Source organism: Myiozetetes cayanensis, unplaced genomic scaffold (genome assembly GCF_022539395.1).
Source record: "Myiozetetes cayanensis isolate MyiCay16 unplaced genomic scaffold, myiCay2020 scf2-11, whole genome shotgun sequence".
Lineage (NCBI taxonomy): Eukaryota > Metazoa > Chordata > Aves > Passeriformes > Tyrannidae > Myiozetetes > Myiozetetes cayanensis.
In genome coordinates, this window is record NW_026087411.1 from 41,299,083 (window position 1) to 41,442,353 (window position 143,271).

Genomic DNA, 143,271 nt, shown 5'->3' on the forward strand with positions numbered 1-143,271 from the left:
GGATGGACTGGCTTCAGTGGGCTAAAAGAAATTAAGGAAACAGGAAATAAATCTCAGAGCAGAAGATCTAAAATTAATTGCCATATTTCTCCTAAAACATGTATCCCAAGACAGATTTCTTATATTCTCCCTCAGCTGACTCATTAGAACATTGTAGTTCTCCTAAATTTGCCACTTTTATTAGGTTTGTAGAACGCTCTTACCCCATAGGGCTCTTGCAGGCCAAATATGGAGGCATAATACCTAGAGCAAGAACAGAAACTGCTGATGTTTTGGGTTGCTGGTGGGACCAGCCTGGGAGGAAGTGGGAGGTCTGGTCTCTCAACAAGGCAAAGGACTCGCTGGAGCCACAGCCGTAGATCCCTGGCACAGCCAGTGGCTACTGCAGCCTCCAGCTTGTGGCCACAATTGGAAAACATTCAGATTTCAAGACTTTCTCTGTTATTTGTGCCAGGAAACTGTGCTGCATGACTTTCAGAGCTAAATTTAGGTTCACAAGTATTTCACATTCCCCAAACACCTTCTATGACAACATCCCAAAACCCTCCAAGAGCATTAGCTATTCCTCTTTATCTTCCTTTGAGATGGAAAATAGAAAAGCCACTTTACTGGCAACAAACAGAGCCGTGAATGTTGACTTGCTCAGGGTCACAGAGGAAAACCATGATGGACTTGGTATAGGAAAGAAGAAAAGAGAAACAAAACCAACCTCCGAGTGTGAAGTGTTCAGATCCTGCAGTCACAGAAACATGGCCTGTCACCTACAGCGGTGCTGCTGGGATTAGATAGGAATAACATCATCACTACTTCAAAACTGTTTGGGTTAGGGAGTTCTGGTTGCTCTCTGATGATCTATTTTTGAGGAGTGGGGTGGGTTAGAGTTTCCAGAACAAGAAATCCTTATGGAGGAAAGACCCTATTCTACAACCTCTTGAACAGTGCCTCTATCCCCACACACCACTCCGCAATAACTTGTGGCAAGAAAGTGGATGGCCTTAGCACCTGGACCTCACTTATTTTTCAGTATGGAATGTAGTGCAAAGCAGGTAGAGCTCCCCACCGTGCCCTTTGGCTGTGGCAAATAGCCCAGTGACAGCACTGTTCAATGCTAGCAAACTCAAGCCAGTTTAGACTTTATGCCTCTATTATTTTAACCATTTTTTGTGTGTGTGTGATTATTGTTGCTAAAGGGAATTAAAAAGCCTTACAGAAACAGATACAGTTACCTGAGGAACCTTGTTGTGTTCTTTTTGGTTGATCTTCTTCCGACCTCCTTCCACTTCCATGGTCCTCCAATCTTCCCCTCTGCAGGTAGTCTTCTCCCTGCAGCCACAGGAAGGTTTGGGAAGGGCAGAACTGTTCTATCATTGTCTGCTCTCTCAGCATGGCTGGCAGAGCTGTAGTTCTCGCACCACTCCCACAACCAGCCCTTCCTCCACTCTCTGAGTGTTCCCTTCCCAGCGCTGACCCACCCAGTGCAACACCAGCAACCCGAGCTCTGCACTGGCCACCGTTAATGGCAATGCAAACTCACTTAGGTGATGTCTGCGTCTATGGGATTTGAGGAACCAGTGGGTATGAGATGAAGGGTCACTCTCCTGTAACCACTGTAGAGCTGCCTGTGGGAGCACCCTTGTCCATGGCTGCACGGATCAGACACCAGGACAGCTCTTCTTCTGAGAAAGGACAGAGCTGCAGACATACAGAGGTCTCCTTATGCACCTGTACCAGAAGACCCACTCACAGCACTTCTGCTTGCTTAGGTCCTCATACCGTCATGAGGCAGGGTCAAGGGCTGATGCCTGGTTACACTGACTTTGGGCTGCTCATCTCTGAGTACGTGAGAGCCCTTTTATAAGGCGGTCCTCCCCCTTTTCTCTACAGCCATGAGGTTTCTCAGCTTTAAAGCCTTGTTTTCCCTTGAAGAGAGAGAAGCTGCTGGAAGCCAAGCAGTGAGGGCACAGGGGGGCAGGGAGTGTTTGTTTGGAAGGTGTTATGGGTGGGAGTGATGTGCCAAAGAAGAAAACTGCTTCCAAGGATCTATATATACGCAGCTCCCTGAGGTGGGGTTACACAGAGGCTCATTCCCGGGCTGCCTGTGGCACTCCCTGAACATCAACAACCAGAACTGCTTCCAAGCTACACGCTTTAGTTTCAGAGAGTGGCCTTGAGCAGCTGAGGAAAGACAGAGTTTGGCTGTGGTCCCTGCAAGCACAGAGCATAAGCTGCACAGGGTCATCACAGCACTGGAGATTTACATGCTGCTGACCTCAGTTCTGCACAGGTCCATGTAGTTTCAAGGTTGACAGGAGGGGGGAAAAGAGAGACACTCTTGGCAATAAAAGGTTTCTTCAACGTCTGCTCATCTCCATCATGCACAGCACACATCCTTAGTGGAAGCCAGCAATGCTCCAACTTTCCCTGCTGCATAGAAATCAGAAACTCCTTTATTTTTCATATCCTGAACAAACGAAAAAAGAGAGCCTTTGCCAGCTGCAAATACAACCAATTTGCAAAGCCTGAAGCTGGTAGCTTTGGTCCCTTCAAAATCTGTTCCAGCCAAGAGGGTCTGAAGAGGATCCCCAAATCTGCCAGCAGTTCCTGGGAAAGAATACAGGACTGCAGGATACTCTGAATGGTCCTGTTGCTAAATCTGCCCACCCTGACTAGCATCTGTTCCATGTGGGAGCCCTGCACACCAGCACTGCCTGCAGTTATCCCTAGGCTGATCAATAGGTGACAGTCACCCTCATGTGCTCCATTTTCTAGCCCCAGGAGATGTGCCATAGAAATTATGCAAGTCAATAACTCTCTTTTATTTTATTTTTAATAGAAAAATGCCCATTTGGTTCAAAAATAAATAAATAAACATATGACCTCAACTGATGATGTTCCATTCAAGTACTTTTTTTTTCCCTGTAGATTAATGAAATAAAGCTAGCACAAAATATTTCTATAAAATAAGTGTTTGAAGACATGAAGGGTTTTAATACTTCACTTTCAGAAATAAAGATTGCCACAGAATTTGTTGCTTAGGAGTTTACTGTGAAAAGTGATAATAATTTTCAAGTGGCCTCTATTTTGTCCTTTTAATAAATCTCATTGAATAAATATTACCAGCCAAATGCCAGCAGGAGATTCACAATCAACTGAGTGCACAGTGGGGCTGCACTGATGTCCTCTCTGAGGGGGTGTTCAGGTCTTCTCAGCAAAGCCAAGCCTAATAAATTCTGTAGGTCAAAGTGCTTTTTGTTTTTGCAGTTTTGGAACCCAAGAGGAGAAGCATATTGGGGTGCCAGTTCCCTTTCCCAAATGGGGGACAGAGCTGTGACTTCTGTGGGAGGCAGCCCATCCTGGGCCACATTTTTCTCTCTGTGCAATGCAGATTTTTACATTAAAAAAATTTCTATCAATATGAAATTAGGAAGCCCCTCCAGTGCCCTCATCTTCTCCAGGATTCCCCTTGTTCTTTTGCTCAGGGGCTCCCTTAAGACTTTTCCTTAGAACACAGGTTTTCCCTGTTCCTTAGCTTCTTAAATAATTGTGTTAATGCCCCAGGCATCTGTAGATCCTGGGGAAGCTTACATCAAAACCCGGTCATGACTGTGCCTCCAAAGCTCATCTAAACACCTCCACGTATTTTTTGTCTTCCCAAGGACTCTTGTTCTCCAGATTTTTCCATTCCTTGGTGATGTTTGGTATTTCCAGGGCAGTTTCTTGTGGTGTCCGCTGGGTGCAACTGTGGAGCTAAGCTACAGAGACTTGTCCTGTACTGGTCCAGGCTCAGATCCAGCCAGCTGTGGAGCAAGTAGTGAGCTGCAGTCCCAGAGAATGCTGTTGGTGCAGGTAAGAGCCATTCCACCATTACCCTCCCTCCCACAGCAAGTGGGCGTCCTGCATCCTTCCTGCTATCCCCTTTTACTCCTCTGAGGTCCCATTTATTCCTTTGCCTCCTTCAAAACAGAGGGTGCTGGTCCTGGTGATCCTTTGCCTGCTGCCAACAGCACTGTTACAGATGCAGGGAGGGGAGTGAAATTATTGAGAACTGCACAATGAAGACCAAACCTGGCCCATTGTGTGCAAGCAAAATTTTCCCAAACACCTTCACAATAATGGGGCTTGTGAGCCATGTGAAAATCCAGCTCACCTGTTTCCTAACAATCTGTGTCTTCAGTTGGTGAAAATCACAAGGAAAATCCTGAGCCCAAATAAAAGGCTGATTTCAGAATAAAGAACATGTTTTAGTTTGGAATTAAAACCTGAAACAGGTTTTGTTTGTTATTCATTGCCTCTAAGTTCATTGATTAAGCAGCAAAACCAACAAACCAGTCATTTTTTTCAGCTGTAATAATGTATTGTTGGGCATTTAACTTCAACAGGATGAAATTGGCACTGAGGCTATCATGAATACCCAATGCTGTGGGTTAGTACACGACAAAATGCTGCTGTTAGAGACAGCAGACAGTGAGATGCCAGAGGCAGCATCAGCCTCCCTGAACAAGGCAGTGCCCTGTGCAGTGCTGTGGCTGCTGGAGGACTGCCCTCTGCCCTCAACTGTTCTTAGGAGTGTTCCTAAACCCAAGTTTGGCACTGCAAAATATAGGTCTTAGTCAGAAGGGGCAAGGATCTCCTGATCCCATTGATTTTGATCAGGCTGGAGGAGAGTGACATCACTCTGCCCCACCCCAAAAAGTCAGGCCCTTCTGTCATGGGTTTAGGACCCCAAATTAATTATGCAGGTGGAAAAAGTGGAGTCTGAAAGTGCTGTCTAATCCATGAGGTTGGTCTTCTAAGTTAAGTCTTACTGTGTTTGTGAAACAGTCTTTTAATCAAATAACAGAAGCAGGTCCTAAAATCCATCTCATAATACCACTTAAGTGACAACTCAACCTGAGATCAGGATTCAGGTACTGAGGACATAATGTTAGTTAAGCACCTCCCAGAATCCCAACATGGAGCTGTCAGGCGAAGTAGGTGCCACTACCCAACAAGCTGCACAAATGTCAAGTAAAAGCTTGTGTGTGTTTTATGAGAAGCAACTGTTTTTTTGAGAAGCAGCTACTTTCCAGTCCAATCCTAGTCACTCAGAGAGAAATTTCAACTGAGGAGCTCTTAAGGTTGCCCTGGGGCCCTCTCTGTCCCCACATACCAGGGAAATACCAGGACAGCTCCTCCCACAGGCTTTTACTTTGGAATGGGACTAAAAGAAAGTATACTCATGTTCGTGTCTCACTTCAATGCAGGTAAACAAGTGCACCCTTAGCATAGCCACAGCATAGCAAAAAACATTCCTGGGCTGGAAACTTATCTGAAAATAATCTTTTTTATCCCAGCACTGCTGTCTCCCACAGGAAAGGAACACCCCAAAACTCAGGGACTGCTTTCATACCAAGGCCCTCTGCTCCATGAGTCCTCCTCTTCCAAAGGCTGAAGGCTCCTGCACATGTGCACTGGCCCAGGGAGAAAGGCCAAGTCTGGCAGTGCTTTAGGGTAGCTCCCTGAGGGAGCAGAGCACTTGGGGTGTGTATGTGTGTGTGTGAACACTGGTAGCAAAGGGGGGCCCCAGAGTCCCAGAGAAATGAGACAGGCAGGGGTAGTTTTCCCTCCTCCCATCCTGCTCTGCTTCATCAGCAAACAGGGCAGGTAAACACCTTCAGCAAGAGGAAGCCCCTGGGATTTTCCTTTGGGCTCCCAGGGAGTTCCTGAGTAAAGAATCTGATCTCTGGAAGGGGTGGTTTAGGGGGGGCAGAGGAGAGGGTGGTCCTTTTGCAGGCAGCCCCTCATGCATGACCACTGGCAAGGGCAGGCGTGTCAGGCAGGGTGAGGAAGTGGCCCTGGCTGCCCTCATCCCCCCAGGGACAACATGACGGCAGGTGGGTTTCCCATAAGTGGAGTGGAAAGCTCTTTATTTAACCTGCACCCGCCACCTGCCCTCAGCCCCAGCCTTGCCTTCCTCCGGAGCCTGCCAGGGCTACTTTTTTGGCAGGCTGAGCCAAATGAAATCTCTTTCAAGCCAAGGCTCCAGGTAACCCTTTCCCGCCTGGGTTGGGGAGGAGCACTTTTCAGAGTGTCAGGGAACCCACCTTGCAGCAGAATGATGGAGCCACCCCTAGACTACCCCCAGTGCCACTGAGGAGTCTGCACCCCAAGCAAGTCCTAGGGAGCTGGCTCCTCTGGCTGGGGTCCTGCCCCCTCCCCAGTCCTGCTCCTGTCTGGGGATGTCCAGCCCCGCCACCCACCGCCCTCACGCTGCGTCAGCAAGTGATGGAAGAACCCAAGCAAATGACGACAGACAACTGCATTAGGGGTGTGACAGAATGACTGATGATTTAATGCTTCTTGAAGTTTTTTGTTTCCTTCCACAGGGCGTTGGTTTTAAAAACAAACAAAACGAGATAAAATAAATTAATTTATGTACACTTTACATACACTGTGTCACGTGGAGCTTTGCAGCAACAGTAACCAGAAATCGTTACAAAATAGAAAGTTACATGGCTGTTGCGGGCCCTCTGCAGCCTGCAACCTAGAAGGTTGTCATCCTGAGCGTGGTTGGCAAAGTGATCATGTAAACATGTTTAGAAGCATTTACGGTGGACAATGGATGGGCCAGCTTCATCGTATTCCTGCTTTGTGATCCACATCTGCTGGAAGGTGGACAGGGAGGCCAGGATAGAGCCACCGATCCAGACAGAGTACTTACGCTCAGGTGGGGCAATGATCTGGAAAAAGCCAAGAGAGCTGAGGTCAGCAAACAAGCCACTGCTGCAGGCGGCAGGCACAGGGGTGTGCACAGCCCTGAATGCTGTGTGCAGGGGGGCAAAAGAAGGCTGGTCCTACGCCTGGGTCCTTTGTCCTCCAGCCTTACCTTGATCTTCATTGTGCTGGGGGCCAGGGCTGTGATCTCCTTTTGCATGCGGTCAGCAATACCTGGGTACATGGTGGTACCCCCAGACATGACGTTGTTGGCATACAGGTCCTTCCTGATGTCAATGTCGCACTTCATGATGCTGTTGTAGGTGGTCTCATGGATACCTGCAGACTCCATACCTGGGGGCAGAGAGGGGGGAAACAAGCAGGCACAAGTTAATTGCAAAGAGACTCGGGAGAGACGAGAGAGCTGTCAGGGAAGGAGAGAGGGAGGGGGTCCCACACACCAATAAAGGAAGGCTGGAAGAGGGTTTCTGGGCAGCGGAAACGCTCATTGCCAATGGTGATGACCTGCCCATCAGGCAGCTCATAGCTCTTTTCCAGGGAGGAGGAAGAGGCAGCGGTGGCCATCTCATTCTCAAAGTCCAGAGCCACATAGCACAGCTTCTCCTTGATGTCACGGACAATCTCGCGTTCAGCTGTCAGGGGGGAGCAAAGGCATCAGTGATTGCAGAGGAGGCACCTGGAACGCTTGCACCACTTCCATAGGTCTGCTGGGACTCCAGAACCCCAGCCACACGTGAACTCCCGAAAAGGAGGGCTCACGGGGCTTGCAAGGGGGCAACAGGCTGCAGCATCCCTGAAGGTGCAAGCGTTGGAAGTGAGGGGGGACTTTTTGGAGGAGGGAATAGTGCTTACCTGTGGTGACAAAGGAATAGCCACGCTCAGTCAGGATCTTCATCAGGTAGTCAGTGAGGTCGCGGCCGGCCAGATCCAAGCGCATGATGGCATGGGGCAGGGCATACCCTTCATAGATGGGGACATTGTGTGTCACACCATCACCGGAGTCCAGCACAATACCTGGGGAAACAAGAAGCAGCCACCTGAGAGATGCAGCCCACAAAGGGTCCTACCCTGGAGGGCAGAGCACTCTTCAGCTGTAGGGGACCAGTCCTGGGTGTCCTTGCTGAGGGAAGAGGGGATAGTGGGACTTTGCACTCACCAGTGGTACGGCCAGAGGCATACAGGGACAGCACAGCCTGGATGGCCACATACATGGCGGGGACGTTGAAGGTCTCAAACATGATTTGGGTCATCTTTTCACGGTTGGCTTTGGGGTTAAGGGGGGCCTCAGTGAGCAGGGTGGGGTGCTCCTCTGGGGCGACACGCAGCTCATTGTAGAAGGTGTGGTGCCAGATCTTCTCCATGTCGTCCCAGTTTGTGATGATGCCATGTTCAATGGGGTATTTCAGGGTCAGGATACCTCTCTTGCTCTGGGCTTCATCTCCTACATAGGAGTCCTTCTGACCCATACCCACCATGACGCCCTGCAAGGGAGGAAAGCGGGGGCTCAGCAACCTCTCCACGGGCAGTAGCACTGGGCTTCCTGGCAGGACAGGAGGATGGGAAGCACTGGGAGGCAGCAGGGATCCACCACCACAGCTGTGGCAGGGCCTGAGGGGAAGCTCGGAAGGGCACTGCGCCGTACCTGGTGGCGGGGGCGGCCCACGATGGAGGGGAACACGGCCCTGGGGGCATCATCCCCGGCGAAGCCAGCCTTCACCAGGCCGGAGCCGTTGTCGCACACGAGCGCGGTGGTCTCGTCCTCGTCGCACATGGTGTCGGCTGTGTCTGCGGGAGCACAGGGCGCAGGGGCTGAGCCTCACGGCCGGGTGGCAGCCGCGGGCAGGGGCGGCGGGGCCGGGCTTACCTGTGCTGGCTGCGGGCTCCGCGTCGGGCAGAGAGAGAGGCTCCCGCTCCTCGCCGGGTCACTCGTGGCCGCCGCGGCCGCCGCCGAGCCTTTTATCACGGCGGGCAGCGGCTCGACCGGCCCCCAGGAATGCGGCCCCGGCCGTCCCCATATTTGGGCGTCGGGCCCGGCGCGGCCCCGGACCGGCGGTGCCCAAAGAAGGCGCTCCTGGCCCCGGCCCAGGTGAGCCGGGCCCGGCCGTATAAGGCGCGTCTGCTGCGCCCCCCCTGCCACCGCCCGCGGCCGGGGCCGAAATAATCCCCCGGCACCACCGGGCCCGTTAAGGGCAAAGCAGGTGGGGGCGGCCCGGTAGCCCCGGCGGGGCTCGGCGGGGCGGGAGGCGAGGGGTCATCGGCTGTGCGGCCACCACGTGCCGGGGCTTGGGGCTGCCAAGGGAAGGGCTCCCTCACGGGTCTTGCCTGCAGCTACAGGTGAGCCCCACGGGGAGAAAGGGAGTTGGGAGAGAAGGCAAAGTGTCAAGGCAGGTCCGTGGTTTGCAGGTAATACTGCTGTACATGGCAACAGCCCATGCAAAAGCCACGGCTTTACACGCCAAGTTAAGCCGTGCATCGTTTCTTCGCTGTGGTTTAAAAATGGAAAATAAATGCACAGGATAACATCTGTCAGACAAATGCCTGACGAGAAGTCCGGTAAAGCATTAATCCTGGTCTGATCCCAGCAGCCTGACGTAGCTCTGAATGCTGGTGCCATTACGAGTGTCCATTGCTGGCTTCTGAGCTAGGCCGGGCAATGCGGGAATCCTTCAGCTATCCCTGTGGCTCACTATTTCCAAAAGGAGTGTGGTCTCACCCGCAAGTCATCTCTGACGAGGTGAAGGTATAGCTACAGGTATTTAAGCAGAGATTCCATACAGGATACTTGAGAGACTTTATAGAGACATTTCGGTTACCAATGGAAAGAAGAGGCAGCAGTGCAAGCGGGTTTGCAGCCCTGACACTGTGTTGATATAAACCAACCTTCAAGATCTTCTCTGACAGCACAACTGGGCAAGGGTAAATCCTTAACATTTAGGGAGTCAGAAGAGAAGGAAGAACGAACAGCAGGCCAGAGGCACTCATGCTATGAGGAGTCTTCTGCAAGTGAGGGTATTTCCACAGGTGATTTCCTCCACTGCAAGGCACAGCAGACAGCTCAACAGAGAAGCAGACAATTTTCTTCTCCTCTGTTTAACTTCTCCATCTTGCAGCTTAGCAGCATCCCTCTTTACGTCTGGCATCTCTCTACTTCCTTCTGCTATAGATTTTTAATTCCTGAGAAGTTATTTTATTAAAGTACACTGAGGATAAAGAGTGCTCTTCTCTCATCCTGTTCCTCAACTTATATTACACTTCAGTTCCAGCAGTAAAAAAATCGGAAGCTTGAAAGCACTTAAAGGCATCGCAGCCACCAAATCTATTTACAGAACTGTAGAGCTTCATTGTGGTTTCCAAAATAAAGTCAGTTTTGTTGAATCAGAAATCAAGTAACAGAAACCCTAGTGTAGCTGAAAGAGAAACATTCTTCATTCTTCAGTGAAACATGATGCAAGCATAAACCCTTTCTATCCCTTCTGTTCCCTTTTATTTTCTCTCTACCCCAATCTAGTTTACAGCAAAATGCCCAAATGGCAATGTTAAATTCTTCCAGTTCTGAGTAAAATATCATTTTCTGCAGGTAGATCTGATGTTTATCTGGACTCACTAAATGAATGTGGGTTTTGTCCCAAGTCAGAAAACAATTGGAGTTAGTTTCCAGTACAGAGCTGGGCACAAAGATCCTTATTCCCTATGAGTAGCTTCTGAAATTGACCACAAATGACAACTGATAAACTTCTCTACTACTCTGGTAACAACAAAGCATAGAAGCATGTACGTCCTGTACTGTGTATGCTTTTCATCACTGAGAAAATAACTATTTAAGAAACAACATATACTTCCTTATCCAAGAGGAGCTATCCATGCTCCTTAGGCCGTTCTCCCAAGTTTATTTGTTTTTGTTACGCTTAGAAACAAGCAAGAGCTCTGGCATGACCTTCCATAAGCAGTGGTAAATGAAGGCATCCTCCCTCTGCAGTAATCTGAGACAGAAGTTCTGCACCAGCACAGTTTATTACATAATGAAGCGGAGGACAGAGAAATGGAATAATCCCGAATCCCAGCCTCTTCAAACTTCCCAACCGAATAGAGAACCAGCTCAACATTGCTAGTACAAGAACATTAAACATCAGTTTAGACATGGAAGTTATTTTAATGAGGCTTTATTTAAGTAAACTCATTGCAAGTAGCCTTCTGTTTTGGCAATGGTCAGATGGAAAGCCATTGTACTAATGCCAAGTGCCTCCTAACCGAGCAGTGGAGTAAAGCAGTTGAAAAGCCTACATTTCCCAAAAACCTGGAGAATGCTTTTGCACCAACCACAATAAATTCACCCCAGCAGAGAAGCCAGGCACTTTGAAACAGACAGGTAGCCAAGAATGAAGAGAAATGCCTGCTTCTGGAGCAAGCTTTCCAGGGCTTGCCCAGAATACAAATATCGGGTGAACAGTCTGGGAAGGGATGATATATCCCCAGAGTGTTTTATGGTGGATGGTCAATTAAAAGGATTCCTCTTCAAGCAAAATATACGAGTCTAGTAGAAGTTCAGGTAGAATATATTTCAGTAAGGGGTGGCAATCATTTATAATTCTCTTTCTCCCAAAACTCTGCGAAGTTTATCAACATGAAACCACCCTCAAAGTGACATTTAAGAAAACAAGGGGAAGGCTTTAAACGACCCACTCCTTTGAAGCCATAGCCGGGAGTTCCGCTCACACTTCTCAGCCGTGCAAGACTGCAGGAGTGCAAAGTTCGCTGCCTAGAACAATCTTAGAAGATGACTGCTAGTGCATTTCTTTCCCATATTAGTTAGAACCTCTAGATAAATCTATTCTTCCAAACATGTTCAGACTCTCAGCCCAGCTTACTGTATTAGTACAGGGAGGAGGGGAAGCCACAGAAGGGGAGCTGTGCTTTTAAAACTAGAAACTGGATTCTCTTCAACCAATTTAACTTCTGACCTTCTCAGCTGTTGGATCAAGTTGTTGCAGCAGGCATGGAGCCAGACAAGTAAAGCATAAGGGCATGCAAAATTTGCTCTGCAGTCACTCTGACTCTTGCGCTACATGCAAAAGAAAGGTGCAACTCATCAGATTGCACTAACTTTTATGTAAAGATTCAAATCTGCTGTCCATCACAGTAATTCAAATAGAGAAGTTAACCAGATTTTTATTTCTTTTATTCCCCTGTCAGAGATAACTAACTGGGGCAGTGGGTTAAAAGAAAAGAAAAAAGAAAATTAGTAGCATCTATCAGTAGAGAACAAGGCGTGGAGTAAGGAAGATCCTGTTGGACTCCCACACCATGGTAACTGCTTTCTAGGTTTCATCTGAGCCTAGGCGCGAGCAGTTGCTGTGAATGACTGCATGGTGAGCTGCTAATCTCATTTTTACATGTATTCTAGAAATAGCTTAAATGGAAGTCAAATAGATACAATACTAAAATGTTTTGAAAAAGTTTAACCTTACAGAAATAAACTGAAAAAATGGTCTATTTACTGGACCAGAGAACTTTAAATGAGAACTGTGCTTTATTCCTTTCTGTCACAGACAAACTGAGTGATCAGTGACAAGCCAGTCATCCTTTTTGTGCCAGTAACCTTTAATGCAACATTGCAATCAGCTAGTTTCTACAGCAAAAAGTGTTGTACAAAGAAAGAGTGAAGTTATCCAACAGAATAACCAGTTATTTCTTAAGCAAGCTATGCAGTCATTCAGCATTAATGTTATCAGTATTTTCTCTGAACTGAAATCACAGCCCCAGTGGTGACAGCAGAAGTTTCCCCACCTCCTGCACTGGGTCCCATATTTCACCCTGTTTGTTTGTTTATCTTTTGAGTCTCAGGCAGGACTCATACTAATGAAGATAAAGAACAAAACAGAGAGTTTATGAAAGGCACAGAAAAAGAAAGCTTTATTTTTATTTTGCCTGAAAACACAACTCTGGCTCCCCTGACTAAAGCACCAATGTCTATACATTTAAGACCAAGTATATTACTATTACTCATATAGATTTCAGCACAGTGTTAGCAAAAAATCAAACAAAACATAAAAAAGTATAAAAGCATTCAACAGTTCTTTAGAAAAAACATTTAAAACACCAGTGAGGATCATGCTTGTCCCTGAACGTAGAGTTCATAGTTTGCCTTTAACACAAATTCGAAGTAAGCATTGTATTTCAAGTTGCCAAGTTCGTTTGCTTGCAGCAAGTCCTTCACCTCTGGTAAATATTCACTTAACTGGACTCCTATAACACAAAACCATTTATTACAACACCAATAAAAGTACTTTTCATTAGTAGTTAAGATAAGTTTTAAGTAAACACCTCTGCCTGCCTCACAGTTAAATTATTCTTCTGGAATTGGGAAGCTCTAATTCTATTATACACATCAAGAAATACAATAAAGCTTAAGCAGTCTGTAAAACAGTTTAAAAAACCAATAATTTTTACTTAAACAGAGCTCAGTAATTTAATGATTAAACCACAAATCCAAGCTTTGCATAACACTTCAACAAAAGAAAAATAAATAATAACAGAAATAAAACGAAAGGGAAAAGAAAGCTCAGTCAAATAGTAAACATCTATCAGTTGCAACAGTTCATTTTAGGGCGTGAGACTCTTAGAAGAGAAAGGAAATTGACAGGATCGGACACACAAACCCAGAATTTTTCTGAAAAACTTCATTTTTCTATTTTCCACATGGAACTCTGTTTTGGAAAAAGTTCATATGCAGTAATGTTTAAAACAGATTTTGACTCTCAATTTCTTTCATGCTCTTACTCCCTCCTCCAGCTGTAGTAACTTCCATGGCCACAATTTCCTATGGTCAGCTTTAACTGGAGAATGGGAAGTATTTTTTTTTTTTTTGCTTTTGGAGAGCGAACACAAAAGCAAAAAACATCTTATCTTAAACAGATTAATCTCTTCTGAGTGACAGTCAATTAGTTATTAATCTTGTATCCTACAGAAGATATGTATTTAACTCCAGAAGACCTACTTTACTGTACTATAAGAAACTGCTAAAAATCTGGTAGGTGCCCTGTTGAGCAAATAGTTTGAGGGTACTAAGATTATAACCAGATTATAACCCAGAAATCTGATCATGTTTTACCTGCCTGAACATTGTACAGAGATAGAACTAGCTTCATATGATTTTAATTGTCTAGTAGAATGCATTTTTATTACTCTGAGAATTTATTATCACTACTTCTTACATATTAGTGTTCCTCTTAAGCAGCTTTTGAAACAAGTAAACAATTTCAGACCCTTCCATTATATTTAAATCCACTTTACCTTCTTTCAATAGCTTTTGTAGTATTTTCACAAATATACTATCCTTAGATGCTTCAATTGGATCATCTCTACCATCTGAACAGGACCATCTGCAAGTCAAAGAATAATCAGGGAAAGAATTGCATAGATGAAATAAAATTAAAACTAATAAGAACAAAAAACACAGGAAAATTTGATATATTATCAAAGGTGATTAACACATGTCCTCACGGAAGGCACTTGGCTATAGCTCAAAGCAAGAGGCTTTTCTATCTTTCTTAATAACTCTTTATTCCAAGAGTAAAACTGCATATGAAATTACATTACTATAATGTAGTCTAGTTAGAAGGAAAACAGAAATGTTTCCCTTCCTCTAAACCATAAAAAACCCCCACAAACAACATTATTTCTTTGATAAAACAAAACTATTGTCCATCAAGATAAGAATTACCTATTCTCAGTAATTATATTTTATGTTTGAGATTATGAATGTATAGATTCTTTTTTTCTTTTTTTTTGTAGAATAAAGGAAAAGAAGCAATTTACCCAAACCAAAACAAAAAGCAAACACTGAGAAAAAGAAAAAACCATTTTAAAATCTAAGTTGCAGGCCTGTAACAGCATACACAGACACAAAACCAAGTTTGTCTCCTTTGTGTTAAATGTGAAAACTCATGAATGACAGTCTCATCTGTGATACAAAAAAAAATCCCAAACAGATTTTTCTAAGAGAAAGATTATTTTAAATGACAATTTTTCATCCTTACAGAGCTTTATATGTAGCAGTTTTAAGTCAACAACAACCTAACTTGTTTTGCTGTGGTTCTAACCTGTCAGCTGTTCAAATTTCCTGTCCCCAGTGTCAAGCTGCCAGACAAAACCAGTTCTCATATCACTCCCGAAACTACCATGGGGCAGTGGGAATGTGCTTGCACCAGATCTGGACCTGGCGCCCAGAAGCTGTTACTGACAAATCCTCTGTACTTCACTGAAACCATGTTTGTATCCTGGATGTCACTTCAACTCTTAAATGTCTAGGATTTCATCTTTAATCTACTGGGAAAAATGTGAAGAAGAGGGAGGGAAGGTGGTAGGGGGATTTTCTCCTCTCAGGCACAGAGGAGGATAGTGAGGACTCTATAAGAACATCAGGAGCACACCCAGCAAAGCTCTCCATCCTACCTGAAAACCTCACCACCACCTGTAGCCCTTAACCTAGAAAATAGATGCTATCCTTAAAAATAGGTACTGTAACGTGTCAGATACTTACTTCTGTACACAGATGAAAGTTAACACTACCTCTTTTGAAACAGCAATCAACCTCTTTGTAAAGCCTTTGTGAGCCTTGCTAGAACGGAAACTTAACTGAGACATCAAGTTTTCCAAACACTCTTCAGCCATCTCAAATTGCCTCTGGTTAGCTAGCAGAGTGGCCAAAATCTTGTCAGCATTATGTATGTTTGAACAGTAAAAATATTACATTTGAAATCCTGTTCTTGACTCAGGGAAGATAGGTCATAAACCAATAATTGGACTGGTGCCATGTAGGAGTTCTGGATTCTTCTGTCTCTAAAATAATAGGAAGGGAACACTTGGAATATTGTGAACCTGTTTCTGCATATTATTTGTGTCATATGTGGTAATAACTTAGTTACACGACTAGGAATTATAAACTACCATCCTTTGGAATCTATCCTATGCATGAGTGTGAATCCAAATGCTGCTTATTTCAGTTTTAATCACAAATGGCACAGTGCATTTGGAATGTATTCTCTCCTCATCTTTTCTTTCTTAGGTCCCTCTTGGAACACAGATAGGAGTTAGAAAAGTTGAAGGCTTCTGAAACTTAGAAAGAAGAGGAAGGAAATGCCATCTGAGTTATTTAACCTGAGAGAAAACAGTACCACTGTTTGAGGAGAAGATTCTCGGGACCAATTGGTTTCAGCCTGTATTTGGTTTTGAATATCCTTAAGTGTGGCTCTTCTAAGCAGTATTTAGGCTCTGATCTCTTCCAGTCATGAATGCAGCTTTGGCTGTAAAAGATCGTGATCTTTTCAATTGACCATGAACTTAGTCACTTGACTGAAACCAAGTGAAATAAAGGCTTGCAGGGAGTGAACTCTGCACGTGTTGCTCTTATTAGAGAGCTTTTATTTGAGAAGCTTCAAATGAAAAAATAACTTCAGCATGGATCACTTCTTTTACTGTAGGAAAGGGTTCAAGAATAAAAGCTGCACACTACATTTTTGTGTCAGGTGTCAAGAATGCATTGTAGGTTGCCAGTGAGAGAATCAAACAAAGTACTACAGATATTTTTTACTAGGGTTTCACTTTACAAATAAGAAGATATATTATACTTTACTAACCTTATACTACAAAATTAAATCTTTTTGGTGAGTTAGAAAATAGTACACTAAAATGTAATTCTGGAGAACCTGTCACAAATACTCCCAGTACCTTATATTCATACTTACCCATCTCTTTGGAGAGCCTTACAGAGAATTTTAAGTTTAAGATCATTTACATCCACTTCCTCTTCCTTCAATTCAAGGAGAAAAAAACAGGCAAATTAAAATGTTAATATTTTTTACAAAAGAAATAATCACTCTGTCACACAGATTAAACCAATGACTTAGATCCCTCAATCACCGAACACAGTTTTTAACACATGCTAAAAACAATGATCTGATCAGACTGTTGAAACACCAAACACTGTCTGTTTCTACCTGAAATCATGGTTCAGACTTTCCACATCACCACTTGAGTGCTGAAGACCAATTAACTCAATTTTAAAATGGGCATATTTTAAAATACCAGTTCGTAAAACATTGTATTCCTGACAAGTTTTATTTTACCATGTGCTAAATGGTGACTGTTTTCCAGCATGGCAAAGCTAACTAGCATTCATCAGTGTCCACATTAGGATATTTGTTTTATGAATATATCAGTAAATTACTTCAAAGATATACATTTGATCTGGAAAGGCATCCCCTTCACTGCACAGAGACTTCGAGGTAATTGGTGTCAAGTCACTTTTCAAATATATTGTCAGAAAAAGACCATACGGTTTTTTCCAGCTCTTGATGTCCTGAAGCATCACATCTACTTTAAATTCCCACCATAAGAGAGAAGGGAAACCACAAACACTTGCATTTTAAAGCCTGGAAGCCAGAGGATGGGTCTCAACTTTATGCTACACTTTTGTAAGAGAAAAGCAGGGAAAACAGGAAAACGGTTAGTTTTGATACTCTGAACCACCACCTCCAATTTGTGCTGAATGCTTCTACACAAATTGTCACAAACTTAAGTATCTGTGAAAAAAACAATTTTGAAATCTCATGGGTTTAGAGTGACATTTATCTTGTTTAGATGTAAAAAAAATAGTTGGAAAAAAACCCAGAGAGTAAATCTGTGGTTCAATGTTATTTACGTGTTAAAAAGCTGGTGACTATCCCACAACACCTCATGACAATCAGCAAAATTGCCAAAAGGGAAGACGCAAGAACTAAACTACTAAAAACAGACAATCTTTGTCCCGTTTGGATACAGCTGGTAGGGAAGCAAGGCCCTAAAAAAGAAACTATAGACTATAAATGGGAAGTGAAGAAGAAGAGTGCCATTTTTCTTAAATTATCTAAACCACATTTGGCAGTAAGTCTCCAGTGACTTAAAAACAAACTGCAAAAACACGAGGGGTTGTTTTAATTACCGTGCACTTAGCTAGTCTATTATTTAACTACAGATGCACCATTCTAGCTTAAATAATAATAAATAAGTCTCTAGGTTAGAGATCCCTCAAAAAGGTTTCTTACCTCATCAATATATTCCAGCAGATCAAGTGCCTTCTTGAAGTCATACTCATTGGCTCTTCTGTTCTCATCACATATGTACATCTATGATACGAGAGATTAACACGGAGAACTATTTTTAGCCTACAAACTAATGTAACCGGTATCACAGACAACTCACTGTGGGAAAAGACCACCATGTATTTTCCATTTACAGGAACCTCTCATGAAAATACGTCTTGATTCAACTGCAAGTATTTTTATACCAAGGAATATACTTAAGGTTTTAGAGCAGCATTCCACCTACATGACAATGGTCTGTGGAAAAATGATATTGGATATAAGGCTGCTAGGTTTCAAATTTAAACGCCATTTAAGGCTGTAACATTCCTGGACTATTGTAGCCAGAGCTCAGCTCCACAAATAAGCTCTCAGAATTATTTTGGTAATTAAGCTCAAAGCAGTACTTCCACACATTTGCTGCCTTTCTCCTTTTAAAAACAACAGGTTTGCTATTGGTATTTCACAAACCCTGATTCTAAATTAGTACTTCAAAGGAAAATTAACATTAACACTCTTTTAATTTACACTTCGCAAGTTTCACTCTCGCGTTGCAAGCAGCAAGTATGAACACTGGTTTGACAACAGAGAGAATTCAGAAAGAAAACTGTCGTGGTGTCAGTGCTTGCTGAGTCATGAGTGACACTACCTACTCTTCCCCAGTTCCAGGGATAGCCTCATTTAAAGACAGAGGTAATGACTTCACAATCTGCTATTAGCACTGTTCTAAGAAAATGAGGAGAATGTAAACAAGCATGCTTTGGATTTTCCACAGGATTACAGAAAAGTAAAGGAGTTGTAAAACTGACACCCAGACATGACCTGATTTTCTTTTAATGTATCGCTTTTATTCATGGAGTACTTTCTGTGTGCATCACTGGATGCTAAAAGTATGTGGCCAACAAGGCAGAAACAGTAAGGCTACTGGTTCCAGGCTATCACCACAAAGGGATGTGGAAAAGAAGTCAGCACTAGAGCAGTTCATATTGTTGTTTCATTATGGGATGGGTTTTTGTAAAAGAAAACAGAAGTAGAAAGACTTCAGGTGCCTCTTTGAAACAGGTGACCAAAAGCCTCTTCCTGCATCTAGTCCTTCCTTTTTCTATTTTGCAGCATCCTTCTCCACTAAGGTAGAATTCTTTGTTCATTCTGCCTTCCAAGTTCTTCTCTATCAAAAACGTAACTGAAAGTAGAAACTGTCTCACCTCCAAAACCTGGCTTAGACCAATAAATCAACTTCTGGCATTGATTTGACTTGCTTTTTCTTGTAGCAGCACTCTAAAGTACACATTCAACAAGAAGAAATTTGAACTGAAAACCAGAATTCTGAAGTCTGGTGCTGGCAGAAACTAAGCAAAGTTAAAACAATTCATACATTGGATCTTTAGGTTCTTAGCAAGTCATATGAGGGATAAAGGCAGTTGTGATCTTCTCATTTACTTTATCAACAGAGGCAGAAAACATACTGGAATTTTACCTGTGTAATGAAGGAAACTTACATCAATGAGCTGAGATGCAGACAACACTGGCATATCATTGAGGTTCAGCTGTTTCTCTGCCAGTAATTGTTCGGGAAGCGTCTCCTGATGTAACAAAAAGCGCTCCTGCTCTGCTATTTCTTGTCATTTAAGGAAATGAATGTTTCATGTTATTAAGATGTAATAATAAATTCTGTGGCACAACAGTAACTGTCAACTCACAATATTATTCAAGTCTACAAGTGCTTGTTATGAAGCATTCTGTTTGGACACTCAGCTACATTCCTGAAGCAGAGAAACACTTCCACTTCGATACTGCCATTCTGGTGAAACCAGTTTTTACTTTCCACTCATGTTCCCAGTGTAACAAAGATGGATAACTACTTTTTTCCCAAAACTATGAAAGGAATACATAGTATTGGATGGAAGCTGTTGCGCTATTCAGGAAAGTAAATTGGTTACAATTTTTAAGAACTACCTTTTGGCTGAAGATATGTGACATGGACTTGTTCCCTCTCATGAATTATTCAATTTTGGATTGTTTTGCATTTGCCAGCATGGTCTGCTTCAGGGCCAGAAACTTATTAGGCTGAGACAATCAGAATGGAATAGCATCAGCCACACTATATGAACCTTGCCCTTCCCACTCAGTTCTGCTGCATAGCAGAATGCGGAAAATAACTTCAAGGAGCATTTTATCTGTTTAAAGGAATAAGCAAAACATGGCAGGAATAATTAATTATTCTCACATTATCAATCAGAAACTGATACACAAAGAGCTTAAGTTTTAAAAACTGTATCATGTACCATGCAGAAATGTGCAGCAGGGTAAAGTCCAGAACAAATCTTGAGTCCACTAGCCTATTGAAATAAAGCTTTGATTTTTGTCATTTTTCTACAGTTTTCCTATTTAAAGATAAGATTCTTCACATCTGCAGAGGTGTTTTCAAAGTGATGAAAAATAAATTTAAACTTCAAGATTTCAGCTAATGTTAAAACTCACAGGAGCAGATAATACATTATTATTTCTCTTATGAGCTGAACATAATTTGTAGAGCCTACTTAGTTAACCTAATTATTACAAGGCTTTTTCAACAGGATTTAAGAACTGTACATAACACAGATGGATAAATACACAGATAAATAGAAGTAAGCTTGAGCAGTAACCTCAAGTCATATTCCAAAGCTCCCCCCTGGTGGCCAGAATCCATTAACTAATAGTGCAGAGCTGCTTTTTTCACAAATTCACAGCATGTATGCTGCACAAACTATTTTCCAAAGGGATAGGAATAATAGAGCAGTGAAACTGTTGTATTTTGAAGCACAATAGGTATTCCTAATTTTCCCATTAACCACTGTTCAGTTAGAGCACCATGAAGCACTGTCACGGTAACCTTTCTAGATACAGAAATCAAGATGCTGAGAAAGCACTTCTTGATCACAACTGCATGTACTTGCAGGTAACATTATTGCAATAAAACACAGTTACTGTATTTCCTTGTACAGCCTAAGAGCCTCAGGACTTAAAAAGAATTCAAAGTTGAGAGCCTTTCAATAAACAAAAATTAAACAATTTTTACCTTGCATCTAAAATATAAAATGCAGATTCAGGAAAACATATTCAGTGTGAATGGTTTACAAGTTTCAGTCACTTCAGAACTGTCTAATTTCTCAAAGTACCATGTAGGTTGCTATTTATGCCAATATTTTACATGTTAACAGAAAAAGTGAAGTCCTTGTAGTCCCAACTCGCAGGTGAAAGTGAATATTGACGTTACTGCCTCATGCTGTCTTCCTTGTGCTTCCTATTAATTAATTAATTAAAATGAGCAAAATCATCAGGCCATTTATCCTTGCCACATTAAGTTAGAGCCCTCAAAGTAACAGATTAACAATCTGAAAAATTAACGTAATTCTAATTCAATAACCTAGTCTGTTTTTTACTTCGTCCTTTTCATTTCTCACCTTCTATTTTCTCTTGCAGTATGTCTTCCGAAAAGTCAGACGCTAGTGCAGCTAATTTGCTCAAGCCAAGAAGTGTTTTCTTCTTTGCAAAATATCTTGTCTCCATATTTGCTAAAGTCTGCAACGTTCTGTGAGCCTAAAATTAATAAAATTGTTGGAAATCAGTTTTATAAATTAAGATCAGAAGGTTAACAGACAAGGACTTTATCTGAGCAGCACTCTCACAGCTATTTATTATTTATAATACTATAACTGTTATTTTTAAAAGTTGTACAATTTGCATAATAAATCTGCATTACACTCTTTGGGTAGAGACATAGATCTCTCCCCTCCAACAGTACTGAAAAAAAAATCTTTTCAGTACTGATCAAGGAAAACTACTTTAGGATCAAAGGATAAATTGCAACTTCATCTATTGTATCCCTGGAATTTAATTTAAGGCTTTGCAACAAAAGCCAGGCAAATATGCTTTGACAAAACATTTTTGCATGCAGATTGATTTACCTGTTAATTTGGGAATCTGAAAAAACAGAATTATGTGTATAACTGTCGCAGCAATCAAATAGATAGGCAAGAATTTATTTGTCTATCAGACAAAAAGGAACAAAGTTTCTGACCACTTACTCTGAAATAAAATATCTAGACTGAACTAGTTGTGTATTTTAGAATCTTTGCCCCTTCTTCATAGCACTTTGCTGTAACTCAGAAAACCTCAATCGACACAAATGGAGTATTACAATATTCTCAGTAGGGTTTTGTTTGTTTTGGTTTGGCTTTGTGGGTGACTTTTTTGTTTGTTAAGGGACATATTGCATCATCAACCTACAATTTGCAATAGAATAAACATTTCCCTGCTTTGCATGCTTAAATGTGCAGGTGGATTGAAAGAAACCATTTTTGTTTTGAAATAGTTTAACTGCTGAAGTGAAATACATTTATAAGTCTAGCAGAAGGAAAGAAAGACTGACCAGCAAGAAGATGAAAAGAAGTAACTGGACAGCTTAGAAGGCAACAAAGGATCACATTTAAAACAATGTCACATTAATCTATTCACATGCACATTTGTTATTAAAAAGTACTTTTAAACTATGCACGTAAGTGATTAATCAATAGCTTTTTTACTTTTGTGACACCTTCAAGTTCGCTGGCTTAATGAAATAGAAGTTCCAGTTTTCCCCCTCAAGGGATAATCTTATAATGCTTTTGATATTCACTGCAAACCCCCAATTCCACTGAAGTAGTGATCATGTAGCCAAACCAAACCTCCTTGGTAAAAAATACTAGCCACCAACAAGGGATGAGCACGCTTATCTTGCATTACATGGTGCAGTGGCTTAGATGATATACCAGATGGTGCCTGAAGGAAGGCTTTTGGTACTCCACTAATTACTTGTGTCATCTCTCCCCAAACTCATATAGATAAGCTGTCTTTTGATGATGAAGAGTCATAACTAGGTAACTTGCCACTTGAATATGTGATATTTCAGTTTGCTTGTATTTAAGAAACCCCACCTTTTGCAAATCCTGACTGTTGATTTCATGTAACCAGCTCAGATGTTCATGAGCTTGCAAGAAACTGGCCAGCTGTCCATGCTGAGCAATAGGCTGAGATAACAGCTTCCCTCGTTTTCCTTTTTCTAAATACCAGCGAAACAGGAAATCTGAAAAATTCTGAAGGTAACAGGAATATGAACACATTTTAAGTTACATTTCAATATCTTGCTTGTCTACTAAGACAAAATGCTTTCTAAAATACAACTGGAAAGAAAGTAGTAACAACCTGCTTGATAAAACCAGACACACACAACATAAAACAGAGTGGTGATGAAAAAATATAAGAGCCCTGACAGAACTAGTGTTTAAAGAATTCATGAGCTACTCTGCAACAGATGTTGATAAACATGGAATCCTTCAACAGAAGCAAAGGAAATATCAAACGTAAATTCTTCACATTAACACAAAAGAACGGAAACAGGTATCACACCAATCACAATTCTTGTTTTATTTTTATACTTGCTCCTTCGCCCTCCTCAAGACTCCATGCTTAATACTTCCTTTCATAAATAAATTTACTTCCACTGTCACTGTTTTTGAAACATTCCCTCCAATCTCCAAGTAAACCTACAATCTTAATCCCTCGGGCATTGTTAAAAAAACCTTTTTTTTTAAAAAAACACCCTGTTTTATCTTCAAAAACATCAATGTGAAATAACTAATCAGGATTTATGTTTGAGATTTAATGTAGTCTTTTCAGGATAATTTTAGAATAATGTTACATTTAAAAAATTAAGTTTGAGGAGGCCATCAGTCTGATAGTCTATCCATTAGCCACACTAATTTCTTTTCAGAAAGTCTTACATCTCCCCTTTAAAATAAAGCAAGTGAAAAGAAAAAGAAGATAATTTATCTCCTTTGGCAGTCACTCTGAATCTTTAAGCCTCACTATTGAAAAACTTTGCTATAATTTCTGTCCATTATTGCTACTTTTGTATTTTCTTATTAAAAGAACCTTTCTGTATGTACTGTCTTTATTAGAAAACATGTAGACCACAGGTGTTGTGGAAATCTAAAAAAATCGATCTCACCAACTCCCAAATTAAGAACCTTTTGTCCCAGTTCCACTCACTTTAAGTAATCCCTACTGTCTTTTCCTTAAGTTTTCCCATATTTTAGCACAATTGCAAGATTTTGCACTAGATTTTAACAGACAATGGAAAAGCTGTCCAACAAGTACATAGCAGGACAACAAAAGAAACCTTAAAACAACACTCTACCTTCCTACTCTCAACTACTTTTTGTACATTATACATTAACTACTTCTCTATTTATACGTTCAACAATCTTCTTTTTTGGAAATTATCCTTAAATTTATATTACATTAGTTCAATAATACAACAGTACAACGACAGCAGTATCTCAGAGAAGAAGTAAAAAATGCTGAAAAATGTTAAGAGATAATGTGTTTGAGGTATTAAAAAGGTCCCACAAAAAGCCATTACCCAATGCAGCTAGCATCTGTATTTCTGCTGACTCACTTTGCAGTCTCAGGGTAAAATACCCTATTGAATATTTTACAGTGAACGTTGACTTCAATTTTCCACATTACTCCTATATGTATATGTAAATACATATGCATTAAAAAAAAACCACCCACAAAAAACCCCCCACAAAACCAAACAATAAATTTTGCAACATTTCAGGTGCAAACTTACTACAAAACACTATCTAAGGGACAAAGTAAAAAAGACTAACCTGATCTGCAAACTGAGTCATGTAACGCTGTAGTCTGGCCTGGTTGTCTGTCTGCTCGCACATCTGCACCAGGATATCAAAGTCGCAGTACTTCTCTGCTAAAGCAGCTGCCATCTGGTACTGTCCCAGCGAAACTAAGTAACCAAGAAAAAGAAGTTACGTCAGACACTCTCATCTTTGTCTGTAAGAGAATGACCCAGGGCAGAAACCAGAGAAATGAAAAGAGGTTTCAAGTGTTCACATCGAGGAGATACTTACACATTCCCAAAGAAACATTCCCCTACTGCAACCGTCTCCTGTGCAAGCTCAAAACCTAACACCTCTGTCCCACAACACAAGAGGAACAAAAGGAATACTAAATGGCCAGTATATGTACTCTGTTTTCTCTGTAAGTTAGCATCATCTATTTCCACTGGGAGAGGAGGTCCCACCTGTGACTTAATATCTGTAATAGCAGCCACTTAATTACACAAAGTGAAAAAACAGCAGGTAAAGGCTTTTGATAAAGAACAGAACAAATAAAGACTACTGGGTTTGTATTAAAAAGATATTAGTTAGAATCCTTCTTTTTGGTTCAGTTACATATGTAAGAGTTAGCAGAATACTCAATTTTATTAGTAAGGAAATATGAGCCTTAGACTTAACGTGATGACACAAAATATATTTATAAGCTAACAGAGCCCACGAATGTCAGTAAAATGGAGAATGAGAACTTAAACTTTTCTTAAGAATGCTCAAGAATGATTATTAGATTCTTCTACTTATATAATGTTTTGGTCTGAAAAAATGAAAATGTATTTATTTACTCCAAGTTAATTCCACTTAAAAAAGGAGCTTTTCTGTCACTTATTCAATAAAGACTTCATCATATCCAACATACTAAACAATGGGTATGATTATTATTAAATAATCAAGATTCCAAAAGTAACTTTCCCCTGAAGAACACTAAACAAGCTTTCAGGTATATGAGTTTACCTCAGTTTGCAACAACATAAACATTTCAAAATCCATTTATAGACTATTTTCATCCAAGTGACACATAATAAAATGCTACGAGAAAAATATAACAAGTCAGCAAAAGAAAAAAATTCAAGCAGCAACACGTCTAACAAGAGGTGTATACCTCTTATGCTGCAGTGGATGCAATCCTGGATGCAATCCTGTAATCTGTTTTTATTTTGTAAACATCTCATTAAATCATAAAAACAGTCATTTATACTCCGAAAACAAATGTGTAGAACAAACAGAATTCATACAGAGAGGCCATTTACTCTATATCAGACTTGTTATATCATTTCCTCACTGAATGGACCATTTAATCCTTGCATTAAAGAAAGCAGCCAGCACTTACGGAGAGGAGACAAGAGTTCTGATCTTTTCTGGACATATTCCATTTCCAGATTGCTATACCGCTCCTGATCGGCCAGGCGATCCACAGACTTGAGCTGGGAAACGTAGCCATCCAGGAAACAATCCAGCAGTGCCACCAGCTGCTCAGCCACCACGCTGCGGAGGTTGCTGTCCACCTGGGGATACACCACTTTCAGGATGATTCCGTGCTGCCGTGTGACTGCTGCACGAACGCCACTGGACGCTTGGGAAAACAACACAGTGAACGCTAAAAGAGTAACCCTACCACCACACCGACCTGTGCTGAAGTGTAAGAAAAACATTAGTACATACAATTAAAAAAAAAAATAGAAGGAGAAAAACCCAATAAATGTTAAAATTTAAAAAAATCAAAGTAATACCTCAAAAAACACCTACTCCCATCTACCTTTATGTATTAAATTTGGCCAAGATGTGGCAAACAAAAATATGGCCCCTGAACTACACAGATCTACGCTGTCAAGTACCAATACCAGCAAAGTAGAAGAATATATAGAAGGAAAAGGTAACTTTTTTCAACCTGATTTAAATACTTCAATGTGGTAATCAGAACATAAGACCAGAGTAGTTGCATGGGTCCTGCTCTTCAAAAGATTTTTATCTTGGAAGCACTAAACAAGTGTGTTTTACATGTAGAGGCCACAAGGAAGCTTAAGCATCAACTGGAAAGTGCTTGCTTCTGCAAACACTTGTTCTGATAGTTTTCCTGTTATTAAACTATCAAAACAAAGCACTCTTAGGGAAATGGAGAACCATCAGTCTTTTTAAAGCAGTTGTAGATCATATCTTATGATTTATTTTAATGTTATGTATCCCACAGATCTGCAAACCAGAACCAATGCATAAAAAAATAATTATAAAAATTATAAAATCAGTTTTGTTTCCCAAACATGTAGTTTTGTAGTCAAATTTCCGATGCAAGTTTTAAAAAGTTATCATCAATACAGGACAAAATAAGTGTTCATTGATTCATTCCACTTCATTCCCTGAATTAAAACCTCAGCTTCTCTTATCCTTACTAACAACCCTGTAGCAACTATTAACAGGAAGTTTAAAATTCAGATTGAAATTCATGTGCTCTGAAACTTATGAAAACAGCTTTTTGGTTAGCTTTTTTGATAATTAAAAAACTTGTAATAATAATTTCTCACCTGTCCATGGAATATATTCAGGTTCTCTTTCTGGAAGCTCTCCTGTCTTATATAAAGAGGCTCTAGACTGACGATACTGACAGGCAGCTTGTAGCATGTCCTATTTAAAGGCAAGCATGTAAGTATTTTAAAGTCTACCTCCATATACACAGACCATAATAGTTGTTGTTTTTTATAATTCTGAAATGTTCTTTTAATATCCCCATTCTTCCCACAGAATATCCCGAGTTGGAAGGGACCCATAAGGATCACTCGAGTCCAACTTCTAGCTCTGGTCAGGACTATCCCCAAGAGTCACACCACATGCCTAAGAGTATCATCGAGATGCTTCCTGAACTCAGTCAGTCTTGGTGTTGTGACCACTTCCCTGAGGAGCCTGTTCCAGTGCCCAACCACCCTCTGGGTGAAGAACCTTTTTCTAATATCCAACTTAAACCTCCCCTGACACAACCTCAGGCCGCTCCCTTGGGTCCTGTCACTGGTCACCACAGAGAAGAGATCAGTGCTTGCCCCTCCTCTTCCCCTCAGGTGAAGTTGTTAAACTGCAATGAGGTCTCCTCTTCTCCAGGTTGAACAGATCAATTGACCTCAGCTGCTCCTCATGTGGCTTCCCCTCAAGGCCTTTCAGCATCTTTGTTGCCCTCCTTTGGACACTCTCTAATGGCTTAATATCTTTCTTATATTGTGGTGCCCAAAACTGCACACAATATTCAAGGTGAGTACTTTCTGTACTTCCTCAGCTGTACAGAAGAACACATACTGACTGAGTAAGAAACCTCAGTGCTCAAGCACAAGATCTTCACTTTTTGCTACATATTCATGATTTCACAACTTCCAATAAAGATGCAACTTCTCAAATTCTCTTTACCCGTGGCTCAGGAGGAAAAAGAACGCTGCTAATTCTGCACAAGGCTATCTTTTCCTTCCTAATGTATTTGGACATGTGAAAAGTGCATTCACTTTTGTTCTCATGTCAGTAACTTAGACAGGCTGCATTCAGCTTGTTCTGTGTTATTCAGTGTTTATCTTCCCCTCCCACAAGCATATCAGTTAATGCAGTTCTATACCTTAATGATGTTGTTCACATTTACAACTATCTGGGCCCACTCTATTGATTCCATAGGCATGTCTTTCAGGATTTGTTCCTCCTCTTCTAACAAGCATTCAAAGATGGAATCTATCTGGGACACCTTAAAGACAGAAAGAAAAATCGCACTGAACACAAACATGTCCATTATCAGCGGATATCTGAAAGCCAAGCTAAGAGCTGTATTGAAAAACAAACATGTTAGTAGAAACCACATAAATAGCCAAAAATATTAAAAGGTATCAACTACTCTAATGGACAATGAAATCACCAGCTTATGTTTCATACAATACTTAAGATTACAAAAAATGCCTTCCTTCTGGACTTAAATCTGGAAAGAAAAAAGAACCTCATTTTTCGAAGGCAAGTCCATACACTTTCATTAAACATATCCCTCCATCATATTCTGAAATATCTGGCAGCAGAATCTCTGTTAGATAAAGTATACTTGATAGCATTAAACTATTATTTCTATTTTCTTTCATATTTATTTTTCTCCATTAGCAACTACTGTCCTCAACAAGGAAAAAACTTCCTAAGAATAAATGTTTTGTGCATAGTTCTTCTCAAGAAGGAAGAAAGAAATAAAGACAGAGCGTTTGACTGGAACGCAGCATAAACTGAGAACCAGCTTAGCTTGACTAATGTTAGAGAGGACAAAAATTATGAGAGACTATATTGATAAAATTCCATCAAAGGACAGCTCATCAAAGCAGCTCTGTGTGGAAAGCTTCATACTCTTCAGTCCACTCCTTAAAAATTGTAACTCAGCATACATCTCCTTATGTGTCAGAGAATATCACTTGTCTTTTTCCTTGTTTATCCATGTTGGGCAGTCAGAAATTAAAACAACTTTACTTCTACTATATGAAATTTGTCAGAATTTGATGTTTCAGCTGCAGACACAATAAAGTAGACGGACTAAACTGAAGGAAGTACTACCACACCATTCCAATTTAAAGGGTAATTGTGTAAAACTGAATTAATTTTTACAGGGAAAAGCTTCAAAGTATACATTAAAGCACTGCAGTGTTTACTACATGCAATGCTACACAATAATTCAGAAACGACAGGTTTCTTACCTCTCTAAAGAACACATCAGCAGGGGTAAGACTTGGTGGAACGTCACACTCTCTCTTGTTTAATGCGATCAGTATAGCAGCATTCACTAGATCAGGCAGCCTGGAGTGGTGATTCTTGAGAACAATAGCTGCTGCCAGTTTCTCTGCGTGCTCACAGAGCAGAAGTCGAGTTGCCATCGGCATCCCTCGCACCGGAAAACTGCCCAGACGTTCAAATACACCAACCTTTCGTTAAAAAAAAACACAACAAAACACCACATGCACTTCAAACAGTGTTCTAGATGAACTACTTTAAGACAAAATAATAATCTCTCTGTGCTGATACAAAAAGAACAGTAGAAACTACCTGATGAAGAAACTCAATGAAAAAGGAATGTGCTTTTGTCTTATCCTCTAGCTGATGAAGGAGAATGAGAGATGTGTTGCTGAAACCAGCTGCTTCTGGAAAGAGAAGAATCTTAGATTAGAGTACTTGGTATCTTCATTTCTGGGTAACTATGTTTTTTGCCTCTGAGGTAAAGTTATTTCTATAAATTTTTACAGTGTTACCACACTGGTACTTTTTAAAGTATAAGCACACACATTTATAGACTGCTTACCATGCTATTTGTAATGTGTTTTTTTCAACTCTGTTTATATGTACATCTATATGTATCAATATATAGCTGAAGTAAAGCTTTTAGAAGAAATAAAGTATCTTTAGATCAGTACTGTTCTTAAGTACTCAATTAATTATGCTGCTAAAATAGAACCTCATCAGCTTACTCTAGTTCTAGTAAGATTCAGATTCAAAGTTTTATCTTCACTGTGGATTAGTTATAGCTAAATTTATTATGCCCTAGACCACAGCTACTAGAACCTAAAGCGTTAACAGGCATTCAGATCTAACTGAGTTTGCATCCAGAATTTTTGTATATTCTAAGTGTGCTTAGATTATCAAGATAAAAAACTTGGAAGAACTATCACTGTGAGCAAAATTAGCAAGACTGTTTCCAAGAAGCCATCAATTTTCACTTCTGGCTTTAGCCAGGAATAAACACAGATAGGCTGCCAAATTTGAAATAAAGTTGATTCAGAAAATACCAAGGATATGATGCCTGACAAATTCTAACTGGCTGCAATGCAGAAACAACAGCAGGAAGCATCATCCAACTGTAACTATTTACATGAACTTTCAAACTAAGCCTCTGCTCTGTAACTAGCAACTACTGCCCAGAGGTGCTGGGGCCACTTTCAGATGAACACTGTCTGTAAAAGACAGGGAAGTATGAACAAACAAGATTCTTGATGAAACCATGTCTGCTTTAATCCTTTATGCACCACAAATACTCCTAAATTAATTTCTCTAGTCCTCTTTCAGGCAGACATAAATACCACTGTCCCAGAGGGATACGAGCTCACTCTACCCAGGATCCATGCCGACCAGAAGCTGTGCAGTCACACTGACAAAAGGCTAAGAATGAACAAATAAGCTCTTCCTCTTAACATATATATTTTTTTGAAAATAATTTAAAACCATACAAGGAACCACAGAAACACTTAAGTGACACCACCTGTTCTCTGCACAGAGTACCCTTCTCAGAAATATGTTTTCCTTGCTGTTTGTGTTTACTATATGAGGTCAAGAACTAACCACATTAGACTGTAAGCTTATCTGGCAGTCTCATAAGATGCATCTTTAAGCCTTTCTGGAAATGTATCTAGTGGTGGCAGAGGGCAAGGGACACCTATGTCTTTTTTGCAAAGCTTAAATCATAATTTTATCTGGAATATTGGAGATATTATTTCAGAAAAAAAAAAAAAAAAAAAGAAAAAGGAAAACCTCCAGAACAACACACTGCAGTTACCTTCAGGTACAGATTCAGCCCATCTGGGATCAGAGGCAGGGTAGTCATCCATTAAGTCCACACTGATCTGAGTCACTGCCCTATCCAGCTCAGTGTCAGAATCCAGATCCGCATTACTTGGAAAGACCTCAACTACCATGCTTTGTGCATTGACTATATCTTTTCTGAAAAAAATGAAACACAAAGTACATGAAATAAAATTAGATTAGACAGGATTATAGTAGAAAGAGCCTCTCAGTTAGGATTTTCTAACAGGCTTTTAGTGAAGCGCTTTAGATTCAAGCATTTTCGTACTCATTCTGATTCTACAGATAAAAGGTATTTCGATTCTTTTACAGCAAGTAGACTACATGACCTATAAAACAAAAAAGCACAAGCCAGGAAGTGTTTTCAAGTCACATTTTATTCCACTATTCCTATTATTACTATTTAAGAGAAAAAACTCACCATACAGAGCTAAGCCTGGATGTCTGTGGTAGCTAAGTCATGAAATTTCTATTGCTTGCTTTAAAATTCTCTCAAGAGGACATAATCCCTCCCACTAATGGCAATAAAGTAAAGCTTATAAAAAATGCTTCAGCAAATATAATGTATTATTTTTATTTTCTATAATTTCAAATAATCTTGTTTTATTCACGTCAGGAAGTAGAAGAGCAAGAAGCATCCAAATCTTAAACCTCCAAGATTTGAATCTGTACTGAAGAATTCAGTGTAAGAAGTGTGCAATATACACAGAAAACCCACAGATTTGATTTTGCAACTAACAAGTAGAAGTGTTCTGACGGAGAAGGGATTCCAATATTGGCAATACTTATATTTTTCATGAAACTTTCAGTTTAAACACTTACATGACCAAGGTGTCTTGAAATAAAAAAGAAAAAACAGCAGTGCATCCAGAAATCACACAAAGGTAAAATAAAGCAAAGAATACAATTAAAAACTGGAATATACTCAATCTTCTACTAAAGAAGAAAGTCTCATCTTTACTACCCTGCAGGACTTGTTTCTAAGGAAATTATAATGGTACTTTATTACCTCCTTCAAACCATGATGTGCCATCAAAAGGGGTCAGCTCGCTCTTTCCACAGAACTTCCCATCCCCTATAAAGATCACTAGGTCTGTGAAGCTGCCTGTGCTTGCTGCACAGCTAGTGGACTTTACACTTCCACTGGCTGCACAACCTCCCATTATTTGCTCTGCATCAATGCACTGCCTACCTGGACAGGGCATTGCTACGTCTGTTCTGTGGGAGGCTGCTCTACTCATTTTACCATACTGGGTTTCTTTGGAAAAAAAATCAGAATAAATACTAAACACATACAATTCTTATTTTCTTCTAGTTTTATAATTCTAACCCAGACTTTAATCAAAATAACATTGAACTTTCATACTGTATCACATTGTTTTCCTCACTACTTCCCAATTTCTTCTGTTTCCAACCCCCTTGTTCACATCCTCACTGACATCAACCTTTGTGTTTGAAAGGCTCTCAGGCCTTAGCTACTCCAGGCCCCTATAGCCATCTTCAGCAGCTGTTTATTCACACTTATGAATACATGCAGATTTTGTCTAAATTCTGTGCCTGCTTACAGATCTTGCATTGGTATCCTTTGTTCTATGCATCTAAACCCCTTCATTATCTTTTACCTCACATTACCTCTATTTCAAAAGCACTCCCTCCTCCTGTTATCTTAAATCTGTTCTTTCCAAGTTTTAAGACTCTTTAAGGAGATTAGTCCTAAGAGGGTTTGCGGGTTGTGTGTTTTGTTGGTTTTTTTAATAAATATATATTGAAAAAATTCCCTCTAAATATAATTAATCCAAGTTTACAGACCTCTTTATCTTCTTCTCTCTCCTTTTCCTCCTCTGTTCACATGACTCACCGCAACCTCAAACCTTTCAGAGGCATTGCATGCCTCCCCAAAGTCCAATTCTTTAATCAGGATGGTTGACAGTATATTTCCATCCATTCCTCATATCATTCAATCTAAAGAAGGTATCATCCTGCCCAAAGTCTGCCATGCTAGTTAATCTTCAAGGTCACATAAATAAGTAAACAAGCAACTTCAAAAGTGTTACTGAAAACAGCTACACAAATAAAAAACGAGGATGAAAACGAAAGGTTTTTTAACAAGAAAACACCACTTACTAAAGAATAAAGAACGCAAAATGCAAAGTTGAAAGTTGTTTCACTGGCACTAATGTACCCATAGAATTTACACAGAATAAGTGAAAAGTCATTGCAATTAGAAAAGTCTGCTCCTTTGTAACATGTATCACTTCTTCACAAGTGCACAAGATGTATTTAACAGTTTCCTAATGAAGACGTGTGTCATTAAAACATCTATAATTAAAAGAGCACAAGATTTTCTTTACAATCTACTGAAGTATCAGAGTGCTTTCAAAAATAACAAAAAAAAAATCTCAAAAACCAAGTGCAATTTCTACCTGCAGTACTGTAGAAAAGCAGCTTTCAGTAATTTAGTCTTATCTTCTTGAGCTATAACTTCTAGCCTACTGGTGCTGTCAAATGCAGGACTCTGAAAATGCAAAGTAAAACTTCAGCTGAAAGACAAATATTAATCTTCATTATGAAATGAAAACAATTTTTCTAAGTAGTAACAACACGGATTCAAATAAATAAATAAATGAAACTGTTTCCACCTGGAAGCAATAGTGTTTAAGTCAAACACAGGCCTCCAAGACATATTACAAGGAAAGCCACACAGAGGTTTGACCAACATTCTCACCAATTGCAAAGAAACTTTCACCAATCTATTCCACCAGTCAGATTTTTTTATGATAATTATTTTAACATTCAAACCCACCATTTCTGACAGAATTTAAAAGGTACTGTCATCCACAATAACAGTCTAAGTGCAGACAAACCTAACTAGAGATTAGTTCATTAAAAGAAATACAGTTCTATCTGAGCAATCACACAAAAGTCTTCCACTAAAATGCTAGTTAATAATAACTAGTATGATTTTAAATGTGGTTTAATTGGAATAAGGATTGAAACTCACTATTACCCCATGCAAATATTCTCTAACTTATACTGTAACAACTTCTCTGTTCTTCCCTCCCATTCCAGGGACAACTTGGCAACAAATTCCACATACATTTTAAACATAACACATTTGATGTAAGCAAGAGCTTAATAAATGCATATTGCACAAAACACCAATAAAAACACTGTCATGATTTTTTATTAAGATTATGTTAACATATATATAAAACAGGGAATAAACAATATTCGGCCACTATGTAGCCCTTCTCAGCTTAGCCTCCCACGTTTTCCACAGCATGATTAGAAAAAGGTGTCTCTCATACACACAAAGGAATAGACACAAAAGCCTGAAGAAACCATCCTGATCAAAAAGTGAGAACATCATCTGAGTCTCTGCATTAGTGTTCTATCAGGCCTAGTGACAGACAGCAATATAGCTATGTGAAAAAAATATAAATTTCATAGAAATTTCAACTTCAAAACAAAGGAAAACAAAAAAGTTACCCAAGCTGGCAGATGATGTAAAAATTCTTGGGTTTCGAAACTGCCTTTGTTACAGATGTTTGAGTTTCTATTTTGAAAAAACCTTTGAAACTCAAACATTGAATTTTCATAGTGAAAATTCAAAAGTGACAGAAAAACATTTCATTTCTAGGCTGTTTTCAACCAGTCAAGCAAATACCATTACCTCACTTCTTGGTCCAGCAATAGAAGAGGACAGGGCATCTTCAAGGTCTTCAGGAAGCACAGAAATGTTTTCTCTGGATAAGATAGTGAGAAGTCCACTTTTTTTGGCAAAGAAGATGGGTAGGCTATTACAGGAACCTGCTCCTAAAATGCTATCTCCTAAGATGAGAGGAGGGGAAAAAAAAGACACAAGCATATAAACAACACTTGAATTAAGAAAAAAAATGTAACAGTTTCATACACAATTATTAACTTTTGTCATCAGCCAACCAACAGTAACTGACAATTGCACCTGACATGTAGAAACTGTGGAACTATTTGCTACTGAAGATGACTTCCAGATACTGCTAATGTTAAAAAAGAAGACAACTGAAAAAAAATTCAAATTCTACATAGGGACTGATGTGCCTGTCCTACTTGAAAGCACCTTTGAAGGTCAAGGATGACACACTTAGAGACATCTGATACAGACACCTACTGTGAATTTTAGGCTGAGCCTCTCCACAAAGTTACCTTCAAGGAAAAAAACCCAAACCCTCACAGTGAATAATGGGGGCTGGGGGTGGGGAGATGGGGGAAGTAAAAGTCCCATAAACAACTCCCCCATCCTTTAGTATACTAAGAATGGGGATCTACTTTATTTTCATTTGAAACATGGTAGAGTAACAATATTGGATGTCGCATCAGCACTTTCTCCTCACATACAAGGGAAATTCCCAACTTGAAACATTTAATAAAGGACCATAAATGTGATCTTGCTCTCTGAGAAATATAAATACTGTAAAAAACATTCAATTAGAAGGTATCAACAAAATGTGATCCCCCTCCCTAGCAAGTTACCTTGTATGCCAAATATGATTTTCTCCTGTGGTAAAGAAATTCTTCCAGTTCCAGTGGAACAAGCAAACACTTCGTCTTCCTTATAAAGGTAAGCAGCATGGCTGAAGTAATCTGGGACTACCAGACAGCACAACACCTCATCTTCTGACTGAAAGTGTTAAATACGAACAGTATCACATATATAATCAATACCTTAAAACAATCACCTAAAATTTTAAATGCTGATCCAAGCTGCCTGAATTTGTTCTAATTTTTAACAATGAGATATGGATGTACCTTACAATCTAAAGCCCCAAACAAAATCACCTTTTTTTTTTCCCTAAAACTTTAGATTCTGAGGGTTTTTTTCCTTCCATATAGTATATTCTTGTTAATTTCACACGGAGAGATAAGTAAACAGATCAATTATTCTACAGTTTCCACATTCTCCTTCCACCTTAGAGTTTTAAGATGCCATTACAAGCAGCTGGGAGAGGTGGGGAGGAGTGGAAGATGTTTACCAAAGAAAGTAATGCCCAAGTCTATGCTTGCAGAAGACACAGAACAACCAATGTACTCCACAGATAACCAACATGCCCTCCTGACTCCCAGCACGGACCAAAACACAGGTGTCTTAATTCCTTGTCCTGCAACAAGAGTCTCAACAGAGTCTCAGATCTGTTCTAAATGGATTGCAAGAGCATACCACAAAATTAGTCTTTAGAAACTTCCACAGACAGGACAAAAATTAGGATAAACCAGCAGGAGTCAGATATTCAGACTTTTATTTTTGGTGCCTTTTTAATCTTATACCTTAAAATGCAAGGCTTGACCTTGACATACAGTTAGCATCAAACTCAACAGATGCTGGTACACATTTTCCTCAGAGCATTACGAATACATACTTCCAAGAGGAATTTATTTTCCTTTAGGCTATCAGAGCCTTCTTTAGCTTACCTGAAAAGATGGGTTATACTGTGTGACCTCCACGAGGACATCATCGGACATCTGGTAGCCTTTATCTTCTACTGTTATCAGAGTGTAGTAGACAAGACACGGATGATCTCCAGGATGCCATGCTGCAGCAAGTATGACCAGCCCATCACTATTCAACAACAGAGAGATTATTACTACATATTTCACTTGCTGAAACTCTACCACTCAAAAAAAAAAAAAAAGATATCTAAGTACAATCTTAAGTAAATATTTTCCAATCTTGTAGGTTTTTTAGAAAGAAAAACTGCACTATTTGTTCTTCCAAGCTATTAATTAACAGTGTTCATATTGCAGTACAAAACTGAAGCAAGAGAGGTGTAATTTTATGTGAATAAATTAAGTACAAGAGATACTGAATCCTCTGCATTTGCTGGAACAGGTTATAGTTGCTTATTTGTTAACTTTGTGATATCAAGACAAAACAAATACCCAAACCTGATAAAATGACACTAAAAAAAGTGAAAGGAATTACTATCAGGTAAAGAATCTATAATGTTAAAAAGATAATGATGGCATGAAATACAGGATAATAATCTAGTTTGCTTATTTTATGAACAGTGACACTCCGGTAAAATTAAACTGTAACTACTAACATGAAGTTTTTGCAAGAAAACAGATTCATCTCATTAATGTAGGTCTTACCAGATGCAAGTGTGCTTCCTTACCGATTCTGTTGCAAATCCATGTACTGTATATTTACTCCTCCTTTGATATCTTCATAGTTACTTTCAGAACCCTAAAAATCCAATACATCTGTCTTTTAACTATATATAAACAGGCTATTAGGTAAAAAAACCACACAAACCCCTTCCAGGTGAGCTGACTCTTACCCAAATTGCATCTGTAATATGTTCTTTCAGGATCCTGCTGATATCCCAGCTGAGAATATAACGTTCTGATGAATCATCAATCTCCCATTTGTTTAGATTTGAACTTGTTAGCATATAAAAGCTTGATCTCTCTCTATCCCAAAGAACGCTAGAAATCTGTATTTAAAAAAAAAAAAAAAAAAAAAGCTAAAAAGGTTAAAGCAAAGCCTTAATATTTGGACACAATAATCTAAACCACTCTCAGTCCACAAAAAAAAAAAATCATCACTTCCTTGGGCAATGCACACAAGTTACAATCAAGATGAGTATTATGATAACTTCCAAGAGAAGTCTTATTTTATAGATATAACAACATCTATACTAAGTACATTTCTCCTACTTTCTGCCAACTTCTGAGGAGTTCACTGACAAAACTCAATGCAACAATCAACTCTTGGCAACTCTAAATCAGAAAAGGTTGCTGTTAATTTCTTCAAGTCGTAATGAAGCTACCCCTAAAAAAACAGGACTTGGAATCATTGCATATCCCCCAAGAAGTATTATTATTTCTTTATTCTGATTTAAAGAGCAAGTCAGCAATCACCTTTACAAAGTATATAGATTTATTTGGCTTCTGTCTTTCAAATTCCAAGGAAATACAAGTAACATAACTTAGCTTAGTCTTACTTTTTTTGATCATCATACACCCTTCCAAAATCTTTTCTTTTTCCTTTCTTAAACACTGAGGCTTAAACACAGAGAGAAATTAAAACAGATGAATGTTTTTCAAGCTTACCAGAGCATCACTTCCAGGAGACAATATACCCAGCAGAGAAGAAACCTTTCTACCAATTCCAGAAAACATGCCCTGACCCTGTGGCAGGGCATGCTGATGAATCTTGCCAGAACTATCAGGTATCAACCGGACTAGCTGACCTCTGGAAGATGACAAAATAAAGCTTCCTCCCTAACAAAAAGAAAAAGCATCTACATTAAAAAAATAAAAATCACATTCCTGAAAAAATTCTATTGTCAGTTAACAGTCTTTACATCAGCTCCTAAGGGTAAACACTAAACAAGACACAAGGCATTCTTAGTACTTAAGAGCTACCAAAGAAAAAGAAGCATTTATCACATAAAAGGCTGTTTAAACGAATTTTCCTCGTTATTCTCTATGTTTGAATCAGTGCAGCATACAGTTTACAGTATACTTTTTAAATTTTAAAATGTAATTTTTGAAAAAAAATTAAAATAAAATATACCTAATAACTTCCTCACAGGCACTGATACATTTAATATTCCCATGATTAATTATTAATTAAATAACACTGAACTTCCATATGTGCATTTAAAACTCAGAGGATTACTAAGCACACTGTAACCTTTTCTTTTTTATTCAGCAGCTTCTTATCCTAGAGGACACTAATATAAGTGAACTGTACAGCAAGACTTCCATCCACTTATGTCAAGAAAAAAGACAAACATCTGACTGGTACTTAGCAGTGGCAGAGACTCATTTTCTTAGTTTTGTATGACATTTTTATCCATGAAACTCAAATTCGGCTAAAAACCAGAATTAATATCTCACATAATCCTTGGAATCTAGTGATGAAAACCAGTGTTACCTTCGCAACATTTATTGCAGACTTAGGACTGGTAATGTGGAGCATGCTGTTCCATTTTTAGATTAGGAATAAACCCAGTGTTTTAACATAAATCATACCATTTATTATTACCTTTACTGCTGTCAGGAAACTGCACAAAGAGCCTCCAAAGTCTGTAAAAGTGTCTGTATAGGAACCTTCATGTGCAAGATTGGGCCAGTAGCGCACAGAACCTTCGCTGGTAGCAACCATTATGGCCAGAGACTTGAAGTGAAAAAAAAATTAACAGAGCATGTAAGACAATAATAATCAGACTGCAGCTTTAAGTAAAATACGTTATCTTACACATCAAGATTGGGGGTGACAAACAAAAAAAGTACTAAATACATATAAGGGCACACTGACAAACCTGGAACTGAATCACAAAAAGATTATGCAGCATAACTTAATTCATGCAGGGAATGTTATACTCGCTTATTTTACTAACAAGAGTATTTTCTCCTGGTTCTTTTTCCTGATTCAGGGTCTGCTACTGAAATGCGAGCAAAACTTACTGTTGCAAGACAGAAGACAGCCTGTGGAGAATTTCAGACGGAGAGTTACAAGCTACTATGGAAGACTTAAAATGAAGACTGTAACTTAACAAAGAAACTGCTATAGTGTCATGAAGTGAAATATCAAATCATACGGTGGCTTTTCTTTTCATAATGACCCAGGTATGAAATTCAAAGCATGAAGCCAGAGACTGTTCAGATAGAGATTTTGACAAAAAGCATTGTACCTAATCTACTGTTGTTAAAAAAAAAAAAAAAAAAAAATCACAGAACAATAGAAGAACTGTAGCTGAGAGTTGTTATTGAGCTCCTCAAGAGTTTTCTAACTGATTTTTGACCTGACACTGGCCTTCATAAAAGAAAACCACCTGGCTAATAAACATAACAATTTAAAAAACACCATAGGGTGCCCTGTCTTTTGTGATTCCTGCCCATTATTTAACATTTTTCATTTTAGTGAAATATTTTCTACACTAACATTTCTACTTCACTCTCTAAAATCATAGTATCCAGGCCTAGCTCACAAGCTGTAGAATTAAATTAAAAAAAAAAAAAAATCTTGGTTTAGGTGTATTACTTCCTTTAAAATTTCTTTTGGTGGTTGTCTCTCATCTGTGTGTAGTCAGAATTAATCCACTGCTGAACAACATTTTCAGCCAGCATGCATTTAAACTGCACTTGCTCAGACATCATACTTGATTGCCCCAGTGTTTCTTCCCACAATACCTCTTAGTTTACAGCAATTTTGGTTGTTGTGAAATCATGTCAAGTAATCCTTAGGAAAACTACTACTTAATCTGATCCTATAAAATGTACATGGTGTAATTTGAAAGGACTAGCAGAATTTTCTTTAATTCAAAAATATTTATGGCCAACTATAAAACCTGACCTTTTGAATAGACAGCATACCACCAAATGTTTTCAAAGAAGTATTTGATAGAAAAGTATATATTCAAAGTTATTCTAAAGGTGCTTTTAAACAACTAAAATTTAAAATTTGATCACCTGCAGGGAAGGTGCTTCACCCGAGGAATTGAGACAAGATATAGCTGCTAAACTAGAACTCCACGGGAAGTCACTGGGTGGCAGCTGCAGTTCCTTGCACAGAGATAACTGGAAGAAAGGAAGAAAGATATGCCATAATAAATATGAGAATGGAAGAACTTGTTCCTCTGTCACCAAGTCATTAGACTTTTTTTACCCTGCTAAAAATTAAATTTCAACTAGCCCATATACTGTGTAAGGGAACCAGAAGAACACATGACATTTTCAGCAAGGCTGTCACAAACAGCTAAAACCCACCTACTTGTATTTCTATATTTTCAAATATAACTGTTTTCTTTAGTTGAGTTCCTTATTATTTTATTCCTTATATATATAGTATTCCTTGTTACTGTATTACTTAATACAATAGTCTAACAAAGCAGCAAGACATTAAAATTAAAAATTAAACTAGAAACACTTGAGAAAGCTTACTAAGTACTAAGTACTAACAGAATAGAAAGGGGAAACACTCCTCCCTCCCCTACACCCTCTCGAAGTTAAATGACCAGAAAAGTTTTAATCCCTTGAAAAATCTCCGCAAGTACCAGAATGCATATACTTGACAGTCCACTGTAAGCGGAGGACCTGTATAATTAAATTACATTACACTAATTGAAAGATACTAATTTTGTAGCTGCAGGTTTCTCTGACTATAACTGCTATACACTGAAATGACACTGAAAGAAACATTGTCGAGAGGGGGGAAAAAATTCTTGACGTTAGAAATATAGATGAAACATATGTTCAGCATCTCTGAAACAAACCTTTTTTGGTTTTTTTTGACAAGTTGAAAATCAATCCCAGAATAATCTAAACCAACTGTAACATATAACTTTTAACTATCAAAATAAGATTTATCAAGACTATCTGACATAAGAGCTATAGTATTAAAATACAAAGAATTAACCTTAGTGTCATTCATTACAACTGAAGAACTTGAACTTCAGTTACTGCTGGCATGACTTCATACCAACCCCGCTGCTTCTGGGGAAACCAGACAACCTCCAATTTATAAAGAAAAAAAAACCCACAAAACCCCACAGCTGCATAACTTGTTCAATTAGAACAAAATACAGACTTCCAGTTTCACCTTTTAGTTACCTTAGCTACTGCAGACTGACCGATCTTCCAAATAATCAGCCTCTCTTTATGGACTAGCCAGGCCCATCCACTTTCATCCACCTGAACACTCAGCTGGTCATCAGCTACGCAAAAAAGTAATTATTTTTAAAAAACATTCAGATTTTTAAAACACTGTAGAGCAATCTTTAAACCAGTAAAATTTCCTTCTCATTGGAAAATAAGAAATATATTATATTAAATTAGTTTCCATATTAGAATTTCCATCTATTTGATTAAGATATCAAATTACTACGTATCACTTAAAAATCCATTTGACAAACACTCAACTTTTGAGACTGAAAAGCAAGACAACCCTAGAAGCTATTTCCATCAATTTAGAGCAGATTATAACAGCTTTGTGAATCACTCAGCAATTTTTAAGATGATTTTTAAGATACATATTTGGTTCCTCTTATTTCTACTATAAGCAAAAGTTACTAAAAAACTACTGTTGGCTTTCTTCACAACCTTGCATTTTACAATACATTGGTAAAGACATCACATGAAGAATATTTCCATGCATTCACACCCACATGGGCGTTATTTCAATTATTGTTACTTAACCAACATGAGAGGCACAGACATTTCAGTTTCCAGTGTAAAGTCAGGACTTAAATGGCATCAATAGCATGTTAACACATCTCTCACCTATTAATATTCCTAAGGAAAATAACAGATAAAATAAATTCTTACCATCAGCCTTCTTCAAGGCTTCCATAACCTTAACAGGCAGCGAGGATCCAAAAGCCTTAACATCGTAATTAATAGTCTCAGTTGCTGTAGGAAGCTGGATAACTCTGGTAGGAGTTGCTCTACAACAAAACAAAAAGTTATAGTTAGCTTTTTATTGTTTCTTCATTGGCTTCAGCAGATATTTACTTCATTAGTATCTGTTTAGAAATAGATTTATGTAAAATAAAGACCTAAAGCAGTAATTTGGTGGCCTCCTTACACATTGCTAGCTGTCATCAAGTTCTTTATTTTTAAAGAACTGACACTGAATATGCAAGCAAACCAGCAACAAAAGCACTGCTCAACTACTCTGCCTTCTGGTTATCTGTAGAATAAAGCTATTCACAATGTCAGGAGAAGCTTAATAGAAGTTCTTCCCTGACTGCACAGCCTTCTTTCATCCCTAATTCTGACACTGCTGGGCAACAGTTGTTGCACTATGCAACACTTTTAACACTTATGGCAGATTGGATCAGACTGCCTTTATTTTTCTAAGGAGAATGCAATTCTTATCTGTTTCATAACATAATTTATAAAAGCTGCTTTGCATCTTTCCCCACCTTCTCTCTCTGGAACAGCATAGCTCTGTCTTGTCCTTTGAACATGATTAAGTGGGAAAATTTCCTCTGCTTTTAGAAAAATGCCCCCATTTTATTTCTCCTCACAAATGAAATGATGCCAGAGGCCTCCCAGTGTGAAATGGCAAAAGACGATGATATACAGCTAAAGACAAGCCTGACACCCAGTTTGCGAAAATTATTGAACAGACCTGAAGTAAAAGCTCCCAAAAACTGAAAACAGACCATTTTGTTTATCTCAACAACAAACAGATACTCCTGAGAAAAGAGTTTCTGAACCCTCCTGAAACTGATCTGAGGCTCCTGTTGTTCCTCAGTTTTGATTCATATGGAAGGGGAGTACAGGGGAAAGGAAGAGAAGGGTTGGGTGGGTGACTGTGAAATGCTTAAACTTTGACTATTTTATATTCTTTTAAATGCAGAGGTTCCTATTATTTTCATATATCATACATGTATCATACAGTTTTATTGAAATTTTCTGGAAAAAATGTAATTTAATACAAAACAGACAATACTAAGCACTTAAGTTGCCAAAAATGTTTCAAAAATATCCCCGATCAAAGATTTCTAAACAAATCAAGCTGGGAGATACTAAGAAAAAAGTTTTATTGTAGAACAAACTCTGCATAAAAGAAAGCAATAAGCGAATATGATACGGAAAGGGTAATTTATACACTACAGGAAAGGTTCCATTCTGTAAATCCATACTGACGCCTAAAGTCTTCAGAACTGTCTTCAAAGAAACCAACTTCCAGAGGACAGTGTCTTGACAGCACAGCGTTATTTGGGATAAAGAGCAAAACAGAACTTCTGAGTTACTAATATGGAACAAAACGCAAAACACAAAAACGACTCCACAGAAAGCTTCTTGAGTATTCCAATGACCTAGCACGCACTTTTCAAAAGGACACCGCGGAAAAAAACAAAAACAAAAAACAAAAAAACAAAACAAAAAAACCCACACACAACAAAAAACCAAACAACCCACTACTGGAAAGAGATTTATGGTTGATCAGAGATACCAGATTATCTTAGAGTACACCGCCTCCCCCCCATAAAAAACCCAACAAACCCAAAACCACAACCCCAAACCCCACAAATGGAACACCCGCGTTTGTGAAGCAGCAGCGCCGCAGGCTCCAGTGCCCCGAGCTCGCAGCGCCGGGGCAGGGTGTGCCGGGTGTGCCCGGCCCGGGGCGGCACTCACCGCGCCGACAGGGAGCCGCTCCTCCGCGCCGACGGCGAGAACAGCGCCGGGGAGGCGGCGGCCGCCACCACGGGCACGCCTTTCCTGCCGCCCGGCCGGGACAGGGGGCTGGGGGCGGCGCTGCCCAGCGTCCTGCGGGCCGACCCGGGGGTCCGCGGCGAGGCGGGAGCCGAGAACATGGCTATGCGCGCTGGAGCGGCGCCGGGCCCGCGATCCCGCCTGGCGCCGGCTGAGCGCGTCACCGCGGGGCGGGCACCAGAGGGAAGGAGGAGCCGAGCGGAGCGGGAAGCGCCGGGAGGAGCGGAGCGCGGCCCCTGCCGGGCAGCGGCGTAAATCCCCCGGGGCTGCTCCCACGGGATACCTGTCCCGGATTCCTAAGGCTGCGTTTTAGGCGCCGTGTCTCACCGAACCCGCACGGTTGGCTGGCACTAACCCGCTGGAGCGCGGAAAGGTGGTGTGTTTCACATCTGTGCTAAATAACAGTCACGCACTACAAGTATTCAGTGGTATAGGAATAAGATTTTAGCCTTCAAGGGGAACTAAATTTTCCTCACTGAAACAAAATACTCAGTGGCATTGGCTTGTAGGAAAAAGAGCTTTCATAAGGTAAGTAGGTACCATCCACTTAGGGACGAAGTTGAGTTGTATGTATAGTATCTAAAAAGCTAATTAGTTAACGATAAAATTAACTAAAAATAGAATATTCAAGAATTTCCTATAGTTTTCAAAAAAAATGTTCTTTGATTAAAGACTCGAGGCTGTTAGGTTTTCTGTGTGGGTCGTGGTCCAATATGACAGAACCCAAAATGCAGAGCAGATAAAAACTTGAGATGGGTAATGTGGCACAACTGAAGTATGAGGCACCTGTCAGCTTCAGTGCTTTGCCTTTTTAATTAAAGCCGTCCCCTTTAGCTTTGATTTTATGGGAGAAGCAAACTACGAAGATCTAGTGGAGCTTCTCTATACTGTTCCACTCCCGGGCAGATGGAGCTTGTTAGCCCTTAAAAGGCAACCCATCTACGTCCTAAGGACCTCGCTGCCACCGTCCAAGCTCGCTTGGCCCCGGCAGATGAACCTTAGGATTAAAGGGTGGGCTCAGTTCCGCGCACACTGTGTCTCACCTGAAAAATCCAATGCGCAGGCTGGAAGGTGTAAAGACCTTCCCGGATCTTTGCTCGCGAAGAATGGCCATTATTTGTTATTACATGAATGTAGGATCCTTCTGTATAGCCTTCTCTACACATATGATGCTAAATCATCACGTTTCTGTCACTTCATCGAGAAAAACAAGCCAAATCAGGAACTGCACACATAAACAAGCATATAGGGGAAAACCTGAATAAAATTCATCAAGCTGACATCCACACTTGCCAATATCAATGAATGGTGACATTAAAATTATTTTTAAAACCCTTCACATGTTGTTACTAAAATATTTAAGGCAATGCAGCTTGAATAGTCATTTTTTGCTGATTGACTACTGTCTACACACAGCTAATCGGGGAATTATCTGGCTTCTTTCTGTTGTCCCAGCCCTGTGTTAATATCTCCATCTTCAGGAGGGAGGATACAACTCAACTTTTAAATCTCATTTTCGACACAAATAGTTTTTGCTGATAATGGTTACAGACTTAACTGGTGGGTTTTAAAATCACCTTGTGGGGTTTTGCATCTTCAGAGATTATATGGAAAGATTAAATTAAATTAGAAACATGAAGCCAACTCTTCAGTGCCAAATGTATCCTCCTGCAGTTATTTAAATTAATGTAATCCTCCTATTTTACCAGTTGTCCTTGAGAAGGTAGTTTACTAGAAAGTAGTTAAGCAAAACTCATGATTTCTATGACTGAAATTTGAATTAACTATACAAAACTGACATATGCCTTGAAAAAGGACAAAACCATACATTTTTAAGGGTGTGTTCTTTTGGAGGTCTTCTTAGAAAGGAAGTAAAACTAATGAAATGGGAAAATAAAAAGGGGAAGAACACGCATACCAATTTTAGTTTTATCTATGCTGACTTCATATACTAATACACTTCCTTTATCTTTATGTAAAGTCAAGTTTTTTGTTTGGTTGCCTTTTTTTTTGTTTGGTTTGGGTTTTTAAAGAATTTTCCTCCAATTCATGCTTTCATACTCTCTAAAATGTGTTTTTGTATGTAATTCTCTACAGTAACTGTAGAGGGGGATAATAATCAAGTTCAGAACACATAAGCACATTTCAGAACAAATGGTAACTGGAAGGACAGTGCAGTGGAAGTCAGACAGAACTTTCAGAGTCCATTAGTGTCATGCATTTTTGAATTCCAGCATTTTAAGACTACTGACAGGAACAAAATGCAAAAGTTCCTTGAAAAGAGAGAGACAATGATATGAAAATTATAGTATTGTCATTTAATTACATTTAAAATACTGATCTTATTTGAGAATGGAGCACATAATCACAAAGTGCATTGCAGCAAATAAGATTCTAAATGTTCTCAGTGTAACACAAGGCAGAAATATCACTGAAATACACTGAAATTATCTCAATGTGATAGATACTTTTAAAAGTTGCAATAATTATTAAAAAGCCTTCAATAAAAAGTTTAAACACATTTAAGTTTCAAAAGAATATTTTGTACATTTTGGAAAAATATAACATTTACTTTACATAACTGAAACATAACTTATAGTCTTTGTAGTTTGTAAGATTCCATTATTCATACATCTTCTCATACATTTTCTTTTAATATATTCTTTTCTCTGGATTGTAAATCCAACGCAAAAGTATCACTGTTCTGAAGAAAAGCTTGTTTCTGCATTAGTTTCCTGAAAAGTCCATTTGGATTTGCAAGTAGTTCCTCATGTTTTCCACATTCAAGAATTTTCCCCTGGCCAAGGACCGCAACAAAATCAGCATTTTGAATAGTAGACAGACGATGAGCAATAATTAGGACTGTCCTCCCTTCCATCAGGCGGTCCAGAGCTTCTTGCACTAGATATTCATTTTCAGCATCCAAAGCACTAGTAAGAAATGGGGTGGGGACACGACAAGAGGAGGATATTTGTTATTTTAAGACAGGTTAGTTTTGTATGCATTAGGCTTATTTTATTACCTTTTTTTTTTTTTTTATTACTTATTTTAGCTATCCCTTACACTTTGCATAAACAGCTTTCATCATAGGTCTCCTAATCAAGTCACACATTCTAGAAGGCACATTCTTTTTTTTTGGGTAGAGAACAATAAGGGGGCTAGAGAGTTTGTGCAAGGGCATGCAGAGGAAGAAAGAAGAGATCCCAAATCTGACTTTTACAGGTACATAATTTCTAAGTTTCTATTTCTTTTCTTTCTTACCTTGTTGCTTCATCTAACAGAAGTATTTTAGGATTCTGAAGAAGAAAGGAAAATTGGTTATAATAATTAATCAAGATATGAATATTTTCTAGAAAATTTTTCTACGTCTCCCATTGAAAGGCCTCCTCCTTTTTAATGCTTCCTGCCACTGCCCAGAAAGTAGTTAAATAGCTGTTTGGGTGCTGGCTTACCTTGAGGAGAGCTCGAGCAATTGCAATTCGTTGCTTCTGTCCACCTAGGGGAAAAGATCCATACATTGAAATAGGAAAACATACATAAGTAATTTTAACTGAATGCCTGGGCTGAGCAGAATTAGACCCATGTACTTTAGGGGAGGAAATGGAAATGAAGGGGGGATTCTTTTAACACTTATGGCAGGCTATGACTTAGAGAAAAAAGTGGTAACAAAAAATAATAGAATTTTTACTTCATGTTACAGCATCAAGATTTTTAAAATAAGCAATATAAAGACATACCTGAAAGCAAAATGCCTTTTTCTCCAACTACAGTGTCAAACCCTTTTGGAAAACCTCTGATAAAACTAGCAGCATTAGCTATTTCAGCAACTCTCTGAATCTCCTCTGCAGTCACAGTGGAAGGATCCTCTGCACCATAGGCAATATTTTCAGCAATAGAACAGGAGAAGAGAATTGGTTCCTGAAAAATTCAAACACATAACTAATATGGTAGATCTGCATTGTCTGTATCTCAAATAACATAAATCCCATTTACAAGAACTCACAATATTCATACAAAGAATATGTAAGCTAGAGTTAATTGAATTAAAAACAAATAAAAAAAGGCCTTTCATAACACCAACATGAGCAGTGAAAACCAATTAAAAATTAAGTTGCTTTTTTAACTGACAAAACAACTCTCAATTCCTAATATTTTAGGAAGAGTTTAGAAAGAGTCAGACATTCAAACATCAGAAAACCTTCCTTTTGTACTGTGCTACATATAATCATCATGGGATGGAGCACCTCTTCTGTGAGGAAAGGCTGAGAGAGGTGGGGTTGTTCAGTCTGGAGAAGAGAAGGCTCCAGGGAGACCAGATTGTGGCGTTTCAGTACTTAAAGGAGTGGGCTATGGCAAAGATCGGGACAGACTTTTTAGGAGGGCCTGTTGTGATAGGACAAGGGGTGATGGTTTTAAGCTAAAGGAGGATTGGTTTCGATTAGATATAAGGAATATATTTTTCCACAGTGGGGATGGTAAAACACTGGAACAGGTTGCCCAGAGAGGTGGTCAGTGCCCCATCCCTGGAAACATTCAAGGTCAGGCTGGATAGGGCTATGAGCAACCTGTTGATCCAGTTGAAGATGCCCCTGCTCAATGTAGGGGGCTTGGATTAAGTGACATTTAAAGGTCCATTCCAACACAAACTGTTCTATGATTTGCACCAATGATGATTCTTCTCTTAATTTCTATGCAGATTTTATGGCATTTTGTGCATTTAATTCATATTGAAGCTTGCAGCAAAGAACTGTGAGATAGGACAAGTCATGTACAATGGGAAAATGTCTGAAACAAGGTAAGTCTGAAGGGAGACAGACATAGTATGAATACTGGTATGAATCTCCTACTTGTTCAAATGGAATATATTAATTCAGAAAGAAATGTGCTAATGTGCGAACGGGAAAATAGTATTTGCACAAAAGCTTTTGGTAGCATTATTACATAAAGAAGTTGTTTTGAAATGCAGTAAATATCCAGATACCCATTTGCTTTTAAATAGAACATCAGTCTAACAGTTAATTGCACTGTGAATCATCTGGGGATACAAGGGAATGAACATTTCAATTGTTCAAATAGTTTATTTTAAGACACTATTGAACATCTCTCTGTACTTCCAGGGTTTGGAGGTTGTTTGGGAGGTGGCATTGTAAGACTACGTGCCAACCGTGCTGCATTTTCATGCTTTCCTAATGGAATTGTGTTTTCTTGGAAATAACACAAAACATAGAAGGTCAGTTTTTGAAATGCTTGGGTGAAATATGGTTGTGTGACTTCTGTTCATATGAATGGCAATTAAGTGTTAAGCTTTGTGTTACTTTCTTCAACAAATTTTAGCAAACATCACGATGGTCATACCCATACAATTTACAGCAACATACTTTCCAGTCTCCACGTGTGCTTTGCTCCTGAGCTAACATTTTGAATCTCTATGACTATGTAAAAACAGATTACAGAATAATGGGATTAGCTCTAAATACTATTTTTGGAACGAAACATGTGCAACAGCAGTTATGGTGAGATGGAAGGAATTCACTAGGAAGGAATATTATATAGTTTTAGAAAAAGCGAGGAAAAGCTAGCTGATCACACAAAATTATTCCATCCATTTGGAATTTTTTATTTCTTCCTTACCTGACTTACTGTTCCAATCTTTTTCCTGAACCACAGTGGATTTAACTGACGGATATCAAAACCATCAACAGTGATAGTACCTTAAATTAAGAAACAGTAAAGTCAGGTGTGTTTGACTCATTTTGAAAATAGTCAAAGAACAGTTTAGAATGATGACCTATGAGGAATCACACGCTGTACTGGTGGATCAGAAATGCACAGCTATGTAGGCACCACCACAGGGACACAATACACCCCAGGGGTGTCCTCAGGCCCAGGAACCCCGACTGTTCAAGGTGTATTTGACATGCAAGGCATTAATTGTCACAAATGAGAGCAACACACAAAACGTACCTGAGATAGGATCATACAGCCGTAGCAGAAGGGATACAATAGTTGATTTCCCTGTACCACTTGGGCCAACCAGAGCCATAACAGAGCCAGCTGGAATGGAAAGGCTAAAATCTTTGAAAATGGATGTTTCTGGACGTGTTGGATATGCAAACTCAACATCTTTGAATTCCAAAGCACCTCTGAATGTATCTTTGCCTAATGTGATTCCCTCTATATGACAAAGAATAAAATAGAGAAACGTGAACAGAAAAACAATTAGCTCAGCCCTCCTAGATATTTCTATTAAGCATCTGTAAAGCAAGTTCTGTCTCCTCATTCAATCTATGAGTAGGTGCAAGCCACAGTTTAGGACTACAGGGGTTATATTTCAGCCGTGAGTGAATCAGTGTGGTACACCATTCGTACCTGAATGCAACTTCAGGTTGCTCACCAGCACTGAAGCTGTAGACTACCTACAGCAAGAGGGAGAATTTGCATCCTGCAATACCTAACAACTAGCAATGATAACGTCTCCTAGAATTATCTGAATTTTAAACATATTATAAACAATTTAAGCTTTATCAATTAGGAGCAATTAAATAAAATGGCATTGGTGAAGGCCAAAGTCCTGTTACCATAGAACACAAAAAGATAAACATTGCGAATCACTTATTGCCCTTTCACCAAGCCACAAAACTCACCTGAAACACTCTTCTCTTTGAACAAGAGCAGTTCCTTCTCCACTACCTGTTAACTGGGTAGCTTTTAAGCAGAGGCTGCCACTGGAATAAAGTTCTGCTAGGTTTGTTGCACTAATGGCATTTTTGAAATTTTATTTTATCTCTTAAGTGGAACGTACATTTAATAAATTCAGGACAACAGTGCCTTTGAATGCCTGAGGCCTGACTCTTAGGCTACAGTTCACTGAAATGAAAATTTCAGTTTGTGAAATACTGTAACAAACCACCATGAATAAACAAGACTGCCAAAGTGAAATAAAACCAGCTTCTTTCTGGAGCACACCATTTGATTGAAACAATTATCTTCAAAGAATATAATTACTAAAAGAAGCTTATAAATAGGTAAGACAAAGACACAGTTTCTTCAAGCTCTGTTAAATCCCAGTGATACATATCCATACAGAGCAAACTTATTGAACAGTGGTGCTGCATTCCCAAAGGACTGAGTCACACTGACGAAGTTCCTACCAGTTTTGTGAAAACTGGCAGCACTGGATCAACAACACCTGAATCGTGTTTGCTCGTGCTAGAGACTCAAACCCCTTAATTCTTTTCAGATGCAGCACACAAGTAACCCCCAACTAGGCAGGGCACATGGTAGCACACGCCCACGTTTGGTTAAACAGTAACTGTGGATAGGAACACAGATACCCATCAGCACCAATCAAGCAGCAATCAAGATTTCACTAGACCTGCTGTTTCTAGAGCAGATACTTTATTTTGCCTTTTTTTTCCCCCCAGATTCCCATTTCTTCTCCAAACTTTCAGTTTGATGGTAGTATCATCGAAATGGCAAGGGCAAGAGCATACAGTTCCCGATTCCTTCCTTGACTTTAACCTATGGACATACACACTGTAACTTTATGGTTTACACAATGATCAGTAAACCTCCTTATGGGGAAAGAAATGTATTTGCTAAATCCTGTGCTAGCAGCATAATCCTTATTATTAACACAGTAACAAGTAGTTGCTTATCTTAACTCTCATTTCCAGTTATTGCACAGTCTATTCCGTGACCTGAAACACCGAAATCTACTGCAATACAGGAAGTCTGCTACCACAAGTCCTTCCTCTCTACATATTACTGTAGAGATATCTAAAAGCTATATACTTACTTCTTGTTTGGATTCTAGATGCAGGAAAAAGAGACATTATAATTTGTTGCTGAGATATTTGTTGTCACCAGCAACAGCCAGTGTTCCGTGAAAACAAAACCTTGCCCCTCAAAGTAAGGGAGAGATGTGGGTAGCACTACTGTGAGGAAAGAGGTGCACAACATTCCAAAAGCAACAGCTGCTGTAGCTGCACACCCACACTCTCCCAAGAAGCAGGATTCCCATATCAGCCTTCCTCCTTTCCTTCCTTTTATTCCCCAGTCATGCCTTCATTACTATGGCAGAAGAACTTGAAAATTCAGTTTGGCAGGTGTTGCTGAAAGGCCTCAAACTGTCTGTGTTTGCCATTTAGGTTTCAAATCAACATGTCTTATCAAGGACCTGTTTTCACCAGATCAGTATGAAACATTTATGCTTTAAATACTCTTAATGAAAACCACCTGGTTTTGAAAGCTTCTCTTTTCAGACTGGTAATTTCTTAGCCATTAAACACAGTAAGCCTTTGAGTGGAAATATGAGACACTGCCATCTGAGAGCTCCTCCCTCCTCTCCTTTTGCTTCATTCCAGTCTTTTCACTCTAAAGCTGATCCAAGAGGAAGTGGTGATGACATCAAAAAATATTCCAAAAAGCTAGAAATGAGCATGTCCCCAGTCACATAACTTTCAAAGTAATACATATAAAATCATATTCTGAAATAATTAAAGAAAAATTAATTAAGTCAAAAGTAATTAAGCTAAATTTTTTGCTTCTAAAATTTCTGATTAAAGGAATCTTTCATCATCTGTTTCATACTTAGGAAAAGTCAGAAGAGTTACCATTGTATCTAGTTTCTTTCAAAAGAATGTACGTCAGTACTAACTTTTAAGTATTGTGCACACGCTTATGAAGTACTGCTGACCCATAAGAGGAAAATCAACCTATGAACAGTAACAAGCCAAGAACCCACCATCAAATGGAAGCTGGGGCTTCCTTTCAATAAGTTCCCAAAGACGTCCACCAGCACCTAGTCCTTTCATTAGCTCAGAATAAAAGGAACTTAGACCTAAACAAAAAACAGAACAGTATTATGCATCCATATGGAATGGAAGACATAGGAGAGATAAAATTATCATTATACTTTTCAGCAACAGCATTGATGGGTCAGACGCATAGGGGATCTTTTATTCCAACACACTGTCGAACATGTTGATTTAAATCTAGCCTCATTTGAGAGCTACCAATAACCCTTATTCGACATTCTTATTTATATGTGTAAAACAAATAATTCTGAAGAAATTGTTAATACACTTCAGCATGTGTATGCTCTTTTTCAGCCATCTGTCAGGATGAAGAGCATTCAGCTTTAGGAAATAGCTTTGCATCCAACCAGCCATATGTTCCAAATCATTCAGCAGAATGGAGCATTCTGAATGCCCTTCTTTGTCAGACAGGTTTATGCTACTACAGGGGAGCCTGGCTGAGTCAGCCACAGTGGAGAGAGGGCATGAAACCGAAGGCTGAACTGACACCTGAGAAGCTATGTGGAGTATGGACAATGGAAAAAAATATGCCTGCCATGTCAGTATGCTTCAAACATTACTGGAGAAAGCAAAAGCTAAGGACAAGGCCTGCATATAGTAGTGGGTCCCAGCTCTTAGCAGCTGTGTGAATCATCTTGGAGGGAGCTTGGCTGAAGGGCTTTCCAGCTGAAACAAACACAGAAAACTGATGTAGAACTGAAAATGGAGTAAGGCGTTAGCACTTGGAAGATTTATATGCCTTGTAGGCATCAAGAAAGGCAGGCCTCTTGTAGTAAGGCACCTGTGCTTCAGAGTCCCCATGAGAATGAGCTCTGTGCAGAACTACATTCTCCATAATCTTCAGTAGAATTTAAAAAGATGTTTTTACAGGAAATAAAAGTTAATTCCATGACATTTTTAGCAGTGCTTCTAACCTTCATTTATATAACATTAATTTCTTCCATGTTTTTAAAGTGCTGGGTATCTCTCCGTTTACCAAGCTTGGATGACCTAAGCAGAGAAGAAAGGGTTTGTCTAGTTGGAATGGATGCCACTGGAATTTTTTTATACAAGGAAGCAGGTTTTGTAAATTTTGCCATCAGGTGCATCTATGATATCAGGCTTAGTCTGAGAAAAGAAGAATACAGGCAAGTTCCATTGCCCTCCCTGTCTATCAGAAGTAACAGGCTCATTTTAAAGAAGAACATTCCAATAAGTTGCCAAACTTCAAAGCACTTTATCTTCATTTTTGCCTGTATGCAGTCATGAAGACAGCTTTGTCAAAAAGATGAACAGCTTGTTTCTGGGCCAGTAGATTACAGAGTGTGAGCTTCAAGGAGGAGTCAGTCAGTAAGGAAAACCAGAAGATTAGCATCAGAGTGCAGTGTTCTGCTGGCAGTTTGTTTACTCTCCCAGTTCAGGACACTGTATACTGAATTACAGCTAAATTTTACATGCCTATCTAAATAAAGTATGTTTAATACAGACCCACATATTTTGTAAAAAATACAATAGAAGTATTATTTCTTTACGCAATATGTCAGGTATCTTAATTTGGTCCTAAACAAAATTAAAGTAATATATATCTGCCACATGCATACATTGAAAAAAATAATTCCTGTATTCTTGTTTGAAAACAGAAAGTTTATATTAAGTTAAAAATTATTATTTTCATTAACTCTTCAGAAAAAAACAAAGCATGATTTCCTGGGAAGATCATGTGGAAGAGACTTCTTAAGAAAGCTAGGTATTTTAAGAGCTTCTTCCCTCCTGCCCCCATACTGACTGTAATGCTTTGAAGTGAAGAAAATCTAATTTCCCATTCCATACCTCCAATGCTTATTCCAACCCAGAAAGCATACATTAGGAAAGATGAGAGTTCACCAACTGTCATGTAGGCATTGCCCATTAGTAATCCTCCTTTGTATAAGACTGACAGGACAATTAAATTTCCAGAAAGACCAGTCTAAGGAAGAAGAAAAAAAGGCATGTTTTGTCACATACATCTTAAATTTCATTCACTAAAACATTGTTTCAGAATTTTCCTTCTAATAAAAAGAACGCTCATACTATAGGTATCTAGGCTTTTGGAGGACTGAGTTAAATTCAACATTTCTGAAGCAAACCCAGCCAACAGTCAGCCAGCCAGCCAGTGGCACTGTGCTATCCAAAAAGTGTTTAAAAAGCAAGAAACCCTTTTTTTTTTTTTTTTTTCCTTCTCAAGATGGAAAGGAACATCAGACATTATTCTCAACCATCACTAAAGAAGAAGAGTTGATAGTCTGCAGTTATGTTGCAGTTTTGGAATGCAATTAAGCAATTAAGTTATGGAAAAAAGCAGTCCAACCCTCCCTACCCTCCCTCCCACACCTGCACACTCCCGAGCTTCCTATGCATTGATGCTCATCTCATCAGGGAGCCAAACCTGTAAAATGAGTGGGGGAAGGTTTCCACTGGTTTAGTTCCTTGAACAGGTATAGCCTCAGACAAGTAGTTCCCACTAAGGTGTGTGGGGAAGAAATAGATAGACACTTAAAGTGACTTTATCATACCACTGTATCTTGAGATGCAGTTTCACAGCAATTTAGACTGATTTAAGTCCAGTCTTATGTAGGTTCGAATTATTTTCAATCATTTATTGGCAGATTTTGAAGTATCCTCATGAATTTTAAAATCATTGACCTTTGGAATAACATGGTTTGCTTACTTTAATTAAAATATACTTACTGCTCCAAAGAAGCCTGCCCGAACTAGTGCCTCTTTTTTAGCCAGCTGTAGCACATAATCAACTTTATTTGTATACTTCTCCATTTCAGCCACTTCTTGCCCAAAAGCTCGAACTGTTCTTATGTTTCCGATACGCTCTTCAGCTAACTACATTAAAGCAAAGAACAGAACAAATACACAGAGACACACAGTTTGAAATGTTCATATTACAGAACATGTGAAAGTTAAAACCAATATCACCACACTAATCTCTGTATCTTTGGATACCAGAGAAAAATTTCTCATGCCTTCTTCTCCACACCACAGTCCCCTTTTTTTTTACAATTCTACGATTAGAAGTAAACTGCATGCCCAGGCAGTTTAAAAAGAAATTCAGGATTGTGTTAAATGCCAGTAGAGGCAGAAAAATATAAAAGGAGGGTTAAAAAATTTCCCTGTGGGTGAAATTACTGTTGATAATTATTTGTGGTAACACATGGGGAGGGGGAAAATAAAGAATATTAACATTCTGTTCTATATTAAAGCATTCAAAACAGCCTGCAGTTATTTCTTAAAACAATTCCACTCATTTGATCAAAGCAACACTGGGAATTAATTTAGCCCAACTACTAATGTCTCATTTCAACTCAGTATTTTATTTTAACGTCTAAACAGCAAAGTATTAATTCTAAAATACTTCTATTATAATCAAATAGACTACGCTGTGCCACTGCGATGGTCCTACAAAAAACAAGGCCCCTTTTTGTGTTTAAAACTATGATATAAAAAAAAAATAATTCTCCTTCTTCCATCCCTCATTCAACCTCAAACTTTGAATTGCTCCTTGCTCGTTCATGTGACGTCCCACACGTGCTTTACAAAGGCATGACCTTCCTTTCAACACAGTGTGAGGAAGACAAACAGAAGACAAACAATTTGACTTCTGCACAGTCAAACTGCAGAAGTCCTACAAAGGACATCCCACTTTTATAACAGCTGACAAGTGTGGCTATTTTAACTAGATCTTTCCTAATTATATGTCTATGCTTTTTAATGATGTATCCTCACCCTCAGCCTTTGAGGAAAAGATCACTGTTCTCTGACAGTGCTTTGGAATATTTCAGTGTTGTAAGCAAACACAATGAAGGGCCCTCTACAGCAGCCTCTTCAGAAACAACAGATTCCTCCACTTTCCTCCCAGATCTGGGTATGTGCTGAGATGCCCAGAAAAGTTTAAGAAATGTCAAGCCCTGTAAACATTAAAGAGATGATAATAAGGTCTTATGTCAGGGATGCACTCCAGAGAAGGATCTGCTAGCAAAGCAAGAACGCACCTAGGATGCTTCTGATGGCTTCAAACTCATAACCCTAATCCAACCAAAGCGTTTCTCAAACCCAGATACCAAATTACACAGAACTTGATAGGCTTAATAGAGCAATTTTTTATGGTCTTACAAAGCTAAAGCCTACCCTCCTCATCCCTTCCTACATTTCCAATTACCAAGGCCTAATACCTCCCCATTATATTGTTATGGACAATGGAAGGGTGGTTGTTTTTAAGATCTATGACTAAGTATTACTGATGTTTATCTTTCATATTATTCAGGTGCAAAACTACAGGCTCAGCATGGCTTAGGGCAATGAACAGTACCATTATCTTCAAAAGATCCATAACTTCAGAGATATTAACCTAAATATACTAGAGCAACTTTGAAGTTAACTAGAAAGCATCTGTTACAAGATCACCTGCGTTGCTTCTGCAAGAGAGTCTTGGGTCACTTTAGTAAGTTTTCGCAAGTATCTTCCATAAATCACAGCCAGGACAGCCAAGGGTGGCACAACACTCAGAACAAATGCAGCAAGGCTAGGAGACACAAAAAACTAGAAGAAAAAGGTATGTGTCAGGGGTTAGCATTCAAATTAAAAATAATCACTGGAGTACTGAAGTGCAACTTCCCTTGCTAGAGTTTTCTAAAACTAGTAGGATTGTAATTTAGTGCTGCCATGCTTTCATTTGTTTTATTTTTTCCAGGCCAAACATCCATCCCTCCACAGCATTTGGGAAGTGTCCCACAGTTAGAACAAAGGATTATAAGCAAAGTGGTCTGGATTTAATTTCTAGCTTTTTCACTGGTTCACTGTGGGGTCTTAGTCAAGTACCTTAACTTGCCAGTAAACAGGCCTACCAGGAAATCTCTTGCATATGCTGAAGGACATAAGCTAATATATAGTTTATAAAGTGCTTTCACAACTTTTAAATAGATTGTGCAATACAGAAAGTTTGAGTAGAGAAATATCATACACTATTTCTGGGTAGCTGAGGAACAGATGGAGTCAGCAGTACTCCCTAGCACCCACGAATGGGTGGAACAATGTATTTCATTTACTGCTGCAAACCTTATCACTTGTAACAATCATCATCAAAGCTCCTAAAGAGTTTCTCTTCATAAGATCTACTGAAATTAGATCTAATGTGTTTTAATTTCATCTTGCTTTCTGTATTGAAAACAAAAGTCTGCAGAAAAATTCAAAATTGACATAATTGACAGGTTTATAATTATTTCATAATAATGTCTTCTTTCTGGGCAAACTTTTATAGTCTACCTCTTAGCACTGTATCATTGCAGTATTTCGGAGCAGAATGCTTTATATAAAGTTATTTCATTTAACCTTAGACTCTCTTTGCTTGTAAATACAGAAAGCCATAATTCTTGTCAGTGACAAAATATTAAAGCTTTAAAGTTTCATAGTGGAAAGTCTTAACAGTTTCTAATAATGTAAATATTGGAAGCTTATTTTTACAAGAAGACTTTTTGCTATGTTTTTAAATCCAGGTAGACAGCAGAAATTATTCGACTTTCATTTAAGATAATTGCAACCAATGCATCTTTTCTCAGACAAGCACAAAAATATTAATGCCACAAAAGAACATCAAGAGAAGTCAGATTTTTACATAAACCAACTGCCCACTGAGGAATATTAACTAATGCACTTCACTGAAGCCTTCATTAACACACTTCCTTCATAAATATGTTCTTTACCGACAGGCTAAGGCAGAAAGTCTAAGACTTGTAAAAATCCTCAGCACTGATTTGATATGCAGTGCTTCCCTTGCTCACCTAGGCTTTAACTAGAATCAACCAACTTTAATGACTTTTTCATCAGGCCCTTCACACCTTATTTTACTTACAACCATGGGAATGTCATCACTGATTTTAGTATCTTCAGTAAGAATGCAGTTAAGCTATTTGCCTACTGCACTTTGCTTGATGACTTTGGGTAGTTGGTTAATTTCAAAAAAATTGGTTAATTTCAATCCTTCATCCTCCAAATTTTGCTTGTGAGTAAACATCAAGTGGCTGCCGGCATATCATCTACTGCAATAATCTATGCATCTATTCTAGATAACCAGTTCAATACACCCATATCCAAGAACACACAACTGTTCCAGGACTGACTCATACTTATATGTTACCTAACAGCACTGAAACAAATGTGAAACCACAAGAAGTGTCAAGCAGGGAACAGACCACCATACCATCATAGCAACCCCAACAGATGCTTGTGCTCCTGCTCTGAGCCCATCTGAAAGGTTTTCGGTCACGGAACGGCCCAAGAGGGCTGTATCTGAAGATAAGCGGTTTATCAGCTCTCCTGTTCTGGTCTTGTCAAAGAAAGCTGTTTCTTGCTTCAGAATAGAGGAGAACATGGTTGCTCTCAAACGTTTCACAATTCTTTGTCCTGTCAGAAACAGAAGTCAGTCAAGCATGTCATACAAGAATTTACACAGACAATATAAACAACATAAACAACAATATAAACAATAACAATATAAAAAACACAGGATTACACAGAAATTAACAAGTCACATGATAGGGTTTTAATATACCAGAAAAGACTAATCCTTAAGATGTCACGTAACAGTAAATAAAAATGAAAAATTATTCCAGCATACTTTTCCTTCCACTATTAGTTTACTTTTCACCTGGTAAAAAAACATTACTGATTCCAACAGGACCTCTCCGACAGTGCCAAGTATTTATTTAAGATCATTAGCTATCATGACTCTGCAAAAGACATGATGACTCTCAGTACCACTTTTTGCTTCTGTTTTTACCTGCAGTCTGCATGAGGTAGACACGTGTAGCATTAGCAGCACCACCACATAAAAAGATTCCACTCAGCAAGGCACACAGGCTGGTCAGGCTGTCAGTGAAATCCTCACTGGGATTTGTATAAATAATGTCAATAACTTTGCCCATGAAGAAAGGGGCTGACATGGTTATGACACTGGAAACTGCCAGAAAGCCAACAGCAGCTGCAAATCAACAAGGAGAAGGAAAGTTATTCTGAACTTGCAAGATCATATAATAGTACAAATAAAATAATTCTTCTCTTCAAATTTCTATTAAGCTAGTGAGTGCCAGTTGAAATAATCACTAATCTTGTAGGCCTAGTTCTGAATGAGGTGTTTTAAGTCACTGTATAAATTAATTTAGGCAAGGTATATTTTAGGATTCTGAAAACCTCTGTGTACAATCACAGTCCTGGAATCGCTTCTTTTGTCTAACCTTCCACATCACCATCCAACAAGGTTAACCTTTCATAGATGTCATCCTTAAAGAGCATTAACAGTTGCCAAATTCTCACAAACAAGCCTTCAAATCCTGTTTGGGATTTATTATTTGTGCTTGTTACTGTATGAAAGCTTCCAGTTGTCTATTTCTGAGATAACAATGGACTGAAGTAAAGATCTGATCTGAGCACCATCTAAACCATGCAATTTTATTGAGGGAAAAAAATGACAAAAACCCACTTAATTTCTCTTGACTGACAGCATTCATTTTGTTTTACTCTTTACTACTGTTGGTCTATAAGAAAAATAGTATAAACTTTCATTAGAAGTACATTTGCTGATGGGCAGAGCTCTTGAATTCTAGTTGCAGCATCATCCATGGAACAACCTGTGTAACTGTTTGAAGGTGTATCACAGAGAATGAAAATCACACTGCACCAAGACTTGCCCTTTTGAACTTTAATCTGCAATGAAGTTTATTGAGCCAAGAACATAGTTTAATTCTAAAAAGGCAAGCCCAGCTTGGAAGGCTGAGAGCTAGGAAAAAGCCACATCTTAATTGAAAACTGAACAAACTTGATATGAAAACCACTGAACCACAACAAACAATGACATTTATACAGCATAATTTTCCAACAGCCAACCCCACACTTAAAGCAACCATTCATAGGATTTCTACAAAACTACTAGCAGATAATGCCTTTGAAGGCATTTCAGACACTGTGCTGAAAGTCCTGAAGCTGCCTGAATTTTAGTTCTATTCTACTAAGCTTCTCGTATCACCTTCTATGATGAAGACAGCAGCCAGCCTCTCAGCAGCACACTGGTGTAAGCAATATCTCTAACATCTGACACAGATGGTTTGATGCCTCTTACCACCTCCACACCACAAGTGGAAAGCTTTGTTTCAGTTTTTACTTCTAGTGTAAATACAGCTGTGCATTTATTAGGAAGAATTTAGGGTACAAAAAATGCATACCTTTCATCACCTGAAGCAAACACTTCTCTGCACTTTCACTGCAGTGCCCCAGAGCTCCACACACTGCCCAAACAAGCTTTATCCCTGCCACTGCATCTGACCTGCAGCCTGTGGTTCTTATTCAAGATTTATTAGCTACATTTCCCTTGTGTCACACTCAGGCCAGCAAGCAGATGAAAGATACCGGTCTAGGATCTTTAACTTGAAGCTATAGAAAGTGTAAGAAGTCACAGTAGGAAGGGAAAAGTTTCCTGCTGCAAACTTATGTGATCCATGCCATAGGCACATCTCATAAGCATATTATTCGCTAGCTAAAACTTCACGAGTGACCTTATTAACAGGCTGGCTGGTGTATTCAAGCTGTGAAACAGCAGGGAAAAATCCAACAAAAGCCAGGTCATTTCCTGTCAGGAAAAGCTGGTCGCTCTGCAAGGCAGCTGGAGATGAACAAAAGCATTGATTATAAACACAGTGCTGCATGGCAGCTCAGTCTCCGTTAACCCAGACAGTTTCTCAGTTATGGATGGAACAGGACATACGAACTGCAGATATAAATATTCACAGAGGGAAGAGGACTGTGTGGCTAAAAGCCCCACATGCTTCTGTGTAGTGGTACAGCCTTCCTGGCTCGGATTTGCCTTCAGCTCTTCTTCATTCAAACTAGTATGGGTTTCACTGTAATTACTTCCAACAGCCTTAACTGAATGAAAAGCAAATGCTAGTACCTAAAACAAACTGAAGACTACTGAAAAACTTAAGCAATACACTTGTCTGTATTAATTTAATCACAAATCACATGCAAAATAAGATTCCCTAATTGAAACTGCTGCATTGATTATACTAGCAGAACAACTAGAAAATTGCATAGATGCCAAGTGGTTGCTTTTGTTTGTTTGTTTTAAAATGTTGCCTAATTCAAGAAACAGGAACGAGCAAACACATGTTTTATCTCCTCATTCAAAGGAGAGCTGTCATTGTGATAACTGGCTAAAGGGAGGAGTACAAGGTGTTCAGCCATGAGATATGGAGACACTTCAGTGACGCTGAAGTTTGTTACTGGCAGAAAGAAAGGCCAGACTAAACTTTATAGTATTAGTTTCCCATAGCTTATTCTGTTACCCAGAAAATTGCATCAAACAAAATAGTGTATTTTGGAAGTTTTATTTTTTAGAGTAAATTTCTTTTTGTAGGCTATGAGATGGCAATAAAGAAAACGTGAGGCAGATCAGTGGAACTTATGAAACCAGGACATTGAAGTGGCAACAGAAGCAACGACAAGGCAAGCTGGCTGCAGCAGCTGAGCAGCCCTCTTAGAAATGTTAGGCAAACACTTTGCTTGTCTACTTTCACAGAAATCCAGATTGCAGCAAAAACCTGATAACTTTACCACTATTAAGATCAACACGCTCTCTGTTAAGGCTAACGTGGACTTGCTTCTTGACAGCAGATCTGCAACTTCGTTCAAGGACAAGGAACTGGTCACTAACTGATAAACCAGGATGTTTAGAAGCAATAACTAGGCAGAGCTATCAGAAACTTCTCTTCAGAATATGCACTAAGTGACATAAACCAATTTTCTACATGCAATAACACCGCCAGGAGAGTGAACGTTTCTAATTTTGCTTCTTACCAGAGCATCCTTCTCACAAAGTCAAAAAAATTGCTTGCAAGCCTGTTGGGGGATGGGCTGTTTTAAAGACAAATACATAAAGATTTGACCTCAGATGAATTAAGGTCATTCAAGCCAACTGGGGATGAAAGACAGAAAAATGAGTTAATGATACTTGGCAGTGCACAGTAACCCAGCAACAGGGCATAGTAGCTAGTTTTTACTATTGAGTAAGCTATGAATGTTACCTCCTGAAATCTTTTAATTATTGTACTAGTTTTATTTAAAGAGCAGTGCTGGCAGGTCAGAAACAAGCTTTGGATCTGTGAGAAGTGTCCTGCTACCAGGAACCATGAATATCTGTCCTTTACCAGTTATCTGTGCAGTTTTATTTAATACACGGGGACCTTTTAGCTTAACACTGACTGGCTTTCCACAAGGGCATTTGGAGTGATGAATAAAATCTACCGTATTATCAGGCACATGCACAAAGATCAGGCTCTTCAGTTCTTCTTTTATGGGAGAAAGATGCACTGCTAAATTTTGTATTTATTGGTTAAGTGAAGTCCATTTTCTTTTAGTGAATCCTGATCCACAACGAATTTGTATAGCTTTTTTTACTGTGCACTTAACACTAAAGCATTTAGCTTGTTCATTTTTATCTTGTGTAGAAGATAGCCTTTATGTCAGACCAATCTACTTATTATTCCTTCTATCTTCACAATTCACACAAATAATGCAGCAAAAACATTCCCCAAATAAATTCATCTCTAAACACCTAACTGATTACATGGATCAGGAGCTACTGTTTCTGCAATGTCTTACCTAAGTAGCTTTATTAATGGTTCACCACCAGTTTAAAATAAGAAACTATTAACAAATAGCCACAGAAAAGCAAACTTTCTGTGATGAAGCTACAAAGCTGCTTGGACATTTTGTGAGTTTCATACCGAACATGGACAAAACACAATGAAAAACAAGGGTGGGAAACAACAACAAAAAAACCCCATTTAGCCTACTTTTTTTGGCACACTGCACATGAGAAGACAATTAGTAAGTTACCCCCACATAAACATAAATAGGAATTTTAAACCCACAAGAATTGGCCTCAGAAAAATCAAGTGATGGTTGAGTTACTTTAAGAAAAGCAGAACCGCTTTACACTAAATAAATACTGTAACAAAAAACACTGGCCAGGTAAATCTTGGCCAGGAATTTCCCAGCTACTGGGTGACAGCACAGAAATAGCAAGATTTACAAGGCTAGAGTTCAACTGAAGTCCCAAAGAGATGGGCATTCTAGTGCCTGTAAGCCTCCCTTCTGCTCCCACTAGCTTCCTTGCCATTACGCACATTACAGAATTCATTTGGCTCACTGTAAAGGATGGACCAGGTTTTTCAGAAAGATGCCACTTGCCTGACTTCTAATTAATTTTAAATGGTGTTGGAAGGGGGTAAACCATACCCTTAACAATGTGTGAGTAGCCTCCTGATGTTCAAACTCATGCTACAATGCTTGGAAGAGCAACAGTTTCAAAATGAAACCATTTAAGCGTTACTACAAAATAAACACATATTATCTCTCCAATTTAATTTCCTAAAATAACCGAAGTTTTCCAAGATACTCCTACTCAAGTATTGATCTAAGAAACGCCAGCTTGTACAAAAAACCATTAGCAGTAGCAGTAGCACGGCTCACAGATGATGTGTTCTACATTTCACTCTGCATCCTGTACAAAAACATTTGAGTTGCTCACTACCCCAATCATCCCCAATCAAATGAATTACTAAAATAGTTTCTGAACTACATTACAAGGAATACACCTAAAAAAATCATGTAGTCTTAGGTAAAACTTTTTTTTTGATTGACTTTTCCAAGAACTGGTTTTAAGGACACATTCCTTGAATCTACAACGATCCAGTACTTCTCAATGAAGGACAAGAAAATGCATCACCTGGCATAATTTTAAAGTACAGAAGAATCCAATTCATGAATAAAGTAGTGTTCTTCTGATTTAATGGCAAATTTTAATCCATAGGAAAGCAGCTATTACAAATTTGTCCAAAATGTAACAAATAAAACTTATGAAATACCATTTCTTGAACATCTCTAGAGAATACCTGTGTACAAAATAAACCTTCTTGCTCAGTGCACAAGAATTTTTATACAGGGAAAGGGCACACTTTGCTACGGGATTAAAAATTTTAGAGTCTCTTATGCTTTCTTAAAATTCAATACAGCTATTGTTTCCTTTGAGTGTGGTTTGGATAAAATGCAACTGACAGATTCTCACAGGGAGAAACAAGGAGGCAGGAGGAAATAAAGGGGATCATTTTGAAAAGGCATTTTTGTGGTCTCACACACACAGCAGGATTTAATAATTTCAACAATGGCCCTGTCTTCTCCCCCAGGAACTGAATTTAACTGAAGATGCAGGTTTACCTGATTGCACCAGATCAGCCAAAGAATTCCTACAATTACTTCTCTCCTTTGATAAACTTGGGAGGTATTACAGGATTTACAAACTCCTAATTCCACTACACAAACTGTGGTCAATGACAGGGTGAATTTCCCACCATAGTGTTTAGTCCTCTTTTTACCATTTTTAACTAGGAACAACAAAATTTAAAACACATGTCCCATTTAAAACATATTCGCAGCTCTACCCTGCTCTAGAAGTAGTTGGATATGGAACATATTACACTGATAGTTTTTTTCCTCTTTTTTTTTTTTTTTTTTTTTTATGGACAGTATGACATTTGATACATTCATTTTCATTTTCATTCCTAAGAGCCTCCAGAGGGTCAGAAGCTCCTTCTGCGAGGAGAGCATGGCAAGAGGTGCTGTGTGCCAGCGCCCTGGAACTCCAGGCCAGAGCACACCGCTTCTTCCTGAGCCAGGAGATGGTGAAGGGGCCCTGCACAGAGCAAGATGCAACTATCTCCTCTGGTGCCAGTCACAACAGGAGCAGGTCACCTTTGTCTTTGTACCAGCACCTCATCAGCTGACACCATTTCCCCAGCGCACCATGATGGGTAAAACCAGTCTTGCTCAACTTCCTCATAAATCTCCCTCTGCTTCCACTGTCTTTCACTGTCCTCACTGCCACTTCTTCACCTTCTGTGACCGTGAATTTCAATGCACAACTGAAACGAGCAGACTGTGTCCTGCCATGCAGAATTACAGAAAAGGCACACAGCACTCCAAGGTGGTAATGCTACACCCCTGTGTTACCAACCACTGGTTCTATAAACTGCAAAAAATCTGGAAGAGCTCAACCTTCCTGTAGAACAAAACAGCACCTGTAAGCCTTTGAAGAGATCACACAGCATTTGCTTACTGGTTATGGGGACTTGAAGAGGAAATTAAATGTTTTATCCTTGGTTCGTTGTTTCATAGAGGGAAATCATTAACCTTCCTCTTTCTTTGAATGCAGGAAAAACAGAGGTACTGAGTTTTTAAGGACTACTTTCTCAGTACAAAGGTACCACAGGAAAAAAATGCAGCATATTTTAAATAAAACAGGTAGATGCAATTTTCCTACAACCACCTACAATGCATTTTGTCCATATTTGTTATTCCTGCACTCTATAATGACCCAAAGTATTTTCCTTGTTTGCGTTTCCATCCTCCCACTTAATTACAACTTAACAACAAAAGTTCTCTCTAAAGTAGGGCATCAATAAATGAGAATTTTACATAAATTCCCTCCTCTCCCAGAACCAAGACCAACAGAACACTGAAAAGCAGTTGTCACATTTGCATATTTTTTCCATCCGCATGACTTGATAGCACCAAGTTGTTGTGTTGGTTTTGTTTAAACTTTAATTAATGCCATTTTCTTATCTCAAAAGACAAAACTGCATGTAGCTGATTTTTAGGAACTGTGATAGTTGATTTACTTTGATAAAACCATCAGCAGATGCACAGATTAGGGACTCTGCTCTATTTCAAATATAATTACAAACAAGTATTCCACACACTGCCTGTGATAAACAAGCCAACAGCAAGTGCCCAGTAAAGGGAACTAAATTAAATTTTCAGTTAGGAGCCTTGGGTCCTAAAAGTCACCCTTCAAATAACTGATTTATTTACTTGATTAAATCTAAATGAGAAACCACAGAACTTCATTGCAAAATCAGCAGGTAATCTAAAATTTATAAAAATTCATTTGGATCCAAATTATTTTGGCTGTGTAATACCAACATGTAATGAAACTCTGTAAATATCCACTGTGAATAAATCTTGTGCAAAGTATTTTGCATCTCACAAACCACCTCTTTATATAAGTCTATCTCACCTCTCTTCTCTCAAACACCACTTACCCATTCCATGGGAACTACCCAAGTTTCTGCAAAGGACTACAGGCCTCACACAGTCATGATAGTGCACATGCTGTCCACCAATAAAGATGGCTTAAAAAAACCAAACTGCATAATAATTTAATATTGTTTCCTTACTATCAGCTATCAACCCCATGAGAAGCAATGTTAAGAAAAGTTTGTTTCTACTCTTTGTTGATAGTATCAGTGTTAAGGGTGCAATTTATACAACCACGGTGCTTTGGCTTCACCATATAGACACTAAAAACAAATAGCTTTCAAAACACCTTACAAAAGTTTTGGGCAAAAAAATTATTGGGAAACAGAATTTTAATTATATTTTTTTTAAAAAAAGCTTCGGATTCCCATTTTTACTTCATACCAGAGAGTCTCTGGCCCGAATTTATTGCAGGCTGATTGTGAAGCCAGTGCTGAACACGAACAGAGTCATTAAACAAATGGAACCGAGTTCTGTAACTTCCAAAAGTTTTCACCTTCCCTTCAAAAACCAGCAGATTAAGAAGTGGCAAGGGGAGGAAGGGCGGGGAGAAGGCATGTCTTTAGCTTTTCACAGGTACGGAACGCTCGCTTGGAGGTTCCACGCTGCGCTCGGATGCTGCCGGCGGCGCCGGTTCGCGAGGGAAACACGACCTTCCTTCCCTTCGCCCCGGCGGCGGCCGCGCTCCCCGGCCCCGGCAGCCCCTCCGGGCGGGGCGCCCGCCGCCCCCTCCCGCTCGGACCGAGCCCCGGGGCGGCCCCCGGTACCTGTCAGTCTCCAGCGCTCGGGGTGCGCCAGGGCCAGCAGCCTCCGAGCCTCGAAGCGCGGCGGGGGCCCGGAACCCTCGCCGGCGGCTCCGCGCCCGCCGCGGTGCTCAGCGAGCGTGCCGGGACGGGCAGGAGGCGGTGGCGGCAGGACGGGGAGCCCAGTGGCGGCGGCAGCAGCGGCGGCGGGAGGGCCCCGCACCTGCCGGGCGGGCGCGACGGGACGCGGAGCGCGGCGGCCCCGGTGGCCGCCCGAGCCCAGGGGGGCGGTGCCGCCCGCCGCAGCAGCGGCAGCAGCCAGGGCAGGCGCGGCGCGTAGCCCGCCATGCGGCCGGCGCGGCACCGGAGATGCTGCTGCTGCTGCCGCCGCCGGTCCCCGCAGCCCGGGTCTGCGGCGGGAGGAGGAGGAGGAGGCGCCTCCGAGCCGCCGCCGCCGCCCATGGGCCGGCGGCCGGGCACCCGCGGCCGCCCGGGCCCGGCCCGGCCTGCGGCGCGCTGATAAGGCTGCGGCTGCCGGCCTCCTGCCGGCCGCCCCGGCCAGCGCCCTCTGCTGCCGCCCGACCTGGGGAAGGGAACGGGGCTGCCGAAATGGCGCCCCAGGAGACTGAGAGGGATCTCATTAATGCATATAAATATCCCAAAGGCGGTTGCCAAGAGGAAGAGTGCCAGGCTCTTTTCGGTGGTGCCCAGCGACAGGGCGAGGAGCAATGGCCATAAACCAAACACGAGAAGTTCCACCTCACGAGGAAGAACTTTACGTTGAGGGTGGCGGAGCACTGGAACACACTGCCCAGGGAGGTCGTGGAGTCTCCCTGTCTGGAGACATTCAAAGCCCACCTGGACCCGTTCCTGTGTCAACTGCTCTGGTCACCCTGCCTTGACAGGGGAGTTGGACTAAGATGATCTCTAGAGGTCCCATTCAACCCTAACAAGTCTGTGATTCTGTGAGCCTACTGTGCCCCGTGACGGCAAACTCCCGCCTGGGAGGGGGCTGGGGCCTGAGACAGCCGGGATAAGGAGGGAAGGACTCCGCCCCTTCCCCGGTTCCTCTGTCCCAGGCCCACGTGGGTCACGCCAGGGAAACCATCTCAGACTCGCCATCCGTGTCCACAGCGCATCCTGCCTGTCCATGGTCCGAACAAGGGAAAACCTCCAGCCAGTGCAGAGCTGGCTTTCAGGGACACCAGATGCCCGACCCCATGCTCATGGTGGCTGTGGGATCTGTCCCCATGCTCGGGATAGAGCCTACAGGATTACAATAAGTAATGGGTTAAAACTGAAAGAGGGGAAATTTAGGTTAGGTATTAGTAAGAAATTCTTTACTGTAGGGAGGTGAGACACTGCAACAGGTTGCCCAGAGAAGTTCTGCCTGTCCCCATTTGGGGGGAGGAGTGTTGATCACCTGTAAGGCAGGAGGGCTCTGCAGAAGGACCTGGACAGTTGGGCTGATTCCAGTGGGATGAGGTTTAACAAGGCCAAGTGCCGGGTCCTGCACTTTGGCCACAACAACCCTCTCCAGCACTACAGGCTGGGGACAGAGTGGCTGGAGAGCAGCCAGGCAGAAACGGACCTTGGAGTTTGGGAAGCTGAACATGAGCCAGCAATGTGCCCAGGTGGCCAAGAAGGCCAATGGCATCCTGGCCTGTATCAGAACGGTGTGGCCAGTAGGCCACACCTGGAGTACTGTGTCCAGTTCTGGTCCCCTCAGTTCTGGAAGGATATTGAGGTGCTGGAGCAGGTCCAGAGAAGAGCAACCAGGCTGGTGAAAGGACTCAAGCACAAGTCCTATGAGGAGAGGCTGAGGGAGCTGAGGTTGTTTAGCCTGGAGAAGAGGAGGCTCAGGGAGACCTCATCACACTCTACAACTACCTGAGAGGAGGTTGTAGCCAGGTGGAGGTTGGTCTCTTTTCTCAGGCAGCTATCAGTAAGACAAGAAGGCACGGTCTCAAGCTCTGCCAGGGGAGGTTTAGGTTAGATGTTGGGAAGAAATTCTTTACAGAGAGGGTTATCAGGCATTGGAATGGGCTGCCCAGGGATGTGGTAGATTCTCTGTCCCTGGAGGTGTTTAAGAAGAGACTGGATGTGGCACTTACTGCCATAGTCTAGTAACTGTGGTGGTAGTGGATTAAGGGTTGGACTTGATGATCTCAGAGGTCCTTTCCAACCCATCTGATTCTATGATTCTATGATCCCTGGAAGTGTTTAAGGCTAGTTTGGATGGAGCACTGAGCAACCTGATCTGGTGGAAGGTGTCCTTGCTCATGGCAGGGGGAGTTTGGAAAGAGATGATCTTTAAGGTTCCTTCCAACCCTTAACAATTTATGATTCTATGATCCATACAAACAGCTTTTCATTGTTACTATCTTCTTCACATATTACTGCTTGGGGTATGAGCCATTTTCCAAACAATCTGCTGCCTCTAACCCTGATTTAAGAAAAGGAAATGGAGTCATAGCTTTTTTGAGGCCACACAGTACTGGGAGCCAGAGCATGGAACTGACCCCACTGTCCTGTTTGCCCCACTGGCATGCCCAGTATAGGGATACCTACACCTCAATTTTAAATTTTTGGGTCAAGCTTCTATGTGAATTAGTTAACATCAGTTTGTAAGATTTAGTTTGCCAGAATGGTTTGAACAACCATGCTTTAAAGACTGCAAATTAATAAAATGGTATTAAAAGTGCACGAGAAAACATGAACAGCCTTTTGCTACTGCAAATCATATAGCCAAATTCCCAGCATTTAGGGAAATGGAGGGGTTAGCACACCCAGTGAGCATGCTGCGGGGATGGATCCTCATCCTGGGAAAACCACCAGAGCCGTTTCCCTTGATATTTGAGTGAATTAGCATAAATCTTTCTCGAAGCCCTCAGGTGATGCGGGAACGTTTTGAGACCTGCAGTGTGAGCGCAGCAGCACAGCAACATCTCCCTGGTGCCTGAGTTTCCTCTTTTTCCACACCAAGTCTGCCTGCACTCTCCAATGCCACCCTTTGGCACTGCAGAAGGTTATGATATATATATCGTATACTTAACCACAGAATCAGTCAGGTTGGAAGGGACCACAGTGGGTTATCTGGTCCAACCTCCCTGCAGGATTATCCTACTAGAGCACGTGGCACAGGATTACATCCAGATGGTTCTTGAATATCTTCAAGTGAGGGAGACTCCAAAACCTCTCTGGACAACCTGTTCCAGTGCATGGTCACCTGAACAGTAAAGCAGTTCTTCCTCATATCCAGGTGGAACATCCTGTGCATCAGTTGCTGCCCACTGCCTCTTGTCCTATTGCTTGGTACCACCGAGAAGAACCTGGCTCCATCCTCCGGGCACCTTCCCCTTTAGATATTTATACACATTGATGAGGTTCCCCCTCTCAGCCGTCTCTTCAGTGGAAATCCCGTGACCTTTTCCCAGCGTTTGAGGTGCCCCACGGCACCACAACCGCTGGGATTGCGGAGCAGCGGGGCCGGGGCGCCGCCAGGGGGCCGAGCCAGGGGCGGGTTTTCGCGCCGCTTCCCCGCGCAGAGCGCCGGGGGAACCTTTGTGGCGCTCGCCTCTTCCCGGGCTGCCTTCGAAACAGCGGCGCGACCAATCGATCCCTCGGGCAAGGAGCGGGGCGGGGCGTGTATGGAGGTTGACCCGCACTCGCCCCGTGCCCAGTGTTAAGGTCGTTTTTTGGGTAATCCTCTCCCGTTGGAAAAGGCAGCGCCCGTCGGCGGGATCGCAACGACCGGTCCCGCCTTTCCTGGACACGGGAGGCATTTTCACAGAATCGTAAAGGTTTGAAAAAACCACTGGGATCATTGAGTCCAACCTTTGACCGAACACCACCACATCAACTAGACCATGGCGGTCAATGTCACATACGGTCTTTCCTTAAACACCTCCAGGGATGGTGACGTCCATCTCCTTGGGCAGCCCATTCCAATGTCTAATCATCCCCTCTGTGAAGAAATTCTTCCTAATATCCTATGTAAACATTTCCTGCAGCTTTAGACTATGTCCTCTCATCCTGTTGCTGGTTGCCTGAGAGAAGAGACACATCCACTAGTACTAGGTCAGGTATGAGTGGAGAGTGGTAAGATCACCTCTGGATCTCCTTTTCTCCAGCCTAAACAACCTAGTTTTAGAAAACACCAGTGTGCAAACTACTAGTCTAGTTTTTGGAGCAACATGACACAAGATAGCCTATGAGAGGGGGGGGAAACCCTCAATTAAATAGTACTTTTATTTTTAATAAGAGGGGTAGTTAGTTTAGGCTGTTGTGGCCCGAGGAGCCTTGTGCCCTGGCTGGCCACCCCCTGTCTCCAGGGTCTGGGGATTAATTAGTGTTTGGGACAGAGGACAAAGAGCAAACTTCCAGCCTGGGTGCAGTACTGAGGGCCAGGGTCTTGCCAAACCTGCCACAGTGCTAGATCCCTGCTGCTGCAGTGAATACAGGGGAAAGCACCACAAGAGTGGGACACTCAGGAATGATGTGAGTTTATGTCTTCTAGGGAAGCTTCAGGTGCTGCAGGTTGTCCTAGCCAAGCTATGCTGTCCCCATGTTATCTCTCTGGGCGCATGAAAGCTGATGGTGTTACGTGTTGTAGATTAAACAGCAAATGCTAAATTTCTATTTAGTTATTGTGTGATACTGAAATAGTTTTGTAGCCTGTCTTCATCTTCCAGGAAAAAAAAAAACAGGCGCTGGATGACAAAAGTCCTTGTGTGGAGCAAAGCAAGCAGTATAAAAGCAACACCGAGCATTGAAATCCCACAATACATATTCTTCCGCAGTGCCATTTTGGAGGAAAATGAAACATTGCAAAATTAAACCTGACTGAAGCATACAGTTCCCACTGCCAGGTGCACCTGAGCACTGAGGTATGCAGGGTGGGGCTCTGGCATCTCTGCATGTAGATGTTGCTGAGATCTGTGAAGTAACTTCTGGATGCAATAAAACAATCTATGGAGACACAAACAGTGTACAGTCTTTCAGGAAGGCAGATTCTCAGTGCTTGTGTCTTTCCTGTGCTGGCTGCAGGATGAGGGCTGAGAACACAGGATGTTTTCTCCTGAAAACCTTTGGAGAAGTAAGAATTATGGATAAATAATTTTGAAAAGAACAGAGAAAGCCAAGCACCCCCCTATCTTCACCAGGACAAGGAGAGCTGACTGGCAAAGGCACCAGAAAGTTTAGATGCAGCAGAACTTAATGCTTCAGTTTTGTTTAGGCTTTGCTTCTGGGGAAAAATAACGTATAAAAACACAACCACCGCCAAACTCACAGATGGTTATACAGTCATCCTAAGTGGTCATGAAATATTTGAACTAGTGGAGTGGAGTTGCCAGGAGGGAAGAGAGTGCCTAAAATTCTGGCTATTCTTTTCAAGTCTGTGTATCACATGCAGATTACTCTGCTATTGCCTTAAGCAAAAATGGCAAAAAACAACAGCAGTCCTGCACGTCTACAGCTAAGCTGTGCACCAAAAAAAAAAAAAAAAAAAAAAAAAGCAGCAAAATCTGTGCCTTGCTTCAACTCCAGTAATGGGCTGAAGTTGTCATGTGTTAACCTAAAATTCTACAAAGTCACATGGGCACTCACAACTCTAGTGCTAAGGAGCAAATGTTTAGGGCTTGGCTGATTCCTGGTGTTGAAGTACATGCAGCTCCGGAAGGACCTGTGCTAGTTCTAAAGGGCAAATTGTCAGTACACAAGGTTTGCTGTGCTTTTCTGGATGCCAGACAAATGGCCATTCTCCACATGCAGTTGGCACTTGTTTGTCTGGGTTTGTCTTACAGCATGACCTCAGTTTATCACTGCAATGAGCACACAGGAGTTTCTGCCCTTATTTGCCCTGTCCCTCTCCATGAACTGCAAAGCTTCAGTAGCTACTGCACAGCCAGGCCCAGGGCTGGCCTAAGGAAGACATCAGAGGACAGGTACTATCACTGCTGTCCAGAGAACAAGAAACTCCTTCTGGCAGGAGTGGTTAGTTATCTAGCAGCCTTGCTCCACTTAGTGTCCACCTACTTCTCCTCTATCCATTACTTTTAGAAACTTCCTGAGACTCACGTGCAACCCAGCCTTTGGATGCCTCAAGCAGGAGTATTGCTGCACCTCCAAACAGACCCACAGCACTCAATGCTAAGTAGCCCACTTACTTAAGTGTAAAAGTGGAGTCTAATCTGCCATCTTCCAAGGTAAGGGCAGGGGTTCAAGATATCCCTATATATAACATAACACTTCTGTACACATGCTGCTTGATGCTGCTGTATAGCCTTGTCCATGAAACAAGTCAGATATGCTTGAAATTGTTAAAAAAGATTAGTAGTCCAAAGACAAATTTTATCAGTATTTTGTACTTGAAATACCTTAAGCACGGAGAGCATTGTTGAGTTATTTAAGTCAGTTTTGGCTCCTATCCAGTACCTTAAAAAAACCCCATAACTAAAGTGCAGCATGACAGGATAGTCTTTGGCAAGGGACATCCAGGCAGTTAATTTAACTGTCACATTGGCATCTTGTAACAGTACAGTTTTAGAGCCTGGCTCATCACAAGCGACTAGACACCACTCAGAAGAAAGGCCATTTCGGGACTTTCTTGAAGAACAAACTGAGCCCATAGGTCTAACAAAAGCCAGCAAGTGTTGAAACGAGGTTAACAAAATGGCCTGAAATCCTTTTTATTTTTCTTGGCAAACCCAAAGGATCCGTTAATGGAAATACCATTTCTGTAAAATGTTTTCAGACTTCAAAGACACTTGTAAGAGACAGTCTTGTACGAGATAGTCTTTTCACAAAGGAACCAGAATGAGGAGGAATAGGATGAACTTTACCATTCGGGAAATTAAGATATCTGACTGAGCAGTATGGCAGGATACTGCACTGGAGATGCCAGTGTTGAAAGTGAGAAGGGGAAACTTTAGTATAGACCTGTGAATGCGTGTAGCGATTTATTAGAGCAAATAGCCTTTCCTTTCATCAGTATTCAGTGACTAAGCATGGACTTTTACCTCAGCTTTGTCTGTATTTACTGTGGCCTGGACTACCTAACACCCTTTGAAAGGGTGTTTTACTCTTCATCGTCTTTATCAATTCAAGAGGTTAGGGAACAGAACAAAATTATCAGATAATGAACGTCAAGAACAAGGAAATATTTTTTCCCCCTCCTAAAAACAAGGTGCAGAACTTCTTGCTGCAAACTGTGGAAACTACAAGTATATAGCTGATTAATAAAAGAGATGAGACTAATTTAGATGAAACTAAATCCATCAGCAGTTATTAAAGACATAAGCTGCAGTTCTGTTGGTCTACTATAACAAATCCCAAAACCCAACAAACCATAACTGTCAGAACCCAGGAATGTGTAAACCAAGGAAGGACTGCTGTCCACTGTCCTCTTATTCTCAGCATCTACTGACAGCCACTGGCTGATACCGTGCAGTGCCCGGTGCACTGTGGATCATCCAGGAGGCACATGAAGTGAACAGAGCTTTGCAGGGGAAGGAGGAGCCAGTTATGCGACAGAGAAAGCATTAAGTGCAGACACACAAGCTGCGAGGTCCCTGATATGATGCTTATTTATATTTGAATGCTTAACTATGTCAGCTTTTGTGGTTTTTGATATATATTTAAAATATAATAAGGAAGTGTTCCACACAACTGCACTTACTAGATAGTTAATAGAGGCTACAGTCCAAATTTTGCTAGACTTAATGGTATTCCTCCTATTCATACTTTCCTCCCAGTTCTGCCTTAAAATTTAGCTTGTCAATCAATTGCAAACATTTTTTAATAGTCTAGCTTATTTCCTGGCTTCCTTCCTTCAAATATTTACATTCAATGAGCACAAAAAACCCCCATCCACACTGTACATAGAAATTTACAGGTTTGAAGCTCATAATTATTTTTTCCAACACCTCAGAAATCACTTTTACACACCTTTTAGCCTATGTACATATAATAGGATTCGCTTCCCAAGAACCTTTACTCTTGTCACTTCTGTATGCAAAATACTTCACAGTAACCCAAGTAATAAAAAGCCCAATTCTGCTGTAGAAGTAAGATGTTAAAGGGAAACTTTGTTTTCTGCCCATCTCATTCTTATTTCCATCCCTTCCCACCCCCTTCTCCCCTCCCTTTTTGGTTGCTGTTTGCTCTACTTCAAGACCGAATGTCTAGCTGCTCTAAATCTAAACACTGCTCAGGACATATGGCAACAAACAGCAAAATGACTTCCAGAGAGCACTTGTGAGCCATATCCTTCCTAGGCATTCACACGGACATTCAGCCAAGAGTAATTTCACCTTTTGGCTACAATCTACAGAGTCGAGTAAAAACACTCAAAACAACTGGAGAGATTACTGCAGGTTGAAGAATACCATGTGTTTGGTCTGGAGAGCAGTATTGGCTCAACAGAGCTGACAGAAAATGAAGGTCTCTATAGAGAACTGCATAGCACAAAGAACCAGAAATACAACCATGACCCTTTTTTTTTTTTTTACCTCAAAATGCCTGGTCCTGGACTGGGATTGTTAAGCTGCTTGACACTTTTGATGTGCAGCTGTCAGAAGACTTACAGTGACATTTATCTCCAAGTGTACCAAGGGGTTTCTGGTATTCCCAGAGTTGAGACACAGCACACACTGTTATTAATCTCAGAAAGGTCAAACACTTTTCTGATATTTTGGTTTACAAATGCGTAAATACACAATAAAATAAAAAGGCAACTGTGAGTTGTAGTCTGAACTCTTAGATTGTTTAGGTGTTCTCAAGAGAATTTTCACAGGAAAATCCAGAACATCTGAGGGAAGCTGAAGGGAATTATCATTTAATACCAACAGCCTGTCTAGAAGACATTTGCTCAAAAGAGGCACTTTAAAACATCAAACCACAAAGTAAAGGTCATACAGCACTACAGAATGAGGCCTTCTGGTGCACAGTGTCAACCTCAGAGGGTACCTAAATCCTCCATGGACATTTCAGCCAACCTGCAAAGCTGTATCTGTGCATTTCAGCCAACCTAACCTACACAACACCCTACTCCATGATCTGCCATGTCAGCTCTGTGGAAAGCCAGTAGGGAGACATCAAAACAGCATGCACCGAGCAAGACCACCAGATGCAGCCTCTAAGCGCCAAGTGGGTTCTGGCTCAAGCAGTGTAGAAACGTGCTGCTGTCTTCTTCCCATGCAAGTCAGAGCAAACTTCCCAGAAAGGGACCAAACCATTTTTATTTTTCTTTTTAAACTAAATGCTTTTAATAGAAAACAAAATACAAAATAACTCTTTCCAGAAAGCAGAAATATTTAATCTCTCCAAATGACAAACTAGAACGTGCTTTTTCCGCAGACCCTTGTTGTAAATGCTGATGATTTATCTCACAAAGTGTTCATGAAACCGGTATTGCAACATTTGAGAAAAATCCAACACTGGCAGAGCTGCCTCTGTGTACACACAATAATTTAGTAATACTATTTTTTCCCATGTCACTTTGTGTGTCTCTCTTCATCCCCCTCTCCCTAGACTGCCAACTTCCATTTATGGAAATATTTCTGTGAGGTGCAGTGGTGGATTGACATGCCCTGTTTCCATTAGGAGTCCAAACTTAGCTACTTAATTTCTATTGTGCCCTCCTTCCAGACAAGGCAAGTTGTTTATTACCCTTAAAGCCACCGCTCTCCCCCACTGTCCTCCAATCCTCAAAACACAGTGCAACCAGAGTCAGAAAATTTCCTAATTAATGGAACATAAATACAAGTATCACAGCTAAAATCAGGAACCAAACCCAAATGACAATGCAGAGATGGGCCCCAACTGAGGTCAGATTTCCATCCCCTTACAAAAAAGAACAATGGTATTTTCTACTTACTTAGTCCAAAATATTCCAGAAGTGCTATAAGGAGCTGTAATATTTAGGACCACTATCACTGTAGAAAATACACCATGTTCTTTTAATAGAAGAGTCTTAAAAATGCTGGTCCTCTGCAATACCAGGAAAACAAAAGCAAAACAAAACAAAAAACACTGGGCCAGTAGTTCTCCACACACTCGAGCCTCACTTAACAGTAGGTAACGTGCCCATCAATCAATGCAGGATATTTAAGTGCAGGTCAGCAGCTTATCTGGTTGGCAGTTTCATTTGTCTGGACCAAGTTTTTGGTTTCCCCAAGCTACTGGATTTTCCCATTCCTACAAGTACAAGATTAGAATGTATATGTATTTTCATCACTTCTCCTTTTTTCCTTATTCTGTTCAACAGCACAGGCTTTTTGTGACATCTTAAAGCATTTGCATTACTCTGAACATGCCTTTCAAGGGGCAAAGGAAGAAAAGTGTTTCACAGTCAGTAATCTCAGCTTGCAATGGACTCTGACATTCAATACACCCACCCACTTCCCTAAAAAAAAAGAAAAATTAATGTTCCTGATTTTCTTGTGCAATTCCAGTCACTAGAAGAAGATTACAGGCCATAAACTGTACGCTCAGTACATTATTCATTTGTCCGGTATATACACCAACCAGTTCACTGGAAGACCCATCCGCAGGGGCGTTGCAGTAAGTGTTCCGAATGTCCCAGACCCGAACTGAATTGTCCATCGACGCTGAAGCAATTAAACTGCTGTCAGGGCTAAAAGTAAGGCTGGTTATGTTGTCCGTGTGCCCCCTCAGTTCTTTGTAAAGAGTTCCTGATGCCAAGTCCCACAGCTTTAGCCGCTGGTCTTCGCCCGCTGATGCCAGGTACTTACCGTTGGGAGAGAACGCAAGCGCCAGCACAGGGCCACGGTGCCCGGTGAAAAGACGCACTGAGTTGCCCTGCTGAGTGCTCCACAAGCGCACAGTTTTGTCCGTGGAGCCCGTCGCCAAGTAGTTGGAATTGGGGTGGAACTTGACGCAGTCTACGTCTGCCAAATGGCCTGCGTATATTCGCAGCGGGTACGTCCGATCAAACGACCAGAGCCTTGCGGTGCGATCGTGGGAACCACTGGCAAAGTACAGGCTGCAGGGGCTAATATCCAAATCCCAGACAGGATAGGCGTGCCCTTGGTACAACACAGTGTTTGTAAAACTCCCGAGGTCCCAGTATCTGATGGACATGTCCTCAGAACAAGATAAGAGTCCTGAACTGTCTGAAAGGAACCTTGTGCTATACACAGGTCCACAATGTCCTCTCAGGATCTTCATTTCTGTGCCTGCGCTGTCATCCTCTTCCTCCTGGTCATGAAGGAGAAAAAGAAATGAGAAAGGAAAGCATGTTTATTTGTTCAACAACTACAGGAACCACCATCAGGAAAACAGGTGGGTGTTAATACAGAAGGAGTTATTTTAGACATGGCACACATGGTTTGTGCAACTCTGAGACACAAACACTGCTGGTGCATTTGCTGTATCTAAGTGAATGCTGGAAGAGATGATAAAACTTTCTATAACGGCATTATCTTCATTTTGGGTAGTCTCATGCTCAATCCAGAAGGCATCTTGCCTGGGACTGTATGCAAATAAGGAAAAAATAAATATTTAATGACATTTTTCCTTTTGCTAAAAACATATGCATAGTCCCTATCCATGCTCTACTAAACATTTGGCAGATCTTGGCATCTACTCTTTTGGTGCTGTCATTATTGGAAGTAAATCTCACAGTAGAAGGAAATAATCACAGATGTCTAAACAAAAGGCAGGATATGGAAAGACAAAGCATATTTGACAAGCTGTCTGCTGGACATTCTTTCTTAAACCCACATGTGACTAGAAACCCAGTAAGGGTTATTTCCCCCTGCAAGCTCCATCAGGATACTTTCACATCCTCACCATTCAAGAACACCCATCAAGAATAGCAAATGTATGCAGCTTATTTAGGTCAATGTATCTATTTTGGGGCAGGAAAAGATGAATAATCACAAAAATGATGGCACTGTATACCTTTTTATCCTGTTATTCTCTAATTCGAGTACCAGGGCAGATAACAAGTAAAGGCTTTCGAGTTCAAAAGACTATTCAGTGAGCTGCGCTAAAAGAATCTCCACATGGAGGGTAAGAGCCTCTGAAAGCCTACTCAGGTAGCACCTCTTGACACTCGAAGCCTACAGACTAGAAATCTCAAGAGAGTGGCCCTCCCTGACAAGCTGGGGTCTCACTGACACTGCAAGATAACCATGGCTTGGGGTGTACCTGTGCAGTAGGTTGAGACCACTTTTCTTCAGTACTGAATCAGTAAAACCCACAGACAATCTCTGCACATCAAATTCAACACAACGCCCTTTTGTTTGTGAGCAGCCCCTTCAACTTTTATCATAGTGAACTGGCCTGTTTCCTCCAGAAGGAGCACTTCCTGCCCTGAGAGGAAACTCAATTCCCCAGGGTTGCTGGACTGCAGTTGACCAGCAGAAGTCGGCGCGTTGTGAGAAGCTCTCTTGGCTGACATGCCAGCTCCCATCCCTCTGACCTCGGGACCCACAGATAGTTTTGGCTTCAGACTTCACGTCAAAAGTGAACAAACTCTGACTGAGCTACCTCCTTGCCTTTCTCCATCTCCACAGCATGTCATATAGTAGGCAGCAAGCAGCATTTAGCAATACTAATTCTCTTCAGAGCAGTCAGTGCCCATGGGCGTTTTATGAGGTGGCTGGAAGCCAACTTCATCTCTGCTATGGAGGTGAGGTAGAGATAAACTGCAGGCTCTAACAAGCAAAGCCCCATTCACATTCAAATTGCTTTTTCTACCTCAGATAGAGCATTGCTTGCTGGAATCTACAGCATCTCTAGACTATTAAAGGAGAAAGTATAAAATGCTGCAGGTATCAGCCTATTTAATTATGACCATAAGATTCCTGACAAGTTACCAGTGGAAGACTATTACCTATACTGCACCACAGTTTCTGTAAATTTTGCAAGTCCAGGTACTTAATTTTATGCATTCAAAGTAATAGAAGGCTACTCGGGCTGTCTGCAAGCACATACTCTTTCTCTCTTACTAGTACTTCCTCTTCTTTCCTTGTATTACAGTAGCAGCTGATCTGACAAGGCCTCCTGCAGCATTCAAACCACATTCCTGTATGGTCACAGGTAGCAAATCTTATCTTTGACTTCTGTTTGACACCCACTTAGCACAACAACTGCACACTGCTCACTGAGAACAGTACACCTGTAGTGATTCTGAGTCACGACATTTTTCTGTTTCCTCCCTATCCAAGTTAATCTGCTGACCCTATTAAAAAAAGCAGCTGGAAGTGCAGCCACTAATTTACCGCCTTGCAAAACCAAGCTTCATGTCTTTGTCAGATCAATCACACTCTTCCTTGCATCCCACAGCTACTACCACCACTGTGGTGTGCATTTGCAGCAGCTATAGAAAGATTGCAATCTGTGTTATAAATCAACAGGAAGGCAGGGAATCCCTCTTCATAATGTTTTTTTTTTTCAGGATTTCAATTTCACACCTTGAATATGTTTCCTGGATGTAACACACAACTGGGCATACCCAGATCCCATCAGCTCCTTCTGAAGTGGTTGCTGCTGCGGGTTAGCATGAACTATTTGTATTTCCTTGGAATGGACAAGAAATTAAGTAAGTCTGTGTTAATCAATAACCTACACCCACACACACTAACAGTTACATTTTATTAGTTGAACTACCTATTTGGAAAAGAACTATCAAAACAGATTTTAAGTAACAGGATAGAACTGGAAAGCCTACCCACACTACTAAAGTGAGCTAAAACAATTAACTGTTTAAACACTGAACAGGAAATCTTCCTGAGCAAGTGCAAGACTCCAAAAAAGTATATTAATAAGAAACAGAAAAGAGCAAAAATTTTGACATGTTTTGTTACACAGGACACCTTCTAAATGATACACCTACGGACAGACTGCCCAAATCCTCAGCTATAGCTTAAATCAGTAATGGATTTTGCATGACAGTCACTTGGACCCAGAAAAATCTATAGTTAATACATTTAACCATGTAAGCAGCAAACATATCTAACTGACAAAAATTATCTTGGTCTTCCACCCAGCATAAGCCTCAAAGGTATGAGTAGGTCTCAGAAAACAACGACATCCTCAAAGAAAAACAAAACAAAATGTCACACCACTCCCTTTTATTTTTTTAAATAACTAGTAACAGGTTTCTCTGGGTGCCATCATCCTTCTCATCTCGCAGGGTTCTTAAGATGTCAAAAGGGAAGATTTCTTACCTGCCTACAGTAGAGATCTTTTAGCAGGGAAAGATGGGGAAGGATGGTTCTCATTGCAGGACATTTCTTACTGCTCCTTCCAGAATTCCCTCCCATCTGCCACTGAACAAGGTGCCAGCATCATCCCCACTCATTACCACTTGAAGGACCACTGCCACTTAAAAGCAGAACTTTGAAAGCAGAGCTAAAAGGGGTCAAGTCTTAAATATTCACAGGATTTAAAGGATGCCACTCTTGTGGCTTGGAACTGAGTATTATTTTCTGTTGTTGATTTAGGTAGTACCATCGATGAGCATGGCAAAATTGCAGAGACAGACAATACATCCATTTGGACAGCTGCAAAACTACATTTTTTAAACTTACTTAAGTAAGAGACTAAAAAGAGGCATTTCTATAAAGAAAACAGAATTACTGTATCCCAAAACAGTAAGCCTCTCCTATTTACCAGAGGAAAGAAAACACTGGTGAAGTATACTGCGGCATCGCACTGAGCAAATTCACTAAACCTATGCCTAGAAGATGATTTTGACCTCAGTGACATGAAGGCTTTACATGGACTAGGAAAAAATGTTGTTCTCTTAACACTTTTGCCAAGACTTGACCTAATTTACATATGTGCATGTGTATATACACACATAAAGAAAAAGAGTTAATAAACTTAACCTAATGGTATAGCTTTAGTGCCACCCTGAACGAGATCAACTGAAACTAGCATAATTTAAGACCTTTATAATTTCATAAACAGAAGGACCTATTTGTTTGCAGCAAATCAGAAACCAAGATGAAGACTAATTATTTCATGCATTACTATTTAAATACAGTATCCAAAGCTAATTACACAACACAGAAGTCAACCAAACCAAATTTTAACATCCTCACCGAAGTAATGTCAAAGCGTATTCAGGATTTTTTTTCTTTGTCAAAACTTTTCATCAGATTTATCTCTGTGAATTGCTGCTAATCAGACTGCAGTGACAGTCTGAAACACAGCCCCTGCTCACATTGAGCTGCATGATAGATAACTGCATCCCAGAGGAGGTGATCTGCTTAGTATTTGTGGCCTCCACTCCCATGGCACCCAAGCAAGTGCTGGTCTGTCCCCACCTGCAATCCTGTGGGTACCTGTGTATTTTCATTTAGGGCTCCCAGATAATGGAATTTATTTCCTTTGTGGTCAAAGGGGTTTAATTTACATTTGGTAATCAGCAGTGTGTTCAAGCTGGTATCCTCCCGTAACTTTCAACTCCTGCTCAGGTTTTGTTTTGTTAGTAGTGGAAGTTATTCAGGGCAACGATGACTTTGATCTGTGCTTATCTTTCACCAGTTTTTGATTTTAGATCTGTGCACAAAAACTGCAGGATACACAAAATATCAAATAGCCAATAAAAGCCATTTGCACTCAAGCTTCCACGAGTGTTTCATAATACAAGTAAAATATGCAAGTATGTGCCTACGTGCCAAAAAAACCCTAATAAACGCACTCCTGATAACCGGGCATTGTCTCACTTTTCTATAGTCCAGAGCCAAAGAAGGTGACCCCCTGATTTACCAGACAAATTCTCCTCTGTTGCAGGTTATTGACATTTGGCTTCCAAGATAGGCAATAGTCACATGTCCTATGAACTCTTGCAGGTTATAATGAAAACAAATCCATAGTCCCATCTTGGTTTAGTCTGACCCACTTACCTGCTCACTCTGCAGAAGGGGTTAACCCAGGAAAGCAGCGAGCATGCTGCTGTGCTGTCTCACCTCACTGCCTGCCTCTTGTTCTCAGGCTGACTAACAAAGCAAACCCTGATCATGGATCTCTGCATACACCAAGCTCTCTGCACTCTTCCAAAATAAACAAAACCCTGCCACTGAGTATTTTTAGGAGAAGGAAAAACAGTGGGAAAAAAGCTGTTTCTACTGCTAATGCTCAACACAAGAACAAATGAAGCTTTTCTTTTTTTTGAGAAGGGGTGATTAAAAAACAGAAGAGTCACAAATTTTGATCTCTAACCAGATATAAGATACTTAGGCAGCTGTGTCAAGAGGGGAGGAAGGGCGTAACTAGAAGGCAAAAAAAAAGTAAACTAGAAGATGCTATCTAGCCTGGCAAATGAAGGTGTACACATCCCTGACCTCGTCTCCAGCACTCCAGAGTAGAAAGCCTCTCAAGTTTCTACACTTTGGATTCCTTAACAGAGACATTCTGCTTATTTTTTCCATGATAACTTTTCACCTCTGGTTAAGGTAATGCCTCAAATGCAGTTTCACACTTAGCCATTGGATCAGACTCTTTTGGCTCTTTCCTTTTCCTGTGTCTCCACCCTTCTGCCTGGTTGTTCTGAGCTATTTTCCTTCTAGTTTTCATTCAGTGCTGTGCTTTTACTGCCCATATCTCCTTGAGTCACCTTCCCACCCCTAAAAAGGCTCCATGCTCCTCAGGAAAGGGAGCCTTCTCTAGTCACCTGTCCTTACCTGGCTGCGTGTCTACTGTCACCTGTTCAAGGAGAGATGGAGGAAGGAGATCAGCACCCACGACTAGCAAACTGTGACCCATGCACAAACTCACTGCATCTCTGTGCAGCATTTACAACCACTCCAGGAAAAAACAAGGACAAGACTAGGCTACAAAACTTGTGCATCAGCCAGGCAGACAGGTTGTGGAACAGCCTCACAGTCCCCTAAGACATTACTGTCCACAGTGCACACCCAAAATAGCCCAACAAAAGTGGGTAAAAGGGGAAAAAGAAAAGGGCATCCAGACCTCCTCATCCAGGATGTCACAAGCCAGACGGATGCGGGACACATCAACAAGGTGGGGCTCAGATTTTAACTTCCTGGAACGCAGGCTCCACAGCTTCACACACGAATTATCGAACCCAGCAGCGAGCAGCTTGCTGTTTGGTGAAATCTCTGCCGTGTTCAGCAACTGCTCTGTGTTATAGAAGGCATAGAAGCAGATGGTCGTTAAGGAAGGGGGCCCGTCCTTGACACGTTTAATGCTGTCCTGCAGTAACTCCAGCGCTGCCTCATTCTGCAGAATGGAAGCCGGCACATCACTGGGTTCCAGGCCGTTGCTCTCGTTGCGCGAGGAGCTCCCGCCGGCATAGAGCTGGTAGTCAGTCCTCTTGGCAGGCTGCACATCCAGGTGAATGTGCAAGGTCAGGACTTTGCACAGGGCGTTGTTGTTGTCACTTTGGAGGTAGCGAAGAAGGTAGTTGTAGCTGTCCTCTTGAAGGCGGATGACATACTTGTTGTCCAGAAAAGCCCGGAGCTTCAAGTTGGACAGGATATCTTGAATAGTCATGGTAGTCTGCAACTGTTCAATGATATCCTTCTGGCTGGCATTCTGCAAGAACATGCCATGGAAGCGGCTGTAAAAACTGTCCACTGTGCTTTTTAGGCCATTCTGGACCATGTTCAGATGGAGGTAGACAAAGAGGGGATATAGAAGAGGCATCACTTCATGGCTGTGCTGAGAATCTGAATCTATAAAAAACAGCAACAAACTTTGAATGATTTATCAATCCTCTTTCTACTGGGAATAAAACAGAGCAAGGATGGTTACTGAAAAAGCCTTGACAGTGGCATCACAGAGCAAGCAAAAGGAGACTCCTGTTGGCACATCTAAGTGAACCCTTTCTGTCACCTAAAGGTGGTACAGTACCTATTACAGACCTCAGTAGAGATTGTCAAGTCAGTGAGGTTCCTTGTCAGAACAAAATGCAGAGATTTCACAACCCTTTTTAGGTGTGGGATAACTAATAATATACCACCTCACAAAATACATGACAGTTGAATTTCCCCCATTTATTTAAGAAGAAAAACTATGCCCTTTGCTTATTGTGATAAAGGAACTTGAAAATTTATTCATTAGATTTAAAATAGTATTTAAATGTTTAAGTCAAAATTATTTACCTAGCTTGTATAGGTCTCAGCTTTGTTGTTTTTCCTCTCTTAGCTTCAATGAAACTTGCATGTGGTACTTTGGATGCAACTGATTGGTCCCCAGGGGAAAGGAAGCTACAGTTTCCAAAATGCACTGCAATATGCTATGCTCTTGTTTCATTTCTGTGCCTGCCCATGTACACGCTTTCTCTCTCTCTCTGCCAAGGCAAATCCCAGCAGTAATTCCTAGTACACAGTGCAACAAACGCCCGATTAGGCTGTGCTGTACCTTGCAGAGACTGATCAGTGCAACAGCTCCACCCTTCCTTCACCAGCTTCTTGGGGCTGTTTGCCAGCTACAGGAAGCTGTGAGGAAGCAGAGCCCTGCCGCAGAACACCACGGCAACATACAGGGCCACGACGAGTTACTACCAGAGGACCAAATGGCTTAAATTACTGGAAAACAAATAGGCATTGCCAGTCCTCAAAATGGAAAAAGCATTGCTACTTTTCAGCTTTTTCTTCCCTCCTGCCACTCACCAATGCATATCCTTTTTTCCTCCTGTTTCCATTAGGTTATTTTTTCTCTGTGCTTAGCACTCTTCCAGACTTTCTCTGGTCCATACTGTGACACTCTCTCTCATTTCTATGAGTAAATATAGAGCAGGTCTGGCATGCTTAAGCATCTTTCTCCTTCCTGTCCCACTGAAACTGGGCCAAAGCCAGTGAAAACAGTGGTCTGCATGTAGTAAAACCTCTAAGCAGTCAGCAGGTGGTCTTTTCTCCCTTAAAAATCCAGATCACCATAAAAATAAGCTAATTATGGATAAAATTAAAGCCCCTAAACTAGGAGACAGCAGAAAACTACACTAATTTCTAAGTTACCTGCCTTTCACATAAAACACTAATCTTCCTTCTTGTCTATGTATGTCTTATGTATGTCTTATGTATGCTGTTGTCTAGAAGATTTAAAAGGTCAAATGCTTGAACAAGAAAGGGCAGACATCTACAAAATTCAAAGCTACTCAGCACACAAACAGCCCAAATAAGAAAAAAATCAAATATTTCTATTTGGAGTAACTGAAATATCAAAAATACAAGTCAGAACATTGTTACAGACATGATTTTGAATTTTTATTGTGCTTTACTCATTGAAATGACAAAAAAAAACCCCAAACAGCTATTTTCCTCTTCCTTGCTTCCTGATGTTTACCTGTGAGAAAATTGCGTAATCGTCCAAATTGTACTTCATATTGCTGTGGCTCTGCCAGGCAGGGAGCTGCAGACACAACGTTGGCACAACCAGACTCAGATTGGACTGTGAAATAAAGTAAGTAAAAATTAAATGGGGATTTAAGGAGTTTTGCACACTTGTCTGGAAACAAAGCTTCTCATAAAATTCAAGATATGCAGCCACTCAGATGACATTTTGTCTTTGAAACCGCCCAGGAATGAAATAGTCCAAAGCATCTAAATGAGGCATTAACAACCTAGACAGATCACGAGTGAGAAAGTATAATGAAAGCTAACCCCCACCTCCCAAAAGTCTCAGCAACTCACGTGCTCCACCCAGAACACCTTTTAAAGTTTTCAAATACAACCTTAAGTTCCCAAGAAATTCAGACTAACACCATCACAGATCCTTTAACAGTTTTACAATTCAGTGATTTTACTACTTTGCACTCAAAAAAGATGAGGAAAGCAATCTACAATCTACGTTTATCCAAAACAGAGTTTCTTTATCAGGGGGTCCCACCAACTGTCCTAAACAGGTCTGCAGTGACTCTATCTCAGATTCTCAAATTCCTTGTCCCAGGCATTACAGTTTACAACAAATTATAATCACTATCATTTACTAATAATAATGGCCAGTCTTCGCGAGTGAAGATCCGGGGAAGGTCTTTACACCTTCCAGCCTGCGCATTGGATTTTTTAGGTGAGACACAGTGTGCGTGGAACTGAGCCCACCCTTTAATCCTAAGGTTCATCTGCCAGGGCCAAGCGAGCTTGGACAGTGGCAGCGAGGTCCTTAGGACGTAGATGGATTGCCTACAGGGCTAACGAGCTCCATCTGCCCGGGAAGTGTCCCTGACCGGGAATCGAACCCGGGCCTCGGCGGTGACAGCGCCGCGCCCTTAACCACTAGACCACCAGGGGCTCCCACTATCATTTACTAAGTCTCATGGATATGGTGGTCAAAATACATTGAATCTCTAAGCAAACACTTAGTAGTTTTTAATCAAAATGTGCCCTCCTCCCTGAGTATTTTAGGTTAAAGGTGGTTGGTTACTGACCACAAACCCAGTTGTTATGGTCTCCTGAGATGGTGCTAAACTGTTTTTCAGAACCAGTACTGACTCTGGTAAAAGTGGTTCTGGACTATTTAGAAATGGAACTGGCTTTTCCTTCTCTGGCAGTAAACCTTTGCTGTTCTGCTAACCACCTGGAATCCAACAGGGGACTTTGTGCAATTTTACAGACATGCACAAACATACCCCAAGCATATGGAAATACCAGTGATTAGAAACACAAATTCTTCTCTTCTAGAGCACAAGAGGATAAAGAGTTTCACTATTTTCCTTTCATACCTTTTTTTTCCAATTCATAACTATTTTTCAATCCACAAACCCTATTTTTATTACTTTCACTGTAATTTCTTTCAGTTTCCCCTGGCCTGCACCTCTTTCCATCCTCTCTCTTTGTCTTTCTGAGTGATTGGGGTTTTTTTGTTCCAGCATTTGGCTCATGCACAGAGGCACAACTCTGACAACCCTGGAAGTCTATAAACAACATCATCAAATGTTCACATGCTAAAGAAAGATAGGCCAGCCTCCAGCTCATCTCAATGCTTCTAATTAGAAAGAGATCAGCACATGGTATACACAGGCAGCCTGTTGCTATTGTCCTCCCTCTCTCTCTAAGACACAGGTCTATCTTCCTTCAGTTTATGTAAATATAGGAGGTGTGTTTACCAACTCTCCAGGGCAAGCTGAGTTCAGTTTTTGAAACAGAGAGCTGGGCTGTGTTCATCATTCCCTCTTGGGAAAAAGCCCCAAACAGATTCCAGCATCAATACCCTACTGTATCTTAAATCTGTTTGGAAATAAATAAATGTAACTTGCTGAAAGGTACAGCTACACTGAGCTTTCTATAACCTGGTAAGAACTCTAGGCTCACATATGGGTAGTACTTAACAGCTAAAGTAAAAAAGTTCTGTTATTTGGACTTACAATTTAATATAATCAGTACTCAACATGAAAAAAAGAGTAAACAGCACGCACATGTAGTAACTCAAGAATGCTTAGTGTCAGTTTTCAATTTCACCCATACTACTCACTATGAAAGCAAAAAAAATAGAAATATGACAGGCTGTCTTTTATGCTGCGTCACAGGGTTACATACAAGGGTCAACTCCTCACAGAGTTCCGGTGGTCTCATTTCAGCAGGAATGGGAATGACTTGACACCTTGCTCACTCCATGAAAGCACAACTCATTGGCCTTGGCTTTATGAAGTGTTCCTTCCATGCCACAGCTTTCTCTGCACAAGCAACCTAATTCCAAAATGAAGGTGTACTTCATGCTTCAGAAAGTGAAATATCATCTTTGGCTACCTATCCTGAAATAGTCTGACTGGGCAATCACTATGCCCTATTCTTTCATTAACAATGCTAGACCTCATTTCCATCCAGCAAAGGGTAAAGGAACCCTACAAGTTACATTCTAAGTCTTTGCCTTCCCAAAACTTTACACCAACCAGAACTGCAAAAAGGGTCAAGAGCTCAACTGATGCCAAAACAAAGAGCAAAATTTCAAGCCTATTTTCCTCCTGGTAGAAATAAAACACTGGCTATATCCTTCTCATACATTAATAAACCTACCATATCTTCTTTTTCATCTTTTCCAGTGGTCACAGGAACATCTACTGGAAACATCTGCTCCTTTACTTCATTTCCAGTAAGTGGAGCTAGCTATGTGACCTGATAGCAAATTGAAACTCCTAACTCAGGGATATGGACAGTACCATCCTGGTCCTGTGTGTTTGCTACCAGCAGATTTGCTTTCAGCTACCAAATGTGTAGCAACTGTAAATGCAGTTTAACAGCAACTGATTTGTCTTTTGAGTGAGTGTAATGTATAATTTCATATTATTTCAGATAGTCCTATGGGCAGTATTAGAGGAACCTGTTCCTTGGTCACTCATTCTGTCCTCAGATATTATTCTACTTTTCTACAGAAATACAGGATGGTCACAAAGAAGCTCTGTGATGCAGATGTGATTGGGCAGGGTCCTAGATAATCTCTTCTGGGCTACCTCTCCCACAAAAAAGGTTGGGCCAGATGATCTTCTGAGGGTCCTTCCAACCTGGGCTGCTCTGTGATTCCATGAAAACAGCTGTACAGATATAGCAAATATATGAAGAACTGGAGAAGGGCTGAACTGAAGAGACTATGGAAGAAACGTGGAAGTAAAACTGAGGACACTTTACATTGTGAAAGAGAAATCGCAGAATTGAAGACTGAAGTAGCCGACTCTCCCATTTACACAGGGTAGTTAATTGAAAAGTCAAACAAAACACCTGAACACAAAAAGCAAGGTGAGTTTTGTTATGGAAAAAGCAAAAACATTTTCAGAAAAACATATCTGATCACTTTCCCCAAAATAAAGCAATGTAGGCTTTACAATCTGTTCAGTTTTTACTCAGTTTGCAAAACTAAGATGACTGCAGCAAAAAGTATTTTCAGCCTCTGTTGTCAGAATAAGTACCAAGCTGGGTTTTGCTTTTTCAACAGTCATTCATGGAACTGCAGCGTGCTCACTGACAACTAACTATGGGCATGTTTGACAAGAACTAGTAAGCAGCTGAATGGAGGAGAGTAGACCATTTTCAGTTCTCTTGAAAACTGATGACTAAATTCTGAATCACCATCCACAAAACCCGTACCCTGGCAAGAGGATATCGACTAATATGAAATCTAGTAATAACATTTGGTGGAAGATAGTAAAAAGACAAAACCGAATCACACACTCATTCACACTCTTTATGAAAACTTTTTTCTGCATGATGCCACTAGTATGGTTGGTATCTCATTCTAAGCCCATTTCAACACTGACCTCTCTACCCACTTCTCACATAAAATCTCCTATTAAAAAAACAATTCAGCATTTTACTTTGGTTTCATTCCTTCCCCATCTCCCCCAATAGTTTTTCATGGAGTTGCAACAAACTTCTGATAGTTACAAAGAAAATAAGCGAGGAAATTGTAAGTATTAATAATACCTAAGTAATTTCTAAATAAGGGAATACTACCAACTTTCCTTCAGGCCTCTGAGAGAGTCAGCCTGAACATTTACCCACAAATCACTGATCTTTGCATCGTTAACTATGGTAAAATATTCTAGAGGTAGGAAAAGCTATTTTGGTATCCAATCTTATGTAGCCACAAGAACAGAGCTATACAGCAACTCATGTTTTGTCAAATCAAGTTGTATCACAAGTAACTAAGGTCTCCACCACTTTGTTTCGCCTGGGATACTGTCACAATCTAAGCAGTTTCATTAACAGAAAATGTTTTCACTCAAAGGTTATCCCAGTATTTTCTATTACTTTTACAAGTAAATTTAATTTCTATAACCTCCACATTGCTTGCATCCTTCTGGTACTTTTATGTGCTCAAGCAGCAGGATTTCTCATAACAAAAATAATAACTACAACACAGACTGTCACAGACACAATTTGAAAAGCAGGTAGTGTGGCAGGTTTCAAAAGCCTCTAAGGAAGAGGAGAAAGGGCATGCAGGGAAATAAACTGTCTCTCCACTGAAGGTTTTGGATTTTTTTACCCCAAGTGACAGAAGAGTGCTTTCACAACTTTTACAAAGCTAACTAGTCCAGAAAAAGACACAACCTTATCTCTTCCATTTCACATGATATAAGAAAGGTACAACAATTTTCCTGCTTCTACAAATTCCTCATGTAGGTTCTTCTCACCTCCATCCCAAAGCACCACTACTCACCAGACTTCATGTTCTTTGGGATTCAGCATACACTTCCACTGCCCTAACCTGGTATTTCAGCCTGCAGTTTCACTGACTGTGAACGTCACCTTGTTTCACTTTCATCCACATTTTCATTCTTCAAAAGTTCCTAATGCACGCCAACCTCACACTGAGAAATTTCTTTATTTCAAAAGGAGAGCTGTCCATATGTGCAGACAAATTCACATAGTTGCCAGTATACATACCACTCTGGAAAGTACTCATGGAAGATTTGACAGAATTACCTGTGAGATTAGCTGCCATCTCTTCAGCAGTCTGACACAGCCTCAGCCCTTGTTTTAGGGGACCTTCTGAGTCCACATACTGACGGCGCTTGAGGTAGCAGGACACTGCCATCTGAATCTGTTCTGTGCGTACGCGTTTCATGACCTCAAAAGAAAAGGAAGAGATGATGAGGCTCTTACTGTGTAAGCACAAGCTAAGATCAGCTTACTCCACAGTTGTATTAATACTGATAGAAAACAAACAGCTCAGTATTTTCATTGCTGTAGTCAAACAAATTCATTACTGAAGTATGAAATAGAACCTTCAGGCATTTGCCTCTCAGTACTAAGGCGTACCTAGAGACTTTTTATCAGATCCCTGAAGATATTTTGCTCCCCAATTCTACTAATTTCACTGAGGAATCAAAAATAAGATTCTGGACTAAAAGTGCAGTGGTGAGCTAAAGCATTTGTTTTTGTTAAAAATAGTTCATAAAAAGGGAATGTTTTTCCTCCTCCTGTTTTTACTGTAGTAGTTTGAGTATTCTTCAATCATTTTTCTGGTTCCTTTGATTGACCAACCAACAAAACAACTCCAGAACATAGAGGGAAATGAGAAATTAACATACAGAGAAGGAAATCTCATAAACATAATGCTTTATATAGCAAACCTATTTGTGTAGTCCAGGAAGCAAAAGCTTATCATCTGAACTTAAAGGTTAGAGCCAGACTTCTGGCACTTTGCTCAGGTTAAGTCCCCAGAAAAAAAACCCAGGGATATTACAACAAAAGCAGAGCCTTCTTCCTTTGTCACCTGGCTCCATCTATCTAGGCTTATCTCCTACAAAGGTTAAAAAGAAAAAATAATCTTTTTAAGTTTTTTTTTTTAATATATATATTTTGAGAGCCATCCTCACAAACACCACTTGGTAGTATCTCAAAAGCAAAAGGAGTTCACTGCTGGCTTTTAGCCCCTGGTTTATAATAAAGGAAGATGAATGCAATAGCTCCCTTGCCATTGAGTAGTTCCTGACTGCCACCAATCCTTCACAATAGCCATCGATTTTACACAGAAGTTTAGATAACCTAAAAGGCTTCAAATAAAGCAGAACTAAGCAAGAGGGATTTTTTTCCTATCACAATACTAGGTAAAGCCTGCCTTGAGAGAATTCAACACCTTACAGCCTGGCTACCAATGACCTGCACATTTCTCATGCTTTCTGGTTTAGGCAGCGAAATCTGATGAAACAAAACCTTTTCAGAGAGAGAGAGATAAACAAAGATGCCCTTCCCTCCTTGTAAGGACCATATTCCTAACAAAAGGACAGCCTTAAAAATATGATCATAAATGAGGCTTTTCTAATACCCATGCACACTTTAGTGCTTATCCCAGTTGTTAGAAAAATAAGCCTTCTGTGAAGTTAGTTCCAAGTGGATGAGAATGCAAGGTTTCAGAAAAAGTTACTTTCAACAGATATCTGAAATTGCAAACCCATATGCTTTGGTGAAAACCTTAAAAAGGTTCCCATTTGTTCTCACAGGTTAAGTAACTGTTGGGGGTGGGGTCATCAAGAGGTGTGGAGTTTTCAAAGCATTTCCAGATAGACCCAATAAAATAAAGAGTTTCAACCACACTTTTTCCACTCCAAAAATAAATTTCCTTTTCATCTTCCCTGCAATTAAAGAAATTATGTCTGAGACTTACATTGTCTTAAATAAAACTCCTTTTCAGCTGCATTCAGTTTAGAACTGGGTAGCGACTCAATTGTTTTTGAGATGCTCTCCTAAATGTTTATTTTAGGTCTAGAAACTGTTTTGAAAAGTTTCCACCTACATTGTTGTATTTAGCTTATAATCCAAAGGAAACGGCAGGAGACAGATTCAACTAAATGTTTCTGAAGCACTTTTGGCCAGTCAGAACTGTACAAATAGCCTCAGGCCAGTGATTCAAATGCAAAGAGGGAGCATTTAGAAATATTCTTGCCCATGCCTTTTTTGCTTCAGTTACAGGATCAATTTGTGCTAGGTTAGATTTTGTAAGAAAACCCTTATTGCTTATGGCACAGTATACATGTACAGGTGACACCCCAAACTCGTAATGGATTGGAGAAACCAAAAACTGCTCAAAGATGCAGAACTCCAAAAGACCCTTTGAAATTACAGTGACAAACAAGAAGAGCACCTTGGTCAGCATTTTCAAGCTGCTGAATGAGCAGATGACCAACAGAGAAAAGGGTAAATTTTAAATGATAGGCAAAAAAGCAGTAAGTTACCTAGTAGTTGCAAATTCTAACAACATCAGGATCAGACATTTTAGCAACAACAGAGAAGAGCCTGGGAAAGGAGCAGCTGCTGGCAGCTGATTCAAATCCAAGCTTCTTCAGAGCTTTGGGAAAAACAGGGAAGCCCCAGTTTCTTCAGTCAAGACTAGCAAGGTGATGTTTGCTGCTACTTTATGCAATCTGTACAGTTTCTTGCCCTGCAGTCACAGTAGTGCATGTTACCAGAAGTATCTCATGGGGATCTCTTTCCCTACTCCCAGGTGACAGAACAGGAACTACCTTACAAGAAACGCATCTTCACTAAGAAACAGTTGGCATCAGACACACTATCACCTCCACTTTAATTTCAGTCTTGGCTTCTTCATTCACTTTGCCTTTACACCTCACCCTCAGCATTACCAAGAACAATGTCACCCAAGCAGGAAAAGTATTAAGGAAAAGTGCAAGAGTAAAACTAACATTCCTGCAAATATTCTTTATCAAGCCCTTTATCGAAAGTAGAATATATCATAAAGTAAACATATATGGCATGGCCTGCCAAAACGCCTTCAGCTGGTTTCAAGCCGAGCCAACTCACAACAGGTCAACGATGCAGAATTTACAGGCATAAAAGGACAAGTCTGCTGTTTTAGCTTCGCATCAGTTTTAAGATTCTGCCTCTCATAACTGAAGATAATCTCAAAAATGCGAAAAGCACATGAAAACCGAAAGCATATAGAGTTCCCTGTCCATGAAATGCAGAAAGCTTGAAACAATTGTTCATAAGTCCCAGCTGTGCCTCATTCCTCTCAAACAACCAGAGAGAACAATAAATACTAATCACATTAATTATTTTTACTGATAAGCTAAATACACAAGGAAAAAGAGGAAAGATCACATTGTGACTTTGCACAGCTACAAGGCAGCATCATCTGCAATACTGCAAATTGGAGCACAGAAAAAAAAAGATATGATGGTCATTTTTTTTGAGGAACCAAAACCACTGAAACAGAGCAGAGGCTAATAATACAAAACACATCGCAAGTTCCTCCTTCCTAAAAAAGCTGGAAATGAACTAAGCATCGGGTCAAGGAAATTAATTTCTTGCCTACGCTACATTTCAGGTACACGTTTAGGCAGATTCCATGGCCTTGAAAAAATCCCAGTACGGACTCTACAAAAAAAGCTTGAAAAATAGCACTGGAAACACCAGTTTTTAAAGACTCTGTATTCCTGTCTTGAGTCTGGGACAGCAGTTTCTTTCTTCCAAAAGACTGTGCAAAGACCTGTGAGCATCAGAGAGCCAAGGACAAGCAATCTTAAAAAAAAAAGCCAACACAAAAAACCCATCAAAACCCAAACAATAAAAAATAAAACAACACTAGCATCCTTTGAATACTGTTGAATGACAACTGTGTCTCAGACCTCAGTTGTGGACAGAGAAGTACAATCTTTTATCCTTTATTGCTACAGGTGAAATTTGGGGCCTACCAACAGTAGAAACTCTAAATTTTTAACTTTGTGACATTAGGGTAATCTGAAATTTACAAAGTTTTCAGAATAAACAAGATAAGGATAAATAATACGAAGATAACCACAAACTTAGAGCCAAGGGATGTCACACATGCAGTGGCTGCAACTCAGAAAAAACGGGTAAGTAAACATGACAAGGTAATCTGGAGACACAGCAGAGGAGTGGTGCAAAATAGGAAAACTGGATAGCAGGAACTACGGAGAAAACTTTTGCCTGAGCAGTGGCACTCGTGAAGAGACAGAGAAGGAACAGCTGTGATTTTAGAAGAACCCATTTGCATATGGACTTAGATGTAGCTCGCCGTCCACGAATTTAGCTTTGCCCATTCCACTGTTTTCCCCCTGCTCCAAAGACGGTGCCAAAGAACGCTTGGCTTCACCGGTCCGATCTCCTCTGCGCGACCTGCGCAGGACGCGCTTTAGTCCAGCCCGCTTCACACCACCTGGGGCTCAGCTCCACCACGCAGCCCTTCCCCGGCCGAGCGGAGCTGCTGGGCGTGTGGGCCCCGCGGGCGGACACCGGGGCCGGGAGCCTGCCGGGCCGCTCGCTCGCCCCGGGGCTGCTCCGCCGGCCGAAGGGCGCTCGCTGGAGGGACGCGAAAGTGAAAGCCTTCCCCTGTCAATATTAAAAAAAAAAAAAAAAAAAAAAGGAGGAAAAAAAGGAAAGGGAAGAGAGACGGCGCGATAAGAAGCTGCTCGTTAAACCCACGCACTTTCCAAGGGAAAGAAGAGTATGAGGAGCAGAGGCCCCCCAGGAGACCTCCGGGCGCAAGGGAGGTGCCCGGCCCCGTCCGTACTCGGGCTTGCCCCCAGGGCCGCGCCCGTGCCCGGGGTGGCCCCGCCGGCTTCCCAGGAGCCGCCGGCCGGGCCAGGCCGGGCCTGCGGGGCCTCCACCACGAGGCGGCCGCGGGGCGCCCGGGCCCCGCTCCCGCCGCCGGCACCGCCCCCCGCGCCCCCCCGCGCGGGCCCCGAGCCGCGGCCCCGGGCCGGTCCCCACTCACTGAGCATCGCAGGCGGCTGGAGGCGGCGGGAGGGAGGCGGGGGCCGGCGCGGCCAGGAGGGCGCTGTCACTGCGCCCAGCGGCGCCGGGCGCTGCCGTCGGACGCGCCGCCGCTGCCGCCTGCCCTGCGGGCCGGTGCCGGTGGCGCGGCCGGTGCTGCCCGGGGCCCGGCGGGCGGCGGCGGCCGCTCCATGGCCCGGCTGACACACGCCGGGGCGGGCGGGAGCGGGGCCGGGGCCGCGCAGGCGCCCTCGGGCCGCCAATGGGCGCGGGCTCCCCCAGCGCCGCCTCCCGCTCGGCTGGCGCGGCTCGGCGGGACCGGGGGCGGCGGGACGGCCCGGCCGGCCCGGCAAGGCGCGGAGCGGCCCGCGAGGGCCTGCGAGGGGAGGGGAAGGCGAGTGAGACCGGGGAGCGGGTGTGGGTGAGGTGGGTGCTGGGGAGCCGCGGCGGGCTGGTGGCTGTGGGGGGGCTGGGCCCCGAGCGGCGCCACGTGTGTGGGTGCGTGGATGGGTGCCGGGGTGCGGAGCCGCCTCTGCCCGCCTTACCGCCTTGTCCTGGCTCCGCTTTTCTTCCAGTGGCGTGTCTGTCTGTCCGCCTGTCCCACGTGCCCCCGCCATGGCCGCGATCTACTCCGGGATTTACGGGAAGCTGAAAAGCTCCAAGACTTCTTGGGAGGACAAACTCAAGCTGGCCCGTTTCGCGTGGATTTCTCACCAGTGCTTCCTGCCTAATAAGGAGCAAGTGAGTACTTTTTTAATGGTAGACAGTGGAAGAAGAAAACCCCGATAGCGAATTGCTGCTGGGGATGGATCTATTCATAAAACCCAGATCTAGCTTTTGACTATAGACAGTAGTGCAAATATAGCTCTGATTTGCGATTGCAGGCAGCTCTTGATTTCTCTGTGGTTATATGAAATGTTTTTTATAACATCATCTTTCAAGTAGCCTCAGCAAAAAGACCTACATTAGTGCAAGGTGAAAGAGGCTTTCGTATAGAGAGGGTGGTGTGTGTGTGTTCTGTCTTCCAGAGAGATCAGAAATCTTGTCTTCAGAGCTGTCATTGCCATTGGTTATTACATCCAGTACAGGACACTACAAAGTCAGATGATTCTGGTCATAGTTAAGAACAAGAACTTCAGAGTGGGAGAACTGACTGTAGTTAGATGTGTGGTCTCAGGTGCTCTGAACTTGTGCGTGAGCAAAGAGCACACAGTGGATTCTTGGGGTTCACCTTTTAAGGTGATTTGGTGTTCTCTGCATGGAAGCCACCCTGTCTCCTTAAGCCTTTTGACTCTGTTTACCGAAGGTCTGTGCAGTGTTTCCTCGAGTGAAGGGTGTCTTGTCCTGCTCCTCCAGCGCTGGTAGTATTGTGGGGTCTAGGGTTTGCACTGTCTGAGACCTGCGTTTTGGGCTCTTGTTAATTCAGTTACTTAGAATACTAAACCTAGCCACATACTATCAATTTGTTTTTAAATCAGTAATTTAAATTAGTAGGTTTCAACCTTATCCAGTTTGCACACATCTAAATTCCTAGGCCTGAATTTCTAGGTGGTGAATTTAGACATATGAAGAGGAGGATGTGAACAGAATAGCAGTTGTCAGGAAGTGAAAACCATCTGATTCTCTAAGCTTTGATCGAAAAGACTGTGTTTGTTAACTGGTATCACTTGTCAGAATTATGCCTTGATGAAAGGGCCTTAGGATGTTGACTCCTGAAAGTTATTTTGAAGTGGTACAAGGGAGCACAGGGAAAGCTCTCAGGAATTGAAACCTACAGGGGTAGACTTCTCTGCTCGTTCAGAGCCTGTTCTGCTTGGAAATAGCACAGTTCTCAAGACATAAATGCTGTAACTGTGAAAAAGTACCACTTTTGTTTTTTTGGGGGGTTATTAAAGGTTACTTCCCTTCTGTTAACAGGTATTACTCGATTGGGTAAGCCATACATTGGTTTCAAATTACAACAAGAAACTGGAACTGGACGATGAAGTTGTTGAGAAACTCTGGACATACCTAGACAATGTTATCCATAGCAGAAGACTACAGGATCTCTTAAAGAGTGGGAAAACCATTGGTCTCAGTTTTTCAATTGCACAGGTAACTAAAACTGTGGATATTCGGTAATATGCTGGGTAGCAGTGTGTATCTTCTATAGTATATGATTCTTCCTCGCAGTTTCAGGTGTTACTTGAAATATATCATAGTTAATCTGATGGCCTGCAGGACCTCTATTTAAAAGTTTCTCTATTTCTGTCCTGCAGTACAGTTTTATTAGTGCGGCACTAAGGCTAAAAATGGCAAAGTATCGTAGTCGTAATCTTCCCCTCTGTCTTAACTTCTTCAGACTAGCAGAGTGAACTGCTTTAAGTATTTAAATAGATAAGTAAAGGCTCAGTTCCATATGTTGCTGTTCTGTACTTACTGCTTGTAATACCATTTTGCTTGGGAGTTTAGAGAAAGACAGATTTTCTCTCACTGTGGGGCTCATCATATGTGTGGCTTTAGTACTTGTGCACTGTGATGTGTTGTTCAGCAGACCCTGTAGCTTCTTATGATGACTCTGAATGGTGGTGGACCCGAATCATTATACATCTTAATCACGTAATTATTTTAGCCTCAGCTGAAAGTGAATGGGGGTGACTCCAGTTACAGTTTAGAACTGAACCAAACACTTACTTTTTTTTTGGCTTTCTGGTTAAAGGAATAGCAGAATTAGAGAATGGCTGCAAAAGCAGTGAAAATAACTGGAAAATGACCCTTTTAGTTGTGATCAGGTTGAAATGAAACCAGAGAAGATTGTCTTTACCTGAAGAAAGTGAATTGTGAAGTACAGAGCATCGGTTGGATGAAATCTGTGCTTCAGAGATGTTATGCAGAAAGTGTGCAAAATTTAAACATGCTCTGGGTATGAAAACCTGGTTTCTGGTTGAAGATTAGATCAGAGGTACAGGACAGGGTTCCCTAAAGACCAAGGACAGAGGTGTTAGAGGGTCCAGTGGAAAGAACTTATTGATCTGTTCTTAGTCCACTGGGGTTTCAACTGAGGAGATGAATCATCCACAATAAGCTATAAGGAGGCAGGTGAGTTTTTTAACTGTAATAGACACAAATGTATAAATTGCTACTGAGTTGGTTCACAGACAAGATTATCTGGAGGTGATAAAAGGGAGCAAATAAATACTGGGACAGCAGAGCTTCTGCTTTGGGATTTGTGATGTGAGAGGCCCAGGAGCAGCTGTTGGCAAGTCTCTTGGTGCTTCTTTGTTGCAGCCAGAGCTCACAGCAGGTGTTGTTGCTTCATTATGATCTTTGTATGCAAAACTGACTGTTTTTTTTGTTTTGTTTTTGTCTCTTCTTTCCCAACTTCAGGTCATAAACGAAAGGTTATCAGAGGCCTGTTCTCAAAAAACACAGCAGAACATTGGCACAGTGCTGAACTGCTCCAGTGGCATCCTTTCTACTCCTTCACTCTCCATCATTTACACAGCAAAGTGTGAGCTTCTGGTTGATCTCCTCAGCAAGCTGTGCAAGCTGGCATGTCAGCAGTTGGCTTCTGACAGCGCTGTGGGTTCTCAGTTGTTCAGCGTCCTCCAGCTTACCTTTGCTCAGTACCTCCTGATCCAGAGGCAGCAAACCAACCCAAATCGTGTGTTTGGGCAAGTGACAGGTCACTTGCTCCAGCCATGTCTGCTCCTAAGGCACTTGCTGACTGTGAGAGGTTGGACACAAGCAGATGATAACCATGTGCGTCAGCACCTGAGCAGGGAAATCCGAAACCAAATAGAAACTTTGCTGCAGGCTGGGTTGTTCCAGGCTGAGCTTTTCTTGTCCTACAAAGAGGAGCTGCTGCCAGAACAGGAAGTCCAGGAGAAGAAGAAAGGAGCTTTTAAAAGTCTTTTGCTACCAGTCAACACAGTGCAGACCAGTCTGGGCAGTGACTTTTGTGAACCTACTCTCCATGGAGCGGTTGTGGCTGGTTCTGTGTCCCTGCTCTATAAGCTCTTTCTGGACTCATACTGTAAGGCAGAAAACCACCTTGTGTGTTTCCACATGTTCAGCAGGCTTTTTGGCTGTCTCAGGCTCTCTGACCTACAGCAGGGAGGGAGGGAAGATACGCTCTCCCCTGTGGACTGGAGCACAGAGCTGCTTGCTTTGGAGCAGCTTCTGAGCTTGGTGCTCAGCAGTGATATCTATAATGTCGCCAGTGACCGTATCCGGCACAAGGAGGTGCAGTTTGGGTTTTACCGCAAGCTGGCACAGACGTTGCTGACACACTCCCGAGCTTCCATCCCCGCTTGGTTCAGGTGTCTCAAACTCCTGATATCATTAAACCACCTTATAGTAGAGCCAGACCTGGATGACTTAGTGTCGTCGGCTTGGATCGATGCTGAGGCCTCTGAGCCTCGTGTGAAGAAGCCCCAGGAGACTCTCATCAACACTGTGTTTCAGACTTACTCCAAGCTGCGACAGTTCCCACGGCTCTTTGAGGAGGTGCTGACAGTTATTTGCTGCCCAGCTGTTGATGAACTGAGGCCACCCGTCTTCTCTGCTGGCCTGACAGTAAAGCTTCGTGAGTGCCTCCTTGAACTTCCGCCCAACCAGATTCTGGACATTCTGTGTCTCTTTGTGGAGAAATGCCAGACCCTTATCATTCCTGCAGTTGAAGGGTCAACTGACATGGCCTTGAAGCTGATGGCAGTGTGCTCGGTGCTGCACGCTTTTCTGTTCAACATGAGGAGCCTAGATGATGTCACTCCTTCCCCTGTGGTGCTTCGCACTCAAAGTCTGCTGGCAAAGATACAGAAGGGAATAATTCAGCCACTGATGGAGCTGCTGCAGGCTCCTAGAAGAGAGGAAGAGAAGTCAGACCTTTGGCTAAGAAAGGCCAGTGACGCTACTCTCCTCCTCGTTTACACTTGGATTGAGGTAGACACTCTGTTTGGTGTTAGCTGCAGTAAATATGTGTCTCCAACAGCTGAAATTGCCGGTGCTGTTACTGAACCTGCTACAAAGCAGGGGCATTTCAGCATTTCAGCTTTTCTCCCTGGTTTGAGGGAACAGTCTTGGGAGAGAGTCATGGATATTGCAAATAGTTTTGCCTCCCCTAGTAAATATTGCTTAGAACTTCTCACACTTCAGAAAATGAAGATGATCTTAATGCAGACCAAAGCTGACCTACAGGCCTTGCAGCATGCTGCAGCTTTCGTCCTGGAGTCTGGGAGATCCACCATGAGCAGAGGAGAATCTGAACCGTGGGATGGAGATATCAGCACGATAAGTGATCTCACTTACCCCACAGCACACTGGCACCTCATCATGTCCAACCTAAATATCCTGTTGCCTTATATTTCCTTAAAAGATGTAGAGTATATTGCAAATGTGCTTCTAGAGACATTAATGCTGGCCAAAGCTCAGGAAGCTGCCATGGACCAGGAGAATTCCATCAGCACTGAAAAGATATCTCTTGGCTTGATGCACAGCTCCTTTCTTCCAGAAATGAAGATCCTACACTGTGCATTTCTGACCAGACTTATTAATAAGTTTTCTACGGTGCTGCCCATTGCTACCAGGGATCCGGTAGATCTGCCACTTCAGCAGCTGTTTGCAAGTAATATCCCTTGGCATGAAGAAATCCTGGCTCCTTGCAAAACTGTTGACCTGCTGGAAGTACCATCAGAAAACAAACTACTGAAGGATGAGCTCAGCTTGTCTTGGAAAACCCTGGAGAAAGTTGCCCAAAATATAGTATTGTTAGCAAAAAGTGGCTGCCCTGTCACCCTGAAAGAAAGTCAGCTAGAAAGCTGCCTGGGTTTGCTGGACATTTTTTCTCTTCTGAAACTAGACAGTTTTCTTCCCTCTGACTGTACTCGGTGTTTTCTGGTGCTGCTGTCCTTGCTAGCCAATACCAGGGCTAGTGCCTCTTGCAGCAAATTGTTATTCCTGAAGTTTTTAAGTACTTGCCTCCACCTCCTGAGGTGCCTGCAAGCTGGCAGGAATGCCAACTCTGTTTTTAAGGTGTTACATGCCAGTGATGTTCTTGAGCATGTCATGACCTCCCAGTTTACAGCGAGCAAATTCTTTTCTGATGTCTTTACTGTTCCTGTTTGGGCACAGTATCTCCAGGAAGTCCAAGCTTTTCTGGAAAACTTTCTTCAGATGATAATTGAAAGACGACAAAGTGTGAGGCTCAACTTGGAAAAGTTCATATCTTTCCTGGTAAGCTGCAAGCCGGACGCCAGTGCAGCCAAAAGCAAAGACCAGAAAAACTGGAATCCTGCAGCTGAGCAGTTACTGCTCATGGTATTCACCACGCTATGTGACGTTGTCACACTCTACCTTCAGCAGCTGCCAGAAAAGAAGCTGCATTCTGCAGATGTGCTGTCTGCTCTGCTGGAGCCCGTAGTTCTGCAGATGGTCAGAACTGTTCAACATGGTCTTCAGAGTAACACCCCAAACAAGCTTTTGCCTGTAGCATTCATACCATCTGTCACTACTCTCCTCAAAGCAGATCTGAGCCATCCTGTCAGGAGGGGCTGGCAGAAGGAGCCCAATAGGTTTTTGGAGCAACCTCGTATTAAGCTGTACCAGGAGTTTTACTCTCAGATACTGAGAGAACTGCCCTGTGCAGGAGATAATCTGCAGTTCCTTCAGCCTGCATTGCAGTTCCTGACAGTCTTCTGCTCAGTGCCAGAGCTGTATCCTGAAAAAGAAACTGCGGTCATGGTTGGTTTTGCCATAAAAAAGCTTCTCTCTGGTATGAAAATTCTCTTTCTCCACTTCCTTTGGTAATTTTGAGGTGCTGAGGCAAGTTAAAATCCATTTAGCAAAGCATACAGCTTTTTGAAAAGTCTGTGTTTGTTTGCTTGTGCTAGAGCAGCAGGCTGTCCTTTGGTAAATGCATAACAGGAAACTTTACAAGGAGGCAATGTTGTGGTACCTGGATCACAGCCACCATCTAATTTGATCATGATCTTCTGAAAGATGTAAACATCTCAATAAAGTTCAGGTCCTGAGTAACTCATCCCTGTAGAGCATTCTGACAGTAACTGGAACATGATAACACTTCTGGATGTAGGGCTGAAGATGCAGTGTCCTACTTGTGTAGTCGGTGTAGTAGACACCACTGGAGCAGCTGATGTGCCCCAGGTCAGGTCAGAAATGTCCTTGGAGGATCTTACAGTCAAATACTCATCTACTTCAGTAGGTGAGGCTATAGAACAGTGGAAGTTACCTAACTGTTATGAATGCTGGATGCCCATAATTCTGATAAAGTTTGTGAGAGATTGGCCTTTATCCTCATTAAATAAAGAGCAAGGGCTAGCAATGACATGAAAAACGTCTCCTGCCAGCTGTGGGAGCTAATGACTCCTTTGGAGTGTCTCTTTCAGAAAGAGCTGCACACAGCACAGGTGCAACTGTTCTCCTTGACTTCTTCAAAATGCTGGAATTTATCAGGCTTGTCAATGACATGCTCTAGTGCAGTGGTCTCCAAACATTTTCGATTGTGCATACCTATCATTAAAATTAAAGATTGAGCATGCAGCCTCAATATATATTTACTTATAAATTATATATACACGCTACTCTACCAGCATACCATGTACATTACAAAGCATACACACAGAAAATATAAAAAGCATGAGACAAGGATGAAATAAACACTATTTTTAATGCTTTATTAAAGATATTTTATTTATAATTCCCACATCCCAGTGAATTGTCTTGTATACACCCTGAGGGAGTGCACCCTACTGGGGAGGCTACTGTTCAAGTGAACTACAGTAGTGATCTCAGTGTTTATATTGGCATTAAGTAGTCAAGAATAGAGCACGGCTTTCCATGGAATGGAGATGAGGATGTGTCAACTCTTGTAATTTTTCTGCTGATTTTCCTCTGTCTCATTCTGTGCCTCACATTATTAGTTTAAGGTTGGTAAAGTTCTTTAGCTCGGAGGCATAATGAATCACTGCAAAAAGCTGTAATAATTTCCATTGAATAAGTAAAGTATTCAATAAAATGAAATATTAATTCCTGTTGAAGAAGGTTTTTAGCATTGCCACAGATCCTGTGGATACTTGTGGAATTAAAAAACAAGCCTTCAAAATCAGTTGAATTATGAGCTAGCCTGTCTGTGTAGTAGTAAGTGGGTAAGTGGGGACTGTGAGTTAGGATCAGCAGAGACCTAATTTTGTCAGCTTAATGTTTTTGTGATTTGTGATGGATTTAGGGCCACCACATAGTAAAGCCCTGTGGCTTGTTTAGCCTGCTCCCTTGGCTTGTGCATCTGCTTTAGTGTAGTATTTCTGTACTATTGAAGGCTTTTTTAATGGAATGATGGCTGCTCTGTGAACCTGAGGGTAGGAAATACTTGAGGTCAGCAAGTCATTGCACTAGTGGGGAGAGAGGTAAAGTGGGGAGCCCTCTGTGAATTTGAGTGCTAAAAAGGTACCCATAGAGCTGTTTTATTTTCAGTTTGCCCTATTTTTACCTGTGGAAGTCTGTGTGTTGGGAATTGATTTCTTTTGTCTCTTGAATATGCAGGTCCTGCAATCACAACTCAGGTGATCCAAGGTATGGAAATGGAGCTGACAGAAGTGCTTGTCCAGCTGCTGGAAAACTGCTCTGCTGAGGAGTTTTATGCCATAATGAGGCTGGTGCTGCAGGGACTCGAATTGAAGAATGTTTGGCAACAGAAGGCTAAAGTAAGGCGTGAACTTACTGTAGTGTCATCTTCCTTTTTCAGTCTGCTGTACCTTGAAAAAAATTGTTGGCTGAATTACATTTGATAAATATTTTTTTTCCTCTTCCTGCTTTATGTTCAATGATCTTAATTTATATGGATAAGGGCTTGGTGACTGCTGAAATATGTTCTGGATATAAATTGAGAGAGATGGAAAGATCATGGAAACCTACTTGAAAAATTTTCTGTCCAGTTTAAGGACTCCGCAGTCTTAATTCCATGTATTGTCAACAGAAATCACACAGCTGTGATATTACAGGCTGTGCTGAAAACTCTTTTCTACTTTCTCCTCTAAGCTCTTGCACAACAGATACTAGCAGTCAGTGTCTGTCTGTGGGTTGTCTTAACAAGATTAAAGGCACTTTTAGAAACGCTGGCATTTTTAACTAAAACCAAAACTACCCCTATACTTTTGTTAGTTGTCTCTCTAAAGACTACTCAATAATAATCAGATACCACTCAGTAGCTTTATAAACTCTCTACCTTTCTTCAGAGCAGCTTAAGCAGCAGTGGTGACGTGTGGAACACGTTTGGCAAAAACACCAGCTGTATGCTCCGTGGAAAGCTCAGGAACTTGAGAATGAGACCTGGATTATACTTGGGGGATTATCTGGCCCTGTCTTATTTGTCAGAAAGAGGCACAAATATGCCGCTTCAGTTCTTGTTATGCCTTTTTGAAAGTATATCTGGAATTCCTGTACTGTGTATGTAATTCCTGCCACCTGAGTGTAGCTTGCAATATGTTTCATTTATCAGTCTGTATAAACAACTAGCAAGTAAAAAAAGCCGTGCTGCCAAATGCAATGTTCTTAGTGTATAGTATACTGGTATCCCTGCATGCCTTCTGTCTCCCTCTGCTATCTAGTGGCAGTTGTATGAGAAGACTTTCCTTTCTTAAATCACATTAGCCTTTTTATACAGGAAGATAAGTCTGAAATAAATGTGCCATGAAGTACATTTGGGCCAGTGCTGCTCAGCTCAGCATATTCAATTTTGTTGAGCTGCTGCTTACTTCACAGTTTCCAAAGAGGTGTATTGGTCGGAGGACTTTCATGTGTCAAGGCTCTGGTAGTGCTGAAAAGTACCACTGGCCTTGAAAGGGCTCTTCTGTGCTTGAAAGGAGCCAGTGCACCTAGTACCAGTGACTGATCCTCTGCTTTCTGCAGGAAGTGTTGTCAGCTGTTACCCTCACTAAATTGTTGCTCAGATGCTCATTAAGTGGAGACAAAGTGAAAGCTTTCTGGTTTACCAGCCCACAGATAATCACAGCTTTAGCGGTAAGTATTTCTTTATTGTAACTTAATTACCTATCCCTTTTACTTGTTAGAGTCTGTAGCGGTTACATTTAACATGCACAGAGGCATACAGGAAGAAAAACATTGTGGATACTGAACAAATCCATACCTCGGCCTTCCTCAAGTAAATCTCCTCCTTTAAGTGCAGTGTATAGGTCATTGAGTTCTTATACACAGTAATTTTATGGAACTGCACCATGTAGTGTGGAGCTTGGGAGAAACTTGTTAGACTGCAGAGTAGACAGTCTGAGTGTCTCGAGCTTCTTCCTGTCCAAAGGAAAAGGTAACTGTCAGCCACGTGTTGCAGCAGAAGCCAACAGCAGCAAAACAAAAATAAAGAAGTGCTCATATAAAAAAAAAATCACTGAATTATGAAAGGGAAACTTGACAGAAAGTAATCAAACCCAGGTTTCCTGTCTTTCATTTGTACAGTACATAAACCTAGCGATGCAGGTTTTTCTCCTCTTCTGGTGATGATGTTTCTAGACCAGAATTTATCAGAGGTTGGCTCTGCAATGTGTGGGAATCATGAGCATGCAATGTCTGCCCTTTTTTTGATAGGTCTGCATGCTTGTAAAGGAGTGACCTGCATCAGTGCATTTCTCTAAGGAGGTGCAAAGAGGTGCTAATTGTCAGGGGACTAGAGAATAGTTAGAATTCTAGTTACATAGCAGTGCTGGTTTGAAGTGCATCATGTGGGTCCTTGCCCAGGGTGCAATTACACGAAAATGGCTCTGGTGCAGGAGTCTGCATGTCGGTCCAGCTTGCACCAGTCTAGTTCCTTTGGCTCCAGTCAGAGCATTACGATTCTCTGGTGTTCAAACACTGATGATAGGTGGCTAAATGTTCTCCTCCTTATCTGTTTACTGTCTTCTTGTAGATGCAAACCAAAGAGGCCTGTCAGGACCCATCGCTGATTTCCATCATAGTTGTACCTATTCTAGAGACTGTAGCAGCTCTGCTAAGGCAAGGAGAAGGAGTTCTTGTGAATCCACATCATGTGTCATTGGCATTCAGCATTCTCCTAACAGTCCCTCTGGATCATCTGAAGTTAGAAGACTATCGTGGTGTCTTCCTGGGAGTCCACGAAGTGCTCTTCTCTATTGTGCAGTGTCATCCAAAAGTACGTTTGTGAGGGGATGGGAGGAGAGGAAATAGGTATAAAGATCAAAAATGTAACAGTGATAAGAATTTCTCTTAATTAGTTGTTTTGAAATATTTTGTCCTGATAGTATAAAAGTGCATTGTACCACTTCTTATTTAAAAGGCTGAGAATCTCAAAATCACATAATTTCAGTCACTCTCCTGCTTTGCTTCTGCCGGCATTGTTGTTCTTTGGCAGTGCATTGCTTACCAGCATCTAATGATATATTAGAATAAAACTTTTCGTTTTTCTGTGACTGGTTTCTAGAAGCACAAATGGCTCAAGCTCTGCGACCTCATTCTCACTGGAGGTCAAGATTCTGCAGTCCTCTGAAAACATGGCTTAGACACTGTTGAAGTTGGTAACCTTCAAACATTATACCATCTTGGTATTCTTGTCAGCCTTCTGGCATGGGAAAGGGAAGATGTGCCAGGAGTTGCACAGGGATGAAGATACTCCTACATGGAATATGTAGGCAGAGATGGAAGAAAAAAAAGAAAGGGACCTCATGCATTTGTATTAGGACTGAGAGTGGGGAAAGTTAAAGTTGGGAAATGCTTTGCTAAAATGCCCTTACAAAAACGCTGTGGTGGAAAGCTGCCTATCCAGTGATCTGCAGTGTTACTGGACCCCATGTTCTGTCAATCTGTCTGGCTATGCAGGTTCTCTACCAACAAGGACAAATACCTTAGACATTAGGGTGCTAAATCTAATGCTACTTTAGAGAGATGAAGTAACTCTAATATGATGTTGCTATTTATATTTGATTATGGCTTGGAATGTGGTCCTACTTCTGGATTCTCTTATGCTAAACACTCTATAGATGCAGAATGAAAAGATAGTCTCTACCCTCTCACTCCATTTACTGTGTAATCTCAGATGTTTTTATTTCATGTCTTTTGCAGGTGCTGTTGAAAGCAGCACCATCTTTTCTGAGCAGTTTCCATCGTCTGGTTGTTTCTGTCATGCATGAAGGACGTCAGAAAGCAGACAGAGGTACCGTATTTTTTCCACCTTTATAATATATATACACTGTAATGTATGTGTTCTGGACGGGGAGATGCTGAACAGGGCACATCAGAATCAAAGTCCTCAAAGCCTAGCTGTGGCATTGAAACTATTAGCCCTGTCTGTCCTTTTTTTAAAACTGAGGATGACCTTTGTGGTGTCATGGGCTTATGAAGGTAACTGGGGGCTCCTGTGGAACTGCACGAGGCAGTACTGCTTTTGGTGAATAAATTATTCTTCACTGACTGACTGGCAAGTAGACAGGAACCAGTAAGGCTTGCTGTGCCCAGTTTCAGCTCTTCTGATCAACCCCTGTGCCTGAAAGCACGGTGGCTGTGAGCTCTGGTGATGCATGCTGATATGTGTGAGTTATAATACCAAATCGATCCTAGTAAATGGAGTTTCTTAAGGCTGGAAATATGTTTACTACAGACCTGCATTGTCACCGTTCTGTCTAAGTATAAAGCCAGAACATCTGAAGCATCACTTGGGATTAGATAATATATCTGTATGGTTAAGGATTTGGAATTAGTGTAGTTAAATATCCCAAAGGCAAAAAAAAAAAAAAGGCTTATTACTGAAAGTTATTAAAGAATTAGCCAAGTCAAAGGTGTTCACAGTGATTGAGGTAATCATTCTGTGCTTTATACTGCTCAGGACACAAATACCCTACCATTAATAGTGGTGAGTTTTTGAGACAAGTTGACTTCATGGCCTGAAACTGATTGTATCCTGGCTTTCCGCCGATGTCCTGCAACCTGTGCCATGTTCAGATTTATCTCAGCTGATATGTTGCCCACACTTGTGGGCAAATGTAAGTGTATGTATTTGTCATGGAGGAATATAGTAGCAAAGGCTCAGTGATAGAGGAAAAGGTAGGTGGGTCCAAACTTTGAGAATTTGCTTGCTTCTGCAATATGTTTGCATAAGGCAAGGGTCACAGGAAATTTACAGGTATGCAGCACTGTCAAGTTGAAAAACATGCTGTTTATCTTTGCAGGATTGTTCTGTTTTTGTAACAGATAGCATGAAATTAATTTCTGGATTTCCCTTCTTCCTTATTTGTGTTGGCTCTCTTCATTCACTGCACTGAGTAAATTCTCAGCTGATCTCACCAGTCTCACTTTAAATATCTCCAGTGGTGTGGCTTCTGCTGCTATATGCCACATAATAGATCTCATCAGAAAGCTCTCTTAATATGCTCTTTCTAAGAGATGTCTTCTGATTTTTTGTAGGTAGAGAATATAATTTTCCTGTCTCCTTTTCTCTCCTCCACAGTGCTAATTGGGACTGAATCATGGAAGGGACCATAAGTACTGCTTTTAGCACTTCAGCATCTATAACAAATAATTTTTCCCTTGCAGTGCACGTAGACTTCAAATCATTGTGCTCTTACAAAAAAACCATTTTGAAGGATGTGCATTGTGTATTGTGGGAGGCCTCTCAGCTGTGGCTCCATAAGAAAGAAGATAAAATGTCAAGCTGTCCTTGGCCTCATGTAGTTCAAGAATCATGGAAGAGTGGGTGATTCTTTGGGGTTTTTTTTCTAGTTTTTTTTAAGCCTCAAATGGCAGGCTGCATCTCACTTTCTGTTTTAGGCAACACAGATGAGTTTGAAGTTATACTGCAATGTGCACACTTGGTGGAACGGATGTATACTCATATTGCTGCAGAAATGGAGAACTTTACTGTGTTTTCTGCTTTCATGGTGGCTCAGTACGTGACTGAACTGCAGAAGGTATGTTCTCATCCATCTTGAAAGTGCCATAGGGTTGTGCTGGCTTTGGAGTTCCTATTCCAAAGGCAACTGTGTTAAATTTTGTAAAATTTGTGAAGTTGCGAAAGTTACCATGGCTCATGGATTTGCAGGTTTGATCCAGACTGTTATTTTGAGCAAGAGATCCTGAGAATCTTTCTTACCAAACTCCTGAAAACTTTCTAAAGGTGTGGGCTGTGAGGTTTTTTTGAGGTTAAACAATGCAGTGCCCAGTTACAGAACTGCTTTGGATGTTGCTCTTTCTTCATAGAATCATAGAATGGCTTGGGTTCAAAGGTTGAAAGATGACCTTTAAAGGTCATCTTGTCTAAACCTCCTACAATGAGCAGAGGTATCTTCAACTAGATCAGGTTCCTCAGAGCCCCATCCGATTTGGCCTTGAATGTTTCCAGGGATGAGGTATCCACTACCTTTCTGGGCCACCTTTTCCAGAGTTTAACCAGGGCTTCTTTATACATCTGGTAGTTAAATTCATTTCCCAGTTAGTCTCATTTGTCCAGGACTGATAGCAGTTAGGGGCCCATCTGGCAAAGTAATGGTGGAAAATTCTCCTGGAAAATATCTTTTAATCTGATCTAAATGATTAAATGAATGGAAAAAATGTTACCAAGCCAAGAATTGTTAGCTTTTCAGTAATTCTCATTCTGTACCAAAGATATCACTGCAATTCTACTGAAAGCAACTAAGCATCCCTGCTACTATGGATGCCAGAGCCAGGTCAGTAGTTTCTCACATCCAGACCTAAGTTCAGCTTGTAATTTTCTTCAACCTGATGGATTTAGATTTCACCAGGGTTTGACTGCTGCTTGTGGTACAAGTACCTGCAAATTGATTATTTGTGGCTTCAGCCTGGGCATGTGCTGAAATACAGAAAGAAAGATTAGTCTTTGTTTTTAGGCCCTCTTGCAAAAAATATATTCCAACTGATGCTATGTTTCTGAAAGATTGTGGTGTAACCAGTGTAACTAACCATAAAGGTTATTACAGATGTTAAACTTGTTTGCCTTTTTTATTGCTTATCTTTTTTCCAAGGTTTGGGAGCAAAACAATTGGAGATGTCAGTTTTTAGCCATGTTATTTAGTGTTCCTGATAAGTTGGTTATTGTTTACGTAGTGAACATGGTAGTTTAGCAAAGGGGGAAATTGCTGTTAAGACTACTTCTGCTCTCTTTAACCATCTCTGAACTCTGTAATCTGTTCATCACTGAGTCAGATGACCTTTTTAAGTTGAAAGGACACTTGCCTCTCTATTAGCAGGAGTACAAAGTCTCATGAGAGTTCTAGGAAAGTTCTGTGCAATATTTTTGGTGGGAAATGGAAAGTGATGGATGATAGGTGAAACCACTGATCAGTAATGTATGCACTGGAACCTTTGGGCGTGGAAAGGGGAATTGGTGTAGTGAGCCACCAGAGGCTGTGACAAAGGAGTGGTTTCTGTCTGACAGAGTAGATAGATCACAAGTAGGTGATGATTTATTTGCTCGTTAGGCTGCTGAGAATTGATGGATATCAGAGGAAGGGGGAAGCCTCAGCGTGCCTGTCTTAAGTGGGGCATGTACACTTCTTTCATGTTGCTCTGCAGAGGGAGAGAAAAACTCCTTCAGCTATTCATCCCTTCTGAGACCGGATCTGTGGCTTTCTGCCTGTGATCTGAAGATCCTTGGGGGGTCCATCAAAGATGACTGAGAAAACAAGTTTGTAGATTTAAGTCTCCATATGGGCATCTTCACCCTTACTGGAACCCTTTTAAGGGTCTGCAAACTAGAACTGGTGAAAGCTACTGGCCTAAATAGTCACTTACTCCTGAAGTGGTTGTGTAACGGCTCCCTCAGTGCTTCCTCTTTATACCATGAAGTATTTTGTATTAATCTAGAAAGATTCCTTGCTGGAGTGGGTGGCATCTCTTTCATACTGTTGACAGTGCTTTTCGCTTGCTGCCTATGAGCTGTTGCTTAATTCAGCAATAGTGAAATACCCCTTCACACATTTAATGTCTCACATCAAGAGCTCTGTAATGCTTGACAAATTGGTTGTGCTAACTATATAGACCATAAACCTCTTACAAGTATAATTAACTGCCAGCCAGTAGTGGCAGCTGTTTAAATCTTTAGCTCTGCTTCCCATGGTGTTATTGGTGTTTATAGGAAACTGCGAAGTGAGAATGGCTCAAATAAGGCATGGATCCAGATGAATTTGTGATCTGAGGGATGCAGTTCCATTAACTGCAGCTCTGAGGTAGCTGCTTATCCCAAGTGGGCCATCTGGTCCATATTGTCAATAGCTGTGGGTTTTCCTGTCCTTTTTCTCTGCAGTCATTTCAATGCCCTGGGAAGGGAGAGCCCAGCCTAGTGCATTCACTGTGAGCTGTGATGCTAACTGTTCTCTTACTTTAATGCATGGTGTAGGGAGAAATAACATCTGTTATAAACCAACCAATTGATCAACTGACAGAGAGGCAAAAAAAATTACAACCTTTTGGATTGCAAACTCTTCAGGGTCACAGATCCAAAGAAAGGCCTATATGCCTTATTGCCTGCTCTGTGTTTTTCCCAGCTATGTTAGTGGGTCTAATAAAATATGTTAGCTGTTCCACATTTAGGGCAGAAAGAGAGCAGGAGCTTGTCACAGTGATTAGGAGTGCACTTCATTAGCAGAAAGTTTATTAGTTGCCTAAGGAAGAAAGAACCCTGAATTTTAATGACAGCTTTTTATGTAATTTTCATTAGGCCTGGAGTGAAGAGGCTTACATCTGGAGGCATAAAGCTAATTTTGGGATTCAGCAAAGATAAGACATGGTTCTGCAGCAAAAATAATGTGATTATGCCAGAGGCCAGCACTGTCTCAGGCAGTGAAGTATTTAGGAAGTGATTTGTGAGCACAGGACAAATTTCAATTAGCCTGGAGCACCAGAGGACTCCAGAGTCAGCACTGATGTTCCTGGTTGTAGTGGCAGTTCTGCTGGTTGTGGGATTGAGCAGGGGTAACGTCGGGAGCAGGGCACGAAGTCTTGAGTCATTTTTTTTTATCCCTTCAACTTTCTGCATGACTTCAAACAAGGTGCCTGATTCCCAGTGTTAAAATGGATTAAGAAAATGTTCATCTCCTGAGCTTTTTGAGGGCTTCTTTCATTAAGGCTTGTACATTGAAGTCTTCAGATAAAAATTGTTAGATAAGTATCAAATTATTGAATGACAAGTTAAAATTGTTTGACTTGTCTACTCTCGTAGATTTTATTGCAGGGGCTGTACTTGTTCTGCAAAATATGTTTGCAAAAATCAGGAAAATACTGCACAAGTCAAAATCTTAAGTTTTATCTAAGGGGATGTTCCAGATGGTCTGATGCACTGGATAAATTGTTGTCAGCACTTAGTATATACTGACTGTGGAAGTGGTGTTTTCTTGCCTTTTTTGTCTTCAAGTTTAATGTAATTTGTTCTTCTCGTAGGTTACTTTGCACCCAGCTGTGAAGACACATCTCACAGAAGGAATATATCACATCCTTGACCTTTGCATTGAACGGGACGTCAAGTTCTTAAATGCGTCATTACCAGCAGGTGTAAGGGAGGTCTTTAAGGATCTGTATAATGATTACAACCACTACCACAAAGCAAAAAAGCAGGGGGAGGAAAAGTACACTGCATGATGAATCCTGTCTGGTGCTATGTTGAATGAATTGACCTTGCAGCACTCAGAACATCCTCAGCTGCTCTTTGGTTTGGGATGACTAGTAAGATCGAATCTGAAGAGGGTCATAAACATTGCCTTTATCTCTATACAGCCAGGCTTCATAATGAGGAAGAGGTTACAGGGAGGGAGGATGTGCTGTTTGGGCTGGTCCTGCTGTGTGCCACAAGTGGCAGAACTGCTGTGCCTGTGCTGGCCCCTGATGAACTCCCTGGGAGCGCTGGGGAGCTCACTGCTCTCTGGCAGCAGATGGCAGGCTTCAGCCTTTGGCACATCCCAGTGGAAGCAGTAGTCTGGTGTAAAAGCCGGTGAGGGTTATAACCCTGCTTTCACTTACATGGTAAGTGGAATTAAAGCAGTTAAAGTGCTTATTTTTGTACCCTGTTATTTTACATTTTGTTACTGAAGAAATCTGTGACTGTTACACAGCTGTGCAGTAGGTTACTGTGCAAAACTGTGGAAATAACAGTAAAAAATATGAAAGTTTGTATCTCTTTGCATCGTTGGTTTTAGTTTCGAGCTCAGTCCCGGGCAACCTGATCTGACCTATTGAACTTCCTTCCCAAATGTATTATCCTGTGATCTCATGATAATCAAAAAGACTGACTACTTAGAGGTCTGGTCGATTTACTGTCATTAAGCAATTACACTTAGTCATCTGAGCTTTAATCCCTGTGAATGTACATTTTTAGTTTGTGACAAATGCTAATTACTACTGTTACTATCTGAGACCTTTTTGGTCTAAACTGAGCTTTGTTGCGTGGCATTCACTCTAGGTTAAAAGCAAGCCCTAGACTTATTGCAGCTCAGCTGACAGTAATTTAATAAGATGTAGTAAACTAATCTCATTTGAACCTGTAAGAAGCTTTTTCAAATAGCTCCCTTTCATTAGGCAAACTACAGAAATCTATTTGCTTGAAAATGGTAGAGACTAAAGATCTAAATTTCTGTGTCAGTGGAAAAAGTCTTCACACATACATGAAGTTAGTAGAAAGAGCTCAGTACTCTCACGTGATTATCTGCTTTAATCTATAGGTAGGGGGTGGACAGGGGAAGACTGGAATATGGCTTACCACCTTTACTGGGTCCATCTATCTGCCTCATGGCAAGGTCCAAAGCATGAAGTTTGTCTGGGACAGGAAATTCCACATGGCCCAGATGAGGGAGGTGAGGAGGGATGGCTAAACTTCATCCTTGGAACTGAAGTTGACCCTCCTCATCCTAAAACAGCATCTTTGAGAGCTTTGATACTGTGCAAGCGCTGCTCCCAAGTAGTAATAATGGTATGTTATCAACACTGTTCTAGCCACAAATGCAAACCCCAGCACCTTATGGGCTACCACAAAGCAAGTTAACTACATCCAAGCTGGACCCTATGCACCACTGTGCCACTTCTGGATTTTATTTCAGAGCTGAAAAGCTTATGTGGGCCAATGATGGGAAGGACAGTTACTGCTGCCCCACCAGGCAGTGGGACAGTGATGTATGTCTCACAAGGGAAACTTGTACGACCTGGGGTCAGCCAAATGAGTGCCAAAGTGGGGAGTTCTGCAGGGTGAAAACAGTTAATACATCAGTTAAATGAAGGAAGGTTATAAACCCTGGGGGAGGATATGAAAAGAACAGTAAGAAGAGTGAAAAAATGAGAGCTAGGTTTGGAGCGGGGGAGGAAGGAAGTGAGGTAGCATCACTGGTGTGTAAGTGTCAAGGCTCCCCTGATGTAGCCATATGGTTGCAAGCCACACACATAGCTCAAAAGCTTCTGAGTGCAGACCACAGAGTAAATAACATCTTAGCCATTGCTTTAAAGGAGGTAAACTAGTTGGCTTGAGATCAGTTTTATTTCATTAATGCTAATTTTTTAAATGTTACCAATTTTAACTTCTTGGTTTGGAAATGAGAACCTGTAACTGACTTACATGGGCAGGGCTGATGGAAATAACAGACTCCTACTATAAAAAGGATACAGAGCTTGAATGAATGAAAACTTGAAACCCTGTCACAGTCAAACCTTTATTTCAAACGTGCTGTGTGACCGCCACTTATCCCACAGCCCTCCGCCTTCTACAGGCAAAGCAGAAGAGTTCTGAAGCACAAAGCAGCATTTCTGTGTAGAGTGACAAAGGGGTTAAAAAGAAGGCTGTATTTCACTTGCTAATCCCAGGTCTTTGTCCAAGAACTGCTCCGGAGGTTTTTTTTAGCAAGAATAAATTAAGTCACTGGCAGAGGACCACCTGCTGAGAAAGGCGGCTTTGTGTTTCTGAGTGCACTCCCAGTGAGTGTAGTGCTCCTCTGCTGTCACACGATGGGGCCATCCTGCAAGGGTACAAAGGACCATCTGAAAGCAGATTTGGAGCCCTTCCTCATATGCTGGGTTAGTCTATGAGCCTTGAACATCAGGGAGGTAAAGGGTTTGGAAAAAGCAGCGTCTCAGGGATAAGGGACAGGATTGTGACCTTTGTTTAATTTGAGCGTTAGCTTTGTGTGAGCGAACCTAAAAGCCTTACAGGCTTCTGCAACAGTTATTCTTGGCCAGATTACCTACTGTTGATGCAGCGCCTGTCTTGTGAGGGCTTTTCTTGCTGCTGCATGAACAGAAATGCCTCCTGTAGGCAGAGCTCGCAGGCTGGGATATCAGGGTCCTGCTGGCTGTGCCACTGGCTCAGCCTGTGACTCTGTGTGTGGTGTTTGTTACTCATGCATGGGCAGTGCCCAAGTCTGCTGTGCCAAAACTTGCTCAAATATCAGGTAAGAAACAGGAAGGGCAAGAAGGACAGTCAAGACCAAAAAAGATCGCTCTGGGTTTACTTCTTATTTTGTGTAACTGCTGTGAAAAACAGCCGATTTTTCTACTTACCTGGGGCTTGATGCTTGATTTATCTTGTTACTGTGGATAGAAATGTCAAAAAAGATGATGGTGTAATATGGTAGAAATCATTTTGCTAGTTTAGAAAGTTATTCTTCCTGTTCATACCTGCTGGCAGGAGACAATGTACCGAGTACTTTCCTTTGAGTTTGAAATGGATCAATAAGTTCCTGTTTGTTTACTTCTTGATGCAGCTCTGGAGCTTCTGGATAAGGGAAGGCTCCTTCCAAAGCTTCCTTTATGGGTTAAAACATAATAGTATGGATAATGGAGTACTTTGAGAGATTTCTTTACCATTATTTACTGTTCCATTAAATGTCTACAGTGATAATATTTTGCTGATAATACCAAACTGAGTGGGGAAGTGAACACTTGCCAACCTACAAGGAGACCTGGATAGGCTGGGAGAGTGGGTTAAGAAAAACCTCGTGAAATTCAACAAGGACAAGCATAAGTTCTTGCACCTGGGAAAACGTAATCCAGGAGTGCAGCACAGGCTGGGATGTGCCCATCTGGGGCGCAGCTCTGTGGAAAGGGACCTGGGGGTTGCAGTGAACAACAGTTCAGTACAAGTGAACAGAAGTGCTGCTACGGCAAAGGAAGCCAGTGAGAGGCACAATCCCATCAAGGGCATCACTAGCAGAGATACAGAAGTGATTATCCCACTCTACTCGGTGCTTCTCAGGCCACACCTGGAATAATGTGTTCAGTTTTGGTCCCTGCTGTGCAAAAAAGATGTGGACAGGCTGGAAAGGGTCCAGGGAAGGGCCACAAACACGATCAAAGGACTGGGAAGCTTTCCATGGGAGGAAAGGCTGAGAGAACTGGGTTTGCTCAGCCTTGAGAAAAGAAGCTTTTGGGGGAGACCTTATCACTGTGTTCCTGTATTTAAAGGGTGGCTACAAAGAAGACGAAAACTCCCTTTTTACAAGGATTCACATAGAAAAGACAAAGGGTAATGGTAGAAGTTACTCTTGGGGACATTCTGATGGGACACGAGGAAAATTTTTCACAGTGAGAACAATTGGCCATTGGAGTAATCTCCCCAGGGAAGTGATGGATTTGTCAACATTGGACAATTTTTTAATTTTTTTTTTTTTCAGCAAAATGACTGCTTGAGGTGTTTTTTTTATGAGAAACATGCAAAAGTGCCATTGTATCATTGCTGGCAGTGCTGATATTTGCTGCTGAATGATCAGTGACGTATCCTGCAAGTGGTTAAAAAAGGAAGATGGTCCTTTTTTCTTTTTGTACCTGTCATGTAATATTTATGTCACAAGCAAGTGGAAATGAACCCTGACTTCCTGTGGAGCAGTACTGATTTGTAGTCACATATGTTGGTTTGGTTTTTTAAATATGAAAGCAGGTTTTTCGTTCTTTAATTGACTTTGAAGTTGGGAAAATTTGTGAAAGAAAGTGTGTCCCTGTGACCTTCTCAGAGGTTTTAGTCTAGGACAGCCCTCTAGCAAACTCATTACCCGGTCTTTGAGAGAATTTGGGAAGAATAAATAAATGCACCCCAAGTGCCTAAGCTGTATTGTTAACCTTTACTTCCAAAGAAGGATGCTGACATTTTCTTCCTATTTCTGAAGATGGTAACAAACGAAAATGACGAAATCCATTTTGTCTTTTTAGCCATCTTTTAATGCAAGCGTAGAGTGGCAAGAGGTACAGGACTGCAATGACTTTCCACTAGTGGCTGCTTGGTCCTTTCTAGGTGTAGAGTTGTTTATGTCAGGAGAGCCTTATTTTGACATGTGATTCTGAGGCTTCTCTCTTAGGGTTGATGTAGACCAATGTCTGCCCCAAAGCAATTGTCATTATTTGATTACTTTTTGTAGATGTTGGATTCAGAATTGCTTCTTGAAAGAAATTCCCCAGATGATCTGCTCTGAGCTAGACATCTTGTGGAGGCTGCTGCAGAGCCTGGGCCCTCTTTTTGCAGCTAGGAAGTCATTGTAATGCCTTTTCAGTTCTTCCTCACAACAAGAGGACAGGAGTGTTTCTACTGACAGGTGGCAGAGAAGATTTGGAAAGCAAGTAAAGAATAAAAGGAGAGAAAAACTGGGGACAGGTTCCCTGTTAATTCATCCATCTGAGTTTGCTGTTAGGTTCAGAAATCCCTTCTTTTATTTTTACAGCCTCCACTTGAGGGATTGGTTCTCCAGGCTTTTACAGAGTTGTGCTGGGGCTGCTCAGGAGTGTGCACAAAACTGACACACTGCTGTCCTAAGGACAATGACCATGGACTGCTTCTGCTGTAGGAACGGAGAGAAGAAAAAGAGGAGGAATGGAGGTCTGGGATGCAGCCAGACTATTGCCAGGGCTCCTTGCTAATGAGATGACTTTGTTAATTATTTGATTTTGGGCATCAGCAGCTTACTAGAGAGAAAGAAGTTCCTAGTAGCTGAAAGCAGAGCAGTTTTGAAAACCAGGCCGTCCCTGATTTCCAGTGCATCTTAAACACACATTGCTTTATCTGATGTGCTACAAGCACCTAGAAACCTCTCTGGGCGATGGGCCACCACGAGTGCAGCAGAGTGAACTGTAAGCAGGCACTCGCTGTCCTAACACACTGCCAGGTGTGAGAGACTGTGGGTGGGAGAAGAAACAACATTGTAGGAAGAAGTGATTGATTTGTGTTTAGTTTTTCATGCCAGTTTTAGAGCAGGACGTGGGAGTTCTCTCCAGTAACCTCAGGGAAAAGTATTCTTGGGTTGGGGTTTGTTAATATCCCAGGAAAAGAAAGAAAGAGTAAAGGACCATGTTACAGGAAAAAAAAAAATAAATCAAACTTTCTTGTTAGGTCACGAGCAGACAAATCCATAAAAGATAACTTGGTCAATACTGCCACTGGTAAATTACGTGGTCAGCGCAAACAAAGCCTCAGCTTTATCAGAGAGTGTATTAGCTCATGGAGGGAAGGCTGATTTATTACTCTTCATCCAGTAATTGTCAGCCAATAATCCCCTGGAGGGAAAGTGGCTATCTGTGCTTATCACTTGAGGAGAGACACTAGAACAAACACGCTGATTTTAGCCTGGAAAAAAACCCACTACCGCTTGAGCACAGCTGGTCTGTCCGAGCGCAAGTGGCTGCTGCTTGTTCCTGTTCCCAAGGCTCAGGAGTGCCGCTAATTTTGAGCACCCAATGGCTGGGAGTAAAGCTCAGGGCTTTGTTCTTGCATCTGCTGCAGGTCACCTGTGTGCTTTGTTTGCCGAGGGCTTACCTTTTTTGGCCTTTGACACAGACAGGAGTCTTTCCTGGAAAGGATTTGTGCAGTTTGCAGAATTTTTAATGCGCTGTGGGTACCTGAGTGAACTTAGATTTTTTTTTTTTTTTAACAGCTACAGAGGTGAGTGATACAACATTATTTAGTTGATTCACAGTATCCCCAGTGATAACCAGAAAATGCATTGACTGACAGCGTAATTTCTGCCGCTTTTGTCTTCTCACCAGATGTACGTGAAACTTGCTATTGTTTTAGTGTGCACTTTACTTTCTTTTCTAGGATTTATTGAGATTGTTCAATGTTTTTAGGAGACAGCTATGCAAATGTGAGCTGCTAGTACCTGATTTCTTCAGACTGAAATTTAAAATATGTTCATGAAAGTTTTCATAACCTAAGCCCATAATACTGAGAGCCTAGTGTATGTGCCTCCTGGTACTGTATGCAAAGGAAGTGGGACTAAGAAACCTGTTATTAGCAGCTCGTATTTTATTTGTGCAGTGACATCTAAGAGACTTTCTAAGTAACTTATTTTCCCTTGCTGCAAAGGAAGATTTCTTACTGCAGCAAGAAGTAAATCTGTTCTTCAGATCTCAGCCTGTGCTGTACTGTCTCAATGAGGAGAAACCTGGGGAGGTGAAATACTTTTGTTCCTGAGCCATGGAAACTTCACCATCTGGAAACTTCTTTTGACCCACGTGCCCTTTCCCTGCAGTAGTACAACTCCTCTGTTCCTGGTTATGGAGGAGAATATGTTGTCTGAACACAGGCAGTAAGTGAAAGAGAAGTTAACCTCTGCATCCAGACCTAGGATGTTGAGGAGTAGTTGTGGCACGGGCATCTTTTTGCCTACCACACTGTAGCGGGGGTAATGTTTAGAATTAGCTTCTGCACATGATTCCTAGGGACTTTAGGGGGCAGAAACTTGTCCTCGGAGCTCCCAGCGCTTTTCATCTTCAAAGTGGATTATAATTATTAATACATTAATTAGGCATTCTCCCCTTCCATTCTGCTAACAAGGTTTATTAAGCTGAATGTATTTATCTTTGGGCAGCTTCTACAAGCAATTGAATGAATAATTTTCCTAATAACTTTAATAGCAAAGACATGAAAGGGAACAGGGATGATGAGAACAGGAGACCACGGCAAATAGAGCTGTGCTTTGAAAGGAGAGAAACAATTTCATTCTAGGTGTAACTCCACCTACCCCTGCAATTCCCAGCTGAAAGCTGTGCAGCCTTTCTTGCTTCTCTCTCCCCTAACCTACATGGAATTGCACATCTGTGTAACATTTATGCTAGCACACATACAAATGCAAAAAAAGGAGGTCATGGATGACTTGAATCTGCAGGAAAGGAGAACATGAAAATAGCTTGCAGTGGCAAGGTGGAGAAAGCCTATATGAACATTTGACTTTTACATGTGCTTATGTCTTAGGTGTTTTTATGAGAACCAATATAATCTAGCAGATTGCTTCACAGTGGGTAAGTTGCAGGGGTGGAAGAAGGTCATGGAAGACTGTGTCAGGGAGTTTAAGGTGTTGAAAACTGTCATCTAAAGCAAATGAAATCTTGCTTTCCTTGTCCATCTTTACCCTTCAAGCGTTACCTGTGCCCTCAAAGTACACACAAATACACCATCTGTGGCTGTTACCATACAGATGCAGTTTTGCTCATACTCTCACAGTAATGTTTGTGGAAGGACATAAAAGATTTTCTCTGAACAAGGACATGCCCCCAAAACAGTTCTGAGACTTGGTGACTTAGTGGCTGGTATGCTGCAGTGTGAATTTAGTGATTTTTGCAGTGCTCTGCCATTTGCCAAATGATTTCACCTCTGTCTTCTTCCTGTCTTGTTTATTTAGATTCACAAGCTTAAGACCAGGAGAGACTACTAGATCATCTTGCCAGACCTCTAGTGTATCACATCACAGTCCATTGAGTGTGATATACTTACTGCTGTAGCGAACCCAATAACCTGTGGGTAGTTGCAACATATCTTCCACGAAGCCAAATTTTTGACATTAAGTTCTTTAGGGGAGGAGTTGTGTTCTGTCCGTGCTTTAAGCGGAGCTTCTCAACAGTGTTATTAAACCAATTTCAACACCAAAAAAACCAACAACAACAGAAATACCAATAATGTTCCATATAATAAAATCTATTAATATTTTATAGGTTAAGCTTGCAAAGTTGTTTTTGTTTCCCTTTTTTGACTGTGAAGCCAGCCACTATATATGAACTGTATCCTTCAGAAAGGAGACTAAGTAGTGGCTTTTCAATTCTGGTATGCAAACACCTTTTTCAGGGCAACAGACCAGGTGCTGGGAGGCTCAGCAATGCAGCGGAGGAGGTTGTAACAAAAGAACCCCAGCATAGGTAGGAGCTGTGTTCCAGCAACGCAGATTGGCAGTAAGTTGATCTCCATGCAGCAGTAAGGGAGTAAAATGTTACTGCTGATGGCATATAGGACAAATGGTATGAGTCTCAAATGTAGGTCTTATTAAACATGGAGAATCAGCCCCTTTCTTATATCTCTTAGTTCGTAATTTAAAGATCAAGTAGTCTGCCTGTGCCACTTTGATGGAAATTGGCTTGCCAAATGGAGCACGTTGGGGTTTTTTGGTAAGAATTCTTTCAGCTAATGTGGATTTGACACTCCCACAGCTGGTCTGTCAGACCAGGGAGATGTTTGTCAGCATCTTCTTTTACTGGAAGAGCTAACCCAGGCTGAAGGCTTGAAGGAATAAAACCTTGACTTAAAATAGAAGTGTTTGTGACAGGACAGGGTGATAGGAATGCAAGGATCCTTCCTAACCACCTGCCTGGTTGTCAGAGGAGCTCATCTCTTCCCCTTGCTGCCTTTGGCTGTCTAGAATTTGCCATGGAGTGCCTGCAGGCTGCGAAGGGACCGAGTGAGATGAACATGTGCACTGAGAAGTGACCAGAGTTTATTTGCTTTGACGGGAATGGTGCCCCCCTGCACCCCACCTGCATTTGGAGGAGCTTCAGCTGGTTTAACCCAAGCGGTGCAGGGCTGTATCGATCTCACTACACCCTGTCAGAGGTTACTTTCCCCACAGCAGCATCACTGGAGCAGAGCTGTGTTCTTGCCTCGGACCCTGCAGCTCCGAGCCTGATCCATTACCCCAAACCCCTGGGGACAATGGTTAAAAATAAAATGCTGAGTTGCAGAGAAACACACTTCTACTCTCTCTGGTCCCTGCTGTGGGGCAGTGGTCTGTGGCACACAGGCAGGACAACCATGGCTGATGAAACTTAAGGGGGTACCTGAAAGGGACGCAGGTAGGGCAACGCAACTAAGAAGAGCTGCCTTGGAAATCCCAGGGCACTTCAGGTCCTGCACACTCAGGGTGAAGCTCAGCCCCGTCACAAACCTCCCACTCTGCCCTGCAGCACACCTGTGCTGCAGATAGAGGCACTCACAGCACCAGCAGTCAAACTATCTCTCAACTGGTTTCCCAAAGCTGCCAAGCTCAAAAGTGAGGTTTCAATCCTGGTCACTAATTGCCTTGAAGATGTGGAGGGTGTTGTCTTCCTTTAGCCCTTGTTACCCTGGCACCACAGGTGCTGCCATGGCAAATACCTTCTTTAAAGCTGGCCAAAGCATAGCCAGAAGCAGCTCAGTTACACCTCTGGTGATAAAGCAAACATGCCTTCTTTGGCTTCAAAGCTTTGCCTTGGACTTCAGCACAAGAGTGGATCCTCTTCCTTAGAGGAGCATGGGAGTTGTTCAGACTCTGCTGCAAGAGAGAAAGGAGGGAGTGAAACTGGGCTGGAGCAAAATTAAGTTTATGGTTGCAGGGCTTGTGATGCAGTTTCCTCTCCATAGTTAGAACTGAGCTTTAAGCCTAGTTCATTGAATGAGATGAGCCACTAAGCTTTGTTACTTTAAGGTACAGTGATAACACCCCTGTTGTCTCGAACCAAGCAGCTTGAGAGTCCATCCTTTTTGGACAATCTTAAAAAGAAACATCCACAAGTTCAGATGCAAGTCTGTTTTCAGCGTTTTGTTCCAAAGCTAATAGGAAATGTTCAAGTCAAAAGGCCACTGCAAAAAAATCTTCAGTGCAACTTAGTTCAAAGCAAGGTCTGCCCTGCTGCTTCTATTTGTATTACTTCAAAAATGTGTTTATTTTGTTTTTCTAAGAGACATGTGGGATGGAACGGGATAGATTAAGACAAAAAAGCTGTAGTAGCCCTGTCTTCCTTTACTTTTGGAGCCAATGTAGGCTGGAGGTGAGCAAAGGCTCAATGAGGCTAACTTCTTGCAGCTGATGTAGCTGGAGTGGTGGATTTCCAGAGCTTTGAAAAGCAGGTCTTGAAGATTGTGTGGCGTGTGTTACAGTGTGGGTGGTTCCATTCTTCTTGCCTTGGATTCCTACAGGATGTGCTACTTTTCCCTGTCGAGGTGTTTAGCACTGAATGTGAGCCCCATGCAACTGTGGCATAAGCATAACCTGGAATGTGTTAAGTGTGTGCTCCTTGTGTTGTAGGTTTTATTAAAGGTAATGTCTTCCGCTGCTCTTTGTCTGATCAAAGGCTGAGGTGAATTTGTGCTCAGCTGTTTTGGATAACTCAGCTCATGAGCCTTTATCTTGCCCACGTTCTAATCTTTGGTGCTGGACTGGGTCATCTCTGGCAGGCATCTTATCCTCCTTGCTAAGTGCTCTGTCCCAGCATGTGCAGTATTTTGCCCCTTCATGCACTTCCTCTGTTTGCATAGTGATTACAGAAATAATTTTTGCCTGCATTACAGCATTCCTTGGGTTCCAGAAAGGCAGGCTGTTATAAAAGCAAAGCTGCAGCTCAGTACTGAGCATGTAATATTCCCCCAGCCAGATGTGGTAACTATGTCCGTGACTTTCAGGCTTCTGAGAGCTTAAACTGATCTGAGAAATGAATGTAAGACCATCTGAGGGGAAGGCAGCTTCTATAGCAGACTACTGAGCAGCTTCACCTTCTCTAAATATCTCAACTTTTTTCAGCTCTCGTTTTCAATGTGCACCTTCCAAATTGTCTTCTCTTTCTCTTATTCTGCTGACAGCAGCTTCTGGGGGTCTTCTGCAACAGCATGAAAATTATAAGCCCTGCCATTTGCCAGTCTAATGGTATGCCATCTGCATTAAACCCTGCTACTGTGTTCATCCTTTTGCTTCTCCTGTCTTCGGCGGGGTATTTCCACAACTAAGAATTAATCAAATGTGCTAGTCTGCATTTTGGGAGCCAAGGAAAGATTCTCAATGTCTGCAAGAACTCTACCCTGCCCTTATGAGGAGGGAGGGGAACTCCAGCATTTTGTCACTGTATGGTTTTGGCTGATTTGTGCTTTAGTCATTTCCTCTTGGCAGAGGACTATCCAGCTTTCTGTGCTCTCTACCAGGAGCTGACTCATGGAAATTGAGTTTTCCCTCGATACATTGTGAGAGAAAATATCTGTGTGTCTTTGAAAAAGCCAGTGAGCTAATGTGCAGGTGATGAAGATTTCTGAATATGGGGGAAAAACTCATATTTGGCTATTTTAAATAAAGCTTCCCATTTTATGCATCAGCCATTTGGACATTCATCTGTTCTAAACTAGAGATTTGTCTGCCTCATTGCTCACAAATGCAAAGCTGGTGACCTGAATGTTGTTGCTATACAGAGGTGATAGCTCGTAGCGGATAAAGCTGTTCAGATACCATGGTGATAAGCCATACACGAAATCCAAAGCTTAGTCTTGCTGTCAGCTCTGTGCAGATCTTGTGTTCCCTGTTATAACATCATGACCTTAGGCATCATTATCATCATCATCATCATCTAGGCTTGAACCTGTGATTTGTGGATCTAAAAGCACAACCTGCTATGAGCTGGAGGCTCAGGCAGGCAAGTGCACTGTGACCAAACATGCGGTAAAGCATGTTTGCATAAGCCACAATGAAAAAGATTTAAGCAAATACATTTTTATCTCACTTTTGTTGTAGGCTAAGTGTGTGTGCAGTCTGCTGCTGCAGCTTGGCAGATAAGCAGCATCTTCTTGAGCTGTATCAACTAATCAAGTATCTGAACTGTGAGAGGAAGGGCACATCGTTCTTATCATGAGACTGAACTGTCTCAGTAGTATTTGGGACCCGGTCACAAGGAGACAGATCTGCAGTAGGCAGGGGTTTAGACTGTGTTTGCCAGAAATCCAGTGGTTTATAGTGGGTATCCAGGGATTTGTGTATTCAGGGGTCTCACAGGATGAGTGCCTCTGTGACATTAGAAGTGTCTTGGCAAACCAAGCTCTTTAAATCATATGGTGTGTCACCTGTTCTGTCAGAAGTTGGGGGTTTTTGCATGCTGTTTGTTTTCTTCTGTCATAGGATTAAGCACTCCAAAACTGGGGCTTTCTCAGTGTCCTCAGGAAGTTATTTCCTACCTTTAAAGATTAATGTCATGGGAATTTTTCTTTGATCTCAAGCATGACTTTCATTGGCTCAATTTTATCCTCTTATTCCTGGATACAAGGGACAATGGCAGGAGAAGTAGGATTTCTTACATCAAGGTTTGGAGGCATGATACCACTGTTCCCCCAGCTGTGGACTTGTGGATGGCCAGTCTTCGAAACAGTGATGCTTTTCCCCTAAGAGCAGGAAACCTGCTGCCTTCTAGATGTGTTGCTTGCTGACCCCTGTCTGATCTTTGATGTTTTTATTTTGAGACACATCCCACCGTACAAGATATATGTGCAGCTATAGCCCTAGAAGATTATCTGTATGCTGTTGCACATGAGCAGGCTGTGCCCAAGGCTAAATCCTGCAGCCTAGCTGGGTATTAGCTGACAAGCAGGTGATACACAGGGAAAAAATGGGGAGCACAGAGGGTATTTGTTTGGCTCCTAGGGCTGAAGAAATGGGTGTCTGTGCTCGGGAACAAAGACAATTTGCATTTAATTTCTCTGGGCTGCAGTGCTGGCAACAATGGTAGACGTTCATCTGTAGCACTAAGCCATTGCACAGTCTGGGCTGAATGGCCGTCTTTGTTCAGGGCTGGAGCAGCAGCAGCACTGCACATCAAGGCCAAAGCACTGTGTAGTACAGCGTGGCCACAAGCAGGAGGCAGGGAAAGAGAAAAACTGGGTGCTGATAAAGCCTAACCCATCTCTCCCCTGTCCCAGGGGAGGTGTCCAGCGATCTTGGGAAGCCTAAAGGGAAAACAGCGCCATCCTCCGGTGGCTTTCCTGTAAGGTTGTGATCAGTGCCTGTCTGTGCTGATGTGCACTGAGAAGACCTCAGACCTCTACTCTGCGCTGAGAAGGGAGAAGGGATTGGCTGCGGCTCTTCCCTAAGGACTGTTGTGTAGGGTCACTCGGTAGTATGCCAGGGCACGCACAAGGTGCATCCTGCTCCTGCAGCTAATTGGGCTCCACGCAAGAAATTGAACAGCCCTAAGCCTTACCTGGCTGGGACATGGTCTTCTCCCTAGATGAGGTCTTCAGAAGGTGATGAAGGGGGGTAGGCGTGGAGTTGGTGCAAAGTGTGATGCAGAACCTTGTTCCTCTAGCAGACACCTGAGGTCAGCCAGGTTTTATGTTGTAGATGCCTCTCCAAATTCTATTGGGGCAGGTTTGGCGCTGTATTCACAGGCTGTTAACCTGTCATGCAGCTTGGAAAGCCCCTCCCAGAGACTGCAGGCATTCAGTGGAGCATGAAAATCATACCTCTTCAGACTAGTGGCTAGCAGCCACAGGACACGTTGCTGCATCCACCAGCAGTGTTATCTTTCACACAGCACCAGAAGTCCTTGCAGTAGCCATCTTTCTAATACAAGTACCCAAGTGGTGGTAGTTTGTCTGAAACCACCACCAGGCAACAGGTGAGAGTCTTCTGCTGGTCTTTTATCAGAAGTGATCAGAAGTCTGCTGTTTTCTGCAATAGGTGGGAGGAAAGTGTGGGTGTAGGATCCTATTCTCTAGCTCCACAGGGAAATGGTATTTGGCTCCAGAGTTGACTGTGCCAAACACTGACTTAGAAACCTGAGCTTCTTCTGCCTCACCCACCCCATTGTACAGTGCTCACCACGCCAGCTAAATAAGACATAGTGTTAATTGCACTGTGTGCTCCTAAGCTTCTTTCCATGGCTTTTGGGAAGCTGATTAAGAGAGAGAAAGTAAAGTGGGGATTAATGGGATCCTGGTGGAGGCTTTGGGAAAAAAAAAAGGAAATTCCTTGGAGAGGAAAAAGAGGGATTTGAACAGCTGACAGCAAGCCTCTGCAAACAAACTGGGAGAGTTAGGCAGCAGATGGACTAACACTGTCTGGGCTTGTGCCAATGCATCAGAATGATTTTAAAGATGAAGCACCCACTGCCTGGGAAAGCAAGCCCTTCGAGTAGGAGCGCTTCCTGGCAGCTGTTCAAACACTAGCTGCTTTACAGTTCACTTTCAGTGCACCAGGAGTCAGTGAGAAGCACTGGGGACTTGGGGTATGAAATATGACCACTGGGGGCTATGGACCAATAAAGGGGTTATTTTTGTAGGGAGGATTGCATGGAAAATAACGTCCAGTTGCTCAGAAATTCACAGGGTGCAATTAAAGAACCAGAAGAGATCAAAGGGCCATCAAGTCAAAATCTGCCTCCCAGCATAGCAAGTGCTAAATCTTTCAAGCAAGGGTGAAGACTTCTCTGGAGTTCAGTTCCAGAGTGGAATTATTTTGCTGGACCTCAGCTGCAGACCTTGCTGTAGATCAGCCTCCGTGTCATGAGGTATGACTGCTGACCCAAACTAGCTGTGTTACTGACATCTACCCAAATGTGTCTGCATTGAACTCAGGGGCTACTTTAGTGATGGACTTGGATACGTACACTGACAAATGCCTCCTTCTCCCACACCATCCTTTTCCTTCTACAGAAATGATATGAGCTGGAGTGGTTTATTTTTCCCTTCTGTCCTTTTCTCAAAATGAAATGAAAACCTTTCTGGTGATGAAATAAAACTACTGAATAATAAAACACGTGAAGTCTCTTCAGCAAAATAAGCATTTTCACAGCAGTCCTTTCCATCAGATTATATATACATGTATATGTAATATAGCCTAATAGTCCACCTAATTTGTGAGGGCTGTTCCAGAGTTTTCCTTTGTAATTTCCTATTCTATATAATTTGGTTCTCTTTTAAGTACACCAAACACAGTTTTAATGGTATGCATGGCAACGAGACACAGTCTCAGACCCTAAGCTGGTACTGGCTCCTGCATCTTGAATTGCCCCCTAAACACAAGCTTATACAAAATTTAATCAGTTTTTAGGTTGATTGTACAACATATGCAGTTGTGATCAGAGTCTATATTTAAGACTTGGTTGCCAAAAAGACTTCAGCAATGACAAGCTTAGAAGTATTTCAGCAAAAGGCTGACACAAAATGTGGGGTGGGTTGGGAGTGCCACACAATTTACGCTCTGCCCTGAGGAAATGCCACCCCCCACCCTGGCACAGCACCCTCCTCCGCCTCTGTTGGTGTTGCAGCAAAGGGTACTCGAGTTTGTCATCCTGCCTCCTCCTCCATCCCAGGGTTTCTGATGCAATAGGATCAGACCGAGAAAACAAGTATGATGCAGGCCTGGTGAAGCACAGATGTGGCAAAAGGAGAAAGTGCTCAGAGGCTGGCAGCAGGTCTGATATCAGAGGTGCAGAGATGTGGAAAGGTAGAGACGAAGCAGCATCAGCCGCTAATTCCATCGATGAAGAGTTCCCTGTTCCCTTCACTGTGCTGCAGGATGTTTGCAGCCGGAGTAGTTTGGAGAAAACCAATATCCAGCTGTCACTCAGAGCTCGCATGGGTTGTGTCTTGATATTTGCAATAGCGTGTCTTGACTTTTGAGTAGCTGGGGTCTTGTTGAAGCAAGAGAACCTGATTGGAGAGGATTTTCAGTCAGATTTTCAGCTGCGAGTTAAGACAAACTCTTATCTGTTCGCTTAGCTGTGAGTCTGGGAGACAGTGGCTTGGCCTTTCGCTGCTGGCGTATTTGTTCAGATGTACTCCTCATGAATAGCATGACAGGCTCTGACAGGCTCTACCAGCTGCTTGGTCATTTATGACATTGTGTAAAATAGACATGGTGGTCCCTAGAAAGCCAGCAGGAATTTGGCACGAGAAGAACTAGGTTCAGATGAATATTCACTGAATGGGCATGTATCCAGATTTGTCCAGTTCAGTGAGAGGTTTGAGGATTCCCAAAAATAGCACCCCATAAACCAAAGCCCTCTCTTGGTCTGCTTTACTACAAGACTGTTGATAAATATTAAAAAAAAAGTTATTTCTCCCAACAGAGTCTTTGGTTGTAACCTGCCAGTTTTACACCCCTGACTTCAGTGAAGCACCACTGATGTGAAGCTGAGACAATTTGATGGTGAATCTGGTCCTGCATTTGCTTCAGCAAACTCACTGAATGGATTTCTAGAATTGGGAATGTCGTAGTAACTGATGGGAAATGTGTCAGGTAAGAAATGATAGGTTTCTGATTGAAAGCCAAGCATGTTAAAGATATGGATGTTTACTGGCCGGGATAGTTCCTGGAACAAAGCGCTTTATGATTCGTAAACATGAAATTATTTTGTTTTACTTTCTCCTCTCCTGGTCACCAAGGACACTTGATTTTAAATGTTACCTTCCAGCTTAAAAAATAGAAATGTTTTCTGGGCAGACTCCGGGGCTGGTAACACAAAGTCAACCTGCAGTCACGCCCCAGCACGGTCTGTGGAGCTCCTTTGCTTTTACACCGGCATTGTGGATGAGCTTATGGCTCATGAAAGCAATCAGAACTAATCGACGTGGCTAGAATTGGGAATTTCAAATGCTTCTGCTGAATGGTTCATGAGCAATCTACAGGCTAGGAGTTATTTGCGGAAAGTATCCAGCAGTTAATTTCAAATCCCATATACATTTGAGATGTTCATAAGCTACTTGCAGACAATTTGCAAACAGAAAAAGAGGATAAAATTCATCAAAATAAATGATCTTCCATGAATTATTCATTTGGTTCCCATCAATCACGCCAAATCTCTCCCTTGTTGTTAGTCTCTGCAAAGAGATCGGGGATTGAATTTAGCTTAGAGACAGAAGTATGCATTCACCCCTAGAGGTGCTTCAGCAGAGCAAACTAGCTGCATGTAGGTGATGAGAATAAGAAAGCTTCGGTGGCACAAAACATTCCTGTTCTGTGGATAATCAGCAGATTTTAGCCAGCAGGGCTGTCAGGCAGGCTGCTTCCACAAGGACTGTTTTTAAACACAAAACCTGAACCACCAAAAAAACCCCTGAATTTAAAGGGGAGAAGAAAAGAGAGAATTGGGGGTGTTTGATGCTAATAAGAAAGGTGTCTTTCAGCCCATCCTAGCAGCAGGATGAGGGTAGCTTTGCCTTTTAAGGTGGGAGGGGAGAGTACAGGTGAAGTGAAATCTGGATCACAAAAGCAGGTATCACAAACTGAGAATGTTTCAGGCCGCACCATGGCTTCCCTTCCTTGAATATGTAATGTATTTATAGTCATGGGCACTCTCCTGTAACTAGCAGAAAAGGGACAGCCAGAACTAAAGAACTAAGTAGTGCAACATCTTGGAGAGAGGAGCTGCAGTGGGAAGGCTCTATATCCCTTGATTAGTATAGTGGAAACTATATCCAGATACAGCTTTTGGGGGGAATGAAGGCAACTAATTGAAAGGAAAGGGCCTCATTCACTGCTGTTTTGCTCAGGTTGACAGCAGAGATATATAGTTGACACCAACTGTATTTTGATAAATGACAGTGGCATAGTGCAAATAAGAGCACTAAGAGTAAGTAAGCTGACTTCAGTTAAAAAAAAAAAAGGTTGAGTTTAATTCAAAAGCAATACATGTAGCAACATAAGCCCTCAACACTCAACAGACCCTCATATGAGGCTCTCATAACCTGGATTTAGTTGCAGCATGGATGTATTATCCCTGCGCTTTCAATAAAGGCATTGCCATGCTGCATGCACAGCCACAAGCCAGATCCAACTCTCCAAAGCCTCAGCCCAGTGCCTGAGGTGCTAGGTTACAGCTCTTACTATTCAGAAAATGGAAATAAATAGAGCATAATAGAGTTTAGGGAACTGAAGTGTCACATAGCTGAAAGAGGGGCATCTAGCAGCACAAGAGATAAGAATGCCTGTTGAAGCACCCTCTCTGCACTTCAGTTTACATCTTACACTTTTGCTATGAGCCCTTCACTTGAGAACCACTCGGCAACATTTAATTTAAACAAGTGTACCTGTCATCTTTTGCCTGTTGCTTCTGATGCTGATGTATAGCACAGACAGCTTGCTGGGGCTGGTCTCCCAGGCTAAGAAGGTCAGGGCTCTGGCAGCTGGCCACCTGCCTTCCAGTGCATGGAGGTAAGTGCCTGCATCATTTCTTGTTTGAGTCCTGGTTTTGGAAAGGAAGATCTTGCATGCCTCCAGAAAAGATCAGCAAGGGTCTCAGAGAAAGGTCATCTAGAGGAAATGCTGATTTAATTTTTTAATAATCTCACCTTCCTTGCAGCAGAGTAGGAACTGGCTCATACAGCCTGGTAGCTGTATTTGAGTTTATTTCCCCATGTTTCAAGCTTTTTTTTTCAATCTATTTGACCTAAAAATTAATTCTAATTTACCCTATACAAAGTAATGTTTTATTTTACTGTATACTATGTTTCAAGACCTTAACAGTCTCTTGTGACTGATCCAAGGCAAGCTAAGGAGAAGGCTTAACAGCGTGCTGGTGAGCTGATGGCACTGGGGATGTGAGAAGGGAGGCAACTCATATTTTTAACAAGGCTACCTTGAGTACCTGTCCCTGCCTGGCTGGCCTGCCACCCATTTCCAGAAAGGCTCCCTGGCCTCAGAGGAAGAGTACAGGCAGCCGTGTGGCCAAGAAAGCAAAAGCAAGAGAGGGAAGAGCAAATTCCATTACAGAGCTCAACTAGGGATTCAGTGTGAATCTAAAATGCTAAATTTGGACATCGCTAAAAACTGTACAGGAAAGGCTTATTCAAGTCAGCATGGCTGGATCAAGCCACAAGCCTGATCGGTGTGTGAGGAGACTTGTTTCCCTTGTCTGTCCTTGCAGACCAGTGCTGCCATGAGGACATTGATGGAGCAGGTGCCATTACATGACATGCACAGGACCTGTTGTGAGCTCAGCCCAGACCTCACTCTTGTCCATTTATAAAGTCACCTCAGTGCCTCATCTGCCTGAGAAACTCCACAAGCATCACTGCCTTTCCATGACATCCCTGTTTCAGCACAGGCAAATCCTGTCCTGTCTTCTCAAGGCTTCTGAAAGGGAATACAGCAGCTCTTACCCTCTCCTTGGTCCAGCTGGCCCCTTTTAAGCTCCCCTCCCCAGATTCACACCTCTCTGCCAAAAATCTGTCATCAGCTGGGAGGCCACTGGTGGGCCCTGAGAGGAGCCCAGGTTGCACTCAGAAGCTGGTCCTGTCCTGTGTAGCAGATGAGGTTGGTGGGGAGGGAGAGTAGATGGGCCTGGCTGAAGCTGCTGTGATGACACCTCTGATATCCCTGCGTGGCTGGGGATGATGGGGGCCTCCAGGGCGACGCTGGGGGGAAGTGGGAACAGAACAGGGTGGCTTTTCTCGGCAAGAGTTGGCTGCTGTGTTAGCCAGGACCTCCTCTATTGGGAGGCTGTGTGCTGGTGGGTAGGGACAGCCCTGTGACCCAAATGGTGCTCCCTGGTCACGGCTGCTGGGATGAGGTTCCCAGTGCTGGAATCTGGGTAATGCTGTCACATTGCAGCTGGTGGCGAAGGCGTGGGGGATGCTGAAGACTTGGTGCTGCTAAATTGCTTTGCCATTAGTGACACAGACTCCGTTACCTCAGTTACCTCATGTTTCATTTTAAATACATTTGCTTGCAGGCGGCAGTTTCTCAGTCTTACATTGCCATAGAAACAATCTTTCGCATTCCTCTATTTGTTGTGCATTTTTGTTAAAGGCTCTTTCTTCTTTACTTATCCACTTCATCTTTTCACTTGCCAACACTTTCTTCATTACGTCCTTCCAATTCTCTCATCTTCTAGCTTGCCACACTACAACTAAGTATTTTTCTTGGTAAAGATAGCCAGCTTACAGCCTTCACCTGTATAGCTGTCAAAATCTGCTCGTGATAAGCCACACGGATAAGGAAACTGGGCTAAGTGTGTGCAAGTGCACTCGTGCCTATGCCCATAAGTGCTGGGATGAGGAGAGGAGAAGGAAGTGGGAAGAAGTGTGATATTCTGATATCAGACCGGTTGCCCTTGAAACCAATTTTAACTTCTGCTTTGTGACCAGGAATGAGGTTGCCCATCAGATAAGGGGGCTGTGGGACTCCAAGGGATTTCTCACTCTGTTCAGTTATGCTGGAAAGTAGCGCTGCTAAAACTTCTGTGCTCCACGTAATTATAAGAAGACAAAAATCTTTTTGGGCATGCTGATTAAACGGAGAGATTTTATGATGAATCACACTCCCCGGTGGATTGCGTTTGATTGTTTGCTTCAGAAGAGAAAAGGAAGAGAAAGGAAAAGGGAGATGTTTAGGGTTTTTCTGACTGCAAAGGGTGAGTTTTGCTGAGACCCAGATTACACCTTGTTTCCCTTCTCCTCTGTTCTCATTGGCAAGAAGTGCTCAAGAAGAAATAAGGGCTATTCATGAGGAAAAAAAAAAAAGCAAATATATTCAGTGACTGATCACACATAAACAAATACGTCTTTTTTTCCCTGCCATTCCTCATGGGAGGCTTCTCTACTACTGGCAAAGAGACAGGCAGTGATGCATCCAGCATCACCTTGCAAGTGCTGAGTAGGGCCAAGGACAGAGTCTCATCTCCTTGGACACAGGGCAGGGCTTTTGTGAGCCAGGCTGGACGTTTGTCCTGAAATGGTGGAGCATTTCCCAGCAGTGAGCCATGTCACCCAGAGAACCTGGGAAATCCTTTGTCCAGCCTTTGCTGTGACATGCAGAAGGTGAGGGAAAGGAGGTGGTCACCCAGGCCTCTGTGTTACCACTGACTTGTTTTTTGTTTTTTTTGTTTGTTTTTGTTTTTATTTTTTTTTAATTTTGTATTTGAGAGATGGTTTAAGTGCCTTGCATTACTCTTTAGTGATACCCCTTTAAAGGAGTTCCTTTAAAGGAATTCCTCTTTCTCAGAGATGAAGCCATTCTGTATGTCCAGACAATGAAACTGTGACAAGTGGGTGAAACATATAGGAAAAGCCCTAAAGCCCTGTTTGTCTTGCATGAAAAGATAAAACCCAGAATTTCTCCTTTAAACAGGGCATGAGAATAAGAACTCACAGCTGTAAGAGTGTTTGATTTTAACATCAGGAAGCCACATGCAGCACAGATCCTTCCTTTCCTGGCCTTTAGCAAAGCCTTTAGGAGCACCAAATGCAGTGATGATAGGGTGGACAAAAGGAGGAAAGCAGGACAAGATTTAACTTGATTCTTCTCACCCTTCAAAATGCTCAGGGTGTTCAAAGGGGAACATATTCAGGATAGTTTTTGATACTTACTGGGCTTCTCCTCATTTTTTTCCCTTGGAAGCAGCCATGCACCAAAATCTGTTTATAGTACATAGTTATTAAGATCAAATGTAGCAGTAATAGCATGTGACAGTCTTCTCTTTTCTGAATCAATTTGTACCATATATGAATCTTAGTTCTGTCAGATGAAGTGAACTGTGACAATGTCTATCCATCCATCAGGACAAATCAAGCTATTCATACATTTACTCTGAGAACATCTTAGTGCATTTAACATTTTTTCCTGTGGCAGAGTTTCCCAGTTTTGTAATGCTAAATGTAAAAACTGTGGGGTCAGAAAGTCCTTCAAAAGAGTGAAAACTACGTCGGCCAAGTTGATTTCATGTAATCACTTGTATTTCTCGTATTTGGCTTCCCTCCAACGTTGTTTGCTTCTTCACTTTTTTTTCTTTTCTCAATTTTCTGTGCAGGGAACTTCTTTTCTTGTGTCATGTATGGATGTCATGCACAAACTCACAGCTGACCCATTAAGATGCTCCAAGTGCTATTAGCTAATGGCAGCTATTAGTGTTCCTGGCCTATTGGTGTGGAAGAGCTGGGGCTTTTAGAATAGAAAAGCACACTTTTACTGCCTGGTGATGATGCAGTTCAAGTTCATTACTAGAACTGACTTCCAGTAGTGGGAAGTTACCAAAAAGAGAGGCTGCAGAACTTTTGCTTGGAGCCTGAAACATGTATTAGTGCTAAGGCAGAACACCTTTACCCAACCAGAGAGAGCTGGGCCAGTCATGGGCTGCTGTATCCCCTATATCCCCAGCAGAACTTGCTATTTATAAAAATACGTCAAAAAGCTAAACTCTGGAGTACAAATTCCTCCCTTTTGTAACTCCATTTGAAGTGGCCGTGACCATAATCTGACTTCCACATGGCTTTTTATGTAAAATAATTACTAGGGAAGCTCATGGTGCTGGTTCCATCAACCTGAATCCATAAAACTCTTCAGAACCTCAGGCACAGCTATTGATAATTCTCCTTTCCAAAGTTATTTTTGTCCCTTATCCTCTCTAGAGACTTAATTACACAAGAAGCAGTTATATGAAGGATCAATAACTGACTTAGAGCAAGTGATGCTTCCACTTGGCAGCACAGTGGCTGTGGGTGCTGTCTGATACTCAGACCATTAGGGAACGTCCTGACCAACTCTGACCTCCATTTCCATTTGCAGTGGGCTCCTCCAGAGCATACTGGCCTGTCAACATGTTTATCAATATGGTGAACTACAAATTCCTCCTGCTTTATGCATCTTTCCCCACAATGAGCCCAGTCACACCTGATAAGACGACTGCTGGTGCCGTAGAAGACATTTTTTTCCTGGTATCACATTGACCCAAAAAATGCTAAGAGCTGTCTTTACTCAGCAGCCAAACGGGCTGGGCTGGACTGAAGAGAACACAATAAATCCCTTTGGTGAGTTCCCAGGTGATGGGTGACATTCAAGTCTTACATCAGAGTTTTGTTTTCATACCACTTTGGCCACATTAGGACAGCTGTAAGGAGTTATTGCTCCTTCAGAGGTAAACATGTTTTGGTTGCAGAGTAAATGGATAGACCTTTTGCACCTCCCTGCTGCAGAAGTGGCTCTGCCGGAGAGGGAAGAAATCACCTCGGTTTTTAGCTGAATATTTGTTGTTTTTTTAGTAAAAGACGTTCCATTGCTCAGGCCAAAGGTTCTAGATGACGTATAGCAATGATGCCTTCGCCAACACTGACACTTCTGCCCTTGAAGGACCTAGCCCTGTAACTAGAGACTGCTGAGTGAAGCCTTTCCTTCCCTGAGCAGACTTAGTGGGGCTGTCGTGGACCTCATGGAAACACTGACTATGGTCTGGGTAGTAACGCAGGGAAGATCACATCTGCTGTTAAGTACTGGGATGTGTAGAAAGAGACTACAGGCTCGATCTCTTACTCGCACTTACTTAAAATGTTCTCCTCTAACTAAGCAATAAGCTGTGGTAAATCACCCTTTTATACCCTGATGCTTTAGTTATAATGTTTCATTAAACAGCTCTAATTGAATGTCTGGAAAAGCTTACATCTCCCACAAATTCTCCTCTGCTAATGGAAAAGTCATGTAAACAAGCATCACTTTATTACATCCATTGTTCCAATAATGCCCCTTCCAAATAGGAAAGACTTGAATCAGAGCAATTTAGTCCTTGTCTCAGTGTATTTTCTCTTCTGGTCAGTTTTACTGGGGAGAAAAATAAAAGACACACTGAAAACATGTTAGCGTGAAAAACTGTTGCAGCTCGCGTACTGCACGGTCTCATGAAGCCATTTTGAATGGCATATTTAAGAATCAGTTGCAGAGCACACATCACCTCCTGGGGCTGATAGAGCCACTGAACTTTCTGCCTCAGTGCCTGCTGTGCCAGAGTGTGGTTGGTGTGCTGGCAGCGCAGGGGTCGATCAATACCCCAAAGCGATGCAAGGCAGACAGAGTCTGAATTGCCTTCCAGCAGCTGAGGCACTATGGCCACCAGCAGGGTCATTCCCAATTTGCCCTGACTCATAGGTTGTTTCAGGCCTGTAGTTTGGGTCCATGTATTCAGGAAGAATTAAAGTTAACTCCATAAAGTAAAAAATACGTGAGTTTGTCATTTCATGAAAATTTATATAGAAGGTAATCTCTAATCACAAAGAAACCTGTGAACTCATTGTATTCCTTCTTTTATGTCATTTCTGGTAGATTTTTGCAGTGATTCTTCTCTGGTCCTAGATAGTGGGCAAGGCCAGGTGGATTCTTCTTGGACTTGGGACACGTTGGTGCACAGGTTTTGACCATACAGAACTCAAATCCTCTCTGATGACTGGTCTGAACTTTTCACAGCATAACTCTCAGGTCCTTCAGCCCAAATGGTGCTGTTTCTCTGATGCTTTGATTCCAGGCTTTCACTTTAGGGTAGGCCTTTTACCAGCTTACACCTCTGGTGGGGGATGGTTTAACACATCTTCTTTAAAGATACACTGGGACAGCAGGACTTCTGCCTGGACCAAATGTATGGATCCTTCAATGCACATAAAGAGAGGTCAAAAGCCTTCAGTAAGCATTACTTTCCCTTCAGTCATCTGAGCTGTAAAACTTGCTGGCAATTCCCTGGTGGGGCCTTGCACTCAGAGCTTTAAAACTCCATCCCCAGCTCTTCTATTTGTTTTTCTCAATGACCTTGCATGAATCATTCAGCTACCTTGGTCCTCAAGTAACCTTGCTGTAAGAGCAGCAACCATATGACCCTGCAAGAATGGTATCCTGGCACCACAGCTGCATCCTACACTGTCCCTTGTTTGCTATGAATCACTAGGCAAAACTCCTCCAAAAGACAGTGTGAGCACCCCTTTCTGTGTCTTTGATCATCAGGTGCTGTTATTGCATGGGATACTTTGAATTCTGTAGTCTATTTGGGGGAGGGAAGGAGAAAAATGAGATCAAGGCAGTTACTGAAGGCAAGTCAGTCTCAGATTATAACTGTGCTATGTTTAAAATATTTAATTCCACAGGATGAGTCACTATGACTTGGCTGCTATTGACCTGCGTAACCTGAGTCAATATTGCATAAAAGGCCCTCTCGTTTTGTCACTATAAATAAAATCTGTGATTATTCATAGTGAATGCTGAGTTTTTATTACCATAAGGAGCCTCACAAGAGCATTACACATCAAGATGGGGCTGTGTCAGTACTTTTGGGCCATCTGAAGCTGCCTTCATGGGTGACCGGCTTGAAAGGGCCAGTGCTCCTGCCCTCCAGCATTTCTGCCCCTGCCTGGCAGAAGAAGAAGTCTGCATCCATCAAGAACCAAAACCACTGAAAAAATTATGCAGTCATTGCAAAAACAAGAAAAGGAGCTGAGGGAGAAAAAGTGAAAGGAGCTAAACATAGGGAAAGGAAAAAAAAGAAAAGGAAGAGTTAAGGTCTCTCCATCCCTGCCTCCCACAGGGCTAATTTTCATTATTGGCTGCTGTTTTATGGCACCATCCATCCCAGCTCCATGTGTTGTAATTGGGCTGGTGCATGCTATGCACATTCTAAAGGGACATGGTAATTTTTGTTGGATAACCAGAGAGTCTGTACAGGGATCTGTGTTTGCGATGAGTCCTGCAGAGCCACCTGGCCCTGCCTGTGACCAGTCTCATGCTAAACCTACCTGTGATTCCAGCCCATCCTACAGAGCCTTCTCCCTCCTCTGAAGTGTATATAAATGCTCAGCAGATAGCACTGGGTGCCTCTGAAGGAGCATAAGTTACTGAGCTGTACTCATGATGTGCTTGCGGGGGAGCCTGCAGTAAGCCCAGCAGAGCTGTGGGCTGTTGCCTGTGTTGGTGCATGTGTGGACCAGGCTCAGGAGCAGCTCTAGCCAGTGGAGGATGAGGATACATGAGTTCCTGTTCTCAAAAAGAGGGGATAACACCTTGAACAAGGTGAGGGAAGAACAAAGGAACTGGTGTATTATTTAGATATGCCAGAGCTGTCCTTTCTAATGTTTTCTTCCTGTATTTACTGGTGGTAAAGCTCCATGGAAGAAAACGACAATTAGATACTTAGAGCGAAGTGTGGCCTCTTGATTTTACCTGAGTTGTGGCACTGAAAGACAGTCCTTAATTGGCTCTGTGATCATCCAGGGAACAGTACTGATCTGCTGCCTGCCCTTACCCTGCAAGACACAGGAGAGAGACTTCCCTGCCCTGCAAGAGGCATCAATTGAGAGCAGCCACATGCAGAAAGATGCTTAGGGGTTGGATTATGGTGCTTGCATTGCAACTTTACCAGGGAGTCTGTGATGAAGACATTCTTATGTTGGTGTAAGCTTTAATAGTGTTGAAAGGGGACAGGGACTCATCCTTCAACTCAAACATCTGGTCTGCTTTTCCTGTTGCTTGCCCTGCCCTGCATCAGGTCTTCTCCTAAAGGCCCCAATGCTTCTCCTAAACCCCAGCCCCGGAGAGGGGCTGTTTCCACCACCACATCTCATCCATCTCACTGTCCCACACAGGACAGTGGACATGCCACTGACCCACAGTGCCTTTCAACAGCAGTTTTATGTCTGTGGTCAACTCAGTTTTCTGTATAAATCGGGTGTCTCAACTGCTCAACTTGATTTTCACACTAAGTCCTCACACAGATGGCAAAGTCTGTTGCACACAGAAAGGTCTTCCTCATTAATTACTTCACTCTTCAAGTCCTTTACTGCAGACATCTCTATCCACAAACCAGGTAAGTAGATATCGTTGGCTTATTTTGTGTCTGGGAAAATTAACTCCATGGAGTGATCAGCAGGGTTTAAATAGAAGAAGACAGATATTAAATGACTTTCCTAGAACAGTAAGGTGTTCACTGTCCCCAGAGTCCTTGGCTTAGATTCTGTAGCAGAGACCTTTATTACAATCGAGTGGCAGTGGGTTGCTTTGAAAAGATTTTCATGTTTGAATTGAAAGACCCACCTTACTGAAAGTATCTGGCTATGTGTGTGTCATGACGAATGCAAACACCCAGGTTACAAACCTCACAGCACTGGGCTGGCAAATGCTTGTTCCTGTTATTTACCAGAGGTTCTGGAACTGGGACTAAAGTATGCAGTCCTCTCCAAAGAGACTCCCATTCAATTTACACTCTGACACATTCCTCGGTGTGTACAGTGGTCTAGGACCCACTCACAGTCCTTTTTCTCATCCATACAATTTTTTATGTGCATGGTAATTGTGACCAAAGTTGCTATTTTTCCTGGAAGCATTGGAAACAGTGTGAAGTTTTGAGGCACGAGTAGCCAATGGAAATTTGCTAAGGCAATACTGTACTACTACATAGACAATCTTTCTGGAAGGTCAGATACAACTGGGATCCCTCTTTGCTGCTTGCACAGTCCCAGATAAGCTTTGTTGAATTAGCCTCTTCCCCTGGACTGCTCATCTGATGTATTTCTAACTCACCTTTGGACTCAAATATTTTTACATCAAATGGTCCACTGTACTCAGCAAGCATTTACATAGCTCTCTCATGACTGATACTTCAGTGTACACAGAGGCATAGAGGGACACATTTTCAGAAAGTGCGTGTTGAATATATATTTAAAGACAGAAGAAATGCCATAAAATTAGGAGCAGTTTCAGGAGTGAGAGGGGCAGCAAGCCCATGGCAGTGCTTAGAATGGAGGAGGAGGAGGGATTTGGGAGGGCAGGTTGCTGACCCCAGCACCGGCAGGGTTTGGCTGAGAGGTTTTGTCAAGGCAAGTCCTTCAGTGGTGGCTGCTTCCCTCGTCTTGTGAAACAGTGTTAACACCTAGCACCTGAGTTGCTATCCTATGGACCTCTGAGGTTTTTCTCAAGAAGCTACAAGTGCTGTCTGAGATACCATACCCAGCTGAAAGACTTGTGTAAAAGTCTCCAATGAAACCCTCCAGAGGCTGATGCTGGTGTCATACTCTGAATCAACAGTCCTTTGTGCCCATTAACTTAGGCATTTCCACCAAATTATGCTTGCATTTGCAGTAGGTGAGTGCAGCTAACATTTTCTTTCATCTTCTTCCTAGCAAATTTTTTAACAAACAGAAACCCTATCAGTAAGGGTTTTTCCAAACGAAAATTGAAGGGTTTTTTTTCCCCTTTTCCTTCACTCTTGATTTCTAATGTTTATTTTAGAAATATTCATTTATCATGGAGAGACCAAAAGCAAACTCCATCCCTGAGTAAACAAATTCATATTTGTGTGTATGTACATCCATATGTACATATATATTCCTAAACACATAAAAAACCAAGCACGTGGCATTGCTTGGA

The 143,271-nt window shown here is 41.7% G+C and overlaps 5 protein-coding genes across 7 annotated transcripts; 1 reads left to right on the forward strand and 4 right to left on the reverse strand.

Moving 5' to 3' along the window:
- Positions 1-6,301: 6,301 nt before the first annotated feature.
- Positions 6,302-8,726, reverse strand: ACTA1 (actin alpha 1, skeletal muscle). 2 transcript variants are annotated; one of them, XM_050314316.1, is made up of 7 exons: positions 8,579-8,726; positions 8,357-8,499; positions 7,871-8,195; positions 7,567-7,728; positions 7,155-7,346; positions 6,866-7,047; positions 6,302-6,719 (listed from the first exon to the last, which is right to left on the reverse strand). In XM_050314316.1, the coding sequence occupies exons 2-7, from the start codon at positions 8,483-8,485 to the stop codon at positions 6,576-6,578; spliced, it is 1,134 nt and encodes a 377-aa protein (XP_050170273.1). In that variant the 5' UTR covers positions 8,486-8,499; positions 8,579-8,726; the 3' UTR covers positions 6,302-6,575. The 2 variants fall into 2 exon arrangements, with proteins under 2 accessions (XP_050170273.1, XP_050170274.1); XM_050314317.1 differs by having other exon boundaries at positions 8,357-8,609.
- Positions 8,727-10,858: 2,132 nt separating this feature from the next.
- NUP133 (nucleoporin 133) lies at positions 10,859-44,459 on the reverse strand. Its single transcript, XM_050314297.1, has 26 exons — positions 44,246-44,459; positions 42,422-42,540; positions 41,708-41,811; positions 40,568-40,675; positions 39,141-39,272; positions 38,201-38,371; positions 37,426-37,581; positions 37,261-37,331; positions 36,557-36,704; positions 35,621-35,768; positions 34,782-34,939; positions 33,532-33,623; positions 31,083-31,246; positions 29,582-29,676; positions 29,236-29,460; positions 28,134-28,256; positions 27,067-27,166; positions 25,878-26,120; positions 24,527-24,660; positions 22,787-22,945; positions 21,275-21,410; positions 19,331-19,449; positions 17,796-17,876; positions 16,458-16,522; positions 14,005-14,093; positions 10,859-12,957 (listed from the first exon to the last, which is right to left on the reverse strand). Exons 1-26 carry the CDS (start codon positions 44,422-44,424, stop codon positions 12,821-12,823), a joined length of 3,456 nt encoding a protein of 1,151 aa, XP_050170254.1. The 5' UTR covers positions 44,425-44,459; the 3' UTR covers positions 10,859-12,820.
- A 2,161-nt stretch (positions 44,460-46,620) lies between these two features.
- ABCB10 (ATP binding cassette subfamily B member 10) lies at positions 46,621-68,516 on the reverse strand. Its single transcript, XM_050314300.1, is given in 14 exon segments — positions 46,621-47,253; positions 47,585-47,619; positions 47,776-47,819; positions 48,061-48,241; positions 49,955-50,034; positions 50,288-50,497; positions 53,070-53,165; positions 54,952-55,087; positions 55,849-55,995; positions 57,574-57,708; positions 59,366-59,568; positions 59,945-60,145; positions 68,079-68,157; positions 68,160-68,516. Coding segments are annotated over 14 exon segments (2,196 nt in total). The 3' UTR covers positions 46,621-46,961.
- An 8,833-nt stretch (positions 68,517-77,349) lies between these two features.
- Positions 77,350-97,334, reverse strand: TAF5L (TATA-box binding protein associated factor 5 like). 2 transcript variants are annotated; one of them, XM_050314304.1, is made up of 5 exons: positions 97,188-97,334; positions 92,414-92,558; positions 87,345-87,449; positions 85,008-85,732; positions 77,350-79,277 (listed from the first exon to the last, which is right to left on the reverse strand). In XM_050314304.1, the coding sequence occupies exons 2-5, from the start codon at positions 92,553-92,555 to the stop codon at positions 78,480-78,482; spliced, it is 1,770 nt and encodes a 589-aa protein (XP_050170261.1). In that variant the 5' UTR covers positions 92,556-92,558; positions 97,188-97,334; the 3' UTR covers positions 77,350-78,479. The 2 variants fall into 2 exon arrangements, with proteins under 2 accessions (XP_050170261.1, XP_050170260.1); XM_050314303.1 differs by lacking the exon at positions 97,188-97,334 and having other exon boundaries at positions 92,414-96,853.
- A 159-nt stretch (positions 97,335-97,493) lies between these two features.
- Positions 97,494-117,293, forward strand: URB2 (URB2 ribosome biogenesis homolog). The gene is made up of 10 exons (XM_050314296.1): positions 97,494-97,580; positions 97,762-97,927; positions 99,104-99,280; positions 100,553-103,937; positions 105,725-105,885; positions 107,090-107,200; positions 108,099-108,341; positions 109,268-109,358; positions 110,969-111,108; positions 114,593-117,293. Exons 2-10 carry the CDS (start codon positions 97,802-97,804, stop codon positions 114,788-114,790), a joined length of 4,632 nt encoding a protein of 1,543 aa, XP_050170253.1. The 5' UTR covers positions 97,494-97,580; positions 97,762-97,801; the 3' UTR covers positions 114,791-117,293.
- Positions 117,294-143,271: the final 25,978 nt, after the last annotated feature.

Excerpts from the sequence above, each read along its gene's own strand:
- TAF5L (XM_050314304.1), bottom strand. The coding sequence starts at position 92,555 with ATGAAACGCGTACGCACAGAACAGATTCAGATGGCAGTGTCCTGCTAC. Across the intron at positions 87,450-92,413 it reads GATGGCAGCTAATCTCACAG|TCCAATCTGAGTCTGGTTGT; the intron begins GTAATTCTGTCA and ends TTTATTTCACAG. Across the intron at positions 85,733-87,344 it reads ATTACGCAATTTTCTCACAG|ATTCAGATTCTCAGCACAGC; the intron begins GTAAACATCAGG and ends TGTTTTTTATAG.
- URB2 (XM_050314296.1), top strand. The coding sequence starts at position 97,802 with ATGGCCGCGATCTACTCCGGGATTTACGGGAAGCTGAAAAGCTCCAAG. Across the intron at positions 97,928-99,103 it reads TCCTGCCTAATAAGGAGCAA|GTATTACTCGATTGGGTAAG; the intron begins GTGAGTACTTTT and ends TTCTGTTAACAG. Across the intron at positions 103,938-105,724 it reads CATAAAAAAGCTTCTCTCTG|GTCCTGCAATCACAACTCAG; the intron begins GTATGAAAATTC and ends TTGAATATGCAG.
- ACTA1 (XM_050314316.1), bottom strand. The coding sequence starts at position 8,485 with ATGTGCGACGAGGACGAGACCACCGCGCTCGTGTGCGACAACGGCTCC. Across the intron at positions 7,347-7,566 it reads CTATTCCTTTGTCACCACAG|CTGAACGCGAGATTGTCCGT; the intron begins GTAAGCACTATT and ends CCCCCCTGACAG. Across the intron at positions 6,720-6,865 it reads CCAGCACAATGAAGATCAAG|ATCATTGCCCCACCTGAGCG; the intron begins GTAAGGCTGGAG and ends GGCTTTTTCCAG.
- NUP133 (XM_050314297.1), bottom strand. The coding sequence starts at position 44,424 with ATGTTCTCGGCTCCCGCCTCGCCGCGGACCCCCGGGTCGGCCCGCAGG. Across the intron at positions 42,541-44,245 it reads AGCGGCTCCCTGTCGGCGCG|AGCAACTCCTACCAGAGTTA; the intron begins GTGAGTGCCGCC and ends GTTTTGTTGTAG. Across the intron at positions 41,812-42,421 it reads AGCCTTGAAGAAGGCTGATG|CTGATGACCAGCTGAGTGTT; the intron begins GTAAGAATTTAT and ends TTTTTTGCGTAG.